The sequence below is a fragment of the Apteryx rowi genome, unplaced genomic scaffold, assembly GCF_003343035.1.
Source record: "Apteryx rowi isolate R43461 unplaced genomic scaffold, aptRow1 scaffold_72, whole genome shotgun sequence".
Taxonomy (NCBI): Eukaryota; Metazoa; Chordata; class Aves; order Apterygiformes; family Apterygidae; genus Apteryx; species Apteryx rowi.
Genome location: NW_020451005.1, coordinates 2,490,547 through 2,634,725, shown reverse-complemented (window position 1 = coordinate 2,634,725; position 144,179 = coordinate 2,490,547). Strand labels below are relative to the sequence as shown.

Below are 144,179 nucleotides of genomic sequence, written 5' to 3'. Positions count from 1 at the left end.
TGCAACCCAGTCACAGTGCCCTGTTCACTTTTCATTCATTCTTTCTCTCTTCTTCATTCCCAGTAAAAAGTTCAAGTGTTCATGAATTAGCATGTTCTGGCCAAAAAAAAAAAGAAAAGTTTTTTTTCTCTCCCTACAGCTTTAGGAGAAATAAAAAGGAATTATTTTAGCAAAATAGGTTTTCAGCCATTGTACAGCTACCATGGCACCATCTACCATCAAAATTCATGCCTTTGAGCTTTAGGAACTAAATAGTTAGTCAGTAATTCATAGTAATTCAAGATAGTCAGTATTTCATCTGCTCTTATTGCCACAAGCAAAAACTTATATGTAAAAAAATATAATTATTTGCTTGATAAAAATACTTATTTTAAGCAACATGAGAATATTAGTGTGATCAGTTCTAAAGTGTGAGTAAAAAGATACAAACCATTCTGTTGAGTAAGATATTAAAATAAATCAACATACCGTTAACAACTATTTCAAATATTTTAGATTAAGTTGGAAGTGAAGAAATCAGACTAACATTATTAGCCAAAGAATTTTCATCACCCTTATGAATTTAAATTATTTAAGCCAGTTTCAACATCTGAAGAACTTTCCTGCTCTCAGGGGAGATATTAAACATATACATCAGTAATTCACAGATTGCTGCTGCTGCTAGTCATCAGAATCTGGCTTTAATTCCATCCAGTTAATATTCTCTTAAAATCAAGAGTGGGTTAATTCACAAAAACCATCTCAAATTCAAACTGAGAAGAAAAGATCTTATTAATGATAGACGAGCTAAAATGATATATTACCTTTCGTACCTGAGAAAAAGAGATACTTCATTATCCAAATTATCTGAAGAGCAAACAGTGAGCTGATTTACATAGTAGTAATGAGCATATAGGTTTCATATGATTTCCTGAAACATGTGCACACTGAGCTGACTGAACCTGGAGTCTAGAGAGCAAAGAATCTGACAATATAGGGGAAAGGAAATAGTCCAAGCAAAAGGAGATAATAATAAATGTTGGGATGCAATTTACATGGACGTGAGGAAAAACACAGGGTCATACTGTGGCAAGGAGTTCAATAATCTTCTTTTCCCACCCTTCATACATTTTAGGGCAACTGTAATGCTTGTACTGTTCCCAGGTAAAGAAAGAGAAGATAAAGTAGTGGTCTCATCCTTTCAGCCTGGGTTAGCCAGGACTCTTGGCTTCATCTTTTCTTCCTGAACAACAGTATGGTTGCAGAATGACCAGCAGAAATTTCTTTCCAAGAAATTCTTTTGTATTATTCTTCAATAAACCTAGCTATTACAGATGGATTTAAGGATAGTCTCCAACCATGGGAGAGATTAACAAACCATTTAAATGCTACGTGACTCTCTAGACGAAAGCAAGGCTTTTATATTCAAGCTCTAATACATTCTCTACAGATACTGAAGCTGACCACATTGTGAATTGCTAAAGAGTTTTCAAGGAATAGCAAGTGGCCCCACTGGTATGTGAGAATTAATTTATAGTTATATTTATTGAGCAGCAGGGTAAGTCATTTCTTTTCTATTTCTTCCTTGAAATGAAACCAATTGTCAGCTAGTGGTCATCAGAACTACACTAATTTTACACCAGACAGAAAGCTGGCCTGACAAGCCTTATTTCATGTAGAGAGTCAGATATACATGTTAAAAATTCCCGCTGAAACTTTTTTCCCAGAAAAAAATACTTTTTCTAGAAAATCCTGTACTACAGATAAATCTGGAACTTTCTGTAATGTTAGGCAAATGATGCTTTCTCTAGGAGTCTTCTAAACATGTATGTGATTACACACTTTCATTTTATGGTTTAACCCCATTTCTGTAAAAGAACAGGTAAAGAAGCTAAATTATACTGTTCTGGTTGTGATAAAAAATTCTTAATAGCTATTTCACTGAGACGGTCTTCAACCTTCATTCTTTGAAGAAAGGGCATAAAATTGGCAGGGTGATCTTTACTACACAGTCTCACCCTGTTTCGACAAGCTATAAACTACTGACAAAAATCAAGAGTTTGCACGTGTTCGATGAAAGCTAGTTCGAGGGTTTCAAGCAACATTCTCTATGGAGTCTGTTATCACATTTTGTCTTCCAGAACTGAACAGAGCTTTTCCCTGCAACTGCTCCTCTTGGCTGCCAGAAACAATTATGGCACTGGGCACCAGAACAGAAAAGAGGCAAACAGTCTTCCTGTGTTCTCAATGTTCCTCTTGTTATACACACTGCTCAGAGAAAGAATCATTTGGATTGGAAGACATGATGCTCATAAAAAAGTGAGTGAAAAGAGAAGCAGAGTGAATGGGAAGGCTTGACAGGAGACAAAGGACTACCAGTAAAGGTTGCAGGCTGTGTGTGATGTGCTAATGGACAAGAGCAGAAGTGGCAAATTGATGGGAAAAGTATGCAAAAATTTAATTACTACAACTACTTCCCACAAGAACCTGGAATAGGACCCACAGTTCTCAAGTCTCAACATTCCTCTGCTGTAGGTAAATGGTTGGGAAAGTCACTGCTGAACTGCAAGTATCTTCTGCTTGCTGTGGCCAGCCCACAAAAGAGATGATAGCTTATGGCGGATGCCAGATACTCCATATGGAGACATGCACAAGTCTGTGCTACAAATCTATAAAAACCCTATTAGCACCAATGTTGCATTCAATATAGATCCACCTAACAGCAATTCTGTTTTTCAGAAAAGTCTTATTTTGTTTTCTATAAGATAGGATGTCACTTTAAAATCTGTATAAAATATGATACATATTGCCAAGTCTAACTCAAAATTTAGAACACATCAGCGTTTTTACCTGTGCAATATTTAATTGCCTCCTGCATCCATAATCATTGTATTGCATTTCTTTTATATGAATATATTCTATTCTGGGTCCCTATTTCATACAATAGTCAGGAAGGACAGTGTTTAGGGAATGATTAAGGCTTGGGCTTTGAATGAGAATGCTGTTATGAGACTTCTGCCCCATTTGCTCCAGAAGCTGGATGGCACCCTGGAAAGACCAAGCAAAATCAAAGATTGGCCCTCTCATGCTGAATGCAAATTAAAAAGTCTGTGTCCAGCTGAATAGGAGGGGATCCAGAGGGAAAGATCAGCACCATAGCCAATGAGGGAGTAGACTGTGGCAAAGAAAGGCAAAAGGAGAGAAAGCAAGGTCTCACTCATGAAATGGAAGGCTGCTTCGTGGAACTGTGTTCTATCTCTGAAGTCTGCCAGAAGTCCTGAACTCTTACAACAGCAGCAGAAGTCAACAAGAGCTATATTTTTCACACTTCAAGTTCTATAAAACATGCCAAACGGTTCTATAAACCATGCCCTATGAGCAATTAGGCCTAAAGTTTCCTAAGCTCTGAGGATTGGACATTTTTGACAAAGGAGGATTTGCTCTCTCAGTGTTTCAAGTAGCCACATATTTCTGTGGGGACACTGACAGCAGCTCATTTCACAAAATAAATTATTTCATGTTTGCTAAGAACTCATTTAGTATAGTAATAATGGCATAGAAAATCCCATATGGAAATTAGTCAGTCAAAGCAGGGTTTGGCTAGAGGTCACAAATGAAGCAAAAGGGGAAAACATTGATTATGCAACCACAAAGCTATGCTGTGTTGTCAACTCAATTGAGGTATATTTAACTGGACCAACACAGTACCATATACGGATAGACAAGCTTGGTCTGAATGACAGACACCACTTCCTCTGGCTCAAAACAACCTACTGCTCAGTAGGGCTATGCAGATAAAAGAGGAGATTCCTGAATTAATTAAAACAAACCAATTGTCCCAAATTTATCAATATTCCTGTAAACAAGAGGGGCATGCCAGGAACTAGGATGTAGCACTACAGGAACACAAAAGGAGTAAGATATCCCGAGTTCCCATGTCTATTGCTGGGACTGTCAGTTCAGAAGCAGCCAGGAGAAAAGCATCCTCAAATACAATTGCTTTTCTGCACATTTAGTTTGGAAGCAGATGAACCCTTAACTCTTCATCCTCCTCTATAATATGCTGCCCCTGCAACGGGTTTTACTTACATCTTTGGAGATACTGTAGGGGTTACAACTTTCTYTGTCTCTTTTGGAGAGCTGTAACTACATGCCATTTCTTACAGGGAGTTACACTTGAAAAGCACAACCAGCACCTAATTTAGTAAACAATGTTACTAGGATAGGAGTAAATCTGCATATTGCAGAGTCCTGAATTCACTGAATGTTAAACTTGTGAAGGACTGTCTTCATCTCTGAGGATCAGACCCTTAAGGCCCAGCCGGGATGAAAGTTTGCTTACATGGCTCTTGGCTCAGCTGAGGGACCACAAACGTTGTGTACTATGGAGCCACTCAACATAATCTGAAGAGAATATTTCCTTCAGTGCAGCTGCAAAATACCATAAATAGGCATTCCCTTTGCTTCCTTACAAAGAACAAAATCTCAGACTTGGCTCAGCAGAACATGTTTCACTTGGGGGAAAGAATCCCCTTCGTTTCTTTCCTACAACTATGAGTATGTGATGCAAATAATATAAAAAATCTAAAGAACGAGCCTATATTGTGTTCATCTTTTCTTGTCTTCACCCGCATCTGTAAAAAAGGTTACAGATCTATGATGGAGTAGTTTTCACTCACTATGTACCCTCAAAGGAAAGTTAATGCTCAGTGAGGAGGACAATAGAATAGTATGGAAATCAAACGGCTGTTGTAACCATTCTCAATCCTACTTGACCTCACTCAATTTATGGGTAGGAAGCAAATGAAGTTTTGTAGGAAGCAAATGAAGTTTTGTTCTTTCTGTCAAGTGGCTTTCTCCTTGAACAGATTCACCTGTCAGGAAAACTGTTTAGGTATATACATTCTGTAGAAATAAAGGACATAAATGCATGGATAAATTAGATACTGAGACAACTTAGGCATATTTCAATCAACAAGACTAGAGAGCCCATAACCATTCACTGTAAAGAATTGCCTGTTCTTTTTCTGTTACTGTCTTTAAACTGCTATAAAAATGAATCATTCACATGTTAAAATAACACCATTGTTATGAACCTGTAATATGTAACCTTTCTCCAGATAAAATGTTCCTTTTTTTAAATACATATTTTCAATCTATTGTATTTTTCTCTTTCTTGAGACAATAGTTGAGAACACTTAAAATATAAACAATGCTTACTCTTCATTCTTTATGTCTCAGTCCTGTAGACACTGGTGAGAATTCTGTAGCAGAACAAGTATAGACTGCAGTACTTTGGGCTGTCTTCCTTTCTATCTTTGTCTGTAAATTTGGTTTTCTGCAAAATGTTGCATATCTTGTTGATATTTTAATTAAGGATACGCTTCTTTTGCCTTCATTTAATGAAACTGGTGGTACTCAGGTGTGTGAACCACATGTCTAATTTCTCGTGGTACTACCATTTCCTAACACAATACTTTTAGGAAATATGACTTTCAAGCAGAAAAATGTTCTGAGCACAAAGGTTATGCTATCAAATTATTCACTATGCTGGGAAACTACAAAGGATTCATTGGTATTACTATGAGGTTTTCAGGAAACAACATACTACGATAATACATACCACCTGATCATAATCTTTGATAGTCAATGAGGGGTGACTAGTATTTTAGAAATACTGAAGAAGCTACTAAAAAGATCTTTTATTTTGAAAACTGATTCCCTGTGCAATTGAAAAGTCTGTGACATTTTTATAGGTCTGTTACTCCAGTTATGCCAGTGACTAGCTAGATTCTGCCTGTGGTTGTGATTTCATTAAGTAAGGGTAACAACTTTGAAAATAGATCTCTCCTCAGAAATCATGAATACAAGCAACAAAATCTGAACAAAACCTTGAGACCCTACTATCACCAGTAAAGTTAAAGAATATTGAGAAACCACTGTCCAGTGGATAAGTATGACCTAAATTTTTCTAGTTGAGCACTTTCTGCCGTTCAGACAAAGAATTTAATCAGCATGTGCCATATCCTCTTTGAAACCTATGCAGCTTCCTAGCACTTCATTGTCTTACCAGATAGCTTTGTGTCCTGCCTAAAATTACTTTAATGAATAGTGTGTGTCTGGTACCTTCAGTAAGCTGGTTCTGCTGGCATTTCCATTGCTCCTATTTTTTCCATCTTGTGTAACAGAATAATCACTGCTTTTTTTCAGTTCTGTGGTACTTTTTCTGTTTTCAACCTGCTCCAAATACTTGATGCAGGTCATTATTGCATCTGATTCATCAACTTTTAATACTTCAGTTATGACTGCATACATTCCTGTTCTTATTTCTGTGCTTATTTCTTTCACTAGCCTCTCCTCATCCTCCAGCAGCATTTGTTTCTCTACGTACATTGCCAGAGACACTCACTGTACAACTATTTAATAATTGTATTTTTGTTCTGCCCCTACTTAAGTTTTATCTGTTTTTAAATAAGCTGTCATGTAGTCCTTCTACAACATTGCTGACTGTAATTTTTGAGTAACAGGATTCAGATTCACTAATGAATACTTCTGCAGGTTTTTTTGTTGTTCTTGTTTGATGCTTCCATTCAATTATTTTTTCCTGAACAAAAGCTTTCTCTGAAAGTCAGCCTATGTCTTAATTCCTACAGCTGTTGTCTTCCTTTCCTCTTTTCTGTCTTCATCAGTCATCCCCCCAGATGTAAGACAACGTTAGGGAAGAGAAAGGGAAGCAAACAGGTCTGCAGGATAGAATGTAAAGTGAACAGGGCAGAGAGAAAACTGAAAAGACAGACTGAAGGATATGGAGAGAAAACTACAGGCGGGAAAAGGAACACCAAGGAAGACAGGAGTAAGTCAGTATGAGAAAAATAGGTGACCGTTAAAGTGGGAAATGAAGTAAAGGGAAAGAAAGATATGAGGAAAACACGAGAGCTACAGATAGTATAAAGAGTAAGTAAGAAGACAGCAAAAAAGAAGAGACAAAGAGGAGACAGAAAACAAAGGAGATTAATCAAGACAAAAAAAAAAGGCCCTAGGGAGATGATCTGTATCAGAAATAAAAATTTTTTTAACCAAAACTGGAGATGCAGAGTACAATGGGGAACACTACAGACCAGTGTAGAGGGCCTAGGACAATAAACAGAAGAAATATTTTAAAATAAATGAGCACAGAGTGAATAGAGCAGTTGTGCTGCTGTACATGCTAAACAGGAAAGGGATTATAAGTTATGACCATTAGTCCAGCATTTATCTACAATTTAAAAGGTAAGCAGGATGCTAAAAGGCATCAGCAAAGAAACTTACATGCTGTATTATATCTTTTTATTTTTCTACTGTATGCTCTTTGATAACCCTATGTGGTACAGTGTACTCAATAAGGAAGCTAAAACTGGCAGAGCTCTGCTGTCATCACTCAATGATATATGTTAACAGTAAATGCTCACTTGGGTATATTGCTTCTGATTGCCTTCTTAGATTTTGCCAAGACGTAGTCTGCCTCATCCCTGCTAAACATTATAAATATTTTTAATGGAAATGGAATACACATCAAAAGAAGTGATATTACTGTTTTATGAGACACTGGTTAGACCTCGTGCTTAGTTGTGCTCATTTTTCCACAGAAAGGCTATTATTGTACATTATAATGGAATAAGTGGGATAAATTCAGCTTTTGAGATAATTTCTTACGAGGCGTGTTGGCATGTTGGCAGATGGACTGATTTAAAGTGAGGCACCCATGCACATGATAGGTAGAATATTCTCCAACAAACAAAGACAAAAGTGCGCAGTAGCTAAATGAAATCCTTTGAAATTATATACTGTACAATTTGACAAAATATAGTTGGTTTTTATGGTGCTTTTAATGCATAGTGCTTGGTAATTATCATTATGCTCATCTTGCATAAGGGAAAAAGATACAGTGACTTGACAGAGGGCACTTAAGGAAGTCAGTGCAAAGCCAGCAACGATTCCAGGAATTAATATATCAGCTTTGTTGAAGTTGATATTAAATCTCCAATTAGCTGCAATTCACCCAGGACTTAAGCACAGCTTTCCTGTCACTCTGTCTATTCATTTATCAGTCTAACCAGGAAAAACAACAGTGGCCAAGCTTCCTTAGGGACAGGTGCTAATTTCCTTTTGTGGSACCTTCTTTGAAGATTGTTTTGAAAGGACAACTTGCACATCTACACACTTGGCTGTGCTTGAGAAAAGGCATAATTCTAGTCCCAAACACTTTTCTGTGTGGACATGGCATAACAGTTGGGCTTTAAGCATCTAAAGCTTTATGCATCTAAGCAATAGGTAACATTTGCTTGTGAGGGCAGTGCAGTGCCCTTACAGGCATTTCCTAGCTCCTCCTTGGCAAATGCAGCAGGCCAGATGGAACTGTTCCTTGGGCTGCCAGTTGGACCACCCTGGTTTGTACCAAACAGGATTTTAAAAAACCCAAGGGGATGGAAAAAGTCTGAAAAGTAGCAACTAAAAATAAACAGGAAATGTAGGCAGAACCATTTCACATGAAGTGCCGTTAAGTACATGAAATAGAATTGTCCAGTTAACATCATCAAAATGATGGATTTAAGTAAAAACACTGGGGACAGCAAAAATAATGCTAGGACAGAGAGGAAAGGAAGAGTCACATTTAAACAAATAACCCTAAACAACCACAGCTACAACAATGCTACCACTAGAACCACACATGGAATTTCCTTGATGTGAGGTAAAGGAATGTGTCCAGAAGTGTAGGATTTTGAAACTCTGAAACAAGATTCCTGTAACCTTCAATGGAATTCTTTATTTGTAGCAGCAGGTATGATTTGTAGTTTGAAGTTTTTATTCCTTTAAATAATAGCTTTGGGATATTAAAACCCAGGCCAAGTAGATAATGGAAGTTTGTATTCTATCACTTGCAATGCATAAGCAAGAGCAGTTAGACAGGAGAAAGTTACTGCATAATAAAATAAAAAAACCTTTACTTATTATCCAGTATCAGTTCTTAAGATTTAATGGTGATTTTTTTCCATACRGATATAAGATGTGGGCTGCCTGGGACAATGCTATTTTCAATACATATTATTTAATGGAAATGTAATGCCAAATAGAAATTACACTACCTATGATTTGATAATACTGTTTAAAGCTGGAAAAGTCAGAAGAAGCTCTCAAAAATATATGGCACAATCCTGTATTGCCAGGAGAGAAGCTAGATGTTCTAAACATGACCTTTTCTTTCTGCAGATCCTGTTAATGAAAGAGCTGTGAAACTGCTTTTTGATCATGGCATTTAATACTCATCCAACAAAAAGTAATATAGAAAATAAAGTATAAATTTACTTTACACGACACACCATATATGCTAATGTTAAGATTGTAAAATACTGCAATATGCTGTGCCTGTATTTCACTGATATGAGACCGTGAGATACTTAAGACAGCCTCCTTTCTAATTATGGAGTTTTACACAAATCTCAGCACCAGAAAACTTTTGTTATCTAAACAGTTCCCCCCAAAATTTAAACACAGTGAAGCACAGTCAAGCCTTATCAGATAGATTATTAAGCAGGACTTGCTAGGATACTTGAACTGCTAACCAAAATAACATATGCAGCATATATTTGTGCAGCAGGCTGAGAGTCTTAAAAAGTTTTCCTGCCCTGCAAGGTGAATTCCACTGAGTAACGCTTTGTTCTCCAAAAGAAAAAAAAAAAAGATATTCCTTTTCTGCAGGACACAGGGAGTGCAAAGCATCCAGGACAACAAACTAGAGAAGTATCACTTCAGAGTTCTTTGGATTTGGTGAGCTCTCTCCCTACAGTTACGGCCAACAAGACAGGCAGAATCTAAGCTATTTCCATAGCATCTTTAAGTCAGCACTTTTTTAGCCAGCTGTCCCTGAAGTGGTGCCATAAATAAAACAGTGATTATTATCTCTCAGTGGTTATGCTTGTGTACCAAAACTCTTAAGTTTGCAGGTGAAACAGCACTGGATTTCTTTTTAAGCCTCAGTGCTACAAGTATAATCTGAAGATGATATTATATTCTTTCTGGTTCACTCTGCCTTATAAGTAATAATAATATATCTATATTTGTAATTTAAAGACATGAGGAGAGAACAGTAATTCAGTACAACAGGGGCTGGCAAGCAAAGAGGACATCCTAAGATCATCCAAGATGGCTGATATAAAACTGGATCCTGCTTTGGTTGGCAGGGTTAAAGTATACCACCTTCCTTTCTTCCGCAATCTCACTAGACTTTAATATTCTAAAAGGATTGTGAAAAAGATACAGCATGAAGCAATTTTTTTGTTGTTTCATGGTGGGGGAGGGAAGGGGGGGTGCATTTCAGAGAAAAGAGTACTGTAAGGTCTTTACAGAGAGACCCTGGGGCAGATTCTTACGTAGTAGAAGTTATCACAATTGCTATCAACAGAGATATGGCAGTTTCAACCAGCCGATGATCCTTCTCTTCTCTTCTAGGAGTGGGTCCTGATAATGGCCTGAGCAAGATCATAGGCAGTCCTAACACAGAATTCCCATGCCTTAGTCATCTAGGATAAAGTTTTGTCTCCACTACAAGTTTTAGCAAAAGTGCTTACTGATTTTAATGAAGTGCAGCTGTTTTTCACAGAATCACAGAATGGTCGAGGTTGGAAGGCACCTCTGGAGATCATCATTTTTACTTGTTAGAATGGTAGAGCATGAACTTCTCAACAGGTTAGAATTTTTCAAATTTTCTGTAACTTAGAAATTTTCAATTTCTTAGAGCAGTAATGGCTTATGGTTTCCTTTCCCAAATTTAAGAAACACTTTAGAACCTAGACAAGCAATGAGGAAGAGAAGAAATGCATTAATATTTCCATTTTTTTCATAAAATGTAATCTGTAATCATTTACTTAGAATTAATCACATCACAAAAACAGGAAATCACCATTCTGCATATTATCTATAGCTCAGAATTCACACTAGCATTCCGCAAGTCTCAGTTACTACTACACATATATAATTTAATAACAGAAGGAAGCATTTATTTTCTGCATATACAAGACTACTCTAATAAATGTTCCTCCTATAATCTCCATACTTCCATGGCTTCTTTAAAAAATACTCTAATATTACTCTGTAGACTACTGTAATATGAATTAGATGACAAAATCAAACATATGTTGCCATTGTGCTGGGCAACATATAAATACAGATAAAATAAACACAGAAAATCCAGGTCCAAGAGGCCTAAGAAAAGATTACAAATATAGTAAACCRATTTAGATTATAAAGGTTCTTAAAATATTGTAATCAGCTTTCCATTTCATTATATGCCTCATTCCAAGGCACAGTTTCTTCACAGTAATCATTACATTTCCAAAAGCTAGGTATTTCAAGACATTGTTTCACCCACAACAGCGTGTGAAAATAAAATTAATTTTGATGTACATTTTACCAGAAACTCAATATAGGTCCTGCAAATAGTATTCTGTAGCAATATCTGTATTCTTTAGCGGCAACTAAAGTTTTTAGAGAAAACTAATTACCCGTTCTCAGTATGAAACATCGATGGAGTTGGCGGTGGAATCATACTTGGGTTGCAACACTCCTTACCATCTCAGCCAAAATTCATGCAGCCAAGGGGTTTGGCTACCTGTAAAACAGTGATATCATCATTTCCAGTTGCCTCCTTTTTAAGAAATGTAAACAAAATCACAGTATCAACCAACACAGCTCTTAGCAAAGCTGTATTTCCACACGGAAAGCAAATTCAAGAAATAGCTATTCCAAAGTGTTCTGAAAATGCGACTATGAAAAAGAAGGAATTTTCATCAGTCACTTGTATAGGAATATTTGAGTATTCACCTGCTTCTGACATATATTGATCCAACAGAACCTCAGTTCTTTTCTGTCCTGTGGATAACAAATATTTTAAAATGTTTATGAATATGCACAGTCCTAAAGCATTAAGTCTATATAACAAAGTACAAGACCTCTTGATTTTTTGAGTTATATTAAAACAGTTATTCAGAGCACTTAATACTTGTGACAGTGTGCTCCTTCCCCCCGCTGACATGCTCTCTCCCCCTCAATCTGACCTCCCCATAAACAACACATAAGCAGGGGCTAATTGAGCATGCACCAACTAAAGCCCGTCTAGTATGCAAATATGACTATGAGTCAATCATCTCCCCCCCCCTAAACAGGGGGCAGCCCAGAGCCCATTGAGCTCTCCTGCATGGCAGCGGGCTGCACTGCAGCACCTCCTCTTGAGCAGGGATGCCTCTCGAGGTTACTCCTCGAGGCTGAGAGACTCCTTACCCGCGACAGATCCTCGGTAAGTGATTAATAGCATGCCGAACTTTTGCTAACTTCGTGAAACTTTCCTGAGTTATATCTCTGATTGATTGTGCACATAATCCCTTAGACATAAACCGTTGACCAAGTCTGAGACTAGGACTGGATCCAGCCACACCCAGGCTCCTCTGAGGAGGAGTTTGGAAAGCAAGGGGGTCCTTTCCAAACCTCGTCACTCAACAGGAGGGTCTCCTTTGCACTTGCATCTGACCCTGTCCTCCACGCAGTAAATAGCCTAGTGAACCTTGCCAATCAAACCTCGTTAAATCATTCTTATTTACAATTGAACTTTGTTAAGTCACTATCTTACTGCAATAAACATAGTGCTGCTTCTCTCTTATGAGTGAAGTGCATTACTCCACTCATCCACGACAATACTGATGAAAAATAAATGTTTATCCCATATAATAATATAATAATATAAACTGCAGTGCTACAGTTCTTTCCCAGTTTGTGGGTTCTTCATCAGCAATAATTGACTGTATCTTACATGCCAAATGATGCAATGAAACCTTATTCTCATTTAAAAACTGTGGAAAGCTCCAGCATAGCCCAGTTAAACCATCTTACAAGAAGGTCTTAGTTCAAGAAGCAGAATACAAGAAAGATTTCCTATTATAAACAGTACTTAGCACTTACATAGTGCTTTGCATTTTTACAATACATCCCAAACAAGCAAGTAAATATTGCACTCATTGTACAAGTCAGGTCACTAAAACAGGGCATTCTTCTCTGAGGTTTAAAAATAAATGTTTTCTCAAACAAGAATTAGAATATCTTACAACAATTTCTGTTTCAGAGCTAACCAGAAACCATGGCTTCCTGTATTGTTCAAAAGCTAAGTGGTACATGAACCAATTTTCTTGTCCTATCAATGCACTACAGAAAACATACCATATTAATGTGGTATGTAAAGTATATATATAAGTATATAAATAATAAGAATATAAATAAATAGACATTGTATGTGTAGCTAGTTAACACCATTGTACTCATAAGGAATAAAATGTCAAGGTGTTGTAAGGCTGAAGTTTTGGCCTAGGCTACAAGGAGGTTACATAATAAGGGAATGATCTAGATATAACTGATAAATCTAGAGAAAGCTATTCAATGGACTCCAGATTAAGTCACCTCTAAGAGGATAAAATAAGTCCAATAAGAACCTTGACTTCATTATTCATTTTTCCTTCTTATTTTATCATTATTTTTTACCCATTAATTCTACTTTTCAGTGATAGACTCATTTTCCTTTCATTCATATATTTTTATTTTCTTCAAAGAAAAGGACCGTATCTTAGCTCTACTATAAAATAAACGTATAAGGTAATCAATGGGTGAATTTTGGCTTACTTTGAAAAATGATGTCAAAAGTCATAGTTCAGGCATTTAAATGTTACATCAGGGGATTTCAGAATTCCATTTAATCCTACTGGCTGTAGGCAGGTGGATCTCAAGATACAGTGTAGAATACCATTTGATAAATCTATAAATTAAAGATCAATAAGAAACAGTAGAAGCACAGGACTGTTTGCCCATCAAGTCCTCTTTCTAGAAGTGTCCTACGTGTGAAAAATAAACTTTATGGCTCCCTCCCTGTAGCAAAACAGAAAGATATGTAGCTCATTATGTCATCTGCTTGAAATCACCACATTTTAAACATCATGTTAAAAAAATGATTATTAAAACTTTTTAAAACTCCATTTCCTACTCAAAAATACTGGAAACTTTAGAATTATTACCTGTCCACTCAGCTATGTCAAAACAATTTAATTCTGAAGACTTCCAGACTAGTTCATTGATTTCTCGGTACAACAGCACTCTTAGGGAACATAGAGCTGTCACTTAGAAGTGCTTCCCAAAGTTTTGTCTGTACAGATTACCTACTCTTGAGACATACAAATGCCCTTAATGTTAAAGTTCGAACCCTTTGGAAAGCCATGCTTGGTGGAGCAATACACAAGCCTCCCAGAAGAACTGAACATTTAGTGTAAGGTTATATAAGAACCCATAGGTCCAGAGGGAACAACCCACACAGTCCTTCAATTCCTTCAAGCTGCCAGAGGCACAGGACCAGACTGTCCTCTGTGCCTTCCTCCATTAGGTATATTCAGGTAAATTTATTGTAAACAGTTCCACTGAAAGTACAACGTTAGTATCTCAGATTTTGTATTAGAAAAGATGATTGCTAGAAGAAAGTATTGCCTTGGGAACAATCAATTGATCCTTGAGTTTCCAAAAAATGTTGAATGGCAGTATAAACTCATTTGCCTCCCACCCATACTTGACTGATTTGCTAGTAAAATCCCACAATTAGTCCACGAAATACACATTGTCCTGCAAACACTGTATTCTCATATTAAAATGTATTCCAGTTGATGGGTCTGAAAAACTGACCCTGACTGTCATCTTTTATGGAAGTCAACGCTGAAATCATTGATAGCAATATCATATCTGTGTGGTGACCTCTACCTATTAATCTTGTCCCATAGCTAGAAAGTGGTTTGTATCTTTGTACCATCCGTAGAACATTATGATCCCTATTTTAATTCACCATTTAGGTCCTACTCTAGATAATTACATTGGGAGTAGCAGAGGTTAAAATGCTAGAATCATGACCACTTTAAATCATGTTTTTGCCAGAATCAGAACCAAATCTCTGCAGTAAGGGTTAAGTGCAGTCTATTAACTTCAGTCAGACAACATGTAGCCTGCAGTGACCATTCCTTGGGAAATGAGGGATTCCCTCACATCTGTAACAAATTATGTGGAGCAGTACAGCTCATCCTTAAAGTTCATTTGATAGTGATTGTAATACATGCCTTAAGGTTAGGACGGAGCGCTTAACTCAATTGCTTGATTATATAAAGAAACTCAAATCCTGTAGAAGCTAGGCTGCATGTAAAGGTTCTGGGACTGAGGACAACTCACRCGGACTTCAGGGACTTTCTTGTGCCTGTCTCATCACAGGCAAACTGCACTCAGACAGACAATACTACTGAAATCAACTACCTATCTTGTATTATTTCATAGCTGCTAACTCAGAAAGGTGCTATATCCATTAAGAGACCTCAGCTGTTGCTCCCTGCTCCTGGAAATGACCTATCATACACACAATTTAATTAATGTGTCCAGTATAACCGGACAACTGAAAGATCCTGAAGTTGGATTTTTACTTCTTGATATGGAATTTATTTTAGTGTAGTTATGGTAAAAGTGAATATGAACGGTCACTGCTTCTATCACCAAGGAAGAGGGCTCTTAGGTTCCCTGAGGAATATTTTTGTGTTGGGTTAGAGCCATGAGTTCTTCTATATATTGACTTTGATTCCTGAAAATAAATGAGATGATAAAAATGAGCAACTGGTTTGCTGGTAGCTCCTGACAGATTCATGTAATTTTTGGTGCTCTATCCTTCAGTTCTGGCAGTAATGTAGCCCTAAGTTTGACTTGTGGTCTTCTTAAGTTTCCTGCCCTAGGTGTTTGCTTGCATCATGAAAACTTGAAAGAATGAGACTACTAGTGCACACAGAAGGTGCAGCATATTCTTTTGCAAACCACAAGCTAACAGGGAAACACACAATAAACTAGAAGGTTTCTATTAGAGCCATTCAGGAACAGATGGTTCCAGCATCTGCTACTGTGTCTCCTATCCTGGCTTATTTATTTATTTTTTTTAAATATGGTTCAGCCTTAAGTTCAGTCAAAGTTCATCTGGCATCCACATCAGTTTACATCTTCTTTGTTCATACATCTTACAGTCAGATGAAAGAAATGATTCACACATTGCCACCTGCGTGTGAACCTACCACCTACTTAGATTTATTTCTCACCAAAGTTAATGGAGTCTTCATCTTAAGGTTGAGAAGAATGTACACGGTCTACTCTGTCTTTGAAGACCGCATTCCTGGCAAAATAATATCAGTCAGGAGAATCAGAGAGTTCCAAAACCTAATGGTTGGACAGTGTTCCACGTGGATAAAGCAGCTTTATGACCACATCCTAAATTCCCAGCCAAACTGGTGTCTACATTTCATTTTAATTACAGCTAAGTTGAGCACCACTTTCTAGTTAAAGATTGACTATTGTAAATAATCTAAAATCCACATGCTTGAAATTTACTGTTCATCACAGTAGTATGAGGGATGGCTAGCAGGCCAGACTCAGTCACTTGAACGATAGGTTCCCAAAAAACAGCCTCTGTAAGAATTAGCTGTTTACAAAATCACCTGCTTCTTCCAACTTTTTCTGTGCATGACTGGGACTCAAACTATAGATTTAATCCTCTCCAGACTGATTTCATTCAATCAGGATTTAGGTCAGCTAACACAATACTCCCAATGCTCCTTCAGAGAAGCAAAATAGAAAAAGGTATTTAGGGTAAAATTTTTAACTCCAGGTCAGTGCAGGCTAAATGGACACTTCAAAAAGATGGTACTATGTATGCATTGCACTAGTATGGAGAAGACACCTAAAGGTGTACATGAGCTTGCAGAAGCATGTGTGCCAGAAATATGAGGGAGCTTTCAGCACCATTCTGTAGTCATTTAACACAGCCCAAAATCATTGAYTTTGCGCCTGGTGTTGGCATATGTCTGAGAATGATTGTTAGATATTGTTAGGTACACTGATACTTTCCCCCATATGCCAAAGGACTTTATAGTTCTAAGAGTCATGTGTGGAAAAGCATATATGTTTGAGATGAACTCTTAAGTATTTTCTGAAATATAAATTATTCTGCTGAACTAAATAAATCTTACTTCTGAAAGCTAAATTACACATATGAATTAGCTGCATGTTGTTCTATGAAAATATGTAAAAATAGTTGCTGATTTCACTGTTAGTTTCTATCTATCTGTGGGAAAAAGGTTTTTCTTTGCTTGGAAAGTAGCCTCAAAGAGCATAGTTAATATAGAATATATGTTCTCTATGCAACAATGTTGTATATGGTGCCTTAGCATGTATTATGCAAAACCTGCTATGGAGAATTTCCCAAACCAAAGCTTCCAAATCAAATATGGACTGACTCACACTGACTTATATATAACACAGCAAAATGCACATGCACTGCATCAACATGGAGAAAGTGTGTGGAAGCCCATCTGACATCCCAGTCACTGAACAGCTCACAGCGGAGTTTGGGACTGCTTCGCCTTAATGCTGCCAGGCTGCAAGCTCCATCCCCACCCTTGGCAGACAACAAAGAACACCAGGCACAACTATTTAGATCTATTGTTTAGTTTTGTCATGCACAATATCACATATTCAGAAATACCTTTACCCCTTTCATAAGTATTAAAAACATCTAAAAATTTCCTTGTTGACATCTTATACAAAGTGTTCCTACAGAAAGTTGAGGATTCTTCCAACACTACAGCAAGGGATGGCACACGTGACTGGTAAACTACAACAGGCAGTGGAGTTACTACAGTTCCTGGTAAGAATGAAAGATTATTCCATGGCAGCTTCCTTTGTCTCTTTGTAACACACATAAATAGAGACATGTTGTTGAGGTGAATTACAGCAGGTAGTAAAAGTACACAGTCCATAGGTAAGAGGGCCTCTTGAGTCTTCATTCCCTCACAAAATGGTTTGCTTTATCTACCTTCTGGTTAGCCTAGCCTACGTTGCACAATCGAACACAAGTAATTGAGGGTTTGTGTTAGCAGCTGATATGATGTACTAAAATAATCTGTAGTTCATATTCCCTGATGGGCCAATCAACTGGACCTAAAATCAGCCCAATACTGCTGCTGTAACCAAAAAGGACTCAGGTTTTTTTGAAGTCATGTTTAGAGACTAGACACATTAGTTTATAGTACCAGATGTTCCAGGTGGCTTCAGCTGTTTTAGAGGATTTCTGTTAAGAGCCTAGGGGAACTCTGTGGTAAAGACATACCCTAAAAAGCTGTCTGTGACTGTCTGGGCACCTATTTTCCCATAAAAATATCCTAACAAGTCCTGTTCATTCATGTTATACCAGCTTTCACACCTCGTATTTGTGGTATGCAAAAGATAAGCAACATGTTATTCTCAATGCTGTAAAATGATGTGAGCTATGGTATATGATGGATAGAATCAACCAGAAATGTTCTGACCAAACTGAAAAATTCTGTTACATCACAAACAAAAATATAAGCAAAAATATAATGGTTTTACAAACTTCTGACTAACCACAAAATATTTTAATGAAACCATTCCAACAGTTTTCCTTCTTCATTACCAGAGAAGCTGCTACAGAGAACGGACTTGGAAAAGTCACAGCTGTGGGGAACTCCTGCCATAAAGACTGTCCCAGAGTCAAAGTTTCCTGATATTCCAGTTCTCTGCCTTGAAGCCATGGGAAGCCTAGCTCTCATGATCCAGCAGAGAGCCTGGAAAACCCCTCAACTTCACTTCTGATGGAACTATCAGAACATTCAGACTTTCACCCAGAAAAGCCAGAAGGACAGGAACTCAGACTGCCAAACTGTGACATTCCTGTCCAAGTCCTCCCTCCAAATTTCCAGATTCCTGAGTCTCTGTCCACCTAGCTGACAGGGAGATGGGGRGATGAGACCATTAAGTTTCAGAAGCCATAGCTGAGGCAGAAGCTTCAGAGCTTGAACTCTCAAGCTCAGTTTTGTTTCAGAATAATCTAAATGAATTATCTGACTATTTTAGAAAGATTTTTCTACTTTCCTTTCTGAGTGAAACCTATAAAATTTAAAATTTAAGGCTTTTTTTCAGAATTGAATCTGGAAATGGAACTCCAATTCTGAGCATCTATAATGGAGAATTTATGATTGTTTGACCATTTCTCACTGGTCTGTGACACAGGGTGGCCCCAAAAAGAACAGGAGTAAGTAATGAAGTAGAATCATTGGCTTCACAACATGTCTCACACTTTAGGAAGAGTTCTTTAAGTAACAAGAATAATGTTAGAATGGACTCAATGAGAAGAATAATGTTGATGAGATATGGAGCTATTCCACCCTCATTTCATCTAACAGTGAAGTCATTCTGAAAACAACTTTTTTCTTAACAAAGTAAATGGCACAATAGAACTGTGTTTGAGAAGTTCAGCTCAAATGTCAGCTAAAACAAAAGCAGAGCCACTCTCTAAGAGCTGAAGTGGTCCTGCTTAACCTAGTGAAATGTCCCTGACACCAAACAGTGATCTTTCTGTTCCAGTATCTTAAATGCCATAATTTCGCAGATACAGATCAAGGCGAGCATTGATTTGCCTCCTTGCCTGCTCCAAAGCTGCAGCATTCCTCTTGATGGCATGCCAGGTGTTTTCCACCAGTGTGGAAGGATGGGATCTGGCCTTGGTATCACTGCTGAGAAGAAGCTATCTCATATTGCATGGGCCTAGCTGTAGAAGTGAGCTTCAGGTGACCGTATGTGAAGTTCTTCTGTGAATCTTAAGAATATGTAAAGGTGTGCTGTCGAACTACTGTACATCTCTTAAGCGTCTGGGAATAATTCAATGCTTCTGATTGCTTGCATCAGACCTGATCCTCATGATGCTATGAGATTCCTTTGCCCAGCTTCTCTTCCTATCTGCAAACCCATATGATAACTATTCTTTCCAAAGCTGACACTAGCTATTACATGTATCAACATATTTCTTTTTCTGTTAAAAATGGTAAGGAATTCACTGACTCAAAATCTTAAAACAGGTTTCTTGGTGCAATAGAATTCCCTTGCAAAATACCTATGACTATCCAAATTCAACCGCTGAGCCACAGAAAGTAAAAAGAGAGCACACAAAATAATCTGAAACACAATAAAGTTCAAGTGCATGCCACAATCTTAACCCTGTCCTCTGCAAATGGTATTCTGACACATTTAACTTGCATGCCATAGATACCATAATATATCATGATAAAGATAATAATCTAGATAATGAAGGTAATGGTATAAATAAGCACTCTGCTTATCTTCCAAGACAAAACTAGAAGAAAATCTAGCTACAAACACTGTAGCAGCAATAGCTTTCTTTTTAAAACTTTCCAATTCTCTCACACATAATCGTAGTTTAACCCAAAGATGATTCCTATGTACTCTGAACAAATTACAGAACTTACTCATCTCTACCTCTTACGGCAATACCACATTTAATCATTTCCAGAAATGAACTTCATATGACAGAATACAGTTGCCTTAAAAAAACTGATGTGCTTATTAACTATATTTCCTATGATGTATACTTTCTACTTCATTAGTATTCCCTTATCTCTGTTCATCAGAGGCTAAAAGTTGCCTGAAGTTGACACCCTGAAATGACAAATACTAACACCAACCTTAACTTTGAACTATCAGAAAGGTTTATAAATAAATTCATGTATCAACCAGCCTATGGAAAATATTTTGTTAAAGAAGCTATCATGTACTTTTTTAAAATGTGAAAAGGAACAAAAGATTAAATCAGGTATTCTTGCACAAAACCCCATTAATCAGCAATTTTAGTCAGAGATTTTAAAGAACATTCAACCTTCTTCAAGTCTTGCTTATACATCTTTATATTCCTGTATCACTACAGTGCTTGAAGTTTTGAACACTTTATATTATACAAGGTCAACAGTACATTCCTCAGAATTTCTGGGAAATGTCTCCATCATAGATGTATGTAAAATTTCTATGTAGAATGTGACCTTCACAAACTGTCAGTTCTTTCTGACTTCGGCAACTTGACCTGAATCCCATTTCTGGAAATCATTCTCTATTTAATTAATACACCTCAAACTCACTTCCTCCAAGAGCTGGTACGGTTATACATAGAAACAGATCTTTATGCGGGCAGCACTTGAAGGAGGAGAAAAGGTTATTTACTAATAGCTATACTACTTTGATCATATAGATTTATATTCCTCACTTCCTCTCTCCACTTCCCTCACAGAGACAGGAACTGTGTGGACCTGGCCGCAACTCCTCACAGAAATTTTCACTCAACATTTGTTTTTGCATGAGGGTATCTGCCCTATGGCCACTTCCTTTGACAGAGTTCCAGTTTCCCATTCCAGTAAGGTATATGCAGAACTGAAGCATGAAATCTAGTGTAAAAATATGAGCATTGCCCCTGCCTACAGAGGGAAACAGACATACAGACCTTCAGCTGCGTACTTACGCCACTATAACACTGCCAGTATAACCCACTCTAAGGAGACTGCTTGGGAATATAAGTGACTTTATCCTGATATTGTTGTTCTGCTTTATACAATAATCACTTTTATTTCACAATAATCTATGTAATAATCCAGAGTAATAAAAATGTCATAGGTATCGTAGTATAATTACATAGCTACAGTTCTGCCAGCCAGGTTGCTTATGGCACAAGTCCCAGTACTGCAAAGTAGTATTTTTTTCTGAAATTACAAAGCAAGAAAGCTGTATTTCACTCATCAACATGAGTGCTGGGGCCCATGCTGCACCAGGGTCTTCTCTCATTCATTATATTTGATGTAGCTCGAGCCTTGGTCAGGAGCACTTTCAACCAAGTGAGAGGCAGTAGTAAGACAAGTGGTGGTCAAGAGTTTAAGAACCACTGCCCTCCAAGAAATGCACTAAAAGGGATAGGAAGCAGTTTTTATGTCTACCCAACGATTTATCTACTCAATGATTTATCTGATGTACTTTTTGTCCATGCCAAATTCCTATTTAGTTCAGTGTGGACTGTTTAGAGATAGAGTTCAAAAGTAAATCTGAAGAGACTCATTTTCTTTGGTTAAAAATAAATGTGAGGAGAACAGTAACAGGCTGTAGTTTCTTTAGAACAAGATTACTGCACATCAGGAGCTCCCTGCAATCCTTCCTTTTTGTCTCTCCCTCCCCAGGAGAGAGCCCCAAACGGGCCCCCCGGATGCAAGAGATTTTTTCCCCTCTATTTCAGGGATAACCAGCAAGTCCCCATAAAAACCCCCTGGGGTTCTATTTGCCGCCTTCCCCTGTCTCCCTGAGTCAGTGGCTCTAGGTGCACCCAAACTACATCTTTCACTGGCAACTTTCCATTCCTTCATCTCTCCCACGGGAAGAAGCTAATATCTCCTTCCTGTGCTATAACTTCCTCTTCCCATCTAAAGGATCTGTATGACCTCTTTTCTAGGGACCTCCACCCCTACCCTTGGCTAGAGCTCTGTGTGCTCTCATTTTTTCTCTTTCCCACATTTGCTCCATTCCAATTCACATGGGATTGCCCATTCCCTCTTCGTCTTATTCCTGGGTTCCTGTGTGCATTCCTTTCACCCAGTACTAGGCACTCTGTTTGTCCCACTCTTCCCATTTAAAAGTCTCCCATTCTTAGTACACTACGTGCACACTCACTCCTCTACACGCTGCTTCCTCCAGCCATTAGTAACTGCCACATGTTAACTGCCACAATATTAATTTGTAATACTTTAAACTCGCTTAAGTTGGACAGAACTAAGATGTGAATATTATTACACTGAAAGCCACTAAGAGTCAGCCAGCTGTGCTTTCTGTAGAAAGCTGCAGAAATAATGATGCTGGAGCTGTGCAAAAAAGATACCAGGAACTAAACATGCCTCCCATGCTCTCCCTCATAGCTTCCCAAGTTTGCCCCTCATCAACACAGTTTGGTCCCTGATGTCTAGAACATTCCATGAAATTTGGAAGTTAATCAGAGCTGGCAACAAGAAAAACCCCGAGAACAAAAAACCTTTGCCAAACTGGTCAAAAAGTAGTTGAAGGCCGCGGACAGGGCGCCTCGTCGGGCCTGCTGGCCACGCGCCTCAGCCGCAGGGGAAACACCCACCTAGCGAGCTCCGCTTCCTCCGCGCGCCGCGGCGGCCCCATCGGTTGCCGCAGGCCGGGCCGCCGGGAGAGCGGGCACCGCAGGACGAGCAGGGAGGGCACCCCGCTCCCGTGCCCGCTGGCAGGGCCCCGAGGGCGACTCCCTGCCCGCGGAAGCGCGGGGGTCTCCCATTTCACAGGCGGGAAAGCTGAGGCGAGGCGCGGCGCTCCCCGCGCGCCCCCCGCCGGAGGACCGTTACGGGGCGGGGCGCCGCCGCGGCCCCCGCGTGCCCAGTAACGGTCCCCCCGCGCGAGGGGGGGGGGAGGTCACGCGGAGGGGGGGTCCGCCTCTCCCGCGCTTTCCGCGGCCCCTTCTCCCCGCCACCAACGGCCGCCCCCCGCCACCAACGGCCGCCCCCCGCGGCGGCGGCGCGCGCGGCCGGTGCCGCCGGGTGACGTGCAGGGCGCGCGGTGGCAGCACCTCCCCGCGCGCTGCTTAAAAAGAAGAAGAAAAGAGGGAGCGAAACATGAGAGCCCTAGTGAGCCGCAGCCGCCGCCGGCAGCGGAGGGGGCATCGCCCGGGCCGGCTGCCGCCGCCGCTGCTGTCCTACCTAGGCGACATCCTTCCTATGGGACGACAAGTGAAGCGCTGCCGCCGCCCGCTGCCCGGCCCGCCCCGCGCCCCGGCGCCTCGGCGCGGCAACTGCTAAACCTGTGCCACTTGCACAACTTCAGCCCGCCGCCTCCCGAGCATCCTCCCGCCGCGCCGCAGCGCCGGGGCCGCGGCTTTTGCTTTTGCCTTGCTCTTTTTTCTTTTTTCTTTTCACTTCTGCCTTTTTGCATCCTCATTTTTGGAAGCGCGGGTGACAGAAGTTCCTTCCCTCCTTAGTTTTTTTTTTTCTTTTATCATTATTCTACTGACTTTCCCCTTCTGGGGGGAGGGAGGTGATTTCCTGATTTGAAGTGCAAAGAAAAGTCAGTGGGATTCCCCTCCTTCCCCCCCCCTTCGCTCTTTTTCCTTTTTTTTTTTTTTTGGGTGGGGGTGCATTCACACGCTCCCTCAGGCATGATGCTCAAGATGCTGCCGTTTAAGCTGCTGCTGGTGGCCGTGGCCCTGTGCTTCTTCGAGGGGGATGCCAAGTTTGGGGAGAGCGGCGCGCGGAGGAGAAGGTGCCTCAACGGGACMCCGCCGCGGCGCCTGAAGAAGCGCGACCGGCGGCTGATGCCCCCGGAGGCGCCGGGCGGCGGCGAGGCGATGTGCCGCGGCCTCTACCCGCGCCTCTCCTGCTGCTCCCGCGCTGACACGCAGGGGCTGCTGCTCGCCGAGACCAAGGTAGGCACCGCCGGGGCTTTTTTCCCCTTTCCTTTTCTTTTTTTTTCTTTTCCCCAGGGCTGCTGCCCGGGGCGGGGGTGCTAACCTGCTGCTCGCTGCGCGGCGGGCGGCACGCAGCGAGGGGCTGATTTATCTCCCGCACGGAGCTGCCCCCCGCTCCGCTCCGCGCCCGCGGCCGGTGCGCGCGGGGCTCCGCTCCGCTCTTGCGGGGGGGCCGGGCCGGGGCCGCCGGGCGGGCGGCGGCAGCGGCCGCGCTGCGAAGGGACTTGGCGGCGGTTTCCGGTTTGCTTTTCTGGGGCGAGAAAAGCGCGTGCGGAGCTTGCTGCACATGCTGAGGCAGGAAGGGTTTGGGGTAGGAGCAGGAGGTGGTTGGTGCTGGTGGAGCGAAACCCTGCGGTCTCCGGGCTCCCTGGGAGCGCCCGTGCTTACGCGTGGCAGCTGCGAGAGCTGCCGGTTTCCGCCGGGACACCTCGCTCCGGCGGCTGGGCTCTCCCCCGGGGCCACGAGGCTCTCTTCCTTTTCACATTACCTGGCAGCGCCCGTGCCAAACTTCAAGCCGCGGTCATGTGAAGAGAAGCACCTCCTCTGCCTACTGCTTTTCTAAAACGCTCAGCTCTCTGCATCCTTCAGCAAGTTGGTATCTGCTTATCAGCCTGTTGCTTGAGATTCTCAAACGCGTCGGTACCTAACTCTGCAGGAGCCTGTTTGATGAGCGGTGCTGTGCTGGTCAGTGCTGCGCCCCGTGTGCACCCCCGGCGAGGGGACTGCTGAATAATGTCATTAAGAATCACTGCACGTGAAATAAACAATCAGGTGTCTTTTTTCTTTTTCTTTTTTTTTTTCCATCCTGGTTTAGGTTTAATTAAGAATTCCTCAGTTACAACTCTGTAGTTGTCAAGGTCTGAGAGACTCTCGGAAAACTTGTGTTTCAGTCTTGCTGGCCCAAGCATAATAAAAAAAAAATACCCAGCCTGAATCGAATTTTTATGCTCAGTTCACGGTAGATTTCACTCCATTCTTATGTAAACAGCTTCTACGAATCAACATATGTGTCTGGGTGGTATCTCTCACTTTGTTTTGTAACAAAAAGCCATATTGCATCATTTAATTTGCTCAAGTCATGCAAATAGGAAAAAATCAATAGGACAAAAAGGGGTCGACTTATCCTCCTCCCCACTAAACTGCTGCCCACACACAGAGTCCTGTTGCTTATGGCAAAAGAATAACAACAACACCATTGTGTTTGTTAGTTGGTTCACTAATGGGTGAAACTGGAGAACATCATTCTCCTTCAGTCCCCAGCTCTGTCCAAATGTTCATGCCTTTTGAGGGAGCATTTGTCCTGCCCCCCCCTATTCCCAGATGAGTGAGAACTGTCTTGCTGCAGGTTTTCAGCTGCAGATCTCTCTTTATTCATACCATATGCAGCAGCAGTTTGAGATTCAAGGCAGATATATTTCTTCATGTTGTCTAGAGACAGCGTCATTAAGCTCCTGTGTGATAATTGAATTAAACTATAAACTAACCACATGCAGATAACCTGAAAGATCTAGCTGAAATGAAAAAAAAAATACGGACTGGAAAATATGTCCTTGGTTCACCCTGTTTGTAATAGCTCAGTAGCATATATGCTACTGAGATTATTCAATGCTTGGAGACCCTTGTACTAATTAGGTTCAATGCAGTAAATTAAAAGTTGAATTTCAGTCGGTTTTCAATTTCCAGGCAGTTGTAGGGTTTATTCTTCTCTAATTACTTGAAAATATGTTTTAATTCCCTTTGTTTTTTTTGACTAATGGTATTAAAACCTCATCAAAACATGAGAAGTGTGACCATATATGCCATAGTATCTATTTCTGAGCTGTTGAACCTGTTTTATAAATATAAATATACACGTTCTAAGGAATATTATCTTACAAGGTTTTAAAATTGGACTTTTTCACCAAAGATTAATGGTGATGACACTCTCAAATCTGCTTTATCATATCATATGTTTAGAAAAAATGTCAAAGTATATGACATTTATACTTGACAGAAGGAAGTGACCATTCCATAAAAGACATTACAAACTATTATGCAATACATTTGAATGGAACTTTTCAAAAAGCACCTTCTACTAGAGCTTCAGTATGCTACTAGAGTTCCCAAAGCATTTTTTGATGTTGTACGCCATCGTRTATCTACAGTTTGGAGTGGCTATGACATAAACAGAAATCTGAACACTAGCTTCTTAAAAAAAAATAAGTTGAGCATGCTCAGTAGACATTTTCATTTTCTTACTAGCTTTTTGGTTAAGATGTTGGGTGTTTGAGAATTTTTATGACCAAATTATTGATATGTATTTATAATGAAAGCCCTACCATTGCCTGTGGTTTTGGGAACAGAAATGGAGCTACCATAATAAGCAGCTACAACATTGAACTGTCTGAAGTAAGATTTTTGTATACTGTTGTTGACATTTAACTCTTTGTCTTCTAGTTTTCTGGAATATCKCCTTGTTTATGTATGGCTACTACACCCCAGTCAAATATTGCAATATCAGATTTTCTAAAAGTTTGCCTACAGCCGGACAGGCAAAGTCCTTTCTACCTTAGATGGTTTCACAGCCAAGGCTGTCAAGGAATGGCTGAAAAGTAATTGTTTTCAAGTGTGCCCTTTTACAATCATTTGTTTGCTCTGCCTCTTTCACGAACAAAGGCTATTGTTGAACACATCCAACTAAACAAATAACTCATCTTGGGGCCCTTTAACAGCTGCCTTAGTACAATGATCTATTTACATATTACCCTAAATTGAAACCGAACTCTTTAATGACATAATCCAGCACTATAATACAGAAGAAGCATATGTTCAACCCAACAGCTGAACAATCTCGTAGACATATGATTTTTAGACATGAATGCTTGTATATCGAATACAGCTTAATGCAATGACTTATTTCACTGTTGTCTTCTGTTAACATCAAAATTATATTGCCTTTCTCAGACTAGATATGACAGGGTACATGAAACAGAGGACTATATTCAATGTAAAGAATTTCTGCCTATAGTGCATCTTCTGTTCCTTCTTCTTTGCACTATTCTTTTTGTTGATAAACCAATTTTGCATGCTATGCTTTCCTGCGCATTCCAGGATTTATCTTACCTTTAGTCTACCCATTTTACTTTCATGTGGCTAGAGATTAAAGGATGATCTTACAGATGTTGTAAGTTAGTCAGCAGCAGGCATAATCATTATTAGGCATGTTGCAATAAATGTTTGGAAGTTTTACATATTTTCCAGAGCATAGTTAGTTTAAACCACTGCAGTCTGATGGTTTCACATATGACTTTAAAAACTGAAGCAGGAAATTAGTTTACATTTCTTCAAAAGACCAAAGCGATTGTCAACTTTAAGGTCATTTTGAAAGTAGAGATCCAACAGAAAGTGCCTTATTCAAATAAGTATTTCAGCTTTTGCTTAAAACTGCTTTAATATTCTTGAGGGTAAATAGATTATCAGTTTACTGAGATTCAGGATAGAACGGTTGCCCTGTCTCCCACCCAGTATAGAGTTATACATCAGACCTCACACAGAGCAAATGTTAACACCCTATTTTGCTGGAGCATTCTAAAAGTTAAATAACACTATACTTGATTTTCAGATAATTGATTGACTCTCATTCCTTAATCTTCCGATTAGCTATTATATGACCAAGATTCATTCCAGAAACGACATGAGGGGGTGAATTCCTGTGGTTAATTCCTGGATAGCAGCTGCTCAGGAGGATTAGGATCCTTTTGTCTTAACTTTGACGACTGAAATGTTGGCAAGCATTTCTTCGGCTGTATCACCAGGCAACATCAATTAAGTTTTCCACAAGAAACAGTAAATTAGTTTTGCTATCCTGTAGGTTTTTTTCCTGTTCAAAATGTGCTCTGGAGTCTTCCAGTAGATATACAGTGTTATGTGTGCATCACTGTGGAGTTAGTTCAATAAACATGCTGAATATTTACCTAGTAATACCTAGTGTTTACTTGTACTTCTAAACATACCACCATACTGCTACCACAAGAAAGCCTGCTGCCTGAATGAGATCGACTCACAGATGAAAACATCTGAGACCTGAGTGAAGCAGGTGATACTACTGAACAGAGAAAAGTACTCTGAAGAGTTTGTAGTCACGGTGTGATTTTCTTTGGCGGAAACACCCCAAACTGGTCATTTCATCCTTACTTTAGGAGAGTTCCCAGATTCTTTGCTGACATCAAATTCTGATAGACTGGCATTTATGAATAGTGCTTTTGATCATCCCCTGCTGGCTTAAGACTTCATGCTATTTGGCAGATGATGACTTGACTGAACTATATAGGTCACTGCCCGTCAAACCTACAGCAATGCAAGGTACCTTGTCAGAATGCCATCATCCCTTAAGAAAGCGCAGCTAATACAGCATGGATTGCTGTAAGCATATAAAGTCTGTTCTCTACTACCTAGATTGGAATGCTGAAAAATATCAAGTCAAGTTCAAAGTTTCAGTTATTATGTATTTTGTTTTAGTTATATGTTATTACTGTTATATTTTTAGTTCTTGTCTTCAAGGCATTTCTTCCCAGATCCGCCATATCTAGAACAACACCTGAAACTCAGGAAAGATGACTAAGGTTAACAGTTCTGCTACTATGGCCCAGACAAGCAATCTAGCAAAAAGAGTCTGAGCTTTTTCAGCAGATGAAGGGACTAGGGCTGTGGAAAGAATTCCCCAAGAATTCAGGGCCAAAAGAAACCTTTTACCATGCATGCAACATGCAATTAATTGATTACTGTCTTCAAGGTAGAAAAAGACAGCCCCTTGCTAAAAAAGGCATGAGACACAATTATATTTTAAGGAAAGGTCTGAAGAGAGATAATTAACCATATGTGGCAGCTGTTAGTCACATTACTTATTTTAAAGGTACTATGAAGCCAAGGATGATCTGAGAACAGATAGTCTAAAGGACAGAACATTTAATGCCTAATCCTGGCAAATTCGGGAGAATTCTCTCTGAAGCCAATGGCAGCTCTTCCGGAATAAGAATACAGGCCAAATGCTGTTCTAATCAGTGGTTTAACTTTCAGATGGTCACTAAACTTTTAGACGGCCTTTTGACAATATATGGTAAGACTAAATGGCTTCTAAATTAAGGTTCCTTTAATTAGGATTTTGTGTAACTGCAAAGGCCATGTCATTTTTAATATTTTGAATACGTAACTATTTAAAACAATGGGGGGTGCATTTCTCTCRAATGTTTTATATTTATGTAGTTATGATCTGTAAATAAAATGAGTTCAGAATTACATTATTGAAGTAGTGCATCCTAGAAGAGAGCTGGCCTGTGAGACAGCACACTCAAGTTACAAATCAGAAGTCTTCACATATTGAATATTCTGAATTATCAGAAGTAATTTAGATAATTCCAATCAACGTTATACTGCAAGAGAATGACACATTGCAAAGGTCTTCTACAAATCAGTTCAGAGATATGAACCATTGCAAAACTGTGTCAATATTTTCAAATGCAATATTTACAAATATTTACAAATTTTACAGAATACAGATATTTGCGGCATTAGTATTTCTTAAAATAAGTCTCTTAAAGTATTTTTTTATAATTGTATTAAACAAGTAGCAGAAAGAACCTGAGCTTTGTTTTTATATTGGAACAGATTCAGTCCTTCTCTGCTGAGAACACATTTCTTATTATCCACCATTGGTATGAATGATCAAAAAACAATCCATGTGGTTAACAATAGATTAACAAAGTGCACTGCATTCAAAGACTAATAAAGAAGACTATGCTGTTTTCCATTATTTTTCATGATTTGATGACATTATGCTCCTTAGGCTCCTGTGTTTACTTAAACACATCATCAGTCGTGGTTTAGTGCTTCTTCAAGTACTATGCATAATATATGCTTTTTTCAGGACAAAGTTACAGTTTCAGTATGGAGACAAACAGGATGCTACTTCCTACTTATAAACAGAAATGTCTGGAAACCTATGGCTTTTCCCATTTCCAAATAGTTTCCATTAGAAAGTGCAAAGACCGGAGCACCATTTGAAGCGTAAAAAATCAAAGGCACCTGCTGAACTCCACAGCAATCATTTCAGTAGCTGGACTACAATATAATTCAAGATACGCATATTTAACAAATAGCTATATATGGTTTTCCCGATGTGTTTTGATAGTAGAATTTTAATTTTTGATCTTTAAATTGCTTGAAAACATCACCTCCCAAGTTGTGTTTTTAAGCATTTCTCATAGGAGGAGTGGGCAGAAGGCCTGTTCCTCTAGCTCGTCCTCATATGAATGATGCCTCTAGTGCAGAGATTACCTACGTCATTAAGAGACTGCAGGCTTGTATCCATAGAGAACTTGAGTACAAATATCCTTATCTGGGAAAGAGAAGCAAGCACTTAAAATCTCACTGTACTAATGACATTTTGCACATTTCATAGTAATAATTTTTGCATTTGATTATTCCTGAATGGTGACATAAAACATGATGCATTTATACTAACTGTATTGGTTAAATTAACATTATTTATTACATTAGATCATACAATCTTTTTGTGTAAGATGGGCAAACAGATCATATGTTTACTTGTCTCTGGTTTGTGGCTTGCAGATACTTTCTGTTACCAACAACACAGAATGTGCGAAGCTACTGGAGGAAATCAAATGTGCACACTGCTCACCTCATGCTCAGAATCTATTCCATTCACCTGAGAAAGGGGAGACACCTGAAAGAGAACTAGCTCTTCCCTACCTGTGCAAAGACTATTGTAAAGAACTCTATTATACTTGCAGAGGTCACATACCAGGTAAAACCTCTAACAAAATACGGGACTAAAAGATGTCTACTTTGAATTGTTGATATTGCCTGAGAAGTCATAGATCCAGCTCTTAACTAGGTAAAATGTCCCTTGATATCCAAGGGATTTGGCCTGAGCAAAGACAGAACATCTCAGGGCTGTCATGGTGGATCTTACATAGCAAGGTAAATATTCTGAGAACTTTCTTACCGCCCTCTTATTAAACTCTCCATGAAACTCAGAATTATCTGTTTTAATATTTAAAGGCACCAGAAATTATTGCCTTTACTGAAATATCAGCATGCTCATTCAAAGCATGTAAACAATTAGTTGCCCATCCAAAAGGCTCTTCTAAATGATAGAGAGCTTTAAAATGAAAGAAATAAAGGATGCTGGCTGTCCTCTGTAGGTACTAAAAGCTGATGAATAAAGTGTTTTTTCTGGTTTTGTTACCCTAGAAACTGAGGTTTTTCCATAGAGTTTAAAGCCCATTGAAATCAAAGGGAGCTATTCGATAGACTTCTGTGATCTCTGAATCAGTTCCAACATGCTGTTAACAACCAAATTCTTAACTAACCTAACACTTACTCATTGTAGTCAGTAGGATTAGCTGGACATAACCAAAACCAGAATTTGACCTGTGTTGTCTAAGGCAGTCACCAAATGTGTGCTATCACTTGTAACTAAATCAACAAAGTAACCACAGAAGATGGTTCTTTTAGAAATATTGTCTTAATACATTATTATATTAAATAACATCTTTGGTATTCTCAATAGTAAATTATTTATAGCATTACGATTGTCATTTTTAAACTATGCTTTTTTCCCTGTCCAAGTACTAGTTATAAATAATGTCACACATGAGAAAATAATTAAACTAGTGAAGATTTTTTTACTAGCAACACAGACTAGAAAGCAGAGTTGATAAGGATATGAAAAATGAATTTATGAATAATCATTTTTAACATATGAACAAAGCTTTGTAATATAACATAAACATATTTGAGCAAAGGGTATAGTTTAAGTGGATTAGATTTGGAGGAGGGTTTTTTTAATTGTGTGTGTACAGTGTGTACTTGTTTTCTCTGAAATCCCAAGAGTGCAGGGGGGTTTTTGCAGTGTTGTTTTATTGACTTGAGAAAACATTGTGAATTGAGTTACTTTTTCCCTTTAGTGTGGTCTAACATGTATCTCAAACCATTCAAATATGAAAATATTATTATTGTCTTTATAAACTAAGAGATGTTTCTAAGGCTTTCTTAAACCAGCTGTTTCTTGCTCTTTATCACATTCCCCAAAGCAAAGCAGAATAGATCATAGTTGCCAAGACTGCCTGCTGAACAGCGATAACAGATTAGATATTTTAAATGTTTGGCCCATATAAGAAGTCAGAGACTTTTTTTTTTGATGTGAGTTTATAGCTAACACAAATGATTAGCATATTCTGCAGATCATGTCCCTCATTATTTGTTTTGTGAAATTCTATGTTTCTGAGGAAACAATTTTTTTAATTGGAAAAAGTGAAAGATGGAAAAGGGAGAAAGGAGGAGGAGACAGAGAGGGAGAGAGAAAGAGAATGGGCTGAGCAGCACAGGAGCTATAGCCACAGGAACCTCACTCCTCAGATCAACATATGTGGTGACGAATGACAAATTTATTTTTCTACAAAGTTTGTGTATATGTAAAACTGCTGAAGTGCATCAAGATGTCAAGTGCTTTTTGTGACCACCCAGGCTGCCTTGAAAGATAACCAGATGAAAGCATAACTTTAGCACTGGACAGAGCACTGTGCAGAAAAAGAGCTTACATACTTTAGCATCAGTTAGAACAGGATTTTTCCTACATCAATCAGATGCTAATAATCATTCTGAATACTTGTTCTGAAAGTGGGTCATACTAACAAAAAGTTGTTCCATACTTATATCCACCAACGGGATTAATTTGGTGATTTGATTGGCACACGGTTGTTGGTACATATACTAGTATTTCCTGAAGGTGTTAAGATTCAGGTCCCTCTTCTTGAGAAGATGGCCTATAGGATTTTAATGTAATTTAATATTCTTATACATTCTAAAATACACATAATTAAAATGACAGTTTATGTGGATTTTCTACTGTACTTGTGAGATCTGTCTATCCATAATAAAACTTATTGAAAAAGAAAGAAAGAAAAATAGAAAATAATGAAGCCACGTTTTAAGTGTAGCCTGGAGGATTAAAGAAGGAGTTGGAAATTAACAGGCCCCAAATCCTAAGTCTCTGCCAGTGATTCACTGTGCATTTGTTAAAAAGTCAAACAATTCCTCTTTCTCCATTAAGGAGTGCTAATTGTTTCTGAACATCAATACAAAGAGGTTTAAGAAACTTGCCGACTACAAAAATGATTTTATCCCTTAAGTCCTGCATAAATTAGAAATATTATTAGTGACTTAAGATGTCAAGCATCTTTTCTGGAATTGAAATTTTAACAGTACACATTAACCAAGATGACTGAGAAATTATAAACCAGTRTTTTGATGGGTTAGCTCCAGAATAAACTCCAGAAATTCATGTATACTTCTTTTTCCATTTGCAAAGTCAAAAACTCTAGTAGACTCTTGGTTAATTATTTTAAAGATATCTGTTTGCCCATGAGTTATGACTGCATCACAATTCCCATTGACTTTTGGGGGAATTTTGAATATCCAGTGAATAAATGGACTTGATCCTTTATTCAAACAGGATAATAGCTGTTAGGGTTGTATGGATGTATTACCACAGGAGGGTGTAATGTTTCACAAAAATCTATGAGTATAGAACTTCCCTGATTCATCCCAGATGACTAATTAAGTGACCTAATGAAGTCTCTTTGATTAATATGAATTTTAACTTTTTCAAGGTCATAAGAGAAGACTGTCCAATATTTATTATTAATACGGCTAAATAAAGACAGGCATGGCTGATTCTCCCTTTATGCATAAGCAGAAACTTCATGCATGCCAGTGGAAGTGACATGTTCTACGGAACAAACCTGTGCCACCGCCAGGGAGGGTTCTGCCATCCATGGACATTGGATAGATTTTGAACTATGTTAACTCCCTGTTGTTTTCTTTAGAAGAAATGGGTTCCAGATGACTGTGGGTGAATCCACATCTGGGCCCAGATCTGAATCCAGGCATTACCAGAACAAATGCTAGATGTGAATTTTTTAACTCCAAAATAGTGGCACCCCAACCCAAAATGGTAGAAATCATCAGAGAAATTCTGTAAGCCACACAACACTTCCAGAAGTTCTAACATAACCAACTAATAACTTGCAGAAAAACTGTAGAGGCTCTTAATGTTGCTACTGCTAATAAGTGCAGCAAGAGGATTCATCCTGGCATTGCATGTGTACTGGTRCATGCAATGTGTGACTATCACAAGGTTAGGGCGAATAGTCACTTGAAAAAACAGTAGGAAGTGATGTGAACTACCACTGCACCTATTAGGTTTTGAAAGAATCCATTTGGAATCACCTCTTAGATATAGTTTTCACTATGTGCTGAGAAGAGGGAGGAGAGCATGTTTGTTGTCAACAAATTTACATCTAACTGTAGAAAGTGCAAATCACAAAAAAAAAACAGTAAAATTTTTTTTTAGYAAAATACAAAACTGTATGCTCAAGGTCAATAATGTAGCAGGAACAAAGTAGGTGAGCCTGATGCTCTTTAAGCCAGTGTAGGTCTAGTCAAATAAGTGCACGATATTCAATCCTGTGCGCAGTGCAAACAAGGAAGGGAGAGAATGGTAACTTCACTTGCTGTAAGGGCTGGGACAAATGCTACCATGATGATTCAGTAATATATCAAAGAGAAGAGACAGAGTAATGGTTTAGCAGGCAATTCAGTGAAGTAGAATTTGGTGAAGGCACATAGAGCATTTGGAAAACCTGGACCACAAACACTAGTGGAGAGAGGAGATGAGGTTCAGCTGAGAACAGAAGTCACTTTGCTAAAAGTTCTGCCTTTGAGTTTGAAATCATGCAGTATTCCCTTGGTTTTTAAAAATGAGAACACAGAAAGCCTTCACTCTAACTACCTTAGCTGAAAAGTTTGTTTATCAAGAATAGTTTGATTCTTATTTGCAGGACAGAAAGTTTTAAAGGCACAAAAATATAAGCCTGTGCAAAATCTGACATGTACAACACTTAAACATTTTGTTTAATCTTTCTCTACGGTTCARGTTTTCTTTGTTAGCACAGTCACTGCTCTGCCAACACCTACGCAATTGGTACGAAATTAGTAATTATATGTATGATATTTTAAAAATATAAGTACAGAAATTCACACAGGACCAAACATTGCAGTCCTCACTCAGATATATTTCTCATAGAGGGCAGTGACAGAGCTGTATCTGAGTAAACTCAGACTGAGCAAAATGAGTTTTTGGAATAATTTTAATGCGTAGGAGAACTTGTCATGGACCATTCTTCTGGACACTGTACAAACACTGAACTAAATGGCAAGCTCTGCATTAAAGACCTTAAAATCTAAGCATGACAAAGGAAACACTAAATGGCTATGAACAGATAGGAGAGTACAAGCAAACTGCATTGTAATTCTGTCTTTCCTGAAGCCGTTTGTATGTTGAATCTAGCATAGATATCATGGCAGCAGATCTTTTGTAAATTACTGTTTTCTTACAGAACAAAATTGCATCCCTAACACACAGGTGAAACTGTCTTTACAGAGGTTACATTCCTTCCTGTAATGCCATCATTTAGGAATTTACTGATAATGCGGATTTTCATAATTTAATTCAAACTCCACTTTCCAAGAACGTTCCTAAGAAAAATGGAATGTAAGCCATGCTTTTCTTTGGAACCTTATGATGGGTTTGTTAAATGGCAAAAGGCAAATGCAGTACAACACATACTTAAGCTCATGATAGAATATTTTATAGGAAAAAGTGATTAGTCTTGCATATAAAAAAGGCATTGCATAAGGCATTAGTTGAGTGAGTTTGCATCTGATTATAATTTGAAATGAACATCTACTGAGTAAACAATATGATCATCATATGATTTCAGTTTTTCTTACTGGAGATAAAATTCAAGTCAGAGTAGTTTATCTTTAATAAATAGTAGATAGTATACTTAGAAATTCTACACATCCAATTTGCTATTGCATTTTCTTTAATGATCTAGTGCATCTAGAGGAAGACACTAGTAAAGAGAAAACTGTGTATTCTTAAGTCAAATAATTCAACAACAAGATTTTAGATTACTTTTTGATTTTGGTATTATATCTACAAAACCTTGGAATACTAGTCTGTGATTATATCAGAGTTCTTCTTCAGTTGTTCCATTTGAAATTATATCTCCTATTTTCTCCAAATAACTACTATAAATTAAAAACAGCTCCTCACAGCTGATTATTTACTGAAGCTCCAAATCATGGTAATTAAACTTTTACACCACAACACACCACCATGTGTTTCCAGATATTATTTTATAGAAACCAAAGTCAGACTTTGTCATGTTATTTGTCCAATATTTTTAAAGGAAGATACATATGCAAAGAAGTATAGTTGGGTGGGAGAGGCTTTCCACTCCACAAAAATTCTGGGATCTAAAAAATTTTCCTATTCCACATAAGGAAGAAATTGAACTCTTTCGAAATTTTCCATGAAGAAAGCCACAGAGGGACCACCCCAGGATAGCTAATAAAGTGGTTGTTAGGACATTTACTTGGGAAATGGGAGACTTAGGGTCAAACTCTTGCCTGACAGATGAGGGGCACTGACATGAATATTCCTCTTCCTAATGAAACATCCTAATTACAGGACATTGGGGTATAGTGACATGAGGTTTGCTGTCTGGTTCTCTCTTTTTCATTTAGACCAGAAGTTCCAGCTTGTACCAAAGACATAATTTTAACTAAAATTTTATCAAAACTGATAATGTTTCTGAAAAAGCTTTGCTTTTAAGAAATTGGCATTTTCCCATGAAACACATCTGTCCCTGATCAGCTCTTATTGTAAGTTGTAAGCCAGAGGTTTTATGGCCAAGATCTATGGATTACTGCATTACTCACAAGTGGTAAAACCATGCATAAATTAGGCCTCTAATTCCAATTAAGTGCCAATAAAACCTCTATACTATATCATATAATTCTGAATGCTGTGTATCCTATGGGTTAAGTCCTGGACCATAGTACATCCTAACAAAGTGTGCCAATAGTGCACAGAGGAATAAAAGTGACTTAAGACAGATTATCTTAACAGATCTTATAGTAAAATAATACACATATAACTAGCCAAATTCTGCTGTCTTAGATTTGATACTAATGATTAAAAACTGGATGAAAATGACTAGAAATAAGCTTGTGGACAAAAATATGAATTCTTGCTGTCATTAAAACTAGTATAGTATCAGTAATGGCAGGGTTTTTTCCTCACAGACTCTCATTTTACCAACTTCTTATTTCTCTGGTCTTCAATTTCCTTCCCATTGTAACCTAAAACATACAGCCCACCTTTCATCCAAGCCAGCTTAAAGCCAGCTCCAGTGCAGTATGAGACACATCCCCTTCTGCAAGGTTTGGAGGCTAAGGAAGCCACAGGACTGTGTATTCAGCCCCTCCGGAGCAGGGAATCAAGCAGAGGCCAATGGCACGGCAATAAGGTGCCAYTGAAGCAGTACTGAGACAACTAATTATTCACCTCTCTCGGACTGTCATCCTTTGGTGCCAGCATTCCACAAAATCTTTACTGCATGTCTTCTCCCAAAGTCTTTACCAAAGTTTTTACTACAGCAAACCACTTTTTAAAAATTAAATCAGTGAAGAGTTACCATCTTTCATTAATTTTTTGGTATAACAGCTAGTAGCAGAATATGTTGGGTTTTCCTTAAGTAATTAATGACAGTAGGAATTAGATATAAAGCCCAAAGCAAGAAAAAAGTTAAATGGAAGTTGCTTAAGCTATTCTACAGCAGATACTACATTCATTCATAGGGTTAATATCAGGGAAAAGTGTATGACTGCCTTAACTCTGAACTTTGTCTCTTAACTTTGAACTTTGTCTCTTAACTTTTTTAAGACTGAGCTGTTGAGTTGTTTTGAATGAATTGTTTTTTCTTATTTAAGCACACTGCAATTAAGGCTTAAAATAAATACAGATGAATAAACTATAAAAGGTAACACTCTATTTTTGTACTTATTCAGAGCAGGCCTCTTTGCAGATAGTACTTTGTTTAAAACTATTTCTGTTTCCACTCAATATATAATCTGTTTGAAGATCAGTTTGATGGCACAAAACTGCAGACATGACAACACACTAAATATTTGTATGCTCTTTTGTATTTTTAAGGTTTTCTCCAAACTACAGCTGATGAGTTTTGCTTTTACTATGCAAGAAAAGATGGTGGTGTATGCTTTCCAGATTTTCCAAGAAAGCAAGTGCGAGGGCCAGCTTCTAACTCCTTGGACCACATGGAAGAATATGACAAAGAGGAAGAGATCAACAGGTTCATAAAGATAAATGCTGTTTAATCTGAAAAAAAACTTACAAAGCCTGTGGTTTTCACAGTGAACCAGCTCAGTCTGTGCTTATGCTCAGCAGCTGTGTTTTCCAGATGTTATTTTCTTTTGCTGCTGCTAGTATACATTGAAAAAGTTACATTAGCTTCAATACTTCAGTACCTCTTAATATTTAAGTGACGGATGATGTGTTACAATCTTGCCTTCCCTGTAGATCATACATATGCCTTCTAAGAAGTGATTTCAACCTGAATTTTACATTAGTAAACAACTACAATAATTTTATTATTAAAATATCTATTTTATGATTTTCAAATGTGTATTTGCCATTGTGAAAAAAATTAGATTATTTAAATAAACTGCCCCATAATAACTCTTATTCTTAAATGGACTGTAGAAACCAAATTTTGTCAAACTGTGGAGTTGCTGGAATTTACTGTTTATTGTAGAGTAGAATTTTTCTATTTATATTTTGTTTTCTCTTTTTTTAATCACATATTTTCTCTCCTATTCCTCTGCATTTCAKATCTAAGATGACTTATTTTTCTCTGTCTTGTATACAAAACAAATTTTGCTCAAGTCAAGTTCAAACTGACTTTCAGTATGATATGCTTGCATGCATTCAAGGAAATAATTTATTCTGCCTTATATAATTGTGTTTGTAGTATCACAGAACATTCATTGTAGCTCTTAGGGACACTGTTGTGTCATGGTTATGAGAAAGAAGAAATTGCTCACAATTTTTTAAAATTTTTTTAGAAAACACAAGCACAACTGCTTCTGCATTCAGGAGGTTGTGAGTGGACTAAGGCAGCCTGTTGGAGCAGTACATTGTGGGGATGGATCTCACCGCCTCTTTATTCTTGAAAAGGAAGGATATGTGAAGATTTTCAATCCTGAAGGAGACATAATCAAGGAACCTTTTTTGGATATACACAAGCTTGTTCAAAGTGGAATAAAGGTTGGAATTTTTACTTATCTCTATCTGTTTATATTTTAGCATGTATATAAGGAAAAGGGAAGAAACTCTTTTCAGAAAATATTTTAATTTAAATAATATAAAGAAGAGCAATGATAACAGACACTACAATCCTAACTGGCAAAGAAATGAAGCACAGTGAAAACTCTTCTTTGGTTCAGGAAGTAAAAAGATAGCGTCTAATACCTGAGGTCACATTTTTCTCTGTCCCTCCATTTTTCCTCACTTTAAATCCAGAAGAGACTATATAACACCAGCTTCACACAGCCCTGTGTTTATATTTTCATCATTTGCATTCATTCCTATCCCATTGAATTCAGTACAGTTTTGCTGGGATTCCAGTGGGAGCGGGTTTGGTGAGGCCCTGCGAGCCCGAGCTGGAGCCTGAGCGCAAGCCGGAGGGGGCCCAGGGCGCTCTCCAGGCATCCCTGGGAGAGGGGCTGCAGCGCTCACTCCCTCTTGGCTCAGCCTCAAACGTGGCACAAGCTGCCCTTGAGGGCAGGCTCCTTCCAGAGAGTTAGTATTTGAGATGCCCCTAAAAAGTGATTGAACTTCTAAATTCAAACACGCAGGCTGACTGGTGTAACAACTCTCATTAAGTTTAATGGGAAGACTGCTCTTGACATTTATCGCTATGGGAGCAGGGCTGGTGGTGACTGGGCAATGATGGGAATACATTGGAGGGTGGAGGTAAAAAATTACATCTAGGTATGACAAAATAAATCATGGGGTAAGTACTACTAGAAACCTGTGAAGTCTACTGGGAGATATTTTACTTAGGAAATGTCATAAATGTTGTTCCATGTTGATTTCTTGTCACATTTTACAGTGGTAACTCAGATAAAATCCAGATATATAAAACAAATCAAAATTGTAATCAAGTTTTGCCTAGGACAGTCATGACTGTGCACCATAAAGAAACTTAATGGATTAAATAGGATATATTGGCCTACTCTTGACACGGTAATTTTTAAATAAAATCATAAGGAACTATATTGATTTAAAGTGCATATTACATGCTAACTAATCATTTTTGTGTTTCAGATATAATGTCAATAAGTCAATTTAAGATAGCCTTTTCTGGGAGGAAATCTGAATGGTTTTTGGCTTGTTTTGAAACAGAGGGATAAATGAAATACATGACACCTTTTTCATAAAATTTATATATTTCTGGGATTTCTTGAACACTTCCCTTTTTGTCTCTGTAGCTAACGATCATCTACAAGACTCTGAAACAAGAGGGACTAATCACAGGCATATTTGAAAATCAATCTAAATTTGATTCAGATTTTTAAATTGAAAATCCTGAAAGTTTGTACTGATGAAAAACTGACACTGAAACTTTCCACAGAACTCTTATCAGTCCCAAACAAACATTCCTAAAGGAAACTTTTACAGCTGGAAATCACAGGCAAGACTAGATAGAAGACTGATTTTCCATACTTCTGAACAGGCCATAGCCTAGTTGATAAGACTCTGAACAGCTACCCTCAGAATCAGATTCAACCTTGAGTTCTGTTTTAAATCAGTGACCTGATCTTTTAGTCTTTACTACCTTAACCATCATATAATAGAGTACTCTGCACTGGATCTGTTTCAAGTATAACATTTGGTGTAAATAATTTGATGTTCTCTAAGCTAGAAAGTCTAATTCCATATCCATGAGATAACAGTCCAGTGACTCAGGATAATTGTTTTGCACTGTTTAATAGAGGTTGGCAAGAATGGCAGCTTTGTATACCTCACAGGTAAGGAGAAAGGGAATGTGCCACGAAGCAAGACACTAGCTTTTAAATAGATAGAGGAAAGTACAGGAATTGTAGGAATTAGTATATTCAGACTTACTGGGTTCATAGTTACAAAAAAAACGCCACCAATAATTTGAAAAATAAAATAAAAATAAATAAAAAGAAAAATAAAATGACACCCAATTTATCCCTAATGATAATTTTAAAACAAGGGTTCTCAAACATTTTTTTGTTTATCCCCTGTAGTCTGATTCCTAAAATTGATGTCCGTGGTCCTTTACTTACAAAGATACAAGACCACTGTGAAAACTGTAGCAATTATTCTCATAGAAATAGAATAYTCTCTCAGATTATAGATTAAATAGATTATTCTCTCAGAAATGGAATACTTGAAGGGAATTTCATTTTACTAGCCTTTTATGTACTTTAAGATTAGAAATCAGTAACAGAGAATATTATGTGGATAGGAAATGATCTGCAGCCAGCAATTTGAAAGGACCATCTAAAACACTGCACCCAAATGCAAAGTGTGAGAATCACTGAATGTGTCCTCTGTGCCTAGTCAAGACACACTCCCTGTATTAGAAGAAGCTATATGTATAGATTCTGTGCACAGGATGCCTGATTCTTCTCTTATAGTGGTGTAAGTCAAAAAGTACAATGAAATCAATGAAGTTTTAGTTGTCTCAGATCAAACATAGGCCCGTGTGTTCCAGCGCAGTGTGTTGCCAGTGGTAACCCTACCTATTTTCTGAATTCTCTGTTCATTTACTCAGTCATAGATGTTTCAGCCAAACATATAATCAACTCCTGTATAACTTCACTTATAAAATGTTATTCCTGAATTACCATAGAGACTCTTCTTTAAAATAAATGAAAACTGTTCACATCTTTTCCAGCCTTGAAACAGTGGTAGCAAGAAAAAGCAAACTATTCTTTTCCCCTAAAAATCCTGGATTAGGACTTTATGTGTTCAGATTTTCTCTCTTATATCCAGGTGTTTGAAAACAGCCATTTTTGTTCCTTTTGTACCTGTATCTAAAATACTAACAAATACTTTATTCTAGTGACAATAGTGAAAATGATATTTTCAAACTTTTATAGCTATATGTTGTATCCAGTAAATAATAATAATTATACAGCTGTGGTTGAATGAAAGGCAATTTAAATCGATACCTCTGGAGGGTGCTTTGGACAACTATCCCAATATCCCAATAAGATATTTCTAGTGCTGATAGATGGGACAAGAGAGCGGTGGTTGATTTCTTTTTGTACATGTAAAGAGGAAATTTAGTATTGATAAAATTATAACATTGTCATAGAGCAGCAAATCTGTTGAATGATAATTTTCCAAAGAATAATCTTAAAAGTCTGTCTTGAGGTTGGTATAACCAAGAAAAAGAAATGACATATTTCCTTCGTAAAAATTAACTCTGGACTTAAGTTCTGATCTCACTAACATCATTTGCCTCATCTGGCGGTTAGATAAATAGGAAAACAACATACAAAAAAAAGAGAAAAGGAGGTGACTGCACTGTAATCAGCCATGATACAATCCTAAAAAGATGCTGTTCTGCTCCCCTGTGTTGATGAAATTCATTTGGAGCTCCTGAAGGTTTTGTTAGTGAGCTCCTAGTGCTTTTTTACTGGTGCTGCTAAGCACACAAATAGGGTTACTAGAGTTGCTTCTTGGCAGTCATTGCTGTGAAAGTCTGTAGATGTAAATGGAAATTAAGTAAATAGAATGGTACAACCTGATGCCTATGCTTTATTGTTCCATTGGCTTTTAATGTTCATTTAAGTCAATGGGGGTCTCTGCTTAAAAATTATTGCTGCAGTAAAAACTATTGACAATTAGGTGATTTAATTTTAGGGAGTTCAAATGAAAGAGAAGAAATGATAATTTTATATGTAGTCAGTATCTCAGAGGGAATTATCATAAGCACGTAAAAGTATTTCATAACAGTGAGAGAGATGTCATGAATGGATGAAGGCAGCCTGAGCTTCAGGGAGGCCTTACAAAATTAGATGCAGGATTCCTGAAGGTAAAAAAGACCAGAATCTGAAGAGCGTAAGAAACACTTTTTCTCTGCACATCTTCCAACTACTAATGCTCTTTGACAACACAATTAGCAAGAATGTGTTTTTGCTGTTCTATTTTTCAGCTTGGTTGTTGGAAGCCACAGATGAGTCTTAATGAAGAAGTTGTTAAATCAACATCTGTGGCTCTCTCCAATGTATTTTATGTCACACTGGCTACACAAATGTTAGAGTAGGTGCAGATGGATTGGACACTTGGCCAACTCCTTCCTGTCAACTGTAGCCTTTTCTTCCCTATCTCCAGAATGTGGTGAAAAGAAGGGAGCTGGGCACATCCATCTCACCCCAAAGTTGAGTAAGGACATGAGGGAGCATGCGCTTGTAATTAGAATTTAGGATATGACCCTGGGCTCTGCCATTAAGGAATATATAGCCCAGTGCAGTGAAGAAAATATTGTCTGATTCTGTTAACTGTGCCCATTGATATTACAGAGAATCCTGAGTATGTGGCATAGATGTAGAAGGAAAAAATAATATTTTACCAGCAAAAAAGCATTTCCTACATACCCTAAAAGTCTGCTTTACACACTTCACACACTTCACTTGACCCAGTGATTTACTGCTCCATTGTGTTGTGACGAAGGCAGTTGTTAGTTACAGAACATTCTACAGTTGTTCCTTCAAAGTTTTGTAGCAAAGACAATTTTAATACGAAAATGTCACTACCCGTTTTTTCTTTCAGACTCATTTTCACTTCTATTATTTTCTTTCTGTCTTAAACTATTGTGAAGTATCAGAAAGATGGAAAGGTTGAGTGAGAAGCTATTGAACTGATTATAGTAATAATTTGATTTCACTGGAGTTTAAGGAGACCTTCATTAAGTATCAAGATAGCTTTGTACATCTAAATCTACTGTTAAAAAGTTAGGCAAAATAATTGAATGCTTAAAAAATATCAGTAGTCAAATATGAATTTTACCCATAATGCACTCAGCAGAAAAAAATGCACCAGAATATTCTGAGTACTTAGATTTTACCATTTCTTGAGATGGAGCAGTGCTGAATATGGTACTATTACTAGATCAGTCACCTTGTACTCAAGATTGTATTTAACTTACACAAAAATGCTGAATACTGTAGCAGTTCTCTCTCCAAATTTTCTTACAACTGTGGCTTAATTTTATTTTATTGACTGTATTATTTCCCTAGATTTGGAAACCTTAAGGAGCCACCATATAATGTAACCTATTACATTGATTTTCACTCCCTTTCTTGTCTACTGAGCTGTATGACATATGTTGGTCTAAAATATATTGTTCAGAAGGCATCCAGGTATGATTTGGCAACAAAAAAAATGAAAAGCCTTCCATTTCTCTTGGGAGTCAAACACTATGATCATCTTCCAAAATACTTTCTGAAAAGCTAAGTAACTCTGTGGCTCTCACTGTAGGGAATTTCCTCCCAATCCTTACATCATTTTTGTGGTCTCTCCCTACAATCATGCCACTTTTCAACATCCTTTTAAAATTAAGGACCTCAGAACTCGGTACGAAGTAGCCAAGTTTACAACTCACTACTGCCAATGGTAAAATCATGTCCCTATATCTACATGGTATTTCCCTATTTATAAATCCAAGCTCTGAATTAGCTTTTTAGGTGTGGAATTGCAGTTGGGCTTCATGTTCAGTTGCTTGTCGTCTCTGAGCCTTAAGTCATTTTCAGTACATTGTTACTTTTGTTACTTGTGACTTCAGATATTTTGTAGTTTTAGTGTCTATCTGCTGACTATGGGGTCATACATTCTGCAGCCAGCCTGTGTTGTAAGCAAAGTTTTTCTGATGCATTTTGTTTCACACAGTGGCCAAAGCAGAAACCTCTCCAAAATGGGTATCCTTAAAACTGCCCTTATGGAACTACCATTTGCACTTGCGTAGAAATCAATTTTTTAAAATGAGCAATAAAGTTTTAATAGTACATCTCATGGGTGTACTGTGATAAAGGGCGAAGCCTTTGAGAGAGGAAAGGGCAGAGCAGGGAAGGAAAGGGCAGAAAGGGACAGAAAATGTCAGTGAAATGGTGTTGGAGATATGCTGTTGCATATATATGAGTTAAGACTCCTTGACCATAGTCACCTTCTTCTCTGCTCTAAGACTATCATCACAGAAAGGCTTAGATTTTAATAGAAACTTTCCCTAAATCTTAACACACTAACTTATTTTGTCTTACTTTCAAATTACTCAGTAAAACTAGCTTTCCATACTTTTCTAATACCCAAAGTTTTAAAAATCCTATATTCCTATATAGTTCTTTGTAATTATTTTAATGGCTAATTCTCTTTGCAGTGAATAAAATGCATAAATATCTGACAACCATTATTTTAAGTGTTTACTTAGCTTAAGTTTATGAGTAATATTCTTACAAAGAGTTAAAATGCAGATATAGTCATTACTGTACGTCAGCTTGTTTTTATATCAGAGCACAAGTACCCTTCAGTCCTGCAAAGCCGTATTCATGAGTGAATCCAGTGATTCAGATGGGAATCTTCTGTGAGTAGGAACACAGAGAACACAGGGTTTTCAAGGTGAGGCCCTAAAGAGTAGCACCAAACATATGCAGTAGACCCATTTTCCACCCATAACAGTTCACATGTTTGGTAGAAGACTACTAAAGTAGACTGTCAGGTATTAAATATGCTAACTATGATGCTATGAGTCAATTATTCCAGAACTTCTCAGGGTGAAATGAGCACCTTGTCTCCATAAGCAACTTTTTACAGCAATGCAGGATTAGTAGCAAAACTTCTACTATGCCCTCTTGTGTGTTTGCATCATGATGTAACATTTAGTCATATGATTACATATTACTCAGATCATTCAGTGTAAAATACAAATCAAAAAATAGAAAAAACACCACTACCTCCAGCATTGACACGGCATGTTTCAAGCTTTTTATAGGTTGTATAGCCTCTGCAGTGAAGAGTGCTACTACAGAAAACTAAAATAAAACAATCATAAAATCTTTTTAAAACTCAGTGTGTGAATAGACTCAGCTTGTTTGTGTTATTTGCTGAATTCTATGTTCAATTTGTCATTACTAAAACTTCCTGCATATTCCTCTAGACAGTGGATATATACATCTATTTTTGCATTATGTTGATGTAAAGACCTCAGTTAAAGCATGCACTTTCCATTGATATCAATGGGATTTCTGTTACTGACAAAGGACACTGCAATACCTGAGCGGTATTCATACTAATTCTCCCATGAAAACACAGTAAGTTCAATGAATGTATTTTCCTCTGAATTCTTATGTGGATGAGGGTGAAGCCAATGAACCCTTCTTCAGCTTCTTCTTTCCCTGACCTCACAGTACAAGGAGTTCTGCTCCATTAACCAGTAATTTATACTGCTGCAGAGGATATCCCCTGTCATCTGCTCCCTAAAAAGCCAAACTTGCAGTTGCTACTAAATTTGTGACCAATTACTCCCAAAGCAAGAAGTATTATTTTGATGCATGGAGAGAAAGGGGAGCAGCAGAAAGTATATATTTCTCTCAAGGCCTTCGAAGTGGAAGAACTGGGAGATCCTATTAAAATCTCTTCCTTCTTCAACCTAATGGACCTGCAACTCTTCAGAGTTACTCAGAAAACTATGAAAAAAACCCTGTGTCTGTGAAAACTCTGGGAAATAAATCTTCTTTGTTCTACCACAACAAGCTCCCATCTACCTATGAAAAATATGGGTAGTCCATTAAAATAACTGAGTTAGATTACAGAATATAAATATGACATATATCATGTTATGAGCAGTATAAGATTTCATTTTCGTTTCATTCTAGAATTCATTCCACCTATGCTAAGCATAAATGCTATTTACTATCTTGCTCCTATACTCTTAACAATCGATAATTAAATTTTAAGTCTGTTTAAGATATGTGAGTAGACCCAGGCAGAGTGGCAAGAGAAATAAATTTATTGGCATATAACAGTGATAAGTTTCGGGGTACTTTTGGGGGTTTCCTGGATTTCCTCTGCTGGAGTAATGAAAGGAGAGACTTGGCTATCTTTGGTGAGAAGCTGAAATGCCACTACTGTTGCACTACTGTGCGTGTTGCTGCTTTTCTCCTGAGCTGTGCAAAAACCAACAAGGCGATCAATACACATCCAGCCCAACTTTCCACTGGGAGACAGCAGGGAGGGAAGTGATGAAGGCCGGTCTCCAGCACAGGGCTTAAACATGAAGTCATGTAGGGTAACAGGACATGTGGGTTTTTCACTCATTCCAGAGGGCAGAATGGCTGCAGTCAGACTGCAGCCCAACAGATGCCATTTCTTTGGCCCCACCTCATCCGTGACCTGCCCACTAGGAATCACAAAGAAGTAGTTTTAAATGTCTTGCCATCAATTTGGGCAGAAAACTAGGAGAGAAGTAATGGTTAGGGCATGCAAATAGCCAAATCTAAAAATACTGGGCATGTTGAAGATAAATAGAAAAGACTGCCCTGTTTATGGTGACTTTAAACATGGATGAAATAGACACAGTGCATACAGCATAACACCTAACAGCCTGCATGAGGATTCAGCCCTCTGCATTAAAAGGAAGACTTTTTTTTCAGTAGCGATGAGTGTTTTATAATGATGATTTTTGAGAGGATGATAAAACTCTTGTGAGGACTTAATATATTTAAACTGTATTCAGAAACTGTAAAATACAATCAGTGTTTTAACAGAGAACTGTATAATGACAGTGAAATAGGCCTAGATTTCCCATTAAAGATTTGCAGATCTTGATTTTTATCCTAAAGGACACAAAATAGTCCATTGGAAGAGGCTGTATTTTATCACCATATAGCACTGGTTGCTTGCGTAGAAAACAAAGGTTCTTACTACTCTGAAATGCATGTGCCCAAAACTCTAGAGACCTCTAATTTTTGTATGAGAGACTGAACTAGATAACCATACTCAAGCTAGCAATTGTGGAACAGTGCAGTGATTCTCAGGTTGTAAGCTGACCAGATGAAGAATTGCCAGTTTATTCTATGGAAATTTGAATCAACAAAACATTATTGTTTCTGTTGATTTTGGGTAGCATGTCTTAGATTTGAAGAGCTGAGAGGGGAAAGAAGATAATACTTTATCATTTTACATGCACATGTGTAGATTTTAATGTTCTGTGTTTCCTTGAGAGGAATCCCATGGTGCCAATTAACCTAACTTATTCCAAAACAATTCTCTGTTTGGAAAGAATAATTTTCATTGTGGGTGTTCCATGAAATTGTATGCCTCATACCCTGTTATTACTGAAATGTGTGTAGCGCAATTGAGAGTGCCAGTTTCTTTTCCATGCACTGTATAGATTATAGCTGTATCCCACACACAGTGCTAGATAATCCCTGTTTTAATTCTGTTATGTGTACAAATGCTTTTTGAACATTTAGCAGTTTTAAAAATGTAAAAATGCATCATCTTCTGAAAATACATTTGTTAAAACTGAATGTTGAATTTAGAAATGATCAAAACCAATGAATAACATGGTAATTATCTAATTAAAAGGCAAGTATTGCATTTGCTGAAGTATAACAGGCAGATCACGATATCCAGCACAAAATGGCAAAGAAGACATAAAGTTATGCAGAAAATTCCATGGTTGTTAGCCAACACAGTTTCAACCACATGATTTCCTTTAATGGGAGGAGTTTTAACAGTCCACTAAGGCTACAAGATTTATCATCCATTTAAGCTCTTGGATACCCCAAAATCTGTAATGAGGTCCTAGAATACTTCAGGGAAGCCATGCAGGACTGGAGCTCTCAAGGAGAGCACCCAGTGTCCTGGAGATCTCTTCTGTGCATCTCCCAGTCCATCACAGCTAGACGATTCCCTTTCGTGTTACGTCCCTTGTACCACCCCATTTAGAAAATGGGTCCTGTCTCTTATCTTAAAAGAGATTCGGAACTGAATAATATATAAACTTTGGTAATTAATGCAGCCCATCATCTTTTCCTACATGTACTTCCCTCAGATACCACAGAACARTTTTCCTCTATATCCTTTTCCACATTTTTTCACACAAGCTCTGAAGTCCTAGTCCTTAAGCAGGATCTGCAAGTTGGTTTGAGGGAGGAACAATTCCCTTTCTCCAATGGCTCACTGGTTATATTATCACGTTTTCCACCCATTTTATTGCCTTTTCAGTTAAAATTGGAGAAAATTATCTGTCCCTAATTGAATGGTTTTATATAATTTTAGTTCTAAAAAACAGTCAGAACTAATTTTTCCCATTACTGAAAAAAACCCACCCCTCCAAAAGATGAAACCACTTCGTAGCTGACACTTATTTTTTTMACTCTCAATGCCTGCATTCTCATATTGCTGGAATTTTAAAATAAATTATTCCATAAATCTCAATAAAGTAATATTCACTCTTAGATTTAATTTGGAAAATGGTATATATGATCTGTGGGAGTGAGCCTGGCAAAATATTTTCAACCATTTGTTTTTAATTTACAGCACATATTTTTAAAAACCTTGATCTATCTTTACTGGCATTGAATCTCAATCCCTACAGTTGAATTGCAGCAAATTTAATTTATGTAATAATCATTATTTTTTATGCTAACTGAATGCCCAAACAAGAAAAGAAAGAGTGAGTAATTCACCAAAACTTTTATATTTTGACATTCCTAACAATTCCGGGAACCTTTATCAACTAGATTTTCAATCACTGTAACAGCCCAAAGACAACATACCACAAGTGCTAAAGGATGAACRGATCTGAGTCACACTGGCTTAGATAAATGGCAGGAAAAAGAAAGAAATTTTTTAGATCAAATATATAAGAAAAGTGGTACTTACCCAAACCTGAAGTAGTGATACCAATTTTTGGAAGTGTGGGCCATTTTCATGAGGTACCACTTTAGAAGGAAGTTAGTTGCTCTAAGGTCACCATTTCAAACTCTTCTTTAAAGAAGACACATACCTTTCCTTTACAATTAGGATACATAATTGTGTGTTATTAACATAAATAATATGGTACACTTCATAGGAGCCTAGCTGAAGATGTGACTAAACACTATTGACTCTCCTCATCGCCTGTCAGACAATGTTTAGATATGTTAATGCATGCACTAAATCTTGGACACTTTAAAGGTAATCAAATAAATACAATTTCAGATTAGAAGAAAGGCAATGAGAAAAAGCTAGCAGCTTCCTTTACTGCTGTTTTCCTCCCCCATAACTGACTTATAGGATATGATCACTGGGACAATATTGCTACACTGACTTTTTGAGGGATAGAGCAAGAAATCAGTGGTCTCCTAAAAAGCAAGTCTGTGTGTAAGTAAGTCAGTAAGATCAATTAAAACTTAACAAGCCACCTACAAGATTATGCAAATCTGCSCATACCATTACTTACAGATCATTGAAACTGCAATACCCTGCTGAATACAGTGAAGTTTCCAAATGTCAGGTTAAAAGTTTAAAGCAAGCAGACAAATCAAAAGGTAGGGAATATTAAGGAACTGTCTAATAGCAAGTAGTCTCTGTTACTTCTTACCCCCCTACTAGGTTGCCCCTCCCTGGGATAAATCCAGATCATTTCACAGCCAGTATCCATGTTCCTCAAAGGTCTGTGAGGTGGGAAGGCCACAGATATTTTCAGCTGGATAAAACCCATAATCTATGAATGCTTGGTAAAAAAAAGTTACAATTATTTAATTTAAAAGAAAATTCAGGCCTTGAAACAGAAACATTCAGAACCATGCTTCTGCCTTAGTTTAATAAATCAGTATTTTGCAACATTGCAAYATTTCTTCTAGAGATACATTCTACTTTATGAATAATATAGCCCTTTTAATAATTTTCCATTTGAAATTGTATGTTAAATATGCATTTGGAACAGCTAAAAGAATAAAAGGAACATAGTTCAATGTAATTAATGCAGTCCTCTATATTGTGTAAAATTTATATAAATTTTATCAGTATATATAAAATTCATTATATTTTACTATTTGTATAAGTATTTTAACCTCCAGCAACAAGGAAAAACACTGGCAAATGACTAAGGGAAATGAACTGAATTAGCTGGTTACTAACCAGTAACTTCCTAAATCACTTCATATGAATGGTTTAAACAAAAAAATCCATGGAAGAAACTATTATCAATTCTAGCACTGTTAAAGTTATCGTTTAATAAGGCCTGAGAATTCCTACCTTTGTTCAGTAAAACAAATGAACCTTCAACAACCAGTGAACAATTTAGAAAGGGAGAAATAGTCTTACACATGAGAAGGCTCTGATCTGCATGCTCTGACTACTCTGCCCATATTGGCTTACATGTGAAACAACAGACTAGAATCCTTGGGACTGAATTTGATTTATTTAATTTTCTCAGGTGCTGTAATTCATCAAAATACTGATTATAGATGTCTTCAGGGAAAATTAAGAGAATACTTGATTCATGCATTTGATGTATAAGATATGTAGTGAAGGAAAGCTTCTTGGAAAAAAAACAGCTTCAGAAATGAAACACCAGATTTCAAAACAGACTCTGCAATGTACCAATTTGATGAGCAAATGTATATCTCTGCTTAGCAGTAAACACTGATAAAATAGAAAGTGCAAAGGATATTGCATGTACTATAATATCACTCTGTCTGAAGCATGTAGTGCAAAACTTACACTTCTTCTATTATGTTTGCTTGTTTTCTGTGTTAATTGTACTGTCCATTTGCAAAAAAGTAGAATAGTGCTTTCTTAATGCTGTTCTCCACTACTTAATTCTTCATTTGATTAAAAACTAGTGGAATTAGGATTTGTGTTTAATTGATTAAAGGTCTGAATCCATGATATTCTGTGTTTCAGTTCTAGCTTTTTGAAACTTCGTCTTATTTTTGAGATTGAACATACACTGTTGTTCTAATTGCACTGGCTTTTTGAAAAGAACTTTGTATTGGATTCAGCCAAGTTAAAGGGTTTCCAAGATCATGGTCTTGGCTCAGGATAAATGGAGCCAATGAGCTAAACAAATTCCTGCTTTCTTGGTTCTCATACTACTAGAAAAAGGGAAAGAGTGGAATACTTTTACTTCTTTATGCAAGTGAAACAATTCTGGAAACTGCAAAAATACAAACTAACTGTCTTTATGTCAGCAAGATATATTATTTTAGAAATTATTTTTAGCTTTCTTTGGAAATATGAACCACAGATTATAACATTAATGAAACAAACATTTTTCACTTGGGAAATTTAAGTAGTTATTTTTAAGAATAATCACTTTCGGATTTTAAACCATACAGACATTTAGTCTAGTATAGACAAATATTAGTGTTCTTATAACATGTAATAGTCATAGCTGTCTTGCACTGTGCTGAATGAAGAAATATATGTCTTTATTTGTTTCATCTTCTATTGCTGAGAATGCTTTTCCAATGAGCTAGATTTTAAAAGTGGGATTGAAATAAATGAGTAATGGAAAAAAAAAGAAAAGGGACTTCTAATCAGGAAAACAGTGTACATTCTTTCAAAGTCATAAGTTCAGAGAAGCAGTGGATCTAGTTCAAAGACAAACCATATTTCAATTTGCTTTTTAAAATTACTATATAGTTCATTATTAGATTAAAGTTTGTTTTCAGTTGAATCTTGGCCTAACAACAATTTTTTACTTTACATCATAATCTGCTTTCAGTCGTAAGGTATCACAATTTCTATTTACTATAGGTCATGAAATCACCAATTTACAGTTTTGTTTTTAGGTTTACACAGGAATAAATTAATAATGTAAGGAATCAAGAGACATAAGGAGAGTTTACAGCTGTTTCATTAACTCTTTCATTGGGTTTAGGCTTTTAAGCTGTGGGAGCATCAATAATTTTTATGTGCTGATTTTCAGTAATCATAGGGTATTTAAACTGCAGCAAACCTTCCATATGCAAACCTGAATTTCAACACACAAGCATATCCAATTAGATGTGCAAGCGACAAACTGAACATACAGTTTGATTTGTGCACGCAGGACGAATATTTGCATTTACAAAACTCCATGTGGTTCCATTGAAAATTAAGCCCTTTAGTCTTCAGGCACTCTTAAGAGTGCATTGAATACACAAATATTTCCTGGTGACTTTTTCATGTGTATAACACAGGCACATATTTTTAGGCCCTCTCAGTGTGCTACTGGAATAATGTGTAGATACCACGCAGGTCCTGAGTGAAATGTATGAGTTGATTCAGGAAGTTAACGTGGTTGAGCCACTAAATAAAAGTGACCATAATATAATTAAGATCAACATCCTCCCATGGGATCCTACCATGAGGTAATAATATTACMGTACTTTTCAAAAAGGAAGATTTTTATATTGAGGAAGTTAGAAATAGCCTGAAGGGGAAAGTTAGGAAATTAAAATCCATAGAAGCAGCATGGAGGTTGTTTAAAAGTACCTTATTAGACTCAGAGGAAGTACGTATATACTGGAACAATTAGGAATCAAGAAGGTGAGAAATATAGCAAGGTACAAGGGAATGTTCAGGCCCCCCAAAACTAATAATTCTATAATAAAATGGAAATCCAACTCAAGTGACACTAATAGAGTGGAATATAAATTCAGAACACCAGTGTAAGGGCCATATCCTGCCATTGTTTCACTGGCAAAGTAAATAGGAGTTTCCCATAAACATTTATGGTAGAACAATGTTTTCAGAGGTTTAAGAGGAAGTTTAAAGTGAAAAATATAAAGAAATTTTTAATAAATTGTGATAAAAAAAGATAAAAAAGAACTTCCTCAATCTAGTTTGTGGTCTTTGACAGAGGTTGGTTAACTAGACCAATAGACTATAAAAACAAAAGATTCAGCTTGATTTCTTTCCATAAGAAAGACTGGGAAAGACACACCCTATACTTGGTATTTAACATTTTCTCTGTTTCTCCACCTGTAGACTTAGGAAAGAAAAAAAGGAAGAGGGAGAAGAAAAATGATGGAAAGCACCAGAATAAATTGCCCTAAAAATAAGTGCCCTAAAGGAATTGAAAATTGTAGTAGTTGAGATAAAAAAGGGGTACTATTTATCTTCAGAAAACTTAACTATTTTCTGAGAGGTTGGCTAGAAAAGGGCCCTGAAGGTCATCTTGGAGATTACAGAGGAGTGGGAACTTAGAAAAATCCTAGATGAGAAAAATTAAGGGAATTCTAAAATTAGGTTAAAAAAAAATCTTATGTGTTAACTTGCTGTCACAAACAGAATTCAGTGGACAAATTAGTAAAATAATGAAGAAAAAAACAGTTTAGCTTTTTATAAGTTTTTATACAGTGCCTCTGAAGAAAATAATATGAGAGATTGCTAGCCATAGAATAAAAACTTAGACCTGCTGTGATTCAGAATGCACTCAGGGAAGGACTGCTCTTTACCTGTGCCTCTGGCCATACGTCCAATATTAGTACACTGCCAAATTAGGAGATGAAAGCAAATAGAAGGAATGAATAACAGATATCTTGAAAATAATTAAAAATTGCATAATCTGGGATTACTTCTAAAACATTAGTTCATCCTTCTCAGTATGTTTACTAATGACTTAGAAGAGTTCATGATTAACTAAGTGGCAGAAGTTGCGGGTTATACAAGATTAGACTATATTGGGAGGAGGTCTAAAGAAATTATATAAATCTAGGTAATGAGATAGCACATCAAATTCAACATAACACAGTTTAGGAAGAATGTTTAAACACAGGAAAAGCTCTTACCCTGTTGTATTCTCTCCTGAAAGAAATTTAAGTAGCACCAATGATAACTCAGTGTAGCTGTCTAACTATAAAAGAGCAGATATTACACAGTATTTGAAATAGGATTTGAAACACTTTGGAGAAAGCACTATGGATTACATCCTCTGGAGCAAGGCACAATTGAAGTGAATAGAACTGGAAAGGATTTTTGTTCAGTGGCATATAAAAATATATTTAATTCAGAAAAAAAAGATGTAACAGAAATAGGTAAAGTAATGAATATCACAGAGAAAGTAATATTGGTTCCCTTTCTCATCCTCACTTTTCATTGATTAAAAAGGAGTTTAACAAATTGAAACATCTCACACATAAAAGGAATGAGATTTGAACAACATAATCACTAGTCTGTTACATAATGCTGCTTTGATAGTTTTGATTCRCTACCAGTTAATGAAGGCTTAGCCTCTAGCTTTCTGACTACTATAATTATCCAATTGTTTACAAAAATTCCAGAGGCCACGTAGCCTCACTGATAGTATATCATATCATATGTCAATAAAACTGGGTGTGGGTATGTTCCAGCTCTGTTGGCATCATAGTCTATACAAATGTCATCTAAAATCCATGCATCAGATTTCTTCTCCAAAAATATCCAAGTGTTTGTTTCTTTTCTGTGGGGAGCAGAGCAAAGACCTCTCAAAATTATCTTTTAAAGAATGAGAAAGTCCAAATATACTGCAAAAGCTAGGTGACTTGGGACCCATATGTAAAGTCTCTACTTTATATCAGAGTTGGATGCAGCAGCAARCATTTGCAAGGCTATTAACAGTGACTAAGGGTTGTCTAGACATGCTCCCGGGGACAGTTATAAAGCTGTAAAATAGTGGACACTGATATAAAATAAGACAGATGAAATTCAGAGAGGCAGCTCCAAAGGCACGTAAAAGTCAACAGTATTTGCTCATAGAAAGAGACCTGCTGTCCTACTGTGTGGAAGTAATTAAATATTGTTTGGTAAAAGAGACTCATTGCTCTGCACTGATGATCAGGACACTTATTCAGATATGTGAGTTACAGATTGTAGTCCCTGCCATGATTCAAGCACAGAATTCCTCTTTCCATTTTGATGAAACTGTCATTTGGAAACCTTCTCAGGTTAAGACTAAAAATTCTAGTAAAAAGCAGAAAAGGAAAAAGAAAATGAGAGAGAGAAAGTATTACAACATAACCAGTAGCTTGACAGATCAAGCCTGACATGGGATTTGTGAACTGCAAGTGCAGTCCTCCAGTTTGAATCAGGCACCGCTGGGATATTAGTTGTCTACTCTCAGATCACAGACTGCCATCAGAACTTAAGGGAAACAGTCACCAACAACAGTTTTGTCAGAATAACTTTTTTTTTTTTACTGATTGGGATTTTCCAATAGTAACTGCCATGGAAATGTTTTGCCAAAAATCTAGACCAGCATTAGTAAAGCAATTCTCTGTACTGGGTGCCATACTTCACTGCCCCGCTTGCTGAACAAGCCCGCAAGGCCTTTTCTTCTCCAGCTGAACAAGCCCTGTTCCGTCAGCCTCTCCTCACAGGACAAGTGCTCCAGCCACTGACTGTCTTGGTCACCCTCCACTGAACTCACTCCAGTTTATCGGTATTGTTCTTGTACTGGGGGGGCCCAAGACTGGATGCAGTATTCTAGACACAGTGTCATGAGTGCCAAGTAAAGGGAGGATCCTCACTTCCCTGGATCTACTGGCTACACTCCTGTTAATGCAGCCCAGGACGCTGCTGGCCTTCTCTGCTGCCAGGCCTCACTGCTGGCTCACACTCATTTTGCTGTCTGTTGAGATCTCCAGGGTCTTTTCAGCAGACCTGCTCCCCAGCTAGTCAGTCCCCAGGCAGTAATGTTGCAAATGTAATAGGATTTGAAAAGAGGAAGAAAAAGTGAAGTCTGCAGTTGTATATATCTGTAGTTGAAATGCATTCCTTCTTTCGATGACTATCTAACCAGAGGTAGTTCTTCACCACTTCAGTGAAGATCAAGCTTTCCCATGAAAGTTTTCAGTTAGTCTCCCCTGAGATACCATTCTCATCCTCCTGTCCCCCTTCCCACTATAAATCTCATCCAGTTGCTTTAACCACCATAAGGTCTAGAGCTGTTGCTTCAGATCAGGCTGGCTCCTCTCTCTCTCTCTTAGGCATTTTTGTATTTTTTCAAAAACTGATATTCAGATGAGATTTGCAAGTGTATAGAACTTCATAACAATTCAGAAGTAACAGACGCTGTCGACTCAATGGCTGTGAATTGCACATGTGCATAGAACCTCACCTCTGAGCAGAACACCACTTTCACTGAAGAGCACCTTTTAGGGGGTTGATTTTTAGAACTCTTAATCACTGCTATAACCAGACACTTAAGACTTGAATATTTATTATATACATAAGGCATTAAATATTTATGGTTGATTTATAGCTTGGCTTAGGATGTTATTTTTAAATAAGCCATATAAAATACCTTCAATCCTGTCCATTCAGACACTCATGAGGCAGACTCCAAAATCATGAAATGGGCTTAAAAGCCATGCATTTAAAAAAATCCATTTGGGAACAGGGSGAATAGAAATTCTCTGCCTTCTTACTTTTCTGAAAACATTTGATTTGTGTTCTCAAGCTTCTTCCAGCAATCATGAAGACTAAAAGTTTTAGATTTAAAAAAGGAAAGATGAAAACCTACTGAAATGTTTTATTCTATTAACCAGCGTTCAAAAAACCTTCTATACTTTGCAAGATTTGTAATATAATCACAAGCATTGGCTTACACTATATAGTTAGATAAGTACACACATCTAAGTAGCTGAAAATTCCAGAAAATATTGGAATATTAGTTGTAATTTACAGAAGACTGGATTGCTGAGGTTCTGTGGCGTGTCTTCAAATGCTTGAGCCCACATTCATTCCGTACACTCAGCTCTGATGAAGATCATAAGAGTTCTTCATGTAGTGAGACTGTGCAAAGAGACCATATGAGCAGAGAATAGGGGAACCTGCTGCTTTTCTGGAGAGTATTTGTTTTGTTTTAAGCGTCATAAGGGAAAGGACAATTTTCATATTGTACTTGTTACATTTCACATGTCCCTGGGAGATTTTCCTCTATCAGTTCCAAGAATGAATAATTGCAAGGAAACATTTGTGAGTTTATGAATTTGTAGAGGAAGTGAATTAACCACTTTTTAAATATGTTTAGGCAGTTTCATTTGTATTCTCCAGTTATAACAAATTGGGTATAGCCTGTCACTTTTTTTCCAGTAGTTATTGTTCTTTTTCTTTTTCTCTTAAGGGAATATGATTTCTGTAGCTCAGTGAAGCAGTTTTAATTCTTACATACCGTGCATTTCTAAAGAAGAAATTATATTTTTGTTAGCTATTTTACTTTTCAGGAAATCCATTCAGTACTGAAGTATAGATTGCAAATGGGTGAATTCCTTTTTTTTTAGGTAATACAAAATTTTGGCATTCAAAGCATTTCTAGAGGGAAGCATTTATGAAGGAATAATGAATCAACGTATCACAACATTCTGAGAACACTAGGCATTTTTTCTGCTCTGAATAACTGCCACATTTAGGTAATCTCTATTCAAATCCAGAAGTTACCTTGAGCACCATTTAAAATGTGTGCTCAAGTCTTCCAAAAAATTTAAAAAATCACTAATAATGAGTAATGTTTACATAATTTTCAAATTTATATTAAGTAATGCAATCTAATATCTAAAAGAGTTAGCATTTAGTCTTTAGGATTAAATTGGCCCAGCTCATCTGTGTACTGCCTATTTCCAAAAGATGAATAGAAATGAAAGGTATAACTCCAGTGGAAGATGATTTCAATAAAAAATGAATTCAACCGGTACATTTTCGTCTAGATCAAAAGTATGTTCAGGACAAAGGAGTTTGATGAGCCAGTCATGCCATGGAGAAGAAAGAGCACAGATGGTTTGGGGAAGGGAACCATGTCTCACCACCATCTCTCCCCCTCCTTCTTGGAGTGGGGAGACTGCTCAGACAGCACTGGCCTACACAATGGGCAAGAAACAGAAAAAGCAAAACTATGCACTCCACAGAGTGGAGCAAGACTTATTTCATATGAAATACAACTTCGTCAGCATCTAAGTATGTTCTTTGCATTTGCTTTTGCTTAGAATTCTGAACTAACATAAATATAAGGCTAAGATTTTCAAATGTGAGTTAGTATTTCAGTGGGCACCTTGAGACTAGCTTTCAGGAAATACTGATCACCCCTTCTGTAACCCTTATGTACCTTCCAGTTGTTTTAAGTTAAACCTTAAAAATATGGAACTGTTTTGGGAAATGTCCCTTAATGCTTAACATCTCAAAGCAAGAGCAACAAAAAATGAGCCCATGGCTATTCTGACACATTTTTTTAAAGTCTGGGTGATTATAAGAAGCTTTTGCAGGTCAAACTGTGATAAGTGGGCATATATCGCATGGAGGGGAATACTGTTTCCTGACTAAAATAACTATGATAATGCTTATTTCTTATTAAAGAGAGCAGTACTGAAACTGTTCAGGTATGATTCTTTTCTTTTGTGAGCACACAGACTTTATCAAAACTGGACTGAAACTTTGGTTATTACAGATGCTCACATTTTTGACAAATTGCTACTGCTGTACTCTTAGCATTCCTGGCCTGATATTTTTTTCAAACAACTTACAAAGATGGCTTAACTTCAGAGAGGTTTTCTTAATGGAATCCATTCCACCCAGAAGGTGTTCTCTGTAACAAATGGGAAACATCACTAAATTTAACCCAAAGTTTGAGCAATGGAAAGCCACATAGATGATGTCAGACATTACAAATATTATTTGTACTTGGTAGTTTACTTCAAGGGAAATTATGAGAATGACATCATAACGATGACTATTTTTATTAGTGTTTTCTCTCTGAAACTCTAGACTTACAGCTTTTAAAATGCTGTACCTGTTATCCTCTTCTAACACTCTTGGTGATTTTATTTCTTATTTGTAAAAGATATTAATATGTAAAAATGCCATAGATACTATCAGATCTTGTTCCACTCATTTCACATGTCAAATATTTTTGGCCAAAATATTATATTATATTATTTAATGCTCATAAAAGATAGGAAATGATCACATCTTCTTTTAAATTAATTGCTGCTTGGGTTGACCTATGAACCTATAAACTCTGCTGGAACAGTTGTAGTCAAATTTCTTTATAACAATTTCTTGCTATGGAAATGAATTATGCTCATGAAGGGGTGCTCACCAGCCCAGGAACTAGTGATATGTTTCTTCAGTCAGCAGAGGCAAATCATCTGCCATAGCTCTAGAAACACCCAAAATCTGCAGAACCAGTGTAGCTTTATTTTACAGCAAGAACACAGTAATCCAGGGTTGCACAAATGTTTTTCGACAAGGTCTACTGGGTAATTTTGCTGAGGACCACTTACCAAGAAGTATTGTCCCAGCTCCAGCTCTGAAGGGCCACCCAGGCATTGCTTGTTATCTTCACAGCTGGGGAGGGCAGTAGCCAAAGAGACCATAGAACAGTGAGTATCTCCCACAGCAAGGTAAGAAACATCATTTGTCCAGGTCCAATCAAAGGGAATCCCTACAGCAATATTGTGAGCGTCAGCAAGGGACTAGATGTGCTGATTCAAGTCAGAACAGACCCCATACCTAAAATCTGGTGGGCGGCACAGCAGCCTAAAGGCTGTCTTTTGTAGAGAATTCCTCTCCCTATTTTTTGAAGTTCCCAGCACTGGGCTGCGTTCCTTGGTTCTTTGCTGAGGACAAGATTAGGCCATCATACCAGCTAGAGTCAAATCTCCSTAACAGGATCTGTTGAAGTCTTTATCTCATGACCATATTAGTGTATTTCTCCAAATACTAATGTCCCATCAGCAATATGTTTGTAGTTAACCTCAAAGGCAATGGAATTATCAAAGTGCTTTTGGTCGAGCATGTTCTTATGTGTTTCATGTACTGGAACCTCTGTTTATCTAAGAAAACTCAATACTGTACTCTAATGGAGTCTTCGTATGAATGCATTACCTTGATATGCAAAAACCAGGGAGGGATTAGATATATATAATCACTGACAACCCTGTGTTTAGGGCTCTAACTACTGGAGTGAAATGATGAATTTGCAGTCTCAACTTCTACTTAAAAACACATAAGTGTATGATTAGCCTCAGTAAGCAAAGGCAAGGTTGAAAATGTGACTCCTATGGCTGAGATCAAACATTACTGATAAAGCAGCTGTAGTGGTTTGAGAAGTTACCCCCTCTCAGTGTTCTTTATCATTCCCCTGCTTCGGCTTGCTTGATTTGCATATTCTAAGGCTTAAATAGATGTGTAAGTGCTCCCAATCCATTTCAGTGCAAAGTGAATAAAGTCCAGCAAATAACGAAGGGGTGGTACCTTCATATCATCCTATGGATTTTTGCCTTAAGAGAATCTGACAATATTTTGGGTAAAYGATAAGTATTTGAGTTCACAGTCATCCCAAAGCAAGAGGTCTAGATAGTTTCAATGACATCATTCATCTCAACACTGAAAGAAAGATAGTTCTGAGACTGATTTGCAGAGCTCTTCTAAACAGAATTACACCACCATATAATGGGCATACGTGGCAAAGAATGCTGCCCTAATGAACCACACATGTAAATAGTTTTCAGGATAAAAATGAACACATTATCCATAACAGATAATAAACAGCTAATTGTTATATCACACATATCACATCAATTAATGCAGATACGCTTATTAAACCTCTTTTATATAGATGACCTATACTAGAGCATTCTGTTTTATCAAGGATTCAAAGGGATTAGACTTTAATTTGTTATTTTAGTATACCATACCTTTAAATTGTTGACATATAAGCTGTATAAATAGAAACACTATAAATCTCTTAAAAAAATGTACCATAAATTTTTTATGTATGACCTTTAAGTAACAGCAGTCTGTTGCATAACTCTGCAGGGGAAGTCACATGGTGGAAACCTCATATTTCCTTAAATTTATGGTTGTTTCTTGGTGGTCTGAAAGACTTTTTTTTTTTTTTTAAGTTCCCTTTCAAAGTCGTAATCTTAGTAAATTGTTTAATGTTTGGTCTAATGCAGGTCAATGTAAGTTCTTATTTAGATGTATAATAGGAAATATATAATGTCAGATACCAACAAAGCCTGGCTAATAACGTCAGGGATACCAGTGTTGAGTTTCATTATAATGATGCCTTTAGCTGCATAACCACCACATTAGCTACAGACCATAAAGAAATATTTATGAAATCTCAGGGTCAGATTCATTAAAAGAAAAGTCTCAATTTTTCCCAGTCACACTTTTTTTTTTTTAATAGGAAGCATTTTTGATTGTTAAAATCCCTCATCACCTTTGTATCAGATCTCATTTACTGACACCAAAGGATGTGTATAAAGTCTAAAAGGGAGAGAATCAGCTGCCACATGTTATCCCGTTTTAGTACTAGAAAAAGTCAGCGGAGGTTCTGCACATGCTTAAGTACTTTCTGAATTAGGGCCTTATGAAACAAGATTTTATATTCAGGTAATGATCATTTTCATTACTTGGAGGAAATTTGACTCTTTCCTGCACCAAAGGAGTTTGGTTTATATTCGGAACAGTGTTATCAGCATCAATGGAAAAAGTCTGCTTCAAGTTAAAATATGCAAGTGAATATAAGTTGCGTGAAAAACAACAAGAAATTATTATGGGTTTTCCAACTCCATCAAAATCCTCATGATCCAAAACAGCAATTTACAGTGCTTGGCAGAATAAAAATTATACCCCACTCAGAAATGTCAATATTTAAAATACGTGGTACAACCATAATTTAACAAGATCTTTAAAAAACACAGGCACATACATGAAATGCACATTTTTCAAAACTTTTCCCAACATTGGAAATGAATATCCTACGCATAACAATATTAACTAACTCTATACAATAAATGTAAACTGTTCTTTTAGGTAGTTGCAACACCATCTATTTAAGCCTTAGGATATGCAAATCAAGCATGTGTGCACTGTTTATGTCCACTTATTTTCCTCTTTTGAGACTACGAAAAAGAATTAAATTTGATTAGAATTTAAACTACAGGGACAAGCAACTTTGTGTTCACCTAAATACTGGATCCATGTTTATGTTTATATGTGTGATTATATGCATAACACATAAGCATAAACAACTTGGAAAATTCAAGCCTTGCACAGTCATAAATTCTCACCTGAAAGGGAAATGTGCACATGTTCTGTAGTAGATGCAAATGAAAGCAATGTTTCATGCACAGTCTAGCAAAATACAAATTAATATTATTCAGTTCTACACTGAGGCTGAAAGAGGTGCTGATAGTTCATTTCCAAAGAACAAGGAATTGATTTAATAAGAAATGGTTATGATAGAAGTAATACCATCAATTCATATATTCATAGTCTACAGGTTAGCAAGCACAGAACTCAATCCTGATGGTGTGCTCGAACTTGCAGTTGTAATGAGCTATTTTCAAGCTGCTATTCATACCTCTGGTTTGCCTTCTTTTTCAGATAGCCCATGCCAACCTGAATTTAATCCATCAGTCAAAGATATGCAATGGTATGCGATTAGTGTGTTGATAACATTTTATTCCGTAGACTTTGATCATCCTGTCCAAAGATCTCAGGTGCTATGCAGGTTAAATACATACTAAGAAAGGACTGAAAATAAAARAATCAAAATGGCCACTTTAATTTTCCATTTCTTTTTGGATTGTGCCTCCCAGATAAGCACTAAAACAATGAATACAGCTTAAATAAATGTCTTCACCAGTGTTTAACTGTGATAAGAATATGCCTGCTCAGGTGTGGCAAAAATGTGCTGAAAAATAAAGGAAGATCAAGATAGAATAACAGTTTACCATCATCAAATGAGCATTGCTCAGTTAAGGAACAGGTTATCTGTATAATGAATGGCCTTGAACCTGGAACAGGGTTAATCCAGGATTTTGACAGAGTTGCAAGAATGGCGAACCTTTTATCTTCTCAGTAACTTTCTTAAAAAGAGCATTTAGAGACTGAACATCAAGAGAAAGGACAATAATACCAAAGGCTACTCTTGAGAAGAAGTCAAACGAGCACCAAAAAGAGAGTCTGGAGCGATTCCCTGTCCATACAAGGCATTCATCAGCCTCACAAATAACTGAAAAATCAGCACTGCTGGGGCTTTCACAATTAGATGAGGGTGTCAAGGGAGAGGCAAAAATCCATCCCGCAGGCAGCGAGTCTCAGGAACCTCAGAATGCTGGCAATGGCTTTGTTAGAAACCAGAGAGCCTTCCCATGCCAGGAACAGACACTAAAAACTCAGACAGTTAATGCAAGAACAGGATAGAAAGGAGTGAGAATATTCTGCAATTTTGAAAACATACTCTCACCAACTGTGGACTGAAAGGTTCTCAGGATGGGCCAAACGAAATATTCCATTTCAGTGCTGACATTCTTTTAACTAAAACAATTTTTGAACTGAAAGTAACCCACTGAAATATCCAAATAACCCAAATTCCCAATTTTACAAATATTAGAACTGGATGTTTCAACAATTTCAAAACTTTTTTTTTTTTCAAAAATACAACATGTGTCAGAAGCAAACCCTCCTTTCTATCAGGGAAAGCTGTAGCTTAGACAAATCAGCATTTTCAAATACAGTCTTTATTCAGAAAGCTCCTGGTCAGTCCTTGTGAAGATATTTTTCATACCAATTTACTGGTTGTCTTAGGAAAAATGAATTCTGAAGTTCTAAGTCTGCAGCAGCTATTGACGCACACAAACATATTCCTCTAATTATTCCATATGCATGCAATGCCTCACCCTATTTCATTTTTATAACTGTGCATGCTCAACGCATTCCTTCTCTGCAATGTCCAAAACTATCTTTGCATTCTCAACAAGAAACATATTTCTCATTCACACATCTTGGGCCAAACCCAGATGGTATTAGTTTCCTACAAGGGTATTTCCTGTATGTCTGAATTGTCAACACGGCTGTGGATTGCCATCATTCTCCTCTTATATACAGATTCTAGTCATGAAGAGCAAACCGTATATCCTCTACCACCCCGTTTTTTTCCATTTGGCACATTTCATAAAAATATTCATGTCTGTCTTCAAATTATTAATATTTTTTCACAATTTTAGGTGAGAGGTTAAGACAAGATCTGTATAAGTGATCCACAAAATGCCTGAGTATTTTAGCTTCCTCTTTTGTTCACAAAATGTTCATGCAAAAATCTAGATTTCTCTAGATTTATTTATTCCTTGTGTTCACGTAGCTGCCAAATTACGTATATTTTTAAGACTTATTGAAAGAACTCGAATTATTGGATTACTTGGGTCAGTATTTGAAATCTGAGCTGTCGCTTAACTGCAACTGTTTGGGCAAATCRCACGATGTTTCTTCTGCCCTCAAACTGGCTGAACAGCTCAGCAGGCACCCTTAAAGGTGCCCCGGCATCTACAGAGTGACATTGTGAAAAATAAGCAGACAATATCAGAGCTTTTTCCTTCTCAGCTCCCATTCAGGGTTTTTTTTTCAGAAATATGAAGWCGCTGGAATTTAAATATATTTTTGACCTAGGTACCAGATGTGATGTGATGTGCACGCACAGTTTTTGTTACAAATGATGCAATAATAGCATTTTCTGGCTTTTCTAGCTGCCTTTGYGTCAGGGCTCCAACAAGTGCAGTGCTTATGTTTCAAGCAGTTTGATTTCAGGTAACACATACTCTTCCAACACTAGTTCTCACAAGTGGAAGCTTAAAATTCAACATCACATGCTGGACTCCTGAATTTATTTTCTGTTTGCATTTGTGCCAATAATATGAGATTGATTACTGTTTTTGACAATTGAACAGACAAAGAACAGGTATAAACAATTTTAAAATTGGAGTAAACAGACATAACAGCTGCCTCGCCTTCATACAGTAGATCTGTTGTATTTGTTATGGCAAAACATTGAAAAATACTTACAGAGCTTCTAAGAGTACCAATTCTGGGTTTGCTATGTTTAGCATAATCATCTCTTAAAAAAACAGTACCACATGCAACCAGCATTTGCTTTGGAGATATGACACATCATTATCAAAACTATGCTGAATGCTGATGCTAAATATAAGTTGAAATACATCTCTCCATGCATCCAGATTTCAGCAGTTCGAAAGTTCTTTGGATATTAGGGAACTAAAGAGCATTTGGTTTATCTCTAAAATTTGCACACACATTCTTTGGCAAATGAAAAACGGTGATGTGTTTCCATCTTTCTGTGCCTTCGGGCAAGGCTCAGACTCTAGGTGGTGGCTCTGTCTTAAGGAGAGAATCCCAGACAAGGTCATAGGTCGAATATAAGCATCAACTACAGCTAAGCTTTCATATGCTTCCTGTCTCTATCACATGTTTTTAAGTCACCTGAACTTTTATCTTTCAAATTATCTCTCACTTCCCCACCAAAAACCATTCAGATAATAAGACTTTCCAGTTTCTAAAAATAAGAAGGAAAGGAAATTTTAAATAGCTTGCAGAAAACATTTTACAAGCTTTGTTAAATAGCTTCAAAGCCTTAATGACTAAAGGTAGAAATTTGCTAAAGCAATAACCTTCATTGAAGAGGAATGCCTTTGCATTTTACAGTGAAGATTAGTATCTGTTTGATAAGCCACTGAAATCACTCTTCCCTTAAAACAGTGTGTTTTAAGAGTGACAGAGCCAGGCTCATAATGGTCCACAGTTGAATCTGGGTTATGTTGCAGATACAAATGATTACCGTAGCAATGCACTGGGGAAAAAACACAAATGGCATGGACTGAATGAAGCGACTCTAGCACTTTATTTCACTCTGGCAAAAGGTGCCTTGATTAAGGTGTGCATTTTTGTGGCAACTGTTTCAAGATGCAGAGTGCTGGCAACATTGCTGTATCACTTGTTGGGCAAGCTTCAGTGTCTGTTAGCATACAGACAATAGTAAAGACATGGGAACTCATCTAAGTGGAAATCTTTCACTTTTTCCTCCAAGTTGGGTGTGGGTTGCTCGGAAACTTCTACCCCCCCCCCAATATTTAAATACATATCCCATGTGAATGTAACACTCCCTTTACAACCAGAAAGGCAAGTACTTGCTTTCAGAGACAACTGTTCCCTACCAAGAGCTGAAGGAGAAAGGCAGACTGTTTGCAAGAGAGAGTAATGCCATCAGGGCATCTTTCCATTTGCATTTCTCTTTTTGAAACTAGGTATTTTTTAATGCCTACAATTAGACAGATCAACATTTCTGGTTTTAATTTAATGCAGAGAGTATGATAATTACTGTTATTCTGTTCTGAATTATATCCCTAAATTTCCATATAAAGTGGTCATGGTAAAACAGCATGAATTTGTTTTCAATTATTGGAGTATAGAATTTGTTGTAGGTTGGTTCATTTTACATAAGCACTGTCAAATTTGCTATGTGTCACCATACATCCTTTTTTTTGTCCCTCTCTCAGCACAAGTCCTACAGTTCATTTTAAAGTTTTATAGATTTTTTTATGGACATTCATGAAAAGTCTCACTTTAGTAGTCTAGGGATATCTTTGCACCRTAGTAAGATTTTTTTTCATGGCATATTTTTTATTTTTAAGTAATGATAAAAGCAGCAGTGATTTGCTGAAATGTCATGCCATTTAAAGCAACTTACATATTGAATTATAATCCTTAACAAACTCTTCTGACAACTCTCTGCTGTTAGATACTGTTTTAAAGAAAAAGAAAGATTTTATGAAACATGCTGTTGAGAAATAAAGATATGTTTTAGATACATAGCCAAAGAATGAAAGCATGAGAAAACCGAAGTAGACAATCTGAGAGTACCATAGGCAAATCAGAGCACTGACAGAACTGTAAATCACTAAATGAGATTAATTTGTATTATTTGTGTCTCTACATAAAAACAATGTTACATAGCATTAAAATAGCATCCAATTAAAAAATTGAATCACTCTTTTCTGACTGATACAAATAAGAGGTAAAGTCACAGTTTTGGTGAATGAAAAAGGGTTTATTARTCTCTTGTTAACGGGCCATGTATTTGTGAATGTTAATGTAATGTAGCCTGTTCTCTCTTGGGCATCAGCTGAGCCAGTTTTACTGGACTACTCACTGAGACACAGTATTAAAATTTGCCTTTATCACAGAAGTGGCATGGAAAGGTGGGTAAGGCCTAAAAGCTCCCAAAGGAAGGAGAACAAACACAAAGGTTTGTCTATTCTCCCTATTAATGAGGGATTTTCATGGTCAGTAAATTTCTTAACACTTACTGCATTCTCCTTCACTTGAAGGAAGCTTTATCACTTTCCTAGAAAGATATTTCTACAACACAACAGACCTCAAACCAGTGCAGCTGGAAGGCTGTCAGGAGAAGACAGTCTATGGTGGAAGAATACTGAAAAGTATAGGAGAGCAGAGAAGCCAAATAAATAAATAAATAAATAAATAAATAATGGCCAGCAAGTGGAGGAGAGCCAGGGAAATAAGAAGGAATATGCTTATTTTTTGCCTTCCCTTAGTGGCCTCCGCTGGTGAACCACTCACTAAATTGCTGGTGGAATGTAAAGCTTCCTAGAAAATAAATCCAGCTGGGGACAGAGGTGGAATCACCACCTGTGTTCCCAGAGGATAAATCCTGCTTACAGCTCAAGAGGCCTCTGTGGTGTAGGGAAGTGTGTAATTCACACCTTCTTGAGCCAGCTTTACTGAATGCAATAATCATCTGGTCTTTATTTGAATCTCCCTCTTCCGGGACTGATTTCCACTGTCTTCTGTTATTCCAATTCTCCTAAAGTAGTACAGTACATAAAGTTTCTCAGTCCAGATGCAGACCTCACATGGGCTCATGGCCACCTCCTTGCAAGCACACTCACAGTTGTATATCACTCTGCCCAAAACCTCTCAATTATTGGCTGGCTCTTGGCAGTCTCAAAGCTTTTAGTTGCTTCTAACCAATAATTGGGAGGGCTGTCAAAGCAGGATTCATGTCGTATTGGATGAGTGTGAAGGAGGCMAGCTGTGGGTTTGTGTTGGGTTGGTATCTGCATTTATAAGTTTCATATACTTTCTTTAGGAGGACAGGAAGAAAGAATTGTATTATCAGGGGACAAGGATTGTCATTTGGATTAAACTAAAGACTTGCCCAGCAGAACAGCAAAATCTGGAGTTGAGGAATTAAAAAATGAATACAGAGGACTAGGACTAGAAGTGAAAGGTCCTGCATTTAGTTACTGGTATCTTCAATGGACTGTGAAGGTAAGGAAAACAAAGAACAAATTCTGAAGTGATCAAGGCCATATGAAAATTTTGTTTGCTGCAACTGAAGTGAGAAGAAAAACAGAACTAATTTTTAGGTTTTGGTGCTATTTTTAGATCCTAAAGCATTTTATTATACTTGTTCAAGCTATAGCCTCTCCAGACTTCTTCTTTTCCTGGAAAACCAATATATCCATAAGCATAATTCCAGTAAATATGTACTCTGACTTTTCTACACTTGCAGAAAAGCCCCACTCAAAATCCATGCAGAATTCTTCTTATGAATCATCTTTGTAATGCCTTTTAATAGGTCTAACTTTTGGATCCACTGGTCACTAAAGGATTGAGACTTCATTGCTTTATTGGAGAGTTGTCCTGTAAAAATTTCACTGCAGGCATCAGAGCAGACAATTTCATTTTTGTGAAAGATGCATTTTGGCCATCAATGACTTTCAGCCAAATCCTGCCCTGCACATAACTGAACAAACAACACCTCTAACTTCCGTAGGATTTGTGCTTAAATTCTAAGTAGAAAATATAGCCCTCCAAGTATTTTTCCTACTTAAATCTAATTGTAAAACATTACTGTGTCTGCAGTTATTTTTAAGTGAGGTATTAAAATAATGTATTGGTTAAATCAGTAAGAAATAGTGACTATTTAAAAATTAAACCCTTAGGTAAGTGCAAATCCATTATAAGTGAGAAGAAAATGAAGCTTTGCAATACAACAGGAGAAAGGAAATGCTTTGGAGATAGAGTCTAGTATGTATCCTATACTGAGCCATGACATCAACGTAATTATTTTTCTCTAAGGTAAATGTCTTATGTTACAAATCCTTCCCTTGCCAGAGGCCTCAAACTCCACAGATGTTCAGATAGCAAATGACTTGAGTTTTCAACACCCAAAAGGTCTATAGGAGCGCTATTCCTACGCCATACCTACAGCCCAATCAGTTTCTGGTTTTCTCGTTCTGTAATTGTTGCTCCCTTTCACCTGTCTGAGGGAAATCCTCCTTATGTTTCTCAAGATGGTTGATACAGCTCTGAAAGGCAACATGTGCCCTTGCAGCARACCTTTTGCTGGTTTCTGCTTCTGCCATAGTTAAATTTCCATTCTGCACTGGGGCCACATTTCCAAAACATGTTGATTAACCATTTACCTCTGAGAAAAATATCTGACACTGATCTTCAGCCCTGTAGTAAGATCCAGTAAAGGAAGGTTCAAATGAGCAGAGAGTCTTTTGGGATCTCCTAATTAGTAGTCTTTATCTGCAGAGTTCATATGCTACTGCCTGATAGGAGTTTTTAGATGTGCTATGACCCCTTCTCCCATATCTTTCACAAATAAAACTCCTTAAGATCCAACACATGGTGATGCATATTAGTCACAGGACTTAATACAGGGGAAATAAATGAAATTAAGGTAATACCACCTGAATAAATTACCCAGTATTTGTTGTATAATAATACATGAAACAAATAATGTAAATGCATTAGCTTAGAATTAGTATTTTATGTCAAAAATGACCTTTGAATATACATATTTTAAGCACACCCCCTTTTTAAAAAGTTGATACTCATTGTATAAAAGTGGGTCAGTCCAGACCAAAAAACTGTTAAACATAAATACCACTAGTTTATATAAGAGTGAGTGAACTGTGAAATCAATTTTAAAGGAAGACTCTGAATCTCTGTTACCTATATTGTTTGATATTAAGCTACATAAAGCAATGAAAATAAATGGAGATTTCCAGTTTTGTTTACAAAAGTGACTTATTATTAAAGTTATGTAATTAAGGGTCATGCTTAAAATATGACCTATTTTAAATGAAATAATGATAAACTTACCAGTTAAAGCATTCTCGTGGTACTCTATATTTATGATAGGAAATAATACATATATTGATGTAAGGAAATGGCAGCAGCTCTTGGTATCACTGCTGCATATGTGTTTCTGTATTATATGTATAAAGTAAACACCAACGATATACAACAGTGCACTTGGAAACGTACGGATTGAAAGTGGAGTCCAGCTCTAAGGAGTGCTTATACAAAAACAGCACTTTTCTATAAAAACCCAGTGTTTGTGTGCAACAATTATTCCCCTTAGTGTTGTTCACAATACAGAGTGGGTAATGTTGTGCAGTTATTGAAGATTTTTACAATCATGAATATATTAGATCAAAAATTCCAATGCAAAAAGATGCAATGCAAAAATTCCATACTAAAATATGTAGTCAAATTTACATACCAAATATATTTCAGTTGAGAGCACTTATTGGTAAAATAGATATTTAGGACTGGCATAATGTACCTAGCCAACAATAGAATAGAATAGAATAGAATAGAATAGAATAGAATAGAATAGAATAGAAACATTTTATGCTAAATGCATTCAGCTAACCTTTACGTAGCCTGGTGCTGATTTAAGATAATAAACATGCAATTCTGACTAAAAGATTTTCATGCTTGTGTTCCTAAATTAAATCAAATTGTTTTTTAAAGAAATGTTTTTCCTTTTACAGAACTCCTTATCTGAAGCCAATAATCTAGCACAAGGAAAATCAGTTCTTAAACAAATGTAGTATTGGTACAAAATATGCAGTTACCGTGGCTAGAAGATAAAGTGTTGAAACTATAGAGCTGCATAGGCATAGGCATCAAATGTGTGAACTTCCAGGTTTAGTCATGACAGAGATTTAACTTTGGCCCCAGTCCACAGTATATTTAGGTAATTAATACTCATTTCAACCAACCTTCATTCACTGTGTTCAACAGACACTCCAATGGAATAAGAAGATATATTTCATTCCTCTCATCCTTCCTTAGACGACAGACAAATGTTACTGGTTATTGCTTCAAATAAGGGTAGCACAGAATCTCATGCAAACTAATATGTGTCATCTACAGTTTGTTGGTGCTGGTTTCATCTAAGGGGCAACTTAGGAAGAAAAGGATGTCAATAAGTTATTAAGCTGCCAAAAGAAAGATAAGGATATTAGATACGTGGTATGTAATTCTAAAGAACTACAACAAAGGGTGTGAAGTCTGGGATGCTGTTTTCAAGTTAGACATCAAAAGTCCACTGACGAAAATTAAAAGTGAGGATTATTCTATAAGAGAAAATCTGAAATTTGGAAATTGAAGAATATATTATTATTCACTTTGACAGTATCAAAATGAATGCTCCTAAGGGATTTTGCTGGGTAATCTCTCAATTTACCCCACAACATAAGAGGCATAACACTCCAGAAAACTATATACTTTCTTGCATAATAGAGATCATTTCAAAAGCTATGGAAATTACAGCAGTGGTTACACTGGAAACAGTAAGTTTGCCTATTATTGAAGAAGATGAAAATTTACATTAAAAATTGTTTTCCAAAACCAGAAGAAATAAATATTTTAAAAATGAGCTAGATTTCTAATTGACCATAAGTCAACTAATGGCTTGATGCTACACTATTTCAGCATCTTGGAGTGATGTTTCCAAAGATTTTATTAAAAGCAACAGTAAATTGACTTTTTAGAATATAATGGGTCCAGATCACTTTGGGAAACAGAAGGTAACATGATGTTTCAGGGAGCAATAGACACATTCCACATATAAAGAAAGTAATATATTGCAATCTAAAAGAATCATGCAAAAACAGCAATTAGTAGAAATACTGGCCTGATCCAATAAATGCAATGTGCCATACTTATTACCTCAGAGCTCCCATGTTTCAGTCATTTGTCAAGTTCCTGCTTTATGTGTACTTCATTAAAAGCTCTTAATTTAGTTTTTACCTGTTTGCTCTTTCAACAACTTCACTTTCACACTGAAATGAGAGTGCTCCCATGACATAAAGTGCTAAATCAAATCTTCAGCTTAGGCACAGAACGATCTCCTCTAATACTTTCAATAACTCACCTTGAATGGCAGGCTTAGTGTGACTCACTGACATTCCTGGGCCCTTAAATGAGTTGAACTCATCTCTCAGAAGAAATAGGACTGTCTTTGTCTGGGCACAACAGAGAGAATCATTCATCAGGAATCTTTGAAATACGCCTTACTGTTCCCAAAGCAACCGATTTGCCGCCATTTGCTTCAGACTTTATCAGAGTAACTTGGTCAAAACTCTCAGAAACTCATATAATAATATCCACAAACAGTTTAGACTCAGCTGCACAATTATTTTTGGCTCATAAAGGAGAAGGAGATAGATTACCGATCCCTTCATCCACAATGACTGCAACCGATTTGGCAGCTCTAACTAGGCCTTCAAAACTAACCTCACTGATAACCCCCCAAACTAAATTTTTCTAGCAAACAAATTAGCAAATTCTGGCTGCCTCTAAATTAGGAGGATCCAGATTCCCTTGTACAAACCTCTTTGTACTGAAATCTCTTGGCCTATTTATATTTCCATTTCTGAATCAGCTTTCTCTTTGGATGTTGTGATTAAAAAAGAAGTATGGCAATCATGCTGAATTACAATAAATTAAAGCTGTGCACTTTCCCAATTAGGCCTTTTTGTGGGATATCTTTCAACAGCAAGACAGGCCCATCCATCACTCTGTATTGCAAATACATTTAAAAATCTTCATTCTCTCTTATAATTTAAAACTTCAGAATTAGTTATCATGGGTGTGGCTAGAGTTGCAAAATGTTGCCTGCTTATGGGTGCAGCTAGAGTGCTGGAATCTACAACAGTGTCACTAGCTTTGAAAGGCTGGCAAATCCTGAGTTAAACTCCAAAACAACTATCAGTTTGTGACTAATCACATATGTGAATTGAATGTGAATTGTTTATTATTTGTTTATTTCTGTGCCTCAGCTTCTCTCCTCTGTCCTACCTCAAGAGCAACAAATGAATCTAAGATACATTCTTTACTTATACAATACAGTTATATTTATATAAATACAATTTTAGCCATGGTAATACTACATATATTTTTAGAATTCAAAAGAAAAAATTGCCTTCTATTTAACTACAGAGGGTATTTGCATTGTCACRGTACATTGCATGGATTTGATGCTTAACATATAACTGTACTAATCTTTGTGGCGAACATAATAAAAGAAAGTTGTTTGGAGATTTTTCTATTTTTATTTAAAAAATAACAAAAACCTTTCCACTGAAGGGCCACATGTAAAACTATGGTTTCTCTGCAGAGAGACCAAGGCTGCTTATTACCTACAGTATACTAACTATGACGAACAGACCACCATAGTTGTGACAACTGATGTTGCTGCCTCCGGGGTAAAACAAAGGTTTACATATTACACAAGCAATTTAACTGTTTTCTAAACATATTGCCAAGACAGTGGGAGTTGGCAGCCAGCACTGTGTTTTAGGTTCTGGATACTTGGATTAGAAGTGACTGCTGATTATAGACCTTTTTATTTGTCTTCTACGAATTACAAGCAACCTAGTAACCCAGCAAAGAATTCTTCACAGCACTTAAACTTGTCTTCATGGCTTCCCAAAGATTACATACACAAATCACTCCACAAAAGTGGTGCAAGAGACTTGTGCATAGATAACTACACAAGACAATTGTCTTGTTCTAACTCTTTAAGAGTTCCCCAAAGTGAAATGTTTTATAATCCTTTTTGTGCAGTAGTCAGCAAAGAAATAAAAGAGTTTGGGCAAAGATTATCCACAAGAAAGAAACTTTTTTGGGGGGTTCCAGCTGAAACACAATAAAGAACATAATTAACTTCACAATTCTTTGTGTTTTTCATTTGACTGCAGGGAGGAGATGAAAGAGGACTGTTAAGCCTTGCATTCCATCCCAATTACAAGAAAAATGGAAAGCTGTATGTGTCTTATACCACCAACCAAGAACGGTGGGCTATTGGACCTCATGACCACATCCTTAGGGTCGTAGAATACACAGTATCCAGGTACCATTAGAAGTCTAAAATTCACAAATCCTGTATTTATCAGTGGTCTTCTTTATTTCAGTATTTCCTATTTCTAAAATGAACTATCATTAATTACTTGGGTATTTGCAGAAAAATTATTTTTGATTTTATTTCAAACAGTAGTTTTGGAACACCAGTAAGTACATGGTTTTATTCTTTTTAGGAATTCTTTTTAATTATTCTGTCATTTTTAATTATAGCTGTTTCCTACTTACTGTATATAGGCTGCAAAATAATTTTTTGTGAATGCTGGAAAATTGAAATTTCTCAGAAAATTGTTTTGACGTTTTTCTACCAAATTACAATATCCACGTCTTGAAGTATAATTTGAATGACTCAAGTTATTTTTAGAACATAAAAAACAATGATAGTGAGCTGCAAAAACTGTTTTCATATCTTTATATTGCAGGAAAAATCCACACCAAGTTGATATGAGAACACCAAGAGTGTTTTTAGAAGTAGCAGAACTACATCGAAAACACCTAGGAGGACAGCTTCTGTTTGGCCCAGATGGTTTCTTATACATTTTTCTTGGCGATGGCATGATCACTCTAGATGATATGGAGGAGATGGATGGTTTAAGGTACAAAAACTACCAATGTGTAGACTTCTGTCTGCTTTTGCACAATTCTTGGGGTCAGAATCAAAAATAATCAGCAGTTATTAGCACAGATCTTACTCACCTTTCCTATACTGCATAACCTCACTATCTTCAGTGCCTGAGTTTAGCAAGCTGCTATTTTCAGAACATTCTTACAACTGAAATATATCTCCCTGTACTTGTGTGTTATCAAACCATTTAAATATTGGAATCCTCACCAGTAGATGCAATTCTATTTAAACAGAGATTCAACTTCTTTCTCCAAATATTTTTCTACGAAAAAGACTTTATCAAGCAAATGTGCTAAAAATGTGCCTAAAGACACACACCAGAGTCAATAACAACTCTATATCACTCAGGAAAATGTCTAGAGAACAAATGAAGCAATCTTATTCTGGTTCAACTGATACAGTTTAGTCAGCTTGCTTTGGCCCTCTGTTTCATTATGCTATGCTGGGCCATTGGCCCAACATTTGCTTTAATTTAGAGAAAGTGTTGTATTGAGCCTTTACAGACCTAAAAGTAGTTGCTATGCTCAGAGGTCTCTTTGGCTCAGCAGAATAGCAGGTGCTCCTGCCTTTTGCAACAATGATATATTTAACACCAAAACCAAAGAGCAATTCTAATACTTTAATTTAAATCAATATAAAATAAGGGGGGGGGGGCTGAATTAATGATGAAGAAAAGACAGAAAAGAATCAATTTGAATATTTTGTCTATTCATGTTTGTAAAAAGAGTTTTGATGCTCTTCTATGAAATAGGGAGCTCCTCTTCCCTGCATTCTTATTTCCTTCTCCCTTCCTCCATCACTGACATGAACGTAARGCACAATGTTTTACTCTCTCCTGTTTCATGTAACAAAGAAGTTCTGATTCCTCAATGAAAATACCAACTTCTCCATTTAATCAATAACATTACTTTGAGTCTTCTTTTTTTTAAAATTAATGTACAATTAACCTTTGGAATGTACTGTCACGAGAAATCACTGAATTCAAGCACAGAATTGAAAATACTACCAAATACACTTTAGGTAAATATATAGTGAGCATATTCAGAGTTACTCTAGAGGAGACAAAGTGTAAAAGGGCTAATCACCTTATGTTTGAAGGCATAAAACAATGATGAGGTATAGACAGGAACTCTTATTAGTAAGCTGCTTCACAGAGGAATGCTGAGAGGAATTCAAGTATACACATAACAAGGCAAAATATTGGCCTAAATGAATCTTTGATAGGTTCTGCTACAATTCTTTGGACTTGCCTGTACCATACGAGTAATCTAGAGGTGATTATTCAGTAAAGTAGAACGTTCCTTTTGCTGGTTCACAGTAGTATTATATGGACTAAATATGCTTTTAAAAACCAATTATTTTATCCTCCAATTTTCTCAGTGATTTTACAGGTTCTGTTTTACGCCTTGATGTAAATACTGATCTGTGCAGTGTCCCTTATTCCATACCTCGGAGCAACCCACATTTTAATAGCACAAACCAACCTCCTGAAATTTTTGCACATGGACTTCACAGTCCAGGCCGGTAAGTAAGTTACAGTTACACTCCATTACTCTGCAGCAGATACTGTTTTCAACCAGAAATACTTTGTACAGTCTGGCAACAAAATTTTAGTAATAAAAGCACTGATGAACTTTTTAAACTTTCATTCCCCCACCTCCACACATATTTCACAGTTAGAAACAAATGGACATTGGCAAAGGGGAAGGAGAAGAGAATGCACAACTTTTAAAAGTCAAGACTGTAATGGCAGAAACAAAGTTCTGAATTTTTGTTTTTAATGGAAGATAAAACGATTAGCTTTACAAAAGAAGAGAACTTAAAGTGGAGAGTTGGTAAAAGACAGCTGAGAATGGGAATCTGAGAAGTTAGAACAGTAGAATCTTGGTGGAGGAAAAAAGGCTTGTAGAAAACAAATGAGAACATCTGGTGAAATCTAAACAATAACAAGCGGAAGAGCAACACTAACTAAACAACACACAGTTCAGCAAATTAGGTGGGTGGTAGTACTGAAGTGACATTTAAAGTCATGTTTTGAAAAAATTCAGAAATTCAAGTCATTCAGATAAAGACTTGATTCTTGCTCTTTTTTACAGTCCCAAATTTCTAGCCATATAGGTCAACTCATTTAGCACTGCTCATTTCAGGTGTTATTGAGCAGAGTACATTTTACCACTAGGAACAAATACAGAGTTTTACTCCACATTTTATAAAAAAGGGTGCAGGGATAGGAAAGGTATATAAACTCATGCATAAGAAATTGATGCGCTTTTCAGACGGCTGGGCACAGTATGAAATAGGTGCCTCAAATGAGTAGGAACCACAAAGAAACAATAATTCTTCAAAATGTTATGCTTCATACCATTAATAGAGAATTACACTTCATGAGCTCATATGTCTTATGGACTTGTACTTTTTGTTGCACAGATGTGCTGTGGATCGCCACCCAACAGATGTAAACATCAATTTAACTATACTTTGCTCAGATTCAAATGCAAAGAACAGATCTTCAGCAAGAATCTTACAAATAATAAAGGGTAAAGACTACGGTAAGTTCTAGCCAGGGTAAAGCTACTGGGAACGATAGGTTTCTCTGTCCATGGACAAATAAATGGAAAGCACAAAACAATATAGAAAGGACTGTACAGACACGATAGGTAACTTACTGCATAGACAAGATAGGCTACCTACAAAAGATAGAACTTATGAAAGATATGGTACAAGTAGATGAAAGATGCAAGATAAAACAAAATTTAGGTGAACTTTGTTCTTGTTGGTGTATTATATCATGTAAATAAGATTCAAGAAATATGCATTTCTAGTCTGTCAAAGATCTCACTGTTTGTTGCTGCATGTGATGGCTCATAAAGAAAAGATTTGGGAAAATAGGAAGTGATGGGAATGTATTCTTAGTCATTCACAAATAACCTTTTAAGATACAGAATGTAAGCCTCATGTAATGTGCCTTCTATTAATGGAAAAAATGAGATAAACAACAACTGACCAAAACCAAACAGGGAAATGACTGAACTCTGTTTAAATGTTACTAAAAATGATCAACTTAGAAAAATGAACTACACTACTAGTTCATAATAATAGACTAGTTTAGATTAGATTGCAATAGGATAAACATACTTGATTAGAAACTTATGCATTTTATGTACTCTCTGAATCAGTATGACTGTCGCTCATCATTTTTAACTTATCCTTAATGTTTAACTCTAATACTCACAAAGATTACTTGCTATTTCAGGCAAGCCAGGTGACAGCTACTCTGAGCTATCATCTGCCTTGGCTGAACATTTAACAGCTTCTAAATTGATGGTAGTAAAAGGTGGTAACATTCAAGGTGTGTAAAGGCATCAAGAAGTGACCTGTTTCCTGGAACATAGCATTTTCAGGGTTTTTTCACATCCCCTGTGTTCTCCCACCTGTGCTGTACTTGAAAGCAAAGCAGCTGTGCTGCCTAGTATAATAGTCCCAATGTGTAATGCAATTGTTCTACTTTAGTTATTGCATGTATTTTCTGTGTGCATTTTATAAAAGCCAAACCAAAGAATAATATTTGGTAAACCACTGTTCCAACGGAATTTTGACTGCATCTTTATTGCAGAGTAAACTAAGCAATATTGTGTCTATCCAGAACAGCTTGCCAATATTAATACTAGGCTGTGGGTCAAATGCTGAAATAAAAAGAGCTCATCATCTTTTTCTCCCTGATATAATTTCAACTCTTACTCTTGTAAAATAATCTGGGAAATTTTATCAAAGACTTGCAGACAGAAATCCAACTAAAAATATTCCTATAAAACAAAAAGATCTATTGGCTGTGGCTTTGATTTAAAATTACGCTGTTAGGATCTTAATTTGAGCCTGCTTTTACCCTAAGCAGTATTTTGTTTGCATAAATAGGAACATTTACATTGAAACATCCTTGATGAGATTATTTGATATGACTAAACGGTGCAGTGTAAGAGTGTAAAGAATATAAGAGCCGTCAACTACAACAGCAGCATAGACGTTTTTACCGCAAGAAGCTACAGCCAGCAGTGCTAGTGTTTTATGGGACATAACAATCATAGTGTGTTAAAAAAGTGATTTTTGAAAGGGTTTTCAAAGAATTAAATGGCTTGGAAAACAAGTTCTGCTGAAAATTAGTAGAACTTGTGCCCTTAGATATTGAAAGGACTTTTCAGTGAAAGTGGTTTTATTGTAATCATGAAGTTCAAGAGAGCTATTCTGTAGCCTGGGTTGACACATAAAAGTTAATTGCAGTAATCTCATCAACTCCAGTGAATGTAGGACCTAATCCTTATACAGTTTTATACTCCCAGCTTGTGCATGCGGAAGAGGGTAATTATAGCCTTCCCATATGATATATCTCGACCCCAATTGATTGTTTCACAAACAACCTTTATCGTAATTTTCTGATTTTCTTAACGCTTCATTTTCAGCTATGCTTCTTGAATTTGGGGGAATGTTTGAATGGAATTAAACTCTTATTTTGAAGTAATAACATTTTCATCAATGTGAATCAAAATACGAAACTGCATATGATCTAATGCTATGGTAGTTCCTTTCTAGAAAGTGAGCCTTCGCTTTTAGAATTCAAACCATTCAGCAGCGGATCACTGGTTGGTGGATTTGTCTATCGAGGCTGTCAGTCTGAAAGGCTCTATGGAAGTTATGTATTTGGAGACCGCAATGGGTAGGTATCTTATAATCTCAGTCTTTAACAAAAGTCCGTAAAACCTATATTTAGTTATCCTGTATAATAGCTGTAACAAGCTATATTTAGTTTSCTGTATAATAGAATACCAACAGTCTTGCACATTACGTCACTTTGCCAGCTTAGCACTATGACTACACAGATTAAACTCTAGATTTGGAAATGAAGTAGCACGGCTTTCTAATGAATAGCAACATACATATGTAACATATCTAATCCTTGGAAGGAAGTAGAGACAAAGACACTAACATCAAGGCTCACTTAAGATTTTAGTTCTGCAAACACTTGGATATATTATTTATATTATAATTGGAATATATGTTAATAATGGAAATGTTTGCCAGACTGGGGTCTAACTGATAAGAGATACTGAAAGCTTTCTGGGTTTTATGGAAACATCATTGACAGAGCAAAATGAATGCTTTTCAAGTGAACAGACATTGTTTTCCCATGCCAAATAGTTCAGTATTCACAAATGGCTATTTATAGGATAGCTTGAACTCAATTTGGCAATGTTTGAGTGACAGGAAGGGAAATGCTGTGCTTTTTAAGCATCTGAAAAATACAAGGCAGGAAATTGTAAGATGATGAACCACATAGATGTATCTATGGAGATATTTCCTGCAAGTGTTTACTTATTTATCTGGATGGTGAAAATTCCCTATTCAAAATGAAACATAACAATTTGCTTTATGTGTTTTTGAATACAGAAATTTTTTAACACTGCAACAGAGTCCTGTGACCAAACAGTGGCAAGAAAAACCCCTCTGTCTTGGCAACAGTGGTTCCTGTAGAGGTTTCTTTTCAGGTCCCATCTTGGGATTTGGTGAAGATGAGTCAGGTAAATAGAAAAAAAATGTTACTAAATTTTAAGTTCTATAAGTATTCACAGAATCACAGAATTGCTGAGGTTGGAAGGGACCTCTGGAGATCATCTAGTCCAACCCCCCTGCTCAAGCAGGGTCACCTAGAGCACGTTGCACAGGATCGCGTCCAGGCGTGTTTTGAATATCTCCAGAGAAGGAGACTCCACCACCTCTCTGGGCAACCTGTTCCAGTGCTCTGTCACCCTCACAGTGAAAAAGTTTTTCCTCATGTTCAGATGGAACTGCCTGTGTTTCAGTTTGTGCCCGTTGCCTCACGTCCTGTCACTGGGCACCACTGTCTGCTAAACTCTTCAAAATTATAGTAAATGTTTAAAAAGAAAAAAATCCTCAGGCTATCTCTCCTTTGCCAAAGCTGTCTATACTGCTGTCTTATCTACCCCCTACCAGCTATGCAAGAAGAACTGAGGAAAGAAAGGGTTGCTGGAAAGGGCAAGAGTCCTTACCCTCACTCACATCCCATGAACTGTGTCACTCACTATGACACAACCTGTCATATACCTGCTTTTATTCACAACATCATGGGTTTAATGGGCAAAGACACTGCATGAGCAGATGGACTACCCTCTTCCTGTTTTCCCAAATTTTATATATTTTTATCAATTCGATACAGTATGAAATAAAAAATGTTCATGATAAAGTCTCTTTCACATTTTTAGCATCAATTTGGGGAAAGTGCTTCTTTAAATTTTCAAATAGCAATTATTCTGCTGTATTTTTCTGTGGTAAGTGTTTTTAAGTTTTTTCAATTTCATCTTGCAAATAGAGCTAGATAACAATAATCATGACTTATGTGTTTGGCATCTTAGGAAAGGAGAACTAATCTATTGCATTGGTTTCCTTAACAGGTGAGATATATATATTATCAAGCAGTAAAAGTATGACACAGCCTCACAATGGAAAACTCTACAAGATCATTGACCCCAAAAGGTAAGCATTGCATTACTCACTAAAATCAATCTTTCCTTCAACAGGTTAAAAAGCAAAAGGTAACCGTAGTTCTTTCCACATAGCTTTACTTGTGTGATACTTGAATTAAAAAACAAGGGAAATTCTCAATGCAGGGGGCTTCCTAAATGCAAATGTACCATCAGCAGCAAGTGGTATAGATACTTTGAAAGTAATCACTGTCTCATAGAAACTGAATGTCAGAATGAGGTGTAGCCTGCATTAACTTCCTGAAATTCTTCATCTTTGACATTATTCTAAATGCAGGCCCCTTTCCCACCTACACTGACATTCTTTATATGGTTTCCATTAAATATGTTTAGACATATTTAAAGTAGAACCATATGGATGAGTACAGGTAAAAGATACTTCAGGTAGTTCTGAAGCAGAATGACTTGTAGCTATCACAGAGGCTATACAGTATCTACTGAAGGCAGTACAGTGGGATTCCTCCCAGTGCTACTGCTGCCTTAAATGCCACTGTGATGTGACAGCTCACAAATGAAGCTGGTTCAGAAGGTTAGTACCAGCTGACAATGCCTACCCTGTATACCGAACAGCTACTATAGAAATTAATTTGACAGTACTAGCTGGTGGAAAAGCCATCCTGGGTCAATTCCAGTCTGACAATTTCAGTTTTTCCATAAGCCCTGAGCACAAACGCACTCTTTCCCAAGCACCTCTTCTTTTCTTTCATGGGAGATACCACAAACCAAGAAGAATACAGAGCACTGAATCCTCAGTGGGTGTGAATTGTCATTGCTTACTAGTTTTCAAGATTCTTCCACACCGCTGCATTTACCTGTCTTTCTCTTGGGAGGTTTGGAGCACAAAGAAAGAATCCAAGAAAGGAAATCCTCCATCCTTGGACTGTGTGCCAAAAATACACTAAATTCTTTAACAGTTCCTAAAAATCAGCAGCTATTTCCAAAAGTCTTATGAATTCCATCCAAATGATTTATAAGATACAGAATAAATATGATCAGCATAATTATTCATACTAATTTACCAGCTGTAAAATGAGGATAAGTGAAAATTACCAAAACAGTTTCTTGAGATATGATCATCTTTAAGTTCTTTGCAAGGCAGGTACTGCTACGAAAATATTAGGGAAGCCGGAAAGACTGCACAAAGCCAGTCCCCTACACAGCCCATTGCCCCCAGGAGCAATAAGAAAAGGTGACTAGCAGACACTCACGTTAGCTGGAGAAATACCATTTCCTTCACGGTGGAACATGCTGCTCTATCAGACCAAGCCCGTAAAGCTACTGCATCCATCCTGCAAGAGCATCAGAAATTAACACAAAATGAAAGGGGCAACAGAAATTAAATTGGTTGTATTAATTACTTTGACCCCATCATCTTCTACAAAAGCAACCTAAGAATTCCTATCTGCCTATTTGTGCAGGACCTACTTCAGCAAGCTTCCCCATTTGCATCGTAGTTAGGCTTCCATTTTTGGCTTTGCTGTTGACTGTTTAAGAGAGTAATTTATTTTCTTGTCAGAATTTAAATTCAAAAAATTGTTATTGGGACAACATGTGAATTCAATAATAAACTCATGAAATTGGAAGCATGCTGTACTCTAAGTTACAGTAAAGTTTCAGTGATTTATAATTATACTACCCAGACCTACGGCAATTAATTTGGAAGCAGATGTTACTGCAGGTTACTGCAGTCTGTCAGTCAAGGTTCTTATGTGTGTTTTRTTTATGCTTTCTGGTATTAAAAACATTTTTGTAGAACAAAACTTGCATTCTTATTTGGATTGTTTAGTCTGTTCGTGTATGGTTTTAAGTGAATTTTACACCTTAAATCCACTATTAGTATCTAATTACATGGGGCTGCCTTGTTTGACCTTGGCTTTTTGTTCTTGTTACCTCTTCCAGTAGGGTGGTCTTCAGCTGACATACCTGAAAGGCCAGACCTCCCATTGCTGCACTCACGGTTGGCTGTTTTCATGTATGGAAAAGGGTCAAGACTGTGTTTGGTTACTGGTGAAAGTAACCAGAAAACTATAGAATTCTCTTTGTAAATTGGCACACATTTGAAATTAAACAGACTCTGGCAAAGGGATATAGTTTTCCATAACATGTTATAGAAACATAGGATAATTTTCATTCAGGCAAAGTTTTGAGTTTTGTTTTGTTTTTCAATCTCATACCATTGCTGTTTTTTAGGGGAAAGATACTCAGTTACTTGTACACAAGAGCACTGCAACTCTATTTCATGCTAATTTCACATTACATATGTCAACAATTTAAAAATTCCATGCCTTTGGCAAATGCTCATGTAAAGCTTTATTAACAAAACATTATTTGTTATCACATACTAATATTTTTTGCATACTAATATTTTGTTGCTCCTTTTAGTGTCTTCCCCATGGTAGGTGCCTTACAAATATATCAAATAAAGATGTAAACCCTAGCACAGTGAACTTTAYAGAACACAAAATAAGGATGCTACAGGTGGACTGTGAGCATCAGATATAAATAAAGTCATCAAGGTATTGATTTGTCACAACTTAAAAATTCACTGCTTACTAAAAAGCTTGGTGATGAGTGGACCCAGGCAGACTAATCTATTTGCAGAGACAACCTTGCACGTATGGAGCAGTGTAAAACAACCCAAATTCAAAAAACAGTCTTCTTGTGATAGTGGTAATTGGTAAACTGCTGCAAGTTTATGAAATTACTCTTTTATCCCAAATAATAAATATTACATGGAGATGCAGGATTTTGTTTCTTTAATCTTTGTAGAAAACTACTGTATCATCAAACTTGTTCTCAAAAATAACTGTGGCCATGAGTTCCTTGTCTCAAACACAACTTAAGAAAGAAGCCTACTACCTGGATATTGCCAAAGCTAGAAAAATTTTCCAAAAAATTGGCTTGTTAAAACTTTAGAAGATCAGAGGATGATGATTACAGAGAACCTTTTGCATGAATCTTCAACAATCAGTAATGGGAAGGTCCTGGCCTAAAAAATTCCTTCATATGTAATAAAAATGAGGTGTTAAACTGAGGTGGTGTTAGGACAAATGTATAAATATGATCAACACTGAGGATCTGAATCACTCCATCTCTAAGGCAGTTTGAATCATAGAATCCAAGGTACCACAGGAAACTTTTGTTCAGTTCCTCACCCCTCTAACATGTTTCCTAATACTTCATCTCATAACTAAAGAGCCTCTCATCATGACTACACACTTCAATAATCCTTTACTTCTTAACAAGGTTGTTGTAAGGAAACATTAGTACTTGGGACTTCTCAGAAAATGAAGTGATGAATCCCACAGAAAAATTAAAAACAGAATTTACAAACTAAATACGGGATGTGAGGTGCTACAAAATACACATATATTGCCTACTACCAAAACTGAGATGAGTGGGGAGTATCACAGCTAACAGCACATTTAGCTTTCAGCTTAGAGAAAATCTGGAAAATCTTAAGAGTTACAAACTCAATAAAACAGCATTAGGTAAATTCGTTTAAAGAGCAGGCAAAAGAAAAATTTACTAAGTTAAATTGCACCTCTGAAAATATATCCATTCTTTGGGATATATCAAAAAATATAATGTATAATATAATGAGAAGGAAAGTACTTTCAAGCATGATAAACTAATGAGGAAATAGAGGATAAAAGAGGAAAGACGTATTTTTTCAGATAAATGTAGTGTTAGTGGGGTGTCCCAAAGACCAATGCAAAAACTAGCATTTTTAAAATAGTCTTTGTGACTCATATATTTTCTTTTCATATATTTTTTCTCTCTCTCTGTTTCAACAAATATATACCAGTATCAATTACAAGCACATTTGTATGCACATAGAAAAAAATGGTAAATAGTGATACAGAAACTGTATAAGCCCAAATTAAAATAACCGAGAAAATAGGAGAAATACCTRCTAGAACAGAAAAAGTAGTGCTTTTGTAGTAAGGTAAGAGGAGCAAATCAGCTGTTGGCAGTGTTAAAAAAATGCATATTTAAGCAATAAATATCTGTTGATAGGTTCGTATCAACTGTAATTTAAACATTATTACAAGCCCTTCCATGAAAGCCATGTTTCAAAAGACAGGGACAGACCAAGAAGTAAAGTAAGAAAATAAACTTTGGAAGGTGGCAGAACAGTCATAATGTGGCTTTGTAAGGCTCATTTTGGAACGCTTATGTTATGTTCACTTTTATCTCTACACAAGTTATAAATAAAATGAGATTCAGAGAAGAATACTAAAAGTGAAAGATGATGCAAAGGACTTCCATTTAAAAGATGAGAATAAAACCAGATTGCTCAGAAAAGTTTAAAGGAGGACTGTCCTGCACTGCTGTATCCCCTGTGAAGTTTGAATTGTTTGCCACTGTCTGGATCGTGATTCCAAACCCCGTGAATTTGGGATACTGTGTTTGGAACCAGTATGGCTCACTGTGACTAGCAGTTAACTTGTACAATAGAGAATAGAGCTTAATTAAATGACCTTGCATATGTTAGAAGAATAATCCCTCCTCTTCTCCATATGCATAACACTTTATAGATCTGGATTTCAATATGTTTTGTATCAACAGCCAGAATAGCTGCTTTCAGTTGGAGTGAAACTTGAACTCGATTCAAACCATCTCACTCCTCTTTCATGACCCTCCAAAGTATGTAATTCCTCTTATCATCCTTTCCATCATCACCATCTGGGATTTCCACTATCAGAGAATATTTCCAAACAGATTTATTTCAAACCTTAGGGGACTACATCTAGGTTATTTCTCATTTTTACCTTCTTCAGGCTCTTTTCAAGAACCTTGGTGATTTTTGGTACGACAGACAAGAGTTTGACAGGAAGGTATAAGAAGAGCATTTATGAAAGTGTAGCCTTCCTGAAGACTTCAGTTACAGTGGGAATGGAAACTCAGAAACATGCACTGTTAGCCTAATCTGCATAACGATATTCAGTTCTGGTGGGTTATAGATATATTCTGAAGCTACTACTTAAAATTGTCCATGGAATGAATCATTTTTGTTGGTGAATGCTCTCACCAACCCAGGTGGGCCATATTTCTTTCTTTCTGCTCAGARAGTTACTATCCCTTAAGTCATTTCAGGGAATGAAAAGCCAGAATTAATGTCTAATTATGTTTAGTTTAGCCTTAGCATGCAAAATTCTTATCTCATTTACCTACCCACATGCAGTTACTATTCCCATAAGAGACACTAAAGAGAAATTAGAGCTTTTTGTGAATACCAGTCTAGAGAGTTTCACTTTACAGAAGTACTTCACAAAAACCCCTTTGTAACCACGATGGAAAAACCTGAGGATTTTTTTAATCACATCACAGCTCATGGACTGTAAAAGTTTTTGTTTTTGTTTTTCATTTTCTGAGTCTTTCTAGCATTGGTTATTAAAGAGTTTTCACTTTTTCTCACTTTATAAGGAAAAAACAGCTCAGTTGATCTTTTACTTATTTTCTGGAGCCTGCAGGAAGCCTCTGCCACCCTAAAGAAAGTCATACATAATAGAGCAGCTTTAGCCCAGTAAGCCAGTCTTTCCCAATTCATCAGTCAAAGTGTTATGCAAGTGGCCCCCTAAATTGATAAATTCCCACAGTGCCTGTTGACCCAGCTGCCAAGTGCTCATGCAGCAGGTGTTGTTTTCATGACCACCCTGACAGTAATACAAACTGTTTAGCAGTTGCATTGACCTCTTAGCTATTAACATTGATACAGGCTTCACTAGGGACTAGTTTTCAAACATGACAGAATTTCTTAAGACGAGAGGTCATGAACAAGTATACCATATAAGAATGAATTTGATATGCTGCTGAGTTTAAATCTTAAAAGCTGTGAGTTTTTTCCACATTATTCCCATGTAGTAAATCTGGAGACAAGTAACGAGCTTTTGGCATCTCTCCCAGGACTAAAGGTATACTTTTTAATTTTAGAAACTGTACCTGAAGAGATGCTATATTTATTCTGTGACAAGTAGTAAATTACAGTGACACAAAATTATTTTTTTCTTGAAATTTTCCCTTATACAGGAAAAAAAAGTAACACACACATTGTGGTGGTATACTTGAGCATCATTTTAATACTGAATATCTTGTATGCAGCTAATTGAAGTATAATACTCTTTCCATGTATTTTGTACCACAATCAGGATTTCTGTGGCCATGTCTCTTGCTTGAATTTGAACATTTATAGGAATTTTGCATGGGTTTTTTTTTCACTTTAGCAGGAAAGTATAAATTTTTAATATTGTGTCACAAGCATGATGAGAGGAATTTTGTGTTCTGTTCAGTACCATTATATTATGGCTGAATTCAACCCTTCATTTGCATTGATTTATGTATGCCTGAGAAACAGGCCAGTGCATACAGCAACTAAATCACTCTGTGCATTCAGTGGAAGTGAGGAAAGATGTACTAAAGATAGCATGAAATGCTAAGAAGCTATATGATGAATTTTGATCTATTAAAGCATGTCATATTTTGGTATGCCTTAACTCATCTTAACTAACAGTAGAGGCTACTTTTTGATACCAACTATAGTAAGGTAGTAAAAATTATTTTACACATTGTACAGTCAAGAATTCTCCGTTTACTGAGCCTGTTGGTGCAGGGACCCAGGAAGGGCCCCAATCCCCGCCCCCCCCCACTTTTGCTCTGTGTTCCATACATCTAGAGTTGTCACACAGCTCCATGAAAGCATGTTTTAACAAGCAAGATATACTGTACTGTACTGTATACATGAACAGCTCTTTAAGATAACTAGAATTGTACAGACCATATAAATAGTCATTATCAGCTGCATTTTTGGCTGACTTACTGCAGGCCAAATACTGCTTACTGTAAGAGTAATCAAGCTGTGCCCTTGAGAGTTTTATAGATTGAGGAAGACAAAAAATTTCTCTCCGGCCCATAGTGTGGCTACATCTATTCCCCTCCATTTTGCACATCAAGAGACACAGTGAAGCACCAGTTATATAAACAAAATCATACACTTGTGTAAGTGCTGCAAAGATCAAGTCCCAACAGTCAGTTTCAAGACTTACTTTATCTTGGTGAGATTCAGTTCAAGCACTTACACTGAGCCAGAAAATTTCCACCCCTTAAAGCCCTAAGAATGCAAAATAAAGTGTTTGGGGCAGGGACTTTTTCCTATTATGTGTCTGTGCCACAACAGCATTCAAATCCTGAGAAAGAAGTGCGTGCGTCTTCTCCCATAATACAAATTGGGGAAAACAGGGTTTTTTTTCACACACTAAAAGGACTCTGCTGCAGCTGCATTTGTATTACTCTCGTCCCAAGGCACTCTGCCAACCAGAATTTTTTCCATCTTTGTTTCTACTCCACCCCACCATTAATAAATATTATCCAAGGCTGAGGAGTGCAATTTATTGATTGATGGTAGAATAAAAGGCAAGGTTATATTCACAAGTACCAAGAGCTTTAGGAAGCTTTAAATCATAAAAAGAGACCAGCCATGCTTTGGTGGATACAAAAAAGTATGATTTCTTTCTCCCTAACTAAATACTAATAAAAAAGAACCTAACACTCCAGCGCTATCATAGACAATTACTATACATCTCTTAAGAAAAATAAATCATTATCTTTACAAATAATATATTTATGTGACTTGTGAGGTCATTCTTTGCTAAAGATTTGCCTCTGGAGCTCTTTTCCAAGAGATGCTCCAGATGAGAAAAAGAGAAGACTCCCATTTAAAGTAACTTGAAAGAAATGGGCTTTAACAGAGACAGTCTAGCTGTGAACATAGAAAGTTGCCTCCTACACAGATGGCTATAAAGAAATCAAGTCAAGTTTAGATCTCTTCCTTTGCAGAGCTAGGAATTAGAACACATATCTTTTTACTTTAAATCTAAACAAGTCTCCTATGAAAATCACTGAGACAGCAGCTCTGGGATTTCACATATCGTTTTGTGGAACTTTTCAAAACAACATTGCCTGTGGATCTCGCACATAGTTTGTAAGTCTACAAACTTACCTAACCCGATCATATATAATGCATTCATTACTACAGAAATGGAATTCCTTAGAGCTCCAAAAAATAATGCATTACATTTAAAAGACAGCTGTGGAAATACGTAAACACAAAAACTGAAAGGGTTTCTCATGTGATATGTGAAAGGTGTCAAAACATGTTTCAAAGCCCCTAAATAATACAGGAGCTTAAGTATGATTCTCAGAAGTGCTTTCGAAATCAGAAGTTGGTGCCACACCAAATGATGTATCTGCACATTCCTTCTATCCTTAACATCATTAGGGAACCAGCTCTTCTGAATGGATGTTTAAAAAATCATGTTAGCAATTAAGACTGAGAAATTGCTAGGGTGAAACAAACCAGTGGTCCTGTAATCCGCTCTGCTTCAAAGAAAAATGCAAGAAAATCTGTAATGTAGCATTAACAAACTGCATGGCAGAATGGGGGGAAAAATGCAAGCCCAGTCAGCTAGTGAAGGGCTTCTAGGACATTAGGTATGAAATCTTACTCTTCTTAGAAACCTTTACCCTAGCTAATATTACTTTGAACAGCCCCATTGTACACAGAAATATCTTTTCAAAATCCTACTAGAACATGGGCTTCACTGATACCTTAGAAGGCATGGGTTCAACTAGTTAATTTTATTCTCTTGAGTTTAATTTTTTTCTTCAATATTTTGTCTTCTTATGTTGAAATGGGAGATAGAAAAGAATGCCTCATTTTTCTCCTCTTTTTCCTGCCATTGTTTTCCATACCTCCATCATACTCCTTCTTTCTCATACTCCAAAGCCTGTCCAAATCTTTTCTTTTTCTCCACACAGGAACATCTATCTAGAATTTTAGTAACTTCCATTTTGATAGGGTAATCAGTGTACAAGTTGCTATTCCAGCTATTTGCATATAATAGGGTTTTTAATACTGATGTCAGTATAATGAAAAATGTTATTTTCTGTTCTATTCTCACTACATCATAAAATTTTGTTTTGTTTTGTTTTGTTTGGATTCTAGCTGGACACTTAGCCAAGTTTTAAGTAAGTTCTCCATGAAACTATTACAATTTTTTTCCTGCAAATTTCAAACTTAGGAAACTATGGCAGTAGTTCAAATTATTTCCTTGAGAATGAATTATTTTGTATTTGTCACTAATTAATTTAATTTGCCATCATACTCCTATTCAATGACTTGTTTAGATCTCTTGGGAATTCCTGACACGCTTGTCTCAAGTTATTCCTGTGCAATTAAACCCACCACAGAGACAAAATATGGTACCTGCAGCAGGTACCTGTAGCCTTGTGGGAATCCTATCATTCTCTAGCTGCAAAATTCAAAAAGCAAATAAAATCAGTAGTCAGTATGGTGAAATGCAACTGAATTAAAATATATGTAAAAATGTTTTTAAGTTGCATCAACAGTTAAGGCAGAAAACACTACAGTTATTTCTTTGTTAAGGCACATAATACTGTGCTTTGTAAATAAAAAGTCTACTGGAAATCCAAAATATTTTGTAGGGATTGACATAAAAATTGCATTACATAAGACCTGACACCAAAAAGTTCCCCAGTACAGTATCAGAAGTATACTTTCAGCTAGTTAAACTTGAATTTCCTTCAGGTATACTATTCCCTTAAATAAGCACCCAAACGTACATTCCAAATATGATTTCACAAAAAAACAGAAATTAAAAATCTGCAATATCAAACTATATTTGTAGATGGAGGCAAAATCCTTATGCATGTCATAGTGTATGACATAAAACTTGCTGTTCAGATTATTATTTTCAGGATACAATTGGAAATATAAAAGTCAGTTAGAAAAGCCAAAAGATACAAGCAAAAAATACCATCAGATTCTGGATTGAATTATTTGTGCTCTCTGAAGAAAAGCTATACATTCAGTAGAATTTAGCATGTCTTATAGTGAGTTCTTAAATAAACAAAACATGAAAAAAGAAATGCTTTAATTTTATGTTTTCAAGACATACACTGAATACCACATACCACAATAGGAGCAATGTTTAGATCAAATGATTAAAAATCTAAGATGTTGTACTTTATACATTTTATGTGTACATATGTACACATATTTACTGAACAAAAGTCTCTCAAATTGGAGAATTCCCCACAAAAGGATACTAGTAAAACTTATGACTCTAACTCCAGCATATTACGGACTTTTCCTCCACCCATCTTTCAAAGATATCAGCATAGTATTCAATTTCTTCATTTTTTAATTTTAACATTTCCAAATGGCAAGGGGAGAAGATAAACTCTGCAGTTTGGCTGGAGTTAAACAATTCCATTCTCTGATGGACAAATGAGAAAATGAAGTCTAGAACCAAGGAGTTCTTTCTTGCAGAGAATATCATTTTTCATTCAAGTCCGGTGCTTAGTTCACTTAACTTTGCCATGGAAGCAAGATAGCTTTTCAGGTTTATTAAAATCTACTTAGCGTCTAGCTGGATGAAATTATTCTCTTGAGCTCCATCAGAAATCTCTTCATAGGCAATTCAGTCCTTGAGCTCTGGAGATGTATGCTATCTGTGATACACTCTTCAGCAAGCTATTTTCCCCAGCTTCAACCTTCAAGAAGTCTCAGGGACTATTATTTAATTTTGTAAAAGACCTCCAAAGTTATAGGAAAGAATAGTAGACTGTATTGTATTTTTCTGTAATGTAACATGCCATCTCTATTTTTCTGGTGGTTTTGAGAAAACACCAGTCCTGGAAGAGAGATTTCTCCCATTGATACCATAAAAGAGAATCAGGCAGGCTTTTAGTCAAAAAAAAACAAAGTTTGCATTCTATGTTCATTGTCAGTGTCCTTCTAAATATAAGAAAATGCATGTGCTACAAGATAAAGTACTTCAAAATTTCATTTGAGAACATTTGTACAACCCTCATATTAAAAGAGATGTGGGTGTTTCTTATTGTATACATATACTTTCTGTGCAAAAAAGCTGTACACATTCCTGCAGCATCCACTTTAAACAGCCTTAATAATAATGAGTGAAAATTCCAACTTTGTATTTCATGTGTGAAAGCAGTTTTTCTCCTTGACTCTTACTTTTAATGATATGTTTGGTTCGTATATTTTTATACAGACCTTTAGTCCCTGAAGAATGCAAAAGAACAGCTCAGTCTGCACAGACACTGACATCTGAATGCTCGAGGCACTGTCGGAATGGGCACTGCACTCCCACAGGAAAATGCTGCTGTAATCAAGGCTGGGAAGGAGAGTTCTGCAGAACTGGTTCGTATATAGATTCATGGCAACAAGTGAAAAAAGCAAAGACATGTCATAAGCTTACTTTTAATAATTTGCTGAGAGAAATTCTCAATATGTGTCATTGACCATTAGTTTTAAAACACCATAAAAGAGATACTGATCTCACGAGTAGTGGGTGCAGAATTTAGATGAATACAATAAGTGACAGTTAAAAACAAAATATCTATTACAATGTGAACCATTACAGAATGCAGTTAAGTAGTATGGCAGACAACAGTACTCTTATTTTTTCACCCTTATTGTAAAATAAAAGGAAATACATATTCAGTGTCCATACATTCAGCTCACTTGTGCAATATCATTATTGTCTGTGTCAGATAGGAGTACCCAGTCAAGAAAGATTATTAAATCAGATCTGCAGGTTATTATTTTGCRTATTTTGGACTTTGTGAATTTAATGTGGCTATTTTAGTTTTGATACCTACTTATTTTTGATCCTACAAAATAAGATGACTCCAATTTGTTAAAGAGAATTCTGTATACAACTTACACAAACCAGTTAATAATCAGAAAATTATAATCCGTCATAATTACTCAAGATGCTTTTATTAAACCCTATCTTGTTGCCATAACATATCCTTTAAAAGTCACTTGAATAAGTGACTGTGATTAAACTTGATGTTGGGTATGCCACCAAAGGGTTGAGATGAATGAATAAATGACCTTGCATGCCACAGCTGTGCTCTCAGTGTCTCACAGAGGCTGTGGTTATGTCTGTGCTGTATAATTCAGGCTTATATCCTGCAAGCCTGGGTACCAGAAACTGCTATTTATGTATCAGCACAGTCTTCTGACTGAGCGTATTAGCTCAGCTAGTTTGACCAGATGCCTGTACAATGAAAAAAGATACCTAAGATACCACCTAATGGCAGTAGAACTCTAAATAGGAAAAGAATTATGGAATAAGATAGAACAAAGATCACAGGATGGGTCATAGGATAATTCAAAAGTTGGAAGGGCCTTCAGGAGTGCCCTGCTGAATCAGAGTCAGCTACAAGGTCAGACCAGACTTTACCCAGTGAACTTCACCCTTCCTTATAGACTAGAATCCAAATTTCAGTAACCTTAGAATTCTTACTGATGAGCAGAAGTGACTTAGTTTGGAACAAAACCCCAGTTTACAGTCCCTTAAATTTAGGGCTGTAAACTGCTGAGGTTCATGAGCTGACCATCACACAGCTCAGCTATCTGTGCAGCAAAAGCAGCTTGGAGAAATGGATGAGGTAATTTGGTCAGGCATCCCAACCTCAGTTGTCCCCACCTGTCAATCAGAGATTCCCTAGATTTAGAGAATGAGGTCCACTCTACAGCCCTTGCCCAGGTGGCATGCAAAGTAAAAAAAGTCTCCAGTGTGAACATAAATGTATCTTGAATAATCTATTTTGTTTAAAAAATTACAGCTGTATGATAAGAGTTTGATATATGTAACATGCAAGAAATCTACAGAAAGATATTTAGACTGAGGATCTCTCTTCACTGTATCCCCCACAGCACTTAACAGAGATATTCTAAGTTTTATAGTTTAAATAAGAAAAAGTATTTATGAGGCATCAGTTTCCTTCTAAGGTAATTAAGAAACTCATAAATAAAATCAAGAAAATTCATTTTATATAGTATATTAGAAATCTCTGTAAATATATATTACAGTTCTCTTGTATGAGATAACACCGAACAGCAAAATGTCTGCAAAAAGAAAGATACATTGTTTTTATCACAGTGCAATGACTCTAAGCCAGAAGAAAATTCTTCCACAACTGAAGTTATTCATTATTGGTGTTACTAACACTGGTGAGAATTTAATATAGTATTTAAATTTCAAAAACTTAAGAAAGCTGAGTAAGCTAGAACTCTATTGGTTTATTGTCAGGCATCTATTAAAGAGATAGGGAAAGACTTTCAAACTTGCCTGACACAGGCTGTCTAAAAAATACCCTGGTCCTTTTTKTTAAAGGGGATTCAATTTTGTTCCAGGCTTAAATGATTTAGGAGCCAAAGGGCTGCATCTGTGTGGTCAATCGCAGACTGCTCTGCTGACGAAATGTGCTTCTGTAATGTACAACTCTGCATGTGCAAATCAGTCTACCTGAGATGTAGGACTTGCTAGCTTGGACGTGGTCAGGTGCTAAGCTGTCTCAGCAACTTCATGACGTTTTGACTTACCAGCAGAAAGAATGAGATGAGGCAGACCACCACTGTCTAAAGCTCTGTCTACAGTCTAGTGCAGTCTGCCTCATTTTCAAATGATATGGGTATTTGGAGCCTAAAATCTTTTGAGTTGAGTCTTCCATGTACTCCAAAATCATACATGGTAATTGGATATTTTCCAGAATTTGCTATTTGAGTTTCATGGTCTGTCATGTATGATATTATACTGTTCTTTCAGCCATACAAAATCAGTTACTTCCTTCCTTTAAAACTTGAAAAAATATGCCTTCAGAACTTCTAATGTTTCATCCTATTTTGCTGTTTTTTAATTTATGCCCTTTCCCGTTATCAGTTTAGAAATGTAGTTCTCACCTCAATACATGTTGTACCTTTTCTGCTTCTCTGTGAGATTCTGAACATTAACGAGAATATTGCTGTTGTTTTACCCACAGCAAAATGTGACCCAGCCTGTCGACATGGAGGTGTCTGTGTAAGGCCTAATAAGTGCTTATGTAAAAAAGGCTATCTCGGCCCCCAGTGTGAACAAGTGGATAGAAACATCCGAAGAGTGACAAGGGCAGGTATTCTTGATCAGATCCTAGACATGACATCCTATTTGCTGGATCTAACCAGCTATATTGTATAGTTTCTGGGACTATTTGGAAACAACACTTTCAACGGGCATTTATTTTGAAATCTGCCATTTTTTAAAGACTGTTTTCCTGCAACAAATACCAGTGATTTGATTTACTTTATTAATTTAACTATAATATCCTGAAATGTGCAGATAAATTCTTTGCATGTGTGCAAATATTTCTGTACATCGGCACAGATGTATAGATATCCAATACATACACACATACACATGCACACACTCTCACAAATATGGTTTTGCAGCTAGTGCAATTTTTTATATATATTTCTTCATGAGAAATAGTTTACACAGCGATTCCACTGTAAAGCACATTTTCATCAAAGGACTTTCATGGTGTCATAATGGATTCTTTGACATCCCAGAAATCTTGTGTCTGTACCTATCTGATCATAGCAATAAGAGAGCAGTTTTGAAACATCACTCTATAAACTGCTGGATTTAATAAAATCCAGTTGTAATAATTTCTAAGGTAAAATGAGCTACATTGTGAGACAATATTTCAGAACTCCTTAATGCATTCCTACGTAGGCAATTCATTGTAAGATTGTAACCTTCACCTTCATCAATGTAACTCTATTACAGAATGTTATGCATTTCTTTATCTAGCATAGATGCAGAAATCGGGTTATCACAGCTTAATATCAAGACTGTTTCAAGTGTTTAATAATTAAATTATATTCACATATTTCAAAACCAGTCATCCTAGAAGGTCTGCTTTTTATCATATATTTTATTTAACAGTGGGCACTGGGTTCATGTTACATATTTATATTATTTTATTTTATTTTTATAATATAGACATCACCTAGATGAGACAGCTTTACCATGTCCTGTAAAATACTAAAGTTACATTTTTCACCAACTTAATTGGAAAGACAGGGAAAGAGAGAGCAAACACACTCTTTAATGTGTTGTGGATCTAATCTAGAAATGTATCCTTGTGTCAACTTCTATTCATTTATGACGCATGAAAAAGTAACCACCAACCAATCATAATAAAATTCCAGCATATCATAAAAATGTTTATAAAGTGATTTTCACTATAACAAGATGGTCCAGATTATACATGATTAGACTGCTACAGATTTCACACTGAATGGAACTTCACTGGAYGAAAGCTCACTTTAGCACATCTTGGCTGCGTAAGATATAACTTGTACAAAACGTTATATGACAATTATTGCCAAATATGGTTTTAAATGTAAATGTTCCTTGAAGAGCTAACATAAAATTGATTTTTTTGTAAATGTATCAATAAATATGGTGTACATGCTATAGTCAGGTTTTTTAAAGTATTAATATTCTAATTAGATGCATCTTCGGAAGTGGTGCCCTCTCATCTCCAGCTCTGTGACATTACTGGCAGTTCCTTTGTTCGCTGTTTACCAGCTATCAGACTTCTTTGCACTACCTGGCTTTTACAAAATCCTGCCTACGCAGAGAGAACAGAGTAGCCACAACGAACACACGCTGTAGTTGTACAAGCAGCTGCTCAAGCCTCCACAGTTTACAACGTTATAGGCAATAGCTTCTAAAATGCGTTAGCCACATTACTCTCCAGCAGGGAAATCATCTTTCTAGGGCAGTGATATGTAACTAATTTTCCATTACAGAAAACTGTCAGTCTTTGATTTGGTAAAAATTAAATCTTTAAGTAGCGCATGACTGATACTTGTATTTAATCTGTATTAAGTATTCCAGCTAAGGGGAACAGAAAATTACATTTCCCTTCCATATATGTTTGCTTGGGTCTCAAGTGACCTCATGCCAAATGGAAATTAGTTGAGAAATCTTGGTTAAGTGCTTCGTGAACAATAGTCTGCGTAAAAACTGCATGCATAATTTTGCACAATGTAGATTCAACTGACAGTCCACTGAAAGAGATCTCAGGATTAAATGAGCATGGAGACCAAATTGCCCTCTCACCCCAGAATAGGGTGGTCCCTTCTAGTCACACGAGCACTCCATTGGCCAAGCAGTGTGACCAATCTCAGAATGAACCTTGCAGTAGCATCTGCAGGTTAATAGCAGCTCTTTGTCTCCAGTGCTTTCTGCCTTTAGTCTTTTTCCTGAATTCCATCACAAAAAGTTTTACAATTAAAAAATGTCCTGACAACCATTTTTATAAATTGACCTTACCATCTAATCTTTCCTTATTCAACGTGTGTGACAAAAACGTGAACTTCTCATGAATAAGCCAGCTGCCTAAATCTGTCAAATAGTGCAGTTTTATTACATATTAGACTCTTCATAATCAGCAAAGCAAGAAAAAAGTCACTGAAATATTTTAGCAACATCTAAATATCTGGCAGAGATAACATCTTTAACACTTTCTTTAGTGAAATGTATTTAAAATATAAACCCAACTTTAACCCAGCTGTGACTAACATTTTCAATAACCCACTGGGGAGATCTGATAGTTCTTTTCTCACTGCTCAGTTCCTAGAGGCTTTAAAAAACAGTAACTGGGATGTAAATAGAAAATTTCCAGTGATCAAATAGCATAGTCATTTAGAGAAAGGATAGCAATGATCACAGAAGTTGGATCTTAATAATAAAATAATTTAGTTTACTAGTGAAATCAAAAAATAAGACTCCAGTAAAAGCTAAGGATGAAACCCTGGCCTCATTCAAATCAATGGCAAAAAACTCTCACTGACTGCAATGAGGTCAGAATATCACTTTTAAAATTCAGGCAAACACTTCAGTTTATATAGGAAAATCTATTTGAGTCATTCCATCAAAACTTCAACACTGAGAAGTAATCTAAGAAGTGAAAAAAAGGGAGGAAAGGAGCAAACAGTTTGCGGAATGTGTTTTGCTTCATTTTCAAGCCATCTTTTATATCATGTGAAAGCAGGCATTTGCATTAAGGGTACATATGAAGTCCCAGTGGAAAAGAAGCATTCTCAAAAAAGACACAAAAAAATCTTAGCTGCTTATTTATCAAAAGAAATTATACTATTAAAAAGAGACCAAAATCCTTTCCCCTAGGCCTAGCCACCCAAGATGCTAGTTTAAAAAGGGCAACTGCAGTAATTGCCCTGAGAATTGGCACCAAAAAAAAAAAAAAAAAAAAAAAAAAAGGTCTGTAAAAAGCTTGTTGCCAGTTAGGTCGTTCTACAGCCACTCACACAATCTCTGAGAGTGTCCCAGAATAAAACTGAGCTTATAAATGAAACTAGATAAATGAGGCAATTAGATAAGGGCCTCTAGAAGGGATTTCATGTATGTGTTCAAGTTGTCTCTGCCTCTCTCCTAATCTTTTATTCCATTTATATATTCCTTTATTCTGAGATACTGCCTTGTCTCTTTCCAATACATTGTACATTTCAAGCATTCTTTAAGGGTTTCTGCTGCTAAAGGAGAATAAATATACCTGTTGCAAGAAACACAACTCCACTGCAGGTGTCTGCTAGTTTTCAGCTAGCCCTTATTTTATTATTTTACGATGGGAAACCTTCCTCCTTATTTTTTTGAGATGTCACTGATAAAAAAGAAAGCCTATTATCTGAATATAGGGAGAAACATCTTTAGTCCATAGCTGAGTACTGAGACAAAAAGAAATGGTAAATCAGCTCCAAACTGTTTTACTTCTATTTCAGAAAAATATTATATTAACTCCCTCCCTCCCTCCACGCCTGAGAAAATAYAGTTCTTCCATTAGCAGTCAGGGACGTAAACCCTTTGTATCTTCAGATTCTCACAGGTTACTCTATTTCACGCATCCAAAGTATAAATTAGGTATAAATAAGAATATAAATTCTGTATTGGCAACCATGCCAGCTCTGGTGTTTAGCTCCTTCTTTCATTCACTTCTCTTCATTATGACTTTGTAGATATTCCTTTCCAGACCGATAGCCAAGGCCAATATCCCTTGGTTGTTGCAGTCATTGCTTTTTATTTTTCAAACTACGTAATAGAGGCATGACTCAAGGAAACTTCCCAGAGGATGGGGATTTTTATCTTGTGATCATCCTGCAGAACTTTGATATTTTCTATACTAATACTGGCGCTTAGCTGAACATCGGTCATTAACTCCGTGTTACAATTCAGGAGTAACAGCCTGAAGTCCCTCACTCTCAGGCTATGGAACTCAGCTATAGATACACTAAAGCTGGAAGAAGGGGAAAAAAAACATTTGTTTGTGACACAGTCACTATGCTAGACAGAAAGTTACTGATTTCAATCCAATAATCAGATGCTTCCAGCAAAAAGCAGAGGATATTCCTGGCATGATGAAATGTGGCTTTTCAGTAAACCCTTTCTCTAGCTTGGATTTAGAAATGAGGACAAGCCCCATTCTATGTACAAATATGCAAAATCTAGATTCTGAAAACACTTTAGCATGGATAATTTTTCACAGGTGTGAAGTCCCAATAAGTTGAAAATAAATATGCACATGTATAATTCTGCTTGCATCCATAAAACAGGCATTTGTAAGATCAGACCTACATAGTAAAACCAACTCCAAGGAAATCCTGCTCTGATTATTTCTCCCTAATGATGTAAATACTTTAAAAGATGTTAAAGCATTATAATTTAATATCCTTTAGTTTAACTGTGTATCAGTTGTGTTAGCAATAATACTTCATTGATGTTCTGTCCAACTAAAAAGATGATCTTTGTTTTAGAAGAAAGGGAAGAGAGTCATGAATAAAATAAAAAATAACTTCTTGTATTTTATAATATTAAAAATTGGCCAAAATTTCATTTTTGTCAAATATATATATATGTATGTATACATGTCTTGCCAAAGTAGTAAACAACATTTTAATTTTATTCTAAATCAGATTTTCAGGAAATATTGAACCAAATAATATGGGTGTTGACTATAAAAACTGATAAATATTTCCATAAATAATTTCAGCAAAAAATGTAGAAACATTGAAAAACCCAGGACTGTTTTGCCAAAATTTTCATTGTTTTCAAAAGGGGAGTAATTCAGTGAAATAATACCAGTATATTTTTCAGGATATAGGTGTGAAACAGTAGAAGCCACTCAAAAGCTTAGTACAGGATTACTTTAATCTTTCTTTGAGGGCCTGATTTGAAATCCATTGATGTCAACTGAAACTCTCCTATTGACTTCATTAGTTACAGGATTAAGTCCTTAAAAGATATCCACTTAGCTGGCAGAAGAACCTCAGTGCAGACATCACTGCACACATYATCCCTCTGTGTCTGCATCTGCAGTCATTAGACTTGCTAAGATTTTCCAGAATAAGACTGCAGATTCAGGCCTGCCTTTAAGTACAGAACATACCCAATCCTGTTGCGTTGCCGTATAGATATTGCCAACAGTTACACAAGGAGTCTGTTAAATCTACCAGATTCTTTGATACCTCTTTAAAAATGTTGAGCAATTAGCTCACATTTTTTTCTCTTTCATGCWCATGTTCATTTTAAATATTTAGCATATGCCACCAAGCAGGAAAGTAATTCAAATAGCAAGTCAGTAGTRCCATTTTACGAAATACACATAACGAGAAATGGAACAAAGTTCTTCACACATAAAGGATGGACTCTGCACTGACAAATGTCAGGGGAAGACTTCCATCAACTGGTTTGAGTCCAGTAGTGCAAAGCCTGAATGCAACAGTTCAGCACACTTTCAAACCCTTCTTCCTGCATTAAGTAAGAATGGCGTAACATTTCAATCACAACTACACCCTAATCCGACAAAAAAAAATTTGTTCTCACCCTTACTAATAAGAATAGTAAGACTGAAAGCAATGGGACTACTCAAAGTACTAAAATGACAGGTGTAGGTTATTACAGGATTGGACATGAGTAGGTATCTATAGACATAGGCATGCTAGGCAAAGGTGTACCTGCATGTCTGCCTGTTCATTGACTTCAATTAATATTGTGCACACAGAATTCATCCTGTTATACAATACACCACATCCAAGCAATCTTAGTATAGCAATTAATTCTCCATAGACTTACACTGAGCAGACTGACTAATTAGATGGTATTGTTAATGCCTGATCTTGGGAAAGGGAAACATTGCTATTTTACAGCACTGTATAAATGGTTCAACTGACACATCAACCTTTTCCTTCAGTTCACTCCTGAGTTATTAATAATTACTAATCTGGGTTATATATCAGGAGAGGATTATCTTGTTATTCCTTAATCCAAATAAAATTCCCATAGACTTCCATAGGAGTTTTTCTTCACATTAGACTGTACAGTTTGATTTGAAAGCCAAGTGACACACCCGCTTACCAGATCTCTAAGTACTGAAAACATATAGTTCTAGTGATCATTTCATACCATAGGTATTCACAGCAAATTAACATTTTGTGTTACGTATATTTAATGCGTGTCTTTACCGACTGTTTACTGTACACACACAGGGTTCCACAACCAAACATATCAGGAATTGTTGCTAAGAATGTGCTCAAACAGCAAGCTGTATCATTAGAGAAGAGTTTTATTTCTAGTGCTAAAAAACAACTTCCCACCGGTTATCAGTGATCAGTAGGGTCCCATGTATCATATATTTGAGTTCCTTTTACAGTCTATGAAATTTTCCCATTTATTTTCATTTTGTGATGAAAACAAAAGGGAACAAAATATTTAAGGGAAGAATTGTTTAAATTCCCAGGAAATTTCAAAAGAAGGTGCCAGCTAAAGCATGCGAACGTACGTAGCGGCTGTGGTTACAATATTCTTGGGCGGGAAGAAGATAGAGAGAGGAATACATTTGGGTTTTTTTAAGTAGGATGCACTTTGTTGTGGGAGAAAAAGGTGGTTTGCATCACAAGGCATTGACGAACAAAGCCAATTTTCTAAATGTTCTTAAGGGGAGTTGCTAAAAGTAAAACAATCTAGGTGGAGTAAAAATTGGTGTGCAAATTGGGCTTCATTCATGTCAAGATATATTGAGAGCAGGACCCATCTGGTATTAAGTCACCAGATGCATCATGTAGTGATCACCATTAATACCAGAAGCAGTAATTCTACCCTGTGAATTAGCCAGAAATACTATTAGCCACCCCCCACAAAATGTACTGTAGGATTAAGACCTCAATTCCCTTTTGAGAACAATTAGATTTTAATGAGAGCCAAGCAAAAAAGGAAAAGAAAGTAACAAAAAACCTCTCACTTGAGAACATTATTGTAGCAATACTCCTCTGTTCAACTAGTTTTATTATATAATAGCCATCAGGTACTGTATGTACATTTGAAATGTGGGAAAGTAGCTTAGAAAATATCTTCATTCAAACTATGTTTAAGCATCTTCTACAAACTGTATTATACTTCTAAGCATATAAAGGCACCAATCTAGCAGAGCACTGGAGCACACAAGTGATTTTAAGCATATGAGTCTCACTGAAGTCATGTGCTTAATGCTATTAATATAGTAAGTGCTTTCTTGGTTTGAGACCTTAAAAGTCTTTGCAAGTCTACCTATGTAGATTACATATGCGATATGTGCATTTCTTTTTAGGGAGACAGCATGGCTGAAGTTCAAAACAAGAGAATTCAGTTACTGTCTGTCACAAATTCTATATAATATTAAATATTTGCATCTTTGTGCCTCCCTTTCCCATCTGAAAATTAGTGAAATCAGTCTTTGTAAAGTGCTTTGAGCTCTTCAAATGAAAAGTGCTATAAAAAGTACAAAGTATTATTATATTATGGAACACCATGTATGTATACACACTATTATGTAATATATAATATATGTATAATGCATATAAATTCTAACAAATGTATTTGTGTAATATCTGAGAAATGGAACAGTTGTATCTGGAAGTGATAAATGCATAGAGTTGGATTTATTGTTAATCTGTGGATTTAATGATTTTTTAGACAAAAGGATGTTTAAGTGTATAATTGCTTTTCTTAATTTAATATATTTATGTAAATGCATGCCTGAAGTTCCAGTTAGATAGTTAATCTGTGTCCCTTAAGCTAATAAAATATATTAAACTTTATCTTACAATAGAATGTACATGTGCTGCTTTAAAGTTTTTTCCATATTTTTGTTATGACCAAATGCATAATTTAAATTTCTTGGAAATTTTAATTTTGAATTGGCTCCTTGATCTTTGCTGTAAAAGCAAAATGCCAGCATTTTACATGTTCTCTGAAATGTATGCTAGTTTTATTTGCATAAATTATAAAATGCTTTCATAAACTGTGACTGAACAGTGCTAATATTTTTGGAATGGGAAGTATGTATCAATTTATGGGATCTTGTTTGATTCTAGATAAACGAGAGTAAAAATTAAGACCTCCATATTGAAAAGATACCTGTTTCACTGCAAGCAATCTGTGTATGTACATACATGCTTGAAGAAAGGCATTTCAGGTACAGGCGTCTGAAGTATGTATTTTGGAGAATTAGCTCAGTAACAACAGGAAAAATGCTGGGGATCTTTGTTTTGTTTTGTTTTGTTAATATCTCTGAAAAGAGGCATGTTACCAGAATAATGTTTGTTAAATTCAGAGGAACCATTTCCAGGGAGTTAAATAGAGGCCATAAAAATGAATGTAACATAAAATTCTTTCCATTTCTTCTCATCTCAAGTAACAGGTTCTGTTCCCCTGAAATCAACACCTAAGCATATCTGTGGGAGGAGGGCCAACTGGGTATATGTATATCTTTTATACAGAAGAACATTTATTCAGGACAATTAAATACAAACTACACTTGCAACTTACATTTGCAAAAGTAAAAACCAATTTGGACAGGAAGCACTAAAGAACCAAGGGCTTATTCACCCATTAAGTTCACCTTAGTGATTTTGAAATACTATTAAATTAGTCTTATGCACTTAATTTACTTGAAGTGTTTAGCTTGTCCTGCATTTATTTCCTAGAGTGAAGAATGAAGGATTATTGAAACTAAGGTATTGATGCTATCTCTACATTTCAGATCTAAGCCAAAACAATCTTGAAACTTTCATGAAATTGTTTTTCCATTTTTCAGCTAGTTATACCATTAGCGATATGGGATGGTGGCCAGCCAGAGAACTAGGGTCCAAAGAAAATTTGAACCTCACCCAAATTTGAGGGTATTTTGATACCGTATTTTACTTCAGCTTCTCAATGAATAAAAATAACAGCTGCAGCAACTGTTCTTTTAAATACATTTTCTTTAAAAGATGCATTTTCTTAAGTTGAAGAAGGGCTCAGAACAAGAAAACAGTTGGAAGCTGACAAATAAAAAAGAATGAAAAAATCCATGAGGATTGTTTTGATTTATACATTCRGTTGGAAATTAAAAGAAACCTGTGAGGTACAGTACATAATTATAATAAATACAGTGCAGCATGCAGTTCTGGTGGCATCATGAGTCATTTGAGTTTGCTCTTGTAATTTATTAAGACATTATGAAAACTCACTGACATATTTATAAGCCTTGGAATTAACAGCTACCTTTCATTTCTTTTACAACACATAACACATGAATTTTACATAAAGAGTTATGTACACTCAACTGTGTATAGCAAGACTGTAATTCTATCTAGAGCTTCTGAYGACATCCTAAACGTCATGGGCCAAATTCACCTCTGCCTTTAGATAAATTAAGCAAGGTATATTTGGCCTCTTGAATGAGGCTTGTGTGGTTTGTCAATGTCATCAGAACCCTCAAATGGAATTGAAAGCTTAAATGCATGATTCTGGAGCATTTCATTTTAGTAATATAGTTACTAATAATATTTTTGCTTCACTATTTAACCACCGTTCCCAAAACATATACTTCAAATAAGCTGCTTCTGTCCTTTTGCTGCCTTCTCTTTACTTCTACTTACAGCTCTGCTGATCTTTAATTCTTTTGTTCTTTATTTGCTTTCTTGTAGAGCTGCTTCTTCTCAATTCTACTGCACTAAATTGCTATATATTTACAAGTTTCTAATGAGATGAATTATGGCACAAGTGCTTTTTCCCTCTATTTTAACAAAAATACTAAGTAAGAGCTCAACTCCTGGTTTAACTCTAAATTAAAAACACACCACAAGTAAATATGGTAGAATCCTTAAAAGGCCAAAGAATCATTTCAGTCTATGTGGTTGCATTTATTTATTTTGGGGGAAGGGTTGGTTTGAGGCATATTTGATGACATGTCTACATATGACATACATCTCTGGCAGAATCAGGCAAAAGTGGGACATAGTTTTGGTTTTGAAAAACCTCATTGAACAGTAGTTCTCTTGTTTGGTTAGTTTGAGGGGGGGGTTATTTTTTTTTTTTTGAGTTTTTTCTCTTTCAAATCTAGGACTACTCCTGGTTTTGGTCTGAATTCCRTAATTTTTGGCTGAAACAGTTGAATGAATGGTTCGTATACTGATTCAACATTCAATATTTTAAAAGTACCATTTATTACCTAGATGATTGCCAAACATTACTGAATATGACAGCCTTCTTCAACTGTCACTTATCTTACATTAATACAGGTTCACTGATAACAGTGTAGTCAGGAGGAGGATCAGGCCACCTTTAGTAGTTGCCTTTCCCTCTCACTGGTTTTATATCAGGTAAAATCCATTAAATTCAGAAATGTTTTTCAAGTCTTTCCCCAGTCAAAGCAGTGTCATCATACTAGCAGAGTTTGCCCCAGTTACATACACAATTCTAAATGTTTCATCTTTCACTACATAAGTTTGATTACTCAGTAATGGATTGACTGAGGGAGGGAATGTAGGAGTTGTAAGCCAGTCTTCCGTTAGATCTAGTAGTATGTTCTCCCTCCAATATTAGAAAATTAAAATTTGGTGATATATATGTAAGCAATTTCTACTTCAGAGAAGGGGAACAGCCCATGTGAGTCAAAGGGCAGCATTTGGTGCATGAGATTATTTATAAAGAAGAGATCCAAACTCCACAAACTGCAGTCGAATTAGTACTTTCCTAGTCAGATCAATAGAACAGGTGCAGATCCAGCTTTCAGGTCTTTAAACTACACCAGCCCAGATAAATCACAGCTATGGAGTGTGTTTAGCAATCTCAAGAAAACTTTAGAAATGCAATGCCCATGGTGCAGATAAAGTGCTTATGAAAAAGGTGGACACAACATCTGTACTGGCACAGAATGCCTGTTTTAAAGTAATAGCTGCAAAATGCCTCCTATAAAGCATAAGACTGTTAGTACAGCTGCAGCTTTTAATAGCTATTGAATGTCTTGATCAGGGAGGCAGATCCAGAGCAAGGGAAATGGACAAGTAAAACTATAAACTGCTATTTTACACCTATGAAAGTAATATCAAATATAGTCAAACTCACTTTTTTTTTTTTAAAAAAAAAGAAATTCATCCCTGGAGAGCTTCGTGATAGATCTTACCTAGCAAGCCATCAGAAGGCACTTATGTCAGCCTAACCCTGAGGTTTCTAAGCGGTATAACTGTACAGTCTACACACACCTATTGCTTATTATATCTGTGACAGAAATACGCAGCTAAATATACATGCACAGTACCTCATGCATCATGGCGCATTTTTCAAATCTATGTGGTTCTAGATCAGTGCAAACAAGGAGAAGTAGTTATACAATCGTTTAGATAGTTTTTAAGTTGGCTATGCAAGAGAAAAATTATCCTGACGTGATTGAGTTGCCCAGAGACTTGAATATAGGTAACAGGATACAACTAGTAAACTCATTACTCATTAGCTTATTAAAATTATTCTGAAGCATACAGTTGTCTGACACTTTTCTGATTTTTCCTGTTTAAATTCCTTAGTAGTAAGATGAATTTGTGTCTAATGTGACCCTAGTGAATAATCATATTTACTTTGCATTTATGATTACAGCTTTTTGTTTATGATGGAAGTTCTTTTGAATTATTAGCTTTTCAGTGTGCAGATAAACTGCCATTTTAACATTTTCTGAACTTACTATTGCATTATAAATTCTTCACTTATTTTATTAGCCCAAAATTATAATACATCACATAATGCTCAACAGTTACTGCTGGGATCACAGATTGACCTGTTAAGGCTTTCACTTGAAATTATCCCAGATAGAACACTCCTAATGTCTTGTCTATTAAACTTAAAGGTCATATACAGATAAATTTGACTGGAATTTTTTTTTTGCTTGGGACCACTTTTTCCTCCAAGTAGGCATCAGGTTTCAAATTATGTGCTGTTGATCCAGCCTACCTAAACTGGGTCCCAGCTATGTAAACCCTTCTGAATCCCAAAGAGCAATCTAGTCTACTCAATTTCCAGTACGACCTAAATGTCCTGGCACCTACGTTCACTAAGTACCTTTTAATTTGGCTGGAAATTTTTCTGGCTGGCATACATCCTCAGAAGTAACTCAACATTGTGGAGATAGATATTTATCTCCTTCTAAAAGTAATCCAGGATAAGACATGCAACTGCCAAAGCTTTCTTGAGACCTTGGAGAATCCTGAAAAGTTAGTCATAGTCAGCACCTCAATTAACTTCATGGGTGGCGGTGCCAGCTTTGTGATAAGGACAACTCAGAAAGAGGTAGATCTAAACTCCTCTAGTTACTTCCCAAGAAACTGCCCTGACTGCAGTCCTTCCGGCTGAATCTGAGCTGCTACACAGCCAGAAATGACAGAAGTCATAGGATCAAACGAAAAGAAAGAAGAACGGAGTCAGAATCTTCTGGCCTAGGGAGCTCATCTGAAAGTGAAAAGGCCTAATGCTCTGCTCCTAAAATAGTTCTTTTCTTCAAATCCAGTCATACGCACTCCAAGAAGCAGGATCCAGTGGCATAGTTCTTCTTCCTTCCAGGTGCGAGTCTAGCTCCCTCTTCTTCTGCCTCTACAACCTATGGAGGGTGGGGGGTGGAGGAGGATTACTATGCACATGATAAAAGCCCCATTTCAGATGACAGGCACACATTTACAAGGYAGACAAGATTAAACACAGCAACAACAAAAACAGCAGAAAAACTAGCAAGGAAGAAGTACCAACATAAACATTTTAGCTCCTGAAACTATCACCTGAGAGCTAGAAGTTATTTCTTTTGTTTTTCAAAATCTAACTACCAGAAAAGATCATGGTGAAAACCCAGATCTGTTGGTGTCCATAGCAGCTCTGCCTGTGATTCCAGTGGTGCCAGGACACCAACCCATACAGAGATTAAAATCTGGCAAAGTATAACAGACTATTTTGGAAGGCAAGTTCAAATAATGATGGGCTTGTCAGCTTTAACAGGACTGTGTGGCATTGTGAGTTTCAAACTTCAGCTTCATGACAAATTAATATCCCTACAAAGCTCAAACTGAAAGATTTGTCAGATTATTGCACATTAGAAACCAAGAGCAAATTAATCTTTTTGTGCATCTTCTGAACAGCTGACAGAAAAAGTGATGAAGTGCTTTCCATCTTCATAAAAGGAAAAGAAAACGAAGACACGTCTTCGCTGAAGCTTTTAGTGACTACTGAGTTGTACAGAGATGCCTGAGATAACTTTAAGGTAGCTAGCTTGAGTACAAGTAGCAGTCTAGCAGTAGCACCAGGGAGTTCAGAGAAGCTCAAAAACAGCTCAGGTGAGCCCACCAAGCTCTATATCATAATTTTTGACTGCAACCAGTTTCCTAAACTTGCTTACTTGACACCTCATTTAGACACTTGACAATGTGCTGCAGTCACTACTAACTGCAGTGTAGACACAGCTAAAGATACATCTTCCGTAGTATTATTCACTTAAGTAAAACCTTCCACAGATCAGAGAATTACCACTCAAATTAACAGGGAAAAAGCCAACACTGAAATAATTACTTCCAGTGGTGGTGGCAGTAGAAAATTACTGAGATGGCTTTATTTTAGTTTAGAAAATCTGCTGCTAGCCAATTAGCAAATGACGAATATTAAGCCAAACTGCCTCTAGGGCATTAGTTTCCATGTCTAGAGTATACCACAGTGCAGATGTAAACAGTATATTGAAATCTTTGTATTGCTACATTACTACAAAAGTACATTGATTTTGGTCTAAAATCACATTGACCTCAGTCTAAAACAATAGCCTTCATCCAGCTCATTCAGTTCAGTCAGTAGGTAAGCTTTGTCCATTTGCAACGGTTAATTCTATGTCTCCTTGAAGAAATTTAAAGTAAACCAAGAAGGAGAGAAAAAAAAAAAGGAGCAAACTGTTTGACAACAGAAACAGATAATACTAAATATACGAAATTATGCCTACCCTTCAATGAAGAAAGATTACAGAATGGCGGCTAGAATAGTATCCTGTCATCCTACAGCTATTTTATCTGAGAATTTTATGTGGCTAGGCACTAGGGAGGTCACTGCTTCATATCTGAGAGGAAAACTATTTTCAGATGTTTGAATTTGGATGTAATATATAATATAGAATGCACTCTGCCTTCTGCATAAAGAGAATGAATTTGCAGTGGGATAAGCTACAGTCCCTGCATGCTTCAGATAGCATCCTTAGCTTTTCCAATGGATTTTAGATTTGTTAGGGCTAGAAATACATCTTGAAGTAGAAAATCTACTCCAATATAATCATTTTGTATCATATGAACTTAACGTAATTGTAACGGTGTGCTCCTTTCCCCCACACTGATGCGCTCTCTCCTCCTCAACCTGATCTCCCCGTAAACAGCACGTATGTAGGGGCTAATTGAGCATGCACCAACTAAAGCCCGTCTAGTATGCAAATATGACTATGAGTCAATCATCTCCCCCCCCCCTAAACAGGGGGCAGCCCAGAGCCCATTGAGCTCTCCTGCATGGCAGCGGGCTGCACTGCAGCACCTCCTCTTGAGCAGGGATGCCTCTCGAGGTTACTCCTCGAGGCTGAGAGAYTCCTTACCCGCGACAGATCCTCGGTAAGTGATTAATAGCATGCTGAACTTCTGCGAACTTCGCAAAACTTTGCTGAGTTATATCTCTGATTAATTGCGCACATAATCCCTTAGACATGAACTGTTGACCAAGTCTGGGACTATGACTGGATCCAGCCGCACCCAGACTCCTCTCAGAAGGAGTTTAGAAAGCAAGGGGGTCCTCTCTGAACCTCGTGACTCAACGGGAGGGTTTCCTTTGCACACACTCCTTTAGATATGAACCGTTGACCAAGCCTGAGACTAGGACTGGATTCAGCCGCACCTAGGCTTCTCTTTGGAGGAGTTTAGAAAGCAAGGGGGTCCAGTCTGAACCTTGTGACTCAAYGGGAGGGTCTCCGTTGCACATGCATCAGACCCTGTCCTTCATTCAGTAAATAACTGAGTGAACCTTGCCAATCGAACCTTGTTAAATCGTTCTTATTTACGATTGAACTTTGTTAAGTCACTGTCTTACTGCAATAAACGTAGTGCTGCTTCCCTCTTACGAGTGAAGTGCATCACTCCTTTCGTGACAGTAATATACATGCAAATGGTTCAAAACCTCTTCTATTTAAATAATAAAAGTTTGTGCTGATGAAAATATTATTGCATTGTTAAAAAAAAAAAAACCAGCTATTCAACAACCACGTTTTTCCAACCTTCCTAATTTGGCCAGAGCAAAATTAATTTTGCAACTGGAAGTTGCTATCCAAACTGAAGAATTACATGACTCTCTGCAGAACATACTACCTACAGCATCCCATTCTTAGCATCAAGTGGCCATTATATCACAGACATGCAATGAGAGGAAGTGTTCCAGGCTTTCTGCCCAATAAAAAATTAAAGAAAATCCAAATTATTTTTTCAGTTTGCTTCTAGGCAAGGAATGACCATGAGAATTTCCAAGCAATATGTAGGGGAATGTTTTATGAACAGGAAGAAGGTGAGGATTTAAAAAAAATTATTATAAAACTCTGAGAATCAGAATTAGGGGCCGATTTTTAAAATGATTTGCATGGGAAAGAGATGTCTAGATGACTTTGAAAGTCTGGCTTTTATTGCCTGATCCTACATTGCCCTACTTGCTGACTTGAGAAGTATAAGCAGTTGAAATGAACGCATAGCATCCGCTCATGGATTTAGAAGTTCACATATATGTATCATCTTAAGTTATCGTTACCATTTTCATATCTTGACAACAAAGAGCTTTTTCTCACTTGTGATTTGCCAGCGATAACTTTCCATTGTTTGAGATATAAGATGTAACTTAAAAAGACACACAGCACAAAATGTGTTTACATTATTTTAGACATATTGTTCACTTACAGTATTTTTTTTTCATCACTCTTGATTAGTGTGTATCCTAATGCCTAAGCAGCCCAAACATGAATGTGAATAGATAAGCTAAAATCTGAGAATTTCAGGAGTGGTGAAGTGCATGCTTTCCCCCCTCTCCTCCTTTAAAAAGTGTCAAATGCTTCCCGACACGCTTAGGCCCATGGAAATGGAACATATTTTCTCATTAGGTTAATTAATGGGTCTGCTTGGGTGGTATAATTCAGGATAAATTTCCTTTAGTACTCTGTCATACCTAAAAAGGATCTTATTTTTGTTATGTTTTGTGATGTCTTTAAATTTTTATGACTTCTCCTCTGTTTAGTCTGTATGTAATCCTTCTTTTGAAACCTAATGTCCTAGAAAATCTGCAGGTTTTCCTCAAAACTGGCACACTATAGTTTATAGTCATTTCTTTTTCTTGTTTTCTTAGAACTCCATGCAAGTCCTAAAGGTGTAGTTCACAGCTCAGGGAATTTATGATTACATCGTCAATGTAAACTAAAGAAGTGCGATATATTAAAACTGACAAGATGCTGTTCATTAACCTCTGAAATATAGCCAGGTGTGATGTAATTAACAGAGGCTTCCAACTAAGAAAAACCTAACACGGCTCCTAGCTCAGCTTGACGGTGGCTTCCCTTACCTCATCTGGGAGAAGGACTGCCTGGGTGGGGACTCTCAGTGGAAACGTAATTTCAGAAAAATGTGGTTTGGGGAAAATGAGACAGGGTAATCCCTTTCCATGCCAATGTTTCTCAAACAGTTCATCTTCTGCTTTCCTTTCATTTCTAGGTTAGGATACTAACTTGGTAAGGTTGTAGTGAACCACAGCTTCCCAAGTTCAAACTAGTTTGATGGGCTGGAGGTACTACGTCTATGAAAAAGAGGAACATTTTAAGTATTGGAGTCTAAACTAGTGGAGAAAGCAATGGCAGGCACCGAACACAAAACAGCAAGTGCTGCAATTCATACATGCTATATAGCTTGATCAAAACAAGGCTTTGATTTGATTGTGACAGTTTTGGTTTTTTAATAAACAGTTGTACCGTTTCGACACAAAAATGGCAAAATCACAAGAGACCAAATATAAAGAAAAGCACAACACTTACACATTATTAACTTAAACTTCAAAATAAATGAGTGTTATTGCTTAACATTATTTTATTAACAGTGTATGTGGAATATGCACCAAACAAAAACAAAGACTTTGAAACTCATCCCTGATATAGTGATAGAAGAAACTTTGTGAACTAAACTCATATTCCTGAGGCATTTTTCCAAATATGGAAATTAAATGTGAAAATAAGGTTTTACACAGTCCATGGTTTAGAATTTTGTGTCCATCCAACATCGAGGTCCACATCCTAAAATGATTTATGGTCATTAAATAGCTTTGCTCTCCACAAAGTTGGCTATTGCAACAATCCAAAACTAGCTGATTTTCACAGAAATCGCTTGATTTGATCAATTTTATCCAGATAGAAAAGATTTTTTTTGAGTATGATGAACAACCTGGGAACAAAAGACAGCTTTTCTTGGAAAAATAGGATTTGGATAACCTTTGCACCACCTTCCTACATTTCTAGAAAAGTATGAGGACCAAGAACAGCCTTTGCATTTTCTTCTGACCAAGGACAAGTTACAAGGAGAAGGCTCCTCCTTTTAACTTCTCTTTCTTTGTCATCCTCTCCTGTTTATTCCAGAGGAGGATTTGGAAATGATTGCTGGCTCCTTCTGAGCTCCTCATCTATGGAAAATGTGGAGAAAGACTGGAGAGAAGACTAACAAAGACTGTGGAACTGGAAGCAAACAGACTGGTGGGAAGAGATTAGGGGGTCAAAAAATGAAGAAAAGTGAAAGAGAATGAAGGATTATAAAAAAAGAAGGATTCATAGGATAATGAGATCTGAAGAGGAAGTTAAGGATGTGAACAGTAACATTCTTCCTTGTATTCCCATCGCTGTGAATTACTTGTGCTGGACTATTATTATCTAACGTTGAAAAACTAACCTAATGGAGTAATTGTAGAACATCAAATAGTATTTTAAAAAGTTTTTTTTTTTTTTTTTTAACATCCAACCCTACCCCAGCATCTTACAGACTTTTTTGATGATACCAGTATTGAAAATGGCATTGTGTAGTACCAGCAGCAGAACAGCAGTGAGGAGTAAGACCATTGGCAGTGGCAGTTTCCACCGCTAGGTCAAACTACGTATTACTCAAAGCCACTTGTATGTTACTAATGCTTTGTTGTAGTAGCAGCTGTAGTAGCATTTAAGGGCCTGGAAAACGTTTATCTATTCCTTCCTATCAGAATTCAAATCTTAGTAATACATGACTCTTCTACATCAATAATCAGAAAGTATGCCTTCTTCTATCACCACTGTTTCTGTTCTTCCATGCATGTCCCCAGTCRCTGAACACTATCTCTAAAAGATAAATTACATAAGTAAATAGATATGAATATATTAAAACTGGTCCATAGAGGAATATTATACATAAAATCTTAAATTTCTAAAGTATTTACTTCATCTGTGCTCAGGACTTACAATTACATTTTGTAAATATTATGGCATTTTACTTGCAGAAATGATTTAGAGTGAAAAAATTAAGCAGATACTGATAAACATTCCTGGAAAGTGAATCTTGTATTTAACAAGAAACCAAATTCTCAGAATTGTACTCATCCATTAGATTAGAAATATCTCTTATTGGCTAGATTATCTATCAAAACTAATTTTGAATATGGCATCTAGTAAGTACTGTACTGATTTGTTGGTTAATTACCTTTAATGTAAGTATATATCTCTTATTTAACTATATTAACTGAATTAAATGTATCAACAAATTAAATGACTCATTGCAGGCATTTCATTTGCGAATATCTTAAATCTGGAGAAATACTTTGAGCCCATTGCAAATAGTAAAAAGATGATATACATCAAATAAATTAACCCGTCTAAGAATACACCCAACGATGGTCAAGGTCCTTTTGCAGCTTCCTAAGCTAACATTACATCTTTTTCCATGCAGCAATTAGACCAATTCCTGCCTTGGGACTACATTCAAGATAACTTTGCGCAGAAGCCCTTGTTTTTACTATAGGGGTATCAGTTGAGTGCAGTTGTCCCACAATACTCTATGCAGAGTATGCATCTCAGTCTTTTCCAGGGTATTTTCTATTACAGAAAAGGCATTTGGCAAAGAAAGCATTATTTTTTTCTTAGCTAAATATCTCAGAAWACTATAACTGTGTGGAAAAAAAGTACTCCAAAACTGACAGTACTGAACACATTTTGACATGTCATTTCTGCAGCATTAGCCATACTTACAACACTTCAAGACTATGGACAAAATTTAAATTATGCTGATGCCTCACCAGCAACCCTCATTAAACTATTGCGTTGTGTGGGCCTTTTTCTGTAATAATGCTACACACATGAAAAATCTCATTTTATCAGACAAAAGCATGACAGTAAATATTTGGTCAATAATCTCAGGTGAAGGTGGATCCAAAACCATTAATTCAGAAGTTAATCCCAGACTCTGTAAAAACTTAGATCAGCACAAAAATAACTAATAGAACAAATCATTAAATTCAAGTATATGAACTCATACTCCCAAACAGGAAAATATTAAGCATGGAAAACTTTGTCCAAAAGAATGAAACTTGCAGAAACTGATCTTAGTTGCAGTAATCAGGAACCAATTATTTCATTTCATCAAGTTTTAGCTGACAGACTGTAGAAGATTTTTAAACTAATGTGGACATGTTATCCTTCTAATATTAAATCCAATTTCCAGTAAAATGATAACAGAAAACCATGAAGTTCATGTTAATTGGGCACAAAGGTTGGTTTTTTTTTTATTACTCATAAATGTTCAAATCCATTGGAAGAGATTTATCACAATTCCATTTACTTTAAATTGCCACTGTCAAATGATATTACAAATAACCTAAAGTCTTGTTAATATTTCACACAAACATTAAGATTTATTTATTTGTTGAGACACTAATGGAATATTTAATTACACACACAAGGAACAATACAAAAGTTACTCTGAGTCAAACTTCAGGCTCAAAAATTCACTGATTTATGGTAAAGGAAATGTACGCCTTTAAGAGCATGTATTTTTGTATTATGTATGTTTTTCCACAATCTCTATATTTTTCCTGCAATGATTGTGTATTTAATATCAACTGTTTAAAATTACAGCATTAGGCAAAAGCTCAGAATACAACAGATTGCTATAACAACTTATACAAGTAGTGTTGAAAGGGATTCACTCTTGATGGTCTTAGAGACTGTCAGAAATACCCTTCATCACCTAAAATTTGACTGCTGTCCCAGATGGAATAAAAAGTCTGTGAAATTCCAAGAATTCCAGGTCTCTTGCAACTGCAAGTGACAGAGCTCTATCAAAATCTTTTCAAAGTTACAGTGTTTTCAGTACAGTTGGCCAACAACACTGAATTTCAACTATAGATGGAAATTCAGATTTAACTAATTACATCTCAATAGCTGCTACAGCTATCGTAAAGATGCTTTATTCAGGTAAATTAATAGCAAGTCAATACAACCTCCTACACATAAAACCTATTTTTTATAGAAATAAATGACATTCCTTGAGACAACAGCCATTATGACTGTTTGTCTTTTTTTCTCTTTCACACTTGGCTACCAAAAAGGTTCTGGTTCATAATCTGTATCTATATGTTCACCTTCCACACAAATTTCAGATAACTTTGAAAGTGCTAATTAATTCTCTAAATATATAATAAAGTAAATATTAATCATATCTTATAGAAAGGGAACCAAAAAGAAACCTGGCATAATAAAGAAAATTTGAACCTGATTTTTGATGTTGACTGTTCTTACTTCCGAAAACACCATTTCTGTTACTGGAAGAATACAAGCATAGATACTGAATAATAACCTTTAAGTTTGAAAAACAGAAACTAAAAATGCTGCTTGATACACCTGGAAAAACAATGACTGGCATTATTCAACAACTTTTTTCTCCTCTGCCTTATCTTAATCATCACTCTAAGCTCATGAGCTCCACTGGTCACAGGAAGATTTTGTGGGAATATTTTTTGTTTTTCTGTGTCTTTGAAAAGAGTCAGTTTTCCACACAAAAGCAGCTTGTCCCACTCCCCTCTGCAGGTTCCTCTGAGCACTGCTGCAAGATTGGCAGAGAAAGGTTTGAGATATTTACTCATTTGTGCTTGTGCACCTCACCATCTTTCACATCAAGTTTAATATGAAACCTCAGGTGAACTAGAAGGCTTTTCTAAACATCTGTGGAAGTTTGTCATACCTATGCCCRCAAACTATTTGCCTGTTGAGATAGCCAAAAGCTGTCATGTTCTTAAAAAAAACTAGCTTCTACTGAAACAGGATAGCTCTCTAAACAGAGTGGGAGGTTAACCAATTTCATTCTATCTGCTTTTATTCTTTGATTTTATCTTTAAATATTAATATTTTTAAGACCACCCACCAGCTAACTTGTCTAACAAAACTTACTCCTGAGTTATCTGATCAACAACTGGTGTGAGGCATAACTTCCTAAAAAGATGCATGCATTTTAAGGTAATTATTTAATTACATTCTTATATCATGGAACATTATATTTGACTTTTTTTATATAAACACTCAAAACAATATAGTGGTATAAGTTACATGTTTAAGCCAGTGTGATACTTAGCACTGAAACTTGCTTCATAAAGACACTTAACACCAAGCAGATCTATACAGCTTAATTTGCAAAGAGTAATCCTCAAATTTCTCACTCTTGGAACTGATTAAAAATAAATTCATCCCCTCTAAAACTTGAAAACTTAACTTGATGCAATTAAAATTTTTTTCATGCAATATACAAGATTTACTAAATTATTGAAAGCTAAAAGGATGTAAAAGGACTATTTTCTCAAATTTTGTGGAGAAAATCAAGAACCAGTGATATATGTTTTTATCCTGCACTGTAAATGCTACTGTTGCACACAAATTCCAAATGAAGGAGACTAAAATGTAGCATTTTTAAAGTTCTATGGAGTCTCAGAAGATTGTAAAGAAAAGGGGTTCACATCAAACATCAGTTATTAAAATAGCTGACATTTTAATCTGGATATTGTACTACAGTCTGAAGCATACTAACACATTCCTAATGCATTACTGGTCTGAAAATGTAGCCTACGTTACACAAGAGGAAATATCGGATTAAATAATGTTAGTCCACAGAGCAAAATCTAGACTTTTTAAAGCATAAAACATATGTGATGTATAGATTAAAAAAAAAAAAAAACTTTTTCCATAAAATTGTACTAATGTATTGACAACACCATGTCACCAAGTCTCCTAAAATATGCCACCTAGTGGAGCATACGAATAAGCTCTAAAATATATAAACAACTTGCCCTGTACCAGTGCAGTTTTTACCATTTAGCATGTCATTCTGCTAACCTTTGAGCTCTCATCTAAAAGAATAGCTTTTTCATTTACTATTTCTGTTAGTGCTGCTAGTGCATCTGTTCTCCTTAGCCCACCCTGAAAGGTTTGATTTGCTTAAAATTAGAATTTAATTGAAAGTTTCAAAATATTTAGTATTCATTAATAAAAATACATACTCTAAAACAAGACCAAAATTAGTTGAAAATGTGCAAACAGACAAAACAAAATGCAGCAGTTTCTCTGTTGTCTAGCTAAGCTTGGAAACTGCGTGAGACATTATTCAGATATTGATATTCTTGAAAATATTTCCCTAAGTAGCAGAAGTATACAATCAAATGCATCTGGAGCATGAAGAAGAGAGATAAGACCAAATAATACATGTAAGGCATGTTCATACATCCTAAAAGACTCTGAAAGTTGTAATTTCACTATACACTTTTATTTCCCCAGAAACTTTTCTGGGCTTGAGTATCTTTAACCATTTTGTGTATAGTGGAAGTCACAGTATATAATAAATCTAAGAAATTTCAAGAGAAGTAGAAAAATCCAAGAAAATATAAAATACAACTACCTAGATGTCCCCTGACAGTTGCACTACTGTACATTCATAGTAAGACAAGATCCATATAAACCTTAGGAGAATCACAATAGACCATTTTCTCCTCTTTTTTAAAATTAGTTTTAAGTAGAAGTAACAATGAAGAACCAAAGGAACAGAACCTGCCCTCCACAAAACACCGCTAAGAAACAATCTGAGGCACTAGGTCAACATATTAATCTTGCAGTTGTACTTTTCCAGAAGATATGTGTGGGTATGCGTGTGTATATATGTGTGTGTGTGTGTGTGTGTGTGTGTGTGCTCACATGCATCTATACACTTACATACGCATACACATTTGCTTCAGCAGTCAGAGACTTATGGAGTTGCACAGCTTTTTAACACAGACCCAAGAGAGCTTCAGTGTTAAACTCTTTTTGTTTATGCTTCAAAAAGGAGTAGTTTGTCCAGAGGATTTGATAACAACAGAATAATCGGGAATCTAACATCAGTGTGTCAGGGATGAATATTAAGCATCTGCTGAGGAAAATTAACATACAGTTAGATTTTATCATTATATTGTCTATACTATGGCAGAGCCCAAACACTCCATCTGATTTGCAGTCACATTATTCTGAACAAATACAAAAAACAGATAATCCTTGCCATGCAGCCTGATAATCTAAAGGACTCCAACRGATGAAAAGCTAAGGAATACTTTCACACTCTAAATAAAAAGAAGATCTCTGCAAAAAGAAGTATTTTTGCAGAAAGATACTGCATGTTCTGAGGGAACAAAAACAGACTTTGTTATTCCTTATAAAAAATAAATTAACATGATTATTTTTTCTGCTATCTTGAAAAGCTTATGAACTCTATTCCCAGCACTAATGTGTAGACTGGGAAGGTAAAATGCTTTCACCTTAGGCAGATGCAATTATGAATCAGATATTCTACAACATGGTGACAGCTGGAAAATTACCTAACTGGTCTCATGAAGATTAAATTCCTTTGCCTCCGATCCATAAAACGGTGGTTTCCTGTTCTTATGAGACTCTTCAGTACTTTCATAAGTATAAGCAGATCACAGGGTTTCCACAATAATTTGGAACTTCAGGCATCTCATTTTTCTACCATGAGAAATGGCATGTTCCTCAAGTTCGTGAGAGCTAGAAAAAAAGGCGCTGTCTAAAATGAAGAGTCAATTTTAATGAGAAAGAATCACCAAATTAATCATCACATTTCTAATCACTTTCCCATACACACTTGCCCTTAGCTATCCAGTAGTGCTGGACAAGTGTCAGTGTGTGCTTGGAGTGACATATGGATGCATACTGCAGTAAACATGAACTAGTTCATTCATTAGTAACTAACGAGGGATGAGCAAAACCCAGTGGTAACAGTTAAACCAAGYGTTCATGGACTGTTTTGAATGGATTGCTCTGCATTTTTTCAAAATGAACAGGGAAAACTATGATTGACTCCATATGACTGGCAAAGGCGATGATAACATGACTTATGAGCAACCTGCCAAAGTAGTATTTATCTAACGATATATTTTGCGTACACAACCAAAGATGCTCTAGTGGCACATCACAAGATAGTTAATCACATAGTTTGGTAAAGCAATTACCAAATCACTTCAATACTCATATTAGGAAAGAATGCTTACAGCCACAAGAAAATCACAAATAGCAGAGCTGTGAAGAAAGTGATGGAGTTCATGCACCTCCCACCTTCAAAAACAAATCTCTTTTAATCTCAGACCTTGCAACTAGTGCAATTTATCCACCTAATCACACATGTATCATACCTGGAGAAACACTTAGAGAGCTTTGCAGGTTAAAAGGAACAACCACATTTGTGTCCTGTGGCATGTCGCATTACCACAAAGTCCTCTCCTTGGCTACTTTTGATCTTTCCTAATCTGTTGCAGTCTGGATTCTGTTTTCTCTTACTAGTTGCACTTTTGGTTGTTTCCTCTTTCAAGTCAGTTTCCAGATGTTGTTGCTTATCCATTTTTCCCCGCCACATTTATCCTTTCCTGAACTTCTGCACCATACCCTTCTGTGTTTCCCCAACTATTCAACTCATGATCTAAGTCAAGCTTTTGAAACCTGCTGTAAATTAACATTAATTGGCAGTTTTTTCCTCCAGCTGTGTGTATTTTGTTAGACCACATACTTAAGGGGTGGGGGGTTACCTTCTTTGGACAAATTTTATACTGCATCAAATTGCATCTGCTTACAACACCAGCTGAAGAGTCAAGCTGGTACCTTTCAGGGGTCCTTGCAGGGTCAGTTTTGTAAGTATTTTGTATAGTATTCAAGTGCAAAAGAGATCCACTGGAACCTTAAAAGGAAAACTGCTTTAATCATAATATGCTTGAATCACTTCATACTATCATGAGTACCTCACCAATAATTTCCAAACTGCTAATGCAAAAATACTTTAAATAATAATTTAAGAAGCTTGCAAAAAAATCTATGAATCATCAAGTTGTCTATAAAAAAGTGAGGTGGTGTGAGTATGGGCAGAGAATTTTATAGCTCTGAAGAAATTCTATTTAGAATCAACTGAATCAACACAGCTTGTATACAGTTTATTGCAAAAATTTAGCTTACCTTAAAATTACAGTATTAATTTCCAACTTTCTGAATGCATGTCTATTATTATTATTATTATTATTATTATTGCCTTGTAAATTAAAATCAAGATCCTGAAAATATTCAAAGAAAACATGATTCACTTTCAGAGATCAGGCCACAGAACTCTAGCAGACCAAAAAAACCCCAAATAACCCTGCATCTGTCAAATATCATTGAGCACTGAAAAAAATCTTTTATCAAAAGATATTCTGCTTCTTTATATTTTCCCCAGAAAATCAGTAAGAAAGTAACTGGGAGTACAAAATTAGAGGATAACAATTTTCAGCTTAGATTGTTACTCTTCATATTGACATTTTCCATTCAAAACTAGAAAAAACACCCTTTGTTGATGATACGTCATCATTTTCCAGAAGGTTTTAATTTATACATATGCCTGAATCAGAAGACTCAATAACAAAGCGTGGCAGAATGTCTTCTGCCAGTAAGGTTAACTTCAGAAGGCACCTTTACTCTAATTCATTTTCCTCAGTAAAGTTGACCAGTCAAACATCTAGATTACAAGTCCAAGAGACATCTTTAATCATGCAGGGAAACTAAAATTGCCTCCATTTGTCTTCAAGTCCCATGTATTTTCCAAGAATGGCTTCTCCCAGTAACAACGGCTGCAGACGGCTCCTGGCCTATATCCCCAAACCATAAAACAGACAAAGACAAGGAAGTGAACATACGGAGAGGCCAAGGGCTGTACAGATAGGAGCAGAGAATGAACCTGCTGACAAACATATCTGAGGTCCCCCAGTCCTGAAGCAGCCAACTGGGCGATAAAGTATATGCTATTCTGTGAGCAGGAGAACAAATGAAGCCTTGCTCACTGCAGGATGTGTGCCCTCTGCCTCTGCTTCCCTTTTCCTTCACTCTCTAATACTTTTGGGTCTCTATTCTACCCTCTCTCCTCCTTCATCCTCCAATATTCCCTCTACTGATCTCTTCCCTGAACTGCTTCTGATTTTCCTAAACTTTTCACAGTATTTTTCACAGTATTTTCATATTTTGTCTCTTAATCTTCTCACCCAGTTATGTCACCTCCCATGTCAACTTCTACAAGTAGCTGGTTGATGCTAAAGCTGTTTTGGAGGTACAGATGTGGCAGCTGGCCAGCCAGCACATGTTTTGCCAACTGGCCAGTCACTGGAGCAAATAATACAAGTGACTGCCAAGCTCAAACCAATACTTTTCCTTCAGTGAGAGCGCTAATGGGGGCCTCTATCCAGTCACCAATCGCACTGTGTTATCAGCTTTCCACTATAAAGGTCCTTAAAACAAACAGATTGAACAGAGTTTCAACTGATGCATGCTTGAATGCAGTGAAGCTCCACTGTTTTACACCAGCAGATCCACAAGATATTGTGCACAACATGGTTTGCTTTAAAAAAATATTTTCACAAATAATGTGTAATTATACAGAAGTGGTGTGCATTTTTATGATTACATACAAAACCTTGGCAATTGCAACTTATCTGAGGCTTGCCATTGCCCTAACATGGCTTATACGCTGAGGCACCAGTCTGCTAGCCAATCTATAATAAATCAGAGAGTTTTAGTTGCATACAGTTTTCAAAAGTGCTTGGGTTCAACTATCATCAAATCAACTAATAAAAATATAAATATTCTTAATTAAAAAAAACTTGTATTATTGATTAAAATACTTGGTTTAAATCAGCTTTGGAATTTGGACAAACAAATAAGAAAAGTTTTATATAGCCAGCTGCACATCAAAAGTAATTTTGCAACACAAAAATTTTCTGGCCAGACCTGGCGTTTAGACAGTTATGCATCCCAGTGGAGGCATGGGAAGACCAGAGTTCAAATTCAGTTTACTATGGCAGTTCTCCCAGCTCTGAATCTTAGCCATGTGACTGGCAGCGCTTACTGTCACCACAGGGGAGTCTTAACAGGGAAAAGTGGTAGCTCAGACATTCAAAGAAAAAGAAAATACTACCATGCATAACTCATATAAGAGCAGAATAGTCACAGTAAAATTTCAAACTATTTCTTAGTGTTGTGTAGGTACCTTGTTGCTGCTTAAGGATTATGACAGATATAGAATAAGTATTAATATATAAGAAAGTGTATTTGTTAGTATATCTGCATACCCTGTATAAACTAGATACAGCTTCATCATGAGGAAAAAGAAAGAGATACAACAACTATGTCTACATTAGCAAGCTATGTGGTACGATAGGAGTGGATCTATAGATTCAAGTAACTGCTACTGAGGACCTGACATCCATGCCATATGAATTTTGAGGGTTTCTATTTCAGATTTGCTGTAATTTGAAATTGTGGACTGAACACCCAGTAGGGTCTGGAGCGTTTCAGGTGCACTCCTGCAGCACAAGCTTCACTTAAAAGGAACCAGTTTTTGCCCTCTGAGACTTCACTGTGATACAAACCAAAATGCAGTACAACACAGGACACTTGTGAGATTTGTTTCAAAAGCATACCCATGAGCTGCACTAAAATGGCAGTGTAAGTGTACCTTAGGTGAACAGCATGACAAAATGTTCCAAAGTAACAAAATAGTTCCTATTATGATAATTCTCAAATCATGGAAGTATACCATTATAGCAACACATTCATGCAATGTGCTGAATAATTTTGTGGCTATCTAATGACAAAGCAACATTTRGCATTTGTTTGACTAATTGGCATTTTCGATTTTTTGTGAAGATTTCAATTTTTTTCCTAAATTCAACATTTCTCAACCAGTTCTACTGGATGCTGTTCTTCTATATTTTTTACATTAATTATAATTTAGGGAGACCTCCTTTGCCTTCTTCTGTTAGCCTTTTTCAGTGAATTATTTATGCTGTGTTCAGCATAATGAGCTAAAATATACAGACTACATGTTTATATCGATATAACTTGAAAATTGTTAATAGACCTGGAATCAAATAATAAAAAATGGACWTTGGCATTATAACCCACTATGGGTCAGATTTACCCTTATATCACTTTTGTTATATACCTATGCACCAATTATACTGTAACACTGTTGAAGTGGAGTGACTCAGAGGTTAGCTGTAAGTAATCATAAGGAAACAGGTAAATATTTAGCACCTCTCCATATCTGGGGAGTATCACATATGAGGACTGAAAATAATTCTCATTTCAGGTTACTGCCACTATACTGTGCTGGCTGATTGTGAACAAGTAAAGCAAGAGTTGTTAAATCTCACCAGCGCACAATAAAAGCCAAGATTAGTATAAATGCTATTGTCATAGAAGGTTGTTCAGAAATCAAAATGCAGCATTATAATGCAAATGGAKTGATGTGATTTTGTGAGGATAAACTGCACAATTCCCTGTTGGTTTCTATTCAAATTTTTGAGGGAGCTAAGTGTACAGCCTTCTATGCCCAAAACACACCAAAAATGAGCAGTTTAATAAGATAGGTATTTTGCAGCATTTTTGAGAGCAATCACCAGTACTAACCCATGCAACAACTGCTATTTAGATTCCTCATTTTTTACTCATTCATATAACCGCAAGTAATGATCTCTTCTCAGCTTTAACATTATGGTAGTTTAACGCTTATTCTGAATCTCTGGCAAGCTAGTAAGCTAGCTAATTACAAATTGGAGGAACTGATGTACTCTCAGACTGACCCTTGGTTAAGAAACATCATACACTACCTCTTCTATCGCTTTTGAAACTCTACAAACTCATAAATGCAAAATCATAAACTATAATAGAAGATTCCTGTTAATGAACAAAAGACATCATTTTCATCTACTTAGAATTCTGAAATTCATAGAGAATGCAAACTCCATTGCTTGAAAGTTATGGATTCAACTCAGTGTCTTATGCAGCATGTAATTCAGTCTTTTAACTTGAGTCCTCCTGAAGGCAACAAGATGGGAGGAATACTGGAGAAAGAGGACCTAGCTTGCTCTCTCACGATTCCTGCTTCTTGGTCTTAGCAGCAGCACTGATGTACTCTGGAAAGAACAGTTAATTCCTTATCTCAGAAAGCTGCAGACAGGCAGTCTCTTGGCATCAGTATATAGTGTAGCTCACGCTTTTGATATGCAGCACTAATCACCAAAGTTGGTAGGTAGTGGCCCATTATATGGCAGGGATACCAATCTTAATAGCATAGTATGTACTGAGTCATTAGACCAGGAAAAAAGGCTAGTGCCAGGACTATTGTGTGATATATGTATATATATATCAGCAGACCATACAAAAAGACAACAAATTATTGTGATTTGTACAGCTCTTTTCAAAGTCAAATCTGTCCAGATACTTCAAAAAGAAATGGAAATAATGTTGTCATATGGCAGCCAATTTGTACACCGTACAAATACACTTGGAAGACTTTCCCTGTAAAAATCTTTAGCTTTGCAATTTTTTTAATAATTCAACATCCTTCCGAACGACAATACAAAAGCTATTGATATGTCTCCTTGTAAAACAGTGCCTCCAATTCTGTATTGTAGAGTCAGTGACAGCTACAACAATATGGCTTTGGTATTTAAACACTCTCAAAGGCAAAAGTATTAAACTGGGGAAAAGAATGTTTCAAGAGGTTCAGAGAATATAGGAACCCTTCATCTTTAGGTTACTCTTCACTTCTAGCCAGGCTATCAATAACCAGCGCTTTAGTGACTTCAGTAGAAGGGTTTGGTGTTCTAGCGGTAACTAACAGGTAATTGCCCATATCAATAAAACTATCGCTATAGTTGCCATCATTTGCGAAAAAGCCAGCCAAGAACCCAAAGACTGCATGGGAATAAAAACCCAGAGATTATATTTATTCAAATGATTTTTACAATATATTTTAAGTCTAAACTGCTGACGGCACTATAATGCGAGTATAAGAACAGTCAAACTTGCTTCAACAAGCTAACTCCAGGACTAGAAACGATTCTGCTGAGGTATCACAGAGCACAGTATTTGGCTAATTTACCCTGCCAAAAAGCAGAGTGATTAACCTAGCTAAGTGCTAAGTCCAGGAAATAGCRCATGAGCTCTGCTACATACACTGTACCTGTCTGTATAATCTTCAGATTACAGGGCTGTCAGTCTGCTAAGCACGCAGCCTACATTCACAAGCAAAACTATAAAAAAGCTGGTCTATGCAAGATCTGCGCACAGAATAAAATCAAGAATTTTGGCAGATGTCACTTCTGAGTCAAAACTGCAGTCATATTTCTTAAAATAATCTAAGAGACTTAAGAAACTTTTTTGTTTCTCTCTTAAAAATCTTATCTACAGGTGTGAGACATCTGACATAGTACTGACATATAACTCACACATAACAATTTGGCTGTTGCCTAATCCCTACACGCTATTGCTGCGTATTTTTTCAATTGTTGCAAAATTTCTCTTCCAAGGAAAATACTAGTATTCCATTTTTTTCCCTCAAATCAAGAAAGTTCACAAACCTTGAAGTTCTGAAAAATATTACAAACTTTTCAAACGGTTTCTTGCAATGTTTTTCATCTGTGTGAAACTGTCACCATTCCCAAACTGAAGTTAGATGGGGGAAGGTTCAATAGCAAAGCTACTTCCAGTGCTTAATAGCTCTTGTTATTTGGGTTYCATGCAGCACATATTTTACTTCCATGGCATTATGGGATTGTACCTCCCATGATACAGTTTGGCAACTGCAGTAGAAAAAGCCATAAAGGAGAGAAGGTCTGTCAGAAGAACACAGTCCTTAGGAAGAATAGGACTATTACCCTGATACCACAGATATTTTGCTATTGGATTGGTAAGTGACTAAAGTGTTTCTATTATTTTTAACAAATCAAAAATGTTCAGTTAAGGTCAATGTGACTGAAATTTCTTTTCCTTGCATATCACTTCTTAAGACAGATATTTTCGGGAAAGAAAACATCACTGATAGAGACACAAAATTTTCCATTCAAAAGACATAAAAAGAAAACTAGTTAGATTTATATTTTAAATTCTATTTTCAGTGGACAAAATATAGCTAGGCATGTGTGTACTTAATGTTCTTTCAGATTAGGAAAATCCCTGCTTSGAATCAGCTCTTCAAAGTTCAATGGCAACAGTCAAACTGCGTCTCCACAGGCTCACCAAGGCATCCATAAAGGAAGGAAAGATAAACTTTTTAACAAGTTAACAAGTTAAAGGAGGAGAATGCATTTTGATTCATCCCCCTGGTTGCGCCACAGCCAGAGGGACTGCTGTCCTCATGGTGAGAGTGAAAAGATACCGTTTTTTTAAAAGCCCAGAGGGCTGGAAGTGGATAACAACAAAAGTGATGGCTTGAAGCCATCAGTACATTTCCTTCATTTACAGAAAGAATTTCAATATGTGTTTGAAATGCTTTGTTTTAATTTGTTAGCTGTTCTGCAAAGATCTCTTGATAATACAAAATGTTTCCACAATAAGTGCTGGCCAGAACAAGTTTACTCTAGAGTTTTACTCTATCATTGACCGTTTACAAAATAAAATAAATTTAAATAAGTACGGTTGGCCAAATTCAAACCACAAATCAGAAAAACACCAAGTAGGGCCATTCTCCCTGCCAAAGCTTAATGTGACCTAATGGGAGGACTGCAAGAGGTTAGAGTTGGTTTTTATGTAGCTTCATGTAATATTTGGCAAACCAAAGGGGCTGGGTCAGGACTTCTGATCCTTAAACAAACACTTGATGTAATTTTTTTCACTTTTTCATCATAATAATACTCTGCATTCTACCCTCCTATGACCTAAGCCTCTTTTCCCCAGGGTGGGTCAGATTTAGATTCTCCTTCTTCACTTACGAGTGTCATTTGCATCAGCCGGTTCCAGCTGTGCTTCACCTCCACCCACAACAGAGTGTGCAGGTCCAGCAAAGTGCAGAGGGGGAAAGGACGATGGGGAGAAGGAGCTGTGCCCTGGCAGCACATCAGTTGGCTTGAAATTTCTCACTRAGTTTATTATTCATAGCACTGGTGGGAGGGCAGGGGGCAGGGTGACTCACACAACATCTTGTCTAAATTGAAAACCAACACCAATCCACACCCCCGCAACTGAGAATCAGAGCTGCGGTGGGTCAGTGTGGTCAGTTTTGCTTCAAGTGGATGTCAGGGCCCCAGAGACTTGCTGCTCCAGGCTAGGCAAGTCACTTGCTATCGTTAAAAACAGAGAGAATGGCAAGTTTAGCTTTCTCTCCAGCTCCTTCAGAGAAACAATCTCCACTGCCCTGTTCTCTATGAAAGAAGCTACATGTGTTTGAAAGTCAATATGAGGTCTCCTAATTTGTATGAAGCATATAGAGAACTGTATAAAAAAAACACCATTCCAAATTAGTGCTTTTGTAGTAATAGGTATAATAAAGTAAACCTCCTTACCAGCATGGATCTAACTAGAAAAAGTGATATTATTTAGCCTAAACTCCACAATATTTCAAATACAAGTGAACAAAAAAAAAATCTATTTCCTAACTGTATGTTAAAACAATAACGTAATAAATCAGTAATAAAGTAGTACTTCATTTCAGGTACTGCTATAGAAAAACAATAGTTCAGCTTTATTAAATTTAATGACATAGCATTTGCTTAATGAAATAGAAGTTAACATGCTGTTCTGACTATATGTTAAATCAAAAACTCTAATGTTTTTGCCACCCTCAGAGAACTTCATTACTTCAACATATCACATATATTTAATAGCAATTATATGACTTTAACTTGTCCCACTAACCTGACTTTCTCCTACTGTTTAACAATTTTGTATAATCTTGTCTTCAGTTTGCCCCAGTGACATTTTTGGTAACCAAATACCTAATCCTATCATCAGCACTCCCTGCCCTGAGGAGGGTAAGGGCAAAATAAAGAGCTACAAAACACCTGGCACCTGGAATAGGTGCTCCCAGTTGGATGAAGAACTATGAACTGGATTAGAGCAAATAGGCTCTAGGATCAGTTGGTGCTAGTCCTGGGCTGCCAGAGAACTTGCTTGGTCGAGAAGTGATAGAAAGTTCCCGGGATGCTCGAGGTTGTTTCAGTCAGCTGCAGTGAAGCAAAGGCAACAAGTATAGGAAATGGTCCTGCCCATACACGGCTGCTACTTCTACCTCCCAAGAGCTCCTTCCTGCCCGAGATCCAACAGGGAGGAGATGCTCCATGTTTCCTGCTCAAGAGTGCCACAGTGGCCCCAAGTGGTAAATAAGAAAAACTTCARGCAGAAACCTGCAAGTCTTCCTGAAGCAGAGCCAAATCCTAAATTACAGGAATGTGTGACAAAGCTGCCAAATGTGTGACGCTTGGCAGCTCTCCCAGCTGCCTTCTACTACTTCCCTTCTAGCCCCCAAAGTATTTGTGATGTGAGTAAGGGGCACTCTTAAGTAGCTGCTGGCCCTTTCCCACTGCAACTGCTTGGAAGAGGACTCTGCACCCTTCGCACATCACTAGGGTAAGGCAGAGAATGTAGCTTCTGGGCCCTCTGCCCGATTCCTATTCAGATGGTGGAAAGCACAATAGGAGATGGCTGGCTGGCTCTTTCCAAACTGAGGAGAGTTTCTAACAAAATCAGGCCCCTTTCTTCACAGAGCTACGCAAAAGAAAGCATCAGCCAAAAACCTCTGCCCTTGCTTTCCCCCAACTCTTACATCAATTGGAGTTAATTTCCACTGAACTCTGTATCAGCTGAGGATAGGGACAGTTCACTCCCTTCACACCTATATCACAAACTGGAGTCCACCCTGTGACTTCTCAACTTTTTGCTATATATTCACAGTTCTCACGCCTTGGAAGTAAGATACCTATGCTTTAGATGTTCTCCCTGTAGGTAGCACACTCACTCCTCACCCGAGTCACAAAGCTGTAGAGAAAAATATCTCCCACCTCACCCCTGCTTATAAGCTGTCTCCATCTGCCTAAAATTAAGCCAAAATTCTTTCTTCTCAACTTAGATTGATATTGCTAATATTTCATTTCCACAGGGGGAGAAACACAGCAGATTACCGAAGTGTTTCATATTATGTTATACTTAGTCTTGAATTAAACATCTCATTGACTCCTTTCCACATAAGGATAATTGTGACTTATCCACTAATACTAAAAAAGTGTAAATATATGCCATCTTTTACCCTGAAACTAGAGCACAGTACAAATATATAGCTATTCAATCAACACAGCAAGCTACAAACCAATGGAGAATGAGTATTTACATAGACAAAAAACACCTCACAAAAAAGCAGAATAAAAATGCAAGTATATCATTCCTAAATAATCAAAAGGATAATTTAATTAATCAAAATGTGGTTTTAGTTAGTATAGATACATACACACAGAACTCTGTATTTACAAAGCATTCAAAGGGCTGACAATGTGTGGGCAATTATTAATATTATGCTGAGACACTGGCATGTGATTATTGATCCGGGGGGGAAAAAAAAAAAGGGTACTGCATTATTCACATTAACTCTTGCAGTTCTTCAGAAAATCCTGTCCTACCTATCTGACATTACTCTGCTGAATTTGAGATACCTGAWGTAAGGATGATATACAACAGCACAACCGTAATAAAGGGTCGCTCTTTATTTCATAATTTTATATAGACCAGAAGAAACAGCCTGGTCTAGGGATTTAGGTTCTGATCCATACTGAGCCATTGACTAATTGTGTGAAATCAGTAAAGTCTACTAATCCTGTAGGGATCCCGATTAGTAAAAAAAAAAAAAAAAGGGGGGGGGTTTGTGACCTCTAAACAAAATGCAAGATATTTTTATTGCTGAAGTGACCTGAGGAATTTACAAACAAGTTTAAAATTGACAGAGCTACATCAGAGAAACACCACTGATATTCCTAAACAACACAGGGAAAACTTTTCATATATGAGATATTCAGATATATTGAGACCCAAATCTATGCTTTGAGTAGCCTATTGTTACAAAGAGCATYCAGAAGAAAGTAAGCCAAAGTAAGTTTATCTGTTTTACATGACAGACGTCTTTGATAATTGGGCACTTCACAGATATAATTTAAATGTGTTTCAGTATGGAATTTTTAATTGCATCTTGTGAATATATTTTAAATAGAAGTTGTTTTTAAAAACTTCAGAATCCAGTTTAGTATGGAAGACAGTCATTTGCCTACTGGAAAGTCCATCAAAGGGTCTAACCGTGGAAAAAAAACAGAATTATCCCTCTTGTTCTCAAATTTTGGATCTACAGTTAGGTCTGAATGCCAAAAGTTACAGGTTTCTATTCCTACCTCTCCTCCTTAAAGAAGTGACCATATAAAGGAATCATACAGAATTTTCATATTCCTCATTGTTCTATAAGCGCACCCGCTTTCTGTCTTTGTAAATTTAGAGACTTCATGAAAAAGTTAAGGCTGCTCTTTCCAGTGATCAATCTTCCACTTCCTTGATCCTTAGTGACACAAGTTCATTAGGAACATTAATTCTTAGCTGAAATATTAAAGTTCTATTTGCCTGGTCTCTCATGAGTCTGATGTTTAACCTTCAGTGGTCATGGGTTACTCCAATGTAAACTTCATCGCAGGGGTGAAAAGCAGCCCTATGTATTAGCATACAACACAGATGCTTTCCATGAATTCGCAGTGTTGTTTCAGAAGCTGGAAAAACATTATGGCTGAGATTACTACTTGCATCACAAACTACCTATGCATGACAAGCTCAAAAGAGTATAAAAGTATTGGTTACTGTCATCCAGCCTATTGTATCACAACACAGAAATGAACAGAGAACAGCAATTTTTTGGATTCAGTAGGTGTATGGAACATTCAACTCTGCTTTAAACTCAGGGATTGTGTAGAACATGATCAGAGAATTAAAACTGTTATTCTACACATCCCAAACACAAGTAGTTCAGGAACACAGTGGTACCATAATTGCATTGGGGGCACTGTCAGAAAATTATTGAATAGCTGAAGCATTAGGTATTTTAAAATTTATTATATTTTGTGACCAAACTGGCAACTGTGGAGGGGTTGGGACTATATTACAATGTAATAAAAACCTCATAAAACATTTAAACAAACTCACACATCTGCAGACAGATGGGAGGTATTATGTAATGTAAGTCATTGCTAAAGTTACCTCTCACCCTACTAGCTGCTGCAGGAGCACTGTTCATTATAAAGTGCCTCTGATTTCTCACACACACACACACACACACACACACACACACACACACCCCCGCTGCCACTCTCTCACGCATGGATGTTATTTACAAAAATGACATACTTTGTTTTGTTTTTTTGTTTTTTTCAAAAAAAGGGTCAAAAATCAGAAATGGGCAAACTTGGAATGATTTTGGTTTCATAAAACAAACTCTAGAGGCAATCTCATTTTATCCTACTCCCCATAGTTCAGTAAAGGATGTCTTGAATACAGGTCTTTCCTTTAACTCATATCTAACAACATCCAGAGGATTTAATAAAGAATATTCTGTGGAAAAATTCTTGACCTACATCCTAGGATGGCATTCCCTATTGTGTCTGTTCTTAGAAAATGTAACAACAGCTCTACAGCATTCCTTTTGCGGATTGCCAAAAAGCTTATGTCTCAATTATATGCAAATGCAGATGATAATGTGTGAGGTAGGATCCACAATTTCACTCAAGGGACTACCTCAAAACCAGGCCAACAATCAACAATCCTCTGTCCAAACCACAAAAGACAATGAGAGATGAGTGTGTGGAATGTTTTAAAAAATTATGGCCGCCAAATTGTTTGAACACAGTCAGGAATGTATACTGAAGATTCATTAGAGTTCCTCCCTGGCTGCTCTCTTCACTCCACTATATTCAGATCAGCTCCCAGAAGGCCCTTGATGAAATATTAAGTTACTGAGCTGGAAAAAACAAATATCTTCAAAGTTTCATTTCTTTCATTCTTGATTTCATATTGACCTACTCTGAGACATGATACAACACGGGATATGGAACACTCTGCAATGCAAAACAGCATAACCACCACCTTTGCTATAATTGAAAATACAACTGTTTTTGCCAGCTGGAAGCTGGGCAGTAGCTTTGTAAACTCTGAAATCCTGGTATTTTATGTGAATAGATATTATCTTAGAATATGGAAGACTTCTATGCACTTAGTTCCCTTCTTCCTTTCTTGCCATCTTTAATCTTTTAATTTAAAAAACACATTTTCATATATAAAAGATACAGATTGATGTCACCAACGGCCAAAACCCTACAAGCAGAGTGAGTAGTGGCATTATATGCTTATTCGTATTCTYCTAGTAACCTCTTCTTAGTAAGAATACTCTGGCACAGGGCAGAGAGAAAGGCATGAATACCTGAAAAATTCAGCATGCAGTTGTGATTTCTTGACTGCTAACTTGTTCCTGAAGCACAAGTCTAAGACAATACACTCCTCCCACCTTTGAAAATATTTTTCAGAGCTATCATGACATGAAACAACCAATATATTAAAAAAGCTGTGAATACACCTAAACTCTGAACAACTTATCTACATCTCTCAGCTAGCAATCAATTCAAATAATTTATAAAGAGACACAATAAACAGACAGTTCCTCTTGTTTACCAACCTACTTTAAAATCATTTTGTGATCATGGATTGAATCTGTTCTTAAATTTTTTAATGAAAATTTGAAACAGACCTTGAAAAAGAAGTTTTAGCTTTATCAGTTTATCTAATGAAAATAGGTTACTTCTTTCAGACTTTTCCTATTATATTCCCAATATTTTGTTCTTTCCTAAGTCAGGCGAGCATTGTGCTTCACTGAGTAATTCTCCATCAGACCATATAGTTTAATATTATCTGACACTTGGGTACAACTAGGTTGCAGTACAAGGGCCATTCACAGCATCTACTTTTGGGGGTTCTCACTGAAGTTTTTTCAATGCCTGTGATTGGTCAATTTCTCCTTCAGTGGTTTGGAAAGATCAATGTACATGTACAGCATAAGACTCCATAACATATGCTCCAGGTCTTACGATGTTGGGAACTTGCCTAGACGGCCTCTGCAGAGAACGTGTTATCTCTGCTCAATCCTTTAGGCAGATAAAGGTATTCAAGGAATGAGCATGCTGGTTTGGGAGTACAAAAGCTTAGCAGTACTGTTACCATCATGTCTTCTTTCCTAATCACCTCTTGGCATGGCTGCTATAGACAGTGATTTATATTGGTGCAAACTGTGAAAGTTATGATTGTCTCTCCACAGTCCGGCAGTTCCAAATTAAGCTTCTGTCCAAGACAAAGGCTGCATATATAAGACAAGAGCTTTAAATTATCTTTATGGACACTAAAAGATTTGAAATGCCATGGATGGATTACATATATTCCAGCCTTCTTACAAAATACTTCCATGTCATTTTTCTGGATCAAATTTTTTAAATACATCATTGTTAGTCTGCTAACATAAAGAACAAAACAACAGTCATACAGGCACATAGATATACCTACGGATACACACACACACACACATTTACATATAGCCCTGTACCCTACCTGCAAGTGGTCATGGTGATTGTTTGGGGGTGGAGGGGGACATGACATGACCCGGCAAGCATAGGTGATACTTCCCAGACATACTCTCCTAAGTCATGTGTTTGAGCTGATGTTGCTGATCATCCTCATTCCCTTTCTAAAGTACCATCAAAAAATGATTTGTACCTCTTATGCTACTTACAGTTCTACAGGATATTTTTTGCTGGGATGGGGGTTGGGACCAGAACAGCACAGGAAATTCAAGATGTGGATACACTAAGAATTTATGCAGGGTCTTAATGGTGTTTTCTGGTTTTGTTCCACATTCCTTTTGGAGTAATTCTTAGCATTCTATTTGCATTTTAGTTACCACCAAACACTGAATCAACATTTTCAAGGAACAACTTAGTGATCAATTTCTTGACTGGAAATGTCAGATTTACAGCTCATTATTGTATATATAAAATCAGGGTCATTGGATGATACAATACAAAAATTCCCACTGAACTCAGTGGAGATCATGAATGCATTAGAATCCTGAAAAGGAGAGAGGTTTTAGTTAAGTAAATACAAAATAAATATGAAAAATATACTTCACAGCTTTTAACTCACAACAGCTTAATTTAAAACCTGATGTCAGTTGAGAAATCTTCTGTTAGCTTAAATGCAATATGAATCAGGCTGTAAAGATGTGGGTAGCCAATGCACAACACAGTCAATATGTCTTAATTTTACAGTAAAGCATGTTCAAGTTACCTGAAAGAACTACTAACATTCCATAGCATTAACCACAGTCTTTTCTAATCTGCAGATGAAGTGGTATTTTTGATTTAGATAAAATTAAAGCAATTACAGCCATTGACTTTCAGTTTCTGCTGGAAAGGGCACCTTTTAAAACTTTACAGTGCAAGCCCAATAAGTTCCTCATATCCAATGCAARTAAGATGTTTAGTAACTTTTGATGGAATTGCTTATACTTTTTTAATGTAGAAACAAGCTGCTTAAATTAATTTTTCTTTTCATTATTGTTTCATGTTTTTTCCTACTTCTTGGCTCACACCTGAATACTCGGAATTTAAAATTTATCTCATAAGTTGCCAGTTACAGTACACTTCAAAATGTTTGCCAGACACCTGCTGTCAAGCACCACATGTAGAAGGCTTATGATGCAAACAGCCACTCATTAGAGAGATGTGCTGAATGCCATCATAAAGAAATCTTTCTTCAGCTCTAAATTAACATTTTCTCAACAGTGTAAAAGTGCAAATAATTTGGTGTTCTAAAATATGATGAACATATTTATCAACAAAGACTGTCTTTTTGTAAGAGAGAAATGTCAGTGAGTTGCTGAATCTTACAGCAATTGGTACCTCAATGTTTCATATTAGCACAGTACACTTACAATTTATGTATTTAAAATGTATAAATAGTATCTGTTACAGCAAAATTAATAATGAAATAACCCAAGACCTGTCAGGAGGAATTCCGATGTGACATGAAGAAATAAAACCAAATACACAGATATTCAAAGAAAATACATTTTGTCTTAAAGGGTGCAATCTCCTGCTTATTAAGATTGTAAAACTCCTTACTTCAGAGCAGAGATTGTGCATAGATTGCTTTCAAACTAAGTAACGTGGTCTATATATAAAAAAATGGTCAGCAATGGTTTGGTTGTGAATGCACAACCAAAGAGACTACACACAAATATCAGTGTCTTACTATTAAAGATAGTGGACCAAGATTCAGAAGTACATACTATTTACAAAACCATATTTTACTAATTGCAGAAATCATGTGATGTGATTTTATAATATTCTTGGAGGAGATAAATCACAGTTCACAGTAATCAGTCTTGCTCCACTGATGTGCAAAAAAGCAGCACAACAATATGACTGTTGCACCTGATTCCCTTGACTGTTGCAAATTAGAGTAATTCTGTTGCAGTCAGTGAAGCCACTTCAACCAATGTTAATTATGTCAGTGTAAACCTGAGAGAATATTAATAAACTGTGAGAATATTAATCTAGCCTACAGCTCTTTCAAGTAGGTATAGATTGGTATTATATAAATTAATATCCTTCTCTACATAGGTGTATTTAAGATAGTAGAAGTGGGGAATGGAGTTGATGATTTAGAAGGTTTCTTCACTCTTGTATTTGTATCTTTAGGAAAAAAATAAAAAAGCTTCTAGGACTATGATTGTCAACTGGAATTCTAAACTAATATTTAATGATGTTGGTTTGTTTGTGCCTTAACAATAATGACAAGCAATAGGAACAAAAATGAATTCTGAGTTCTAACTCAGGGTCTGTCTGCTCAGTTGAGAATGAGACAATTTGAAGGATTCTACAGAAATCTCTTTGAAATCACATTAAAATAGAAAATGCTATTCTTCCACAGAGCATGGAAGGAAGATAAATACCACATAGAATATTTGTCTATTAAATTTTTCAGGTTGAAAAATATTGTAGAATATTAACTATTTCAATTAAATTTCCAAAAAACTTTCTCTTAAGAAACATTCCTTGATAAATATACTGTGACTATGCTGATGTAGCCTGGTGTAGCTTTGCTGAAAATCAGAACAATGTGCTGTGGCAGCAGCAGGTAGGGGCATCACAACAGTATGGCTCATGTCCCCTTCTGAGCCACATTTTCATTTTCAGCATTGCACTATAGTCTTAAACACAAGAACCAGTAAAGTGGGCAAGCAGAGCACATGCAACCATATTAACATATCTGTGTATACCAGGAAAAAAAMCAAATAGTCCAGCTTGCAGACTATCTCCTGGTCAACAAGAGATCATGTTTTGTGGGAATTTTCCCATTATTCCAGAGAAATAGAGGGGGAAGGTTTTTCCTGCAACATAGGTGTTAATAACAATGGAGAGCTGCATTGATTTTGGTAGGCAGTATATGATCTCCAAAGTTCAAACCAAAATCTGAACTCTGATGCGTCTGCTTAGTTCTGCCTTCCTATGGCTAAACAATAGATATATTAGACAGTAGAAGTAATTCTAGAAGTACTGGCAGTATGTCAGTTCATATTCGTTGAGGATACGCTCTTTCACAAGAAAATCAGTTCTGATAGTATTACCAGCTCAGTCTTGCAGTTTCAAGAGCTGTTACACCAGTTAATGCAGATCCCAATTTTTGAACTGTTAGAACACCACTTCATACAACTGAAGAAATGAAAAAAAATCCAGTTTTAAACAGAAACTATTCAATCTCATTCCAGCTACCACTGGTAATTACAGCTGGTTTCAGCAGCTGGTGACTGCTGTGTCTCTGCACCACATCACTTCTGCTTTTTTCCCCCCCAACAASAAGTCTTAGCAGAATTTGAGAAGAGGTGATGCAGGGGCCACTCTGGTGCATATCTAGGAGTACATCTCCTACCTAGCTTTTATACCTGCAGGAAGTATGCCACAGTAATGTAAAGTAGCTTATCAGCAGACCCAGTGTCTGCTGCATACGTAAGGAAATGAACATTTTTAAATTCTCCAGCTACTACTAACATTATTCCTCTATAAGAGAGCTGGACTACAGCTTTTGAACAATTGTGTGGCAAGTGGGAATGAGAAAAGTTTACAACTGCAGAAGCTCACCCAACTAGCAATTAAGCTAGTTGAGACTGATATTAAACAGAACTTGTGAACAAAGAAAATATAATTCCACATTCCAACTTCTTCATTCGTATCAATTAGACTAAGTAATATTTTACAGACCAAAATCTGTATGACTGATGCCGTTAAATTCCCAAAGATTCAAGCATATAATCTCAGTCAACTAGGGCTTCTACAGCAAGAAGATCTTTTTTAATTATTGAGAGACTTGTCATCTGTCCTGGCCCTTTCATGTACAAATAGGACAAGTTGATAAATTCAAGTTACTTAGCCCCTGAGGTCCACAAAAAAACCTATCTACATCAAAAACCAGTGTAGCAAGGGACTTAAATAGTCAAAAGGCTCTTTTAATTCAGTGATTAAATGGCTAACTGTATTCTCACTGCTATTTGGAAGCATGAGAAATCCAAGAAAAGAGGGTGGAGTAAGCTAAAAAGAAGTTGTTAGTTGCTCAAGAACAGCTTATGCCAATTCAAAAGAAAAATTAGAATGATTTCCAAAAAAAAAAAAAGTATAAGTGAAAGTCACAAACCATATTTCATCCATTTGTGTGGGATTTCTCATTCATAACATACCGTTTTCCTTTCAGGGGAAACAACCATCATCACAGTAATCTCAGCAATACATTAATGCTATTGAAAAGCATTTTAATAGAATGCCTCATAAATTACCACTCCAATTAAAAGCAGTTTTGTACAGATTTACATTTTGATGCAGTGTTCCTTCTAACCTTTTTTTCTCCCGAAAATATGGCTGAGGGGGCAATCCCCAAGATCCATCCATAAAAAGGATCTTCTGTTCCACTTATTTATGGATCAGAACTCACCTTTCACAGTAGCAACATCACTTTTCCTCAGGGTTCTAATACCAACAAAAAAATATAAGTCAGGAAAATATTGTATTCGTTGCCAGCAGGTCGAGGGAGGTGATTCTCCCCCTCTCCTCAGCCCTGGTGAGGCCACATCTGGAGTACTGCGTCCAGTTCTGGGCTCCCCAGTACAAGAGGGATGTGGCACTACTGGAGCAAGTCCAGCGAAGGGCTACAAAGATGATTAGGGGACTGGAGCATCTCTCTTACGAGGAAAGGCTGAGAGAGCTGGGCCTGTTTAGCCTGGGGAAGAGAAGGCTGAGAGGAGATCTTATCAATGTGTACAAGTATCTGAAGGGAGGGTGTCGAGAGGATGGGGCCAGACTCTTTTCAGTGGTGCCGAGCAACGGGCACAAACTGAAACACAGACAGTTCCATCTGAACATGAGGAAAAACTTTTTCACTGTGAGGGTGACAGAGCACTGGAACAGGTTGCCCAGAGAGGTTGTGGAGTCTCCTTCTCTGGAGATATTCAAAACACGCCTGGACGCGATCCTGTGCAATGTGCTCTAGGTGACCCTGCTTGAGCAGGGGGGTTGGACTAGATGATCTCCAGAGGTCCCTTCCAACCTCAGCAATTCTGTGATTCTATGATTTTCCTCATTCAAACTACATTCCAAAATACAGGGAAATTGAGCAGCTGCTTTTTTACTTTACACATCATTTCTGTCAAGTTTTAAATTATCGGAGAAAAAGAGATGGCTTTAGCTAAAGTATCTGAAGGATCATCAGAAATCTAGCAACACAGAACATCTTTCTGGCATTCCTAAGTTCAGCTCCCATGCATGAGAAGCACATCAACAGATAAGATCCTCTGATCAATTGACCAAAATTAATTTGGCACTAATAGAAACCCTGTTTTTGCCTATATTCTGAAGCCAAAAGAGCATTGCCTTCTCTTCTCAAGAAAGACTGTCATAAGCTACACCAGTTATAGCCTGAGCCTTTGGAGCATCTTATATTAACTATGTTAACATATAACTATGTTAACTTTTAATATTCTATTACATTATTGTTTTATTGCAAGAAATATTTTATTTTTTCTTGGCTTGTCATATGTAACATTCTGTATCTGATATAGCTTCATAAGTGTTATGCACGTTCAACTAATCAGGCAGCAGATGACCCACTCTTTTTCTACCATTAGATTAAAACTGATGAGGCATTTCATACTAGGAGAGGAATTGGTACAGTGCAATTTGCCAGCACCATTCCCTTGTCTTACCCAGACCTTCTCATTCTAGTCCATTCCTCACCTTATACCAGGATCAGGGAGACAGCAGGTATAAGAGAAAGCAGTCTTTGCTAGCTTTCTGTCATGGAGGGAATATTTTTCCCATGAAAACTCCTACTGCTGTAAGTCTTTTTTGTATTTTAAGTTTCCCCAGCAGAATGAAAAATCTAGTTTTTGATACAGATTAGTTTCTGCAAGTTTTGACAAGGTTGTCTGTAGCTGTCATATCTAAGTACCTGTAATTGTTCTGCACATTTTATATTCTCCAAATGTTTTGACTTCAGGAAATCTGACAGCATTCCATCACCTGCACTCCTCATTTCCAGAGCAATAAAAGCACTTTATCGTCAATAGCTGTGTCTGCCACATGTAGAATAGGTCTTGACCAAAGGCCAGAAATTAGGTCTCTGATATGTCAGTACAAATTAATGAGATTGACCTTACTCTTGCAATTTAAATAATTGATGCACTTGCAACAGTGTTTTAAGGCAGTTCTAACAACTATTAAGTACACTATTTATTTAATGTTAATTTTAGTTGTACTGCTGACTTTCATGAGATAACTCATGTATGTTTAATAGAATCAATGAAAAGCAGTATCTATAGTGTTGTTACTTAGACAAGTACACCCAGGCTAAGAACTTTAAACTAAAACTTAAGCATTCAATACCATAACAACTTCTGCATGGTCCTTCAAAGTTCTTTGGAGGATAAAGAATTAGACGCAAAATAATCACAGAAATCCTGAAGCTATTACTTGTAATTACAAGTGAAGTTCTACAGAAAAAGAAGTATCCCATGTGAATTCCCTATAATAATACTTCCCTATAGTAATTGGATCTCCCTATAATAAGGGGAAATGGTAAGTGTACATTTAGGGAAGATGAAAACACAAAAATCTACCRAGTTTCTTTCACATTTTCAGAAATGTACTTCAACAACTATTTTATTTTCTATTATTTTATATTGCAATATAAATAGTGGGGGGGGGAAAAAACTCTTTGGAGATTTAACAAACAAACTACTGAAGAAACAGTAGTATTTCTTCATCATCATGTATAATTTTACATCTCTTGTGCCTTTTTGAATAACAGCTGGCACACCCTTTACTATTATTTACAGAGAAGTCTTTGAGAATGATACAGCACAATGATATCGTGTTGTCTCATCCATTCATATAGTTATTAAAAATGCTCACATATTATAATAAGTATTAAAAAACAAATTTTGGTCCTAACCCTTTCAGTGGAAGCATCCTCAGGCACACGATCTTTGACAAAAAATACCAATTTTGTAAGCTTTTTTTTCAGCATTAGCAAAGTCTAACAGTGTCTTTACTGTAGTCTTGCATGAAAGTAATCACTCTTCTGTACTTTTCCTATGACAAATTTATTTTTCCTATATGCTTTTACTGGCTGGTGCAGCTGGCATGGCTTGACTGACAATGAGCCAGAAGATGTGAGTTTAGGRGAAAACTCACAGCGCTCTCAGCTGTTGGCACAGTGGTGGGTAAGAGCACAGCAGAAGTGATGCATTCAAGCAGAGTCCTATGAGTTCACATTATCTGCCTGCCAGCTTGTGAACACTACTGGCAGTGCATGTAAATGCAGGTTATTCACACCCTTACAAACTAAGAAATGGTGCTGGAAACTAACTGCATAGAAAGATGTAACAATGTTATAGGTATTCATCAACTGTAGGAGCTATTATCTGATCGCAGGCTTTAAAAGGTGAAGGTGATTTGCAAACTGAAATGCACTCAGAATCACACTTAAATAATAAATAATAAAAAAAAAATAATAAATAAAAAATAAATGCAGGATAAACTTCACATCTTGCCAAGGGTGTACACAGTAGCATGTTTGCACTAGAAAGGAGACATTCTTCTTTTGAAGTGCAAGTATGGAACCAGGTTTCAAAGTACACGCTGACACTATAGCATACAGAAGTTAAGCCAATCTGATTTTTTGTATTTACTTTCTTTGGTTTTCCTAATTGATGACAGCTGCAGTCACTTTTTATTATTTTAAACCAGCACATCCTAACATTATGGAACACTGCTAAAACCATATATGTTTCTCTGCTGTAATTAATACAGTTTCCAAATCTATAGTCAATGATACTTTGATATTCACCTAGAATTTTAAAAGGGACACATTTACTAACGCAAGATTAGAATTCACCCATACTACAGTCATCCATGGACTTTATTTATTACTAATGCACTTGTTGCAGGTCTTAGCTGAGGTTATCTAAAGCATTGATATTAGCCTCATGAAAACTATTTTGTGACTAAGTATCATCTTGTATTCATTTCAGTCATATAAATGATAAAGCAATAATGTACACAAACCGGAAATTGTGAAAGATTCTGGAACCAKGTATTACCTCTCTCTATTGGATTATCTTCATATTAAAGATTTGGGGGGAAAAAATTAAAAATATTTGATGACCAATGATCAATAATGCAGAAGATAGTCACTCCTATTCAATATGTTTCAGTGCTGGCACATACACTGTACTACTTAAACATGAGAAAAGGTATCCTT

At 36.7% G+C, this 144,179-nt stretch overlaps 1 protein-coding gene across 1 annotated transcript; it reads left to right on the top strand.

The window, feature by feature from the left end:
• Positions 1-24,124: 24,124 nt before the first annotated feature.
• Positions 24,125-97,684, top strand: HHIP (hedgehog interacting protein). The gene is made up of 13 exons (XM_026087533.1): positions 24,125-24,391; positions 31,040-31,235; positions 38,559-38,715; positions 39,488-39,689; positions 75,308-75,459; positions 75,890-76,063; positions 77,473-77,616; positions 78,520-78,641; positions 80,677-80,800; positions 81,532-81,662; positions 82,554-82,635; positions 93,740-93,888; positions 96,522-97,684. Exons 1-13 carry the CDS (start codon positions 24,125-24,127, stop codon positions 96,713-96,715), a joined length of 2,094 nt encoding a protein of 697 aa, XP_025943318.1. The 3' UTR covers positions 96,716-97,684.
• Positions 97,685-144,179: the final 46,495 nt, after the last annotated feature.